We start from the raw sequence: 142,420 nt of genomic DNA, 5'->3' as shown, positions 1-142,420 counted from the left end.
TGGATAATACACTTTACTAAAATAAAAAGGTAGTCATGTTTGGCAGTTCAATAACATTTATTTTCAAACTTGCAGCACAAATATTAGAACATGCAACAGTAAGGCACAATGTATGTACTGTATGTAGTGTTAGCACCACTTTAGCGCGCTAGCTAGCAACTCCGAACCATTAGCATCATCTTATCACGTTTTATATTTTGTGAGTTAGCATGCTATCATTTATATTTGCACTAGCATTGAACACAGACGAGGGCAACGGGCAGAGAGACATTGTCATTCAACGGTTTGTGCTTGACAGTAGCCTGTAGTAAAGATCAATCATAGTCTTTTTAATTTAATTCAAAGCTAATAATAACAAAGTGTAGTAATTCCATGCTGCACTAGTTGTATTAGTCAGTCTGTAAGATCTGCATGCAGCAGTACTTGAAGGTACGCCACTGCAGAGGGGGAACCAAAAGTTGAGGTTTACCGAGGAAAAATGTTACAAAGCAACAGGAAGTTTAAAATAGATGATTTAATGTTTCTCTAAGAGGAAGATCTGCTGCATACATTTGAAAAGAGGCCACGACCCTGTTTTTCCATTGAAGGGACCCTGTAATCAGACTCCTCTCTTCTGTCTCTGTAATAATGTCTTAAAAGCATCGGTGTCATGCCAGCCTGCAACAAGGAAACATTATCTCCCTGCGAAATGTTTCCATTTGGGAGAACATCTGCAGCCACTATAGCGTCCAGGCTGCCTTCACCCTCTGAAACGTTGCCATAGCTGCACTCCAGCCGAGTGTTTTCAATGGACCAGGAAAAGCTTGTGATGGACTTTTTTTTTATTTATTGTTCTATTGTTGTTTAAAAACTAGTAGCAAATCTTGTCTTAATTGAAAAGGGAATCGATGTGTTTTGTCCTTTGTGACTGTTGAAAGAACCTTGGTTGAGACGATTCAAATTGCTCAAGAAAAGGGATGAGAAAAAGCCGTGTACTACAACATAACTATGCTCTGCCTGGTTCTCAGATCCGTCCTCTCATATAAACAGATGCTGTTTCTCTGCCTTTGGTCATGAGCGGTGGAATGAAGTGCATTTGATGTTGAGAGCCGTCAGACTCTGGAGGTATATTTTTTGCCTCGAACGTGCACCTGCTGCTTCAGAATTGATTTATTCAGAACAGATAAAGTCTCTAATCCGAGCAGCTGCTTCAAACCCACTTGTTGCGAAGCCTCATGTGCTATGAGACCAGCGGTCGCTCGTTCGAAATCCAGTGTTGCGGCTTCATGACAAGGTCATTCGGCTTTTCCCTTTGCTGCCATCATAAGTAATGCTGCCACAAAGCATCGCATTAAATACACACATCGTTAGCCTAAGTCATTTTTTGACTTACTGTTACAAAATCAATAAAAACACCAATGTGCTTGCAAAAATGTTTTTTTTCTTTGAAAATGTTCAGATATGACTTTCGTTCAGATGCTTTTAGGATAATGTTATGTAACCCTGTGTCATTTTGAGGTATTTTCTGAAGTCTCTATAGATGAGATGTGAAAGCTCAGTGATCAAATTGCACCAGATATGATGTCCATGGTTGTTTAACATTGGGTAAAATGACCCTCGGACCAGACAGGGGCACAGCAGGTGGAGAGTATTCGAGGACACACAGCAGCACTCCGGTGGGATCATGTAAGGTAATTTCTGGATGGATCTCTTAAGTCTGCGTGCCATCGTGTGAACAGAAGGAGTCTGCGGTATCAGTCAGAGCCCACGGGGTCAAAGCGCGTTTATTAACCGTCTCCAACTGTTCAGGCAGGATATAGGATAAATTCACTTCCACCTCATCAACGCACGACTTAGCCCTCAGGCAAAGATGTCTGCAGCGTTACAGGAATGGAAATGTGAACATTACATGGCTGTAAGTTATTAGTACGCTATGACTTACTAACAACTGATGTCTGAAGAGAAAGTAAGGGGGCAGATGAGAAAACAAGGCAGTAGAAGAAATCAATAGAATGTGAGTGGGACGGGATGCAGTAAACTGGTGGAGCAGTCCGTCTAGACACACGGGTTTATTGAATAAGTAACATAGCTGGACAACTAGACTTAAAGTCTGCAGTCATACATAAAGTCAAACACAGAAACGTTAATGATGCTAATGATGTTAACATTTCAGAGGAATAATGGAGCCATTCAGCTGAGTTTAAAGCAAATTTTAAAGCACGGTCTGAGAGTAAAGTTACAGAGCGTCCTTTCAACATGTGAGATATACAAAATACAAATACATATTCTGATCAGGCATAACATTATGACCACCTTCCTAATATTGTGCAGGACTCCCTCAAGCCTACAAAACAGTTGCGACTCATCGGGGAATGGACACGGGTCTTCTGAGGATGTTCTTGTTCCAGTACATCCCACAGATACTTGTTCGGTTTGGGATCCAGTGAATCTGGAGGCCAGGTCAACACCTCGTCCTGTGTGTCAGGCTGCTGCCATCCAGGAGTGTCATTGCTATGGGGTGGACTTGTCTGGTCCTACTGAAGTTTCCCAGCAGAACATTGAATTGTCAATGTTATTTCTTGTCAGTGGTTTTAATGTTGTGGCTGATCAGGACGTAATTACTGTATATATATAATAGAGTTAGATAAGCATTAAAGTCATAAACAACAAATTACCAAAATACGGTTACCGTTAGAGTAAAGTAATCTTCTGCAGGTGCAGCCGTATGATTAAAAAAAAAATGTATTCAGGCCAAGAAACAAAAACAAACACTTGGGCGACACTTGATGAATATGAATGATGAGTCCATAATTTCTTGTCCATTTCAGATGGTCCTCATGAGCACCATTATCAAGTGTAATGAAGCTGAGGCTATTCTAATGGAAATTTTGCTCTCCTCTCCTCTTGTGTTGCAAATGATTCAATGAGCCTCGAGGAGGAGGAGGAGGAGGAGGAGGAGGAGGAGGAGGAGGAGGAGGAAAAATTGAGATAGACTTTTCATTAAACCAGTAGCTCAATAAAAAAACAAAAAAGTTTTTTTTTTATTTTTTCCTTTTTTTTTCTTCAAGACAGGAGTTAAAGTAACATTGAAGCTTTTCTTTGTGTCTCAGTTCTTTGGTCCTGCTCTTGGAGATCTGGGTGTTGTTCTGTTTGTAATGCCGCGGCTGACTCAGGGGCCATGTGATACGATGTTAGGAGATAAGATTAGGTGGCCACTGCATCAAATTGAAAAAGGTGCCTGTAGGCGTATGTGGCTGGCATGGCAAATCATATATCAGTCAGCCCTCCACTTTACTTCATCTCGCAGTCATTGGTCAAAAAAACCTTGGAATGTCCTTCTCTCCTTTGCCTTTGACAACAGAGTGTACACTCCATACACACCACGGTGTGATGTGCTTTCTAATGACATCAGGACTATTGCTGCATATTCCCCATGGCGAATCAGCGGTCATACAACCTTGTTTGCAGCTCTATCAGACACATATGAGCTGCATCGATCCAACAAAACTGTGATTTGTTTTTTGCAGGTTGATAAATGCCTGGTCGCTTTCCTCGCAATCCTCCGTTACAACAAGGACGAGCGGGGGAGAGCGAGCCTGCTGAGAGAGCGGCTTCAGTGTTCACGGTCATGTCTGTTTTCTTGGCTGACTAATCTCGCTGCAGACTTTCTGGCAAACTCTGCCCGACACACTGCCTCCAAAAGACGCTCTAATGAGGGCTTTGGTTTGCAGCCGGCCCTCTCCTACTGAACACTTTGGCTTCGGCATTAGCGTCTGAAAGGAAGCAGGAACATTGCAATTAACCGCTCTACTGTCTGCTGCTAAATCTACATTCATTCAACAATTTATTCGGTTGAATTGGTGCAATACTGACCTGGTCTGGATGTAATGATATATGGGTATATATGATGTTTATATGTTCTGTACCCATGTCTTTTGTATCTTCTATTTGCAGCTACTATAGGATTTTTATGTTGGGTCATTTTTGAAGCCAGATGTTATTATAACAGATGTTATTCATCAAAGCTTCATCTTATCATCATATTATGAGAGATTCCATCGGACCAGAATTTCATAATCTTCAATATCATTTCTCCAGAGTTTTACTCAGATCAGTGACATATACCGTAGCTATGAATTGCTTCCCGCCTCAGACGATCACTAAATCCCCCATCGCTCTCAGACTCTTTGGTAATAATCCTACAGACGGAGCATTCCTGATTCAGACCTCTTCTTCATAGTTCAAAGTGATCTTAACTAATGGCTGAATTATTGAGAGAGCACTTAACACGGAGACAGAACGGGGCTGATTACCTGTCAGAGGAGTACCTGTTGGCGCGCAGACATCAAGTCTGCTCTGTTTTAATAGAGAGACGTGTTTAAGGCTGAATGGCGCCATGGCCTTTAGTCTGCCTGCAAATGTCAATGGCTATCACAAGACACACAAACGCACTCATCCAGTGACAGTCATGAACTGAGGGGAACTGAAGCCCTCTGCACGGACAGCGAAAGGTCTCAACGGCAGTTTCCTTCTGAAATGGATTCTATTTGTAATAGAGGGCTGAATCTCTTTCTTCTTCCCTTTAGGCTTTGAGTTCTTCAGATTTTGTCATTTCTCTAGCCTCTCCTTCATATTTCCTGCTTAGGGTTACTGCCTTCTCTCCAGCTAATTGGATTTCACTGGGTCGCAGGAGTAAGGAGTGACTCAGTTCAGCCAGCTCCTTTTTTTAATTGTAACTTCTGAAAGATTCATCCTCATATTCTCTTGACGCTGTAATTGTTCTGTAACATATTTCATTGCTATGCGGCATAATCACAGCAATGATTTTTGATGAGCTTTGTTAGTCAACCAACTTCTCTGGAGACGCCAGCATCAGCGCCTTCCTTCAGCTTTGATTGTCTGTTTAGACACAACAGCAATAACGGACACTTCCTAACTTCCTTCAGAAAGGCATCATTAAATACACATTTGATTTCTTGCCAATTTGTGAGAGGATGGATGGCACTGTTATTACTGAACATGAAGCAACAGCGAGCAATTGTTTAGTCTTGAATGCAGCATGGAAACTGGGAAGCCACTAGTCTGGCCCTATATTCAGTCAATGGTCTGGAAGACGAAAAAACTATAAGGATTCACACTTGTTGTTCAGAACAAACAGGTCTTATATGTGTTAATTACGAAGCTTTAAAAGTGATGATATCTTTCTGTTTTTTATACCAAGTGAATTGTGTATTTGACGCTTGATGTTTACTGAAAATATAATGGTGCCATCAATCATTTCTCAAGTGATTTATCCTTTAACACTTTAACTCAAAATGTCCACCTGCTTATTTTGACGAGAAAAGGGTCAAAAATGTCCTGTGACCAAGAGCTTTTGTCCATTTTTCCTAGATTACCTGGAGCATTCAATATCTGGCAAGCTTCTGGGAGACGAGCAAGTGAAATTACCGTAATGCCGGATATAGGCTGTAAAGCTTTCAGAAACTGTTTTTGGAGCGTGATTTTTTTACGGTAATACAAAGCGCGCTCAGGGTTTTTAAGGATTTATCATCACAGTAACTTTATGTGTCTTTTAAACAGACAACTGTAAGTGAAACGTGTCATTCATGATGCATTTCGATCAAAATGAAACAGTTATGTGTCTGTCACTACTGATTATGGACCAAATATTTGGAGAAAAGCTCCAATAGCAGCGTATGTGCTTACAACTGCTGACTTTGATCATTAAGAACGCCGAAAAAAAAAAATAGAGGAGGTAGATTTTTTTTCATCACACACTTTGAGAAAAAAAGTCGAAATTTTGAGAAAAATGTAAAAATACATTGACATAAAGTAGACCTTCAAACTGGCACTACGCAAATGGTACCCCCGATACTGCATGGAAGAGTATTGGGGCTTAATTCATAACTAACATTAAGAATATAAAATTGTACTGTGATTATTTTTTCAATTATAACAGTGGCACCCAACCACACAGTACTGCTGGTTTAAAGGTCTAATTTATGACGATGTTTTTCAACTTTTTTCTCGAAATTTCGACTTCTTTTCTCCAAAGTGCATGATGGAAAAAAAATGTACGTCCTTTTTCTCATGGGTGGGCCCTAATACTCTTCATAATGGGAATAAAGTTAAAAAGTGAAGCTCGTTTACTAGTTAACCATTAACAGGGAACAGCTGTCAACAGGAGCACTACTTTTCAGCTGCTTCAACACCCAAAACATCCAGTTCATTATGCAGCCAAGAAGCACTGGAAAGTAATTTACTGAAATTACAACTAATGCAATTATATTAAAATAATACTGACAAATTTTCCACAGAGCAGGTAATTAGACAAAATTACGAGGGAAAATGTTCTTCTTTAAAGCCCCTGTTTTAATCTGTAATCTTCCCGACGAGTAGAGAAAATAATATAATTGCAAAGCTGATAGTCTACAAGAAATTTGCATGATGTTCTGCACCACTGAAAGGAACCCATTAAATCGGCTCTCAGCTCAAACTCGTAAACCGCTGCCTCCATTTTCTCACATTCCCTGTTCATCGTTTTTCCGCTGGCTGATGTAAACGTCTCAGAATGTGTCACCGTCCTCTAGATGTCACGGTCAACCTCGCAGACGCCAGCGACGGACAGAATTATAGAACAGTTCTCCTCTGCACTTTCGCGGAGCATTCATGTGGAGATTTGAGCCACTGTTTCCTTGACAACCACATTTTACCAACTTTGATTTATTTATTTTTTCCATCACGGTGATCAGCCTAATTCGCACTTTCAATTTTCTCATGTCCGGCCAGTAAGTAAAAGTACTTTTCTGTCAGTCATTCTTTAACTTATGCACTAAAATGAATTTCTTACTGCTGTTTTTCATCCCTCCACGTTGTCCTGTTTCGTCTTTCGGCTTGTTGTCATTCTGTTGCTCACTCACTCCAGCTCTCTGTTTCCATCAGTTGGCCCAATCAATACGTTTCTCCCGTTGCCTTGATTCATCTCCCTATCATCTCCCTCGCTCCTCTCAGTTCAGTAGCTCCTGGAGTGGACGGTGTCACATTGATCTGTTAGCTGCTCAATAACTTGATTAAATCCTCACTACTGCAGCAGGTAGCAGACCTGTGTGCCAGTTACCTCCGGCTGCCATTTATTGGCTGTAAAAATTTTAACTCAGCTCGAGATAATCAATAAATAAATATGCGTATATGAACAAGTACAGTTCAAGTACATAGTTGATATTATTTTCTTAATGAAGATGATATATTTGAACAAATTACAAATATAATTTTAATTTTCTGGACATTAAAAAAAGAAAACAAACGAAAACCCTGACTGATCACATGAAAAAAACTAACCACACCTTGTGACAACCAGAGTGGGAGTAAGTGTGGAACATAATTTGTGTTGTATCTCGGCTCACATCTGTTACTGCTTTGTCATATTAAAAAAAGAGGAAAACGACTGCTCTGGACCTTGATCTTGGCTTCCACAGATTCCTGAATACTGTGAAAACGTGAAAAAAAACTTGTAAAAGTTGTCGCTGGGGACATCAGGGAAAATAAAAGTCAAATCCATTTTCACTTGAGGCTGCTTTAACAGGTCACAGAGAAGGACGATGCTCATCTATTCAATTCAATTCAATTTAGTTTTATTTATATACAGTGGGGGAAATAAGTATTTGATCCCCTGCTGAATTTGTAAGTTTGCCCACTTCCATAGAAATGATCAGACTCTGGTTTTTATGGTTGTTTACTGGTTATGGGTATAGACAGAATATCAGTCGAAAATGCATAAAAAACACACAATCTAAAAGTTATAAATTGTTATGTATTTTATTAAGGGAAATAAGTATTTGATCCCCAACAATTCACTTAGAATTCAGGTTCCTACAGATTGGCTGGTGCGCATGTGGCACACAGCTGTGCTCAGTCAACTAATTACCAATACTCCTGATCTTAACTCGTCATGTATATAAAGCACACCTGCTCTAAGAATCAGTTTCTTACATTCCAACTTCTACAGCACCATGGGCAAGACCAAACAGCTGTCAAAAGATGTCAGGGACAAGATTGTAGACCTGCACAAGGCTGGTATAGGTTACAAAACCATCAGCAAAAGGCTTGGTGAGAAGGTGACAACTATTGGTGCCATTATTCGCAAGTGGAAGACCCATAAAAGGACCATCAACTGTCCTCGGTCTGGAGCTCCCCGCAAAATCTCGCCTCATGGAGTGAGGATGATGATGAGAAAGGTGAGGGAGCAGCCTAAAACAACACGGCAGGAGCTTGTTAATGATCTGGAAGCAGTTGGGACCTCCGTCACCAAGAAAACAGTTGGCAACACACTGCGCCGTTATGGATTGAACTCTTGCAGTGCCCGCAAGGTCCCCCTGCTCAAGAAGGCACATGTACAGGCCCGCCTTAAGTTTGCCAGTGAACATCTAAATGACTCAGAGAAGGCTTGGGAGAAAGTGCTGTGGTCTGACGAAACCAAAGTTGAGCTATTTGGCATTAACTCGACCCGCCGTGTTTGGAGGATGAAAAAACGTGAGTATGACCCAAAGAACACCATACCCACGGTTAAGCATGGAGGTGGAAACATCATGTTTTGGGGCTGTTTTTCAGCAAAGGGTACAGGGCAACTTCACCGCATTATGGGGCCAATGAATGCAGCCATGTACTGTAACATCTTGGACAAAAACCTTCTTTCCTCAGCAAGAACACTGAAGATGCCTCGTGGGTGGGTTTTCCAACATGACAATGACCCAAAACATACTGCCAGGACAACAAAGGAGTGGCTCAAGAAGAAGCATATTAAGGTCATGGAGTGGCCTAGTCAGTCTCCAGACCTTAACCTGATCGAAAACCTGTGGAGGGAGCTGAAGCTCCGAGTTTCCAAGAGGCAGCCAAGAAACTTGAAGGATTTAGAGACTGTCTGTAAAGATGAATGGGCCAAAATCCCTCCTGCGCTGTGTGCAAACCTGGTGACCAACTACAAGAAACGTCTTATCGCTGTGCTTGCCAACAAAGGTTTCTCTACAAAGTACTGACTTGTGTTGTGCTTGGGGATCAAATACTTATTTCCCTTAATAAAATACATAACAATTTATAACTTTTAGATTGTGTGTTTTTTATGCATTTTCGACTGATATTCTGTCTATACCCATAACCAGTAAACAACCATAAAAACCAGAGTCTGATCATTTCTATGGAAGTGGGCAAACTTACAAATTCAGCAGGGGATCAAATACTTATTTCCCCCACTGTAGCGCCAATAACAATACAAATTGTCTTAAGATGCTTTACAAAACCCAGCCTGAAACCTCCAGAGCAGCCTGATGGCGACGTGGCAAGAAAAAACTCCCTTTTAACAGTAAGAAACCTTGAGCAGAACCCAGCTCATATGGAGGGACCAATCTGCCGAAGGCCAGCCGGGTAGAAACAGAGAAGATAGAGAGGGAAGAAGAACAGGAGAAACAAGATAAACAACTTGTCATAGATACATACGTCAAGCTGAAGGAAACACATAGGATCTAGTAATATAACACATAGCTGATGATCTGTGACAGTTTGTGAGTATAACAGGAATCATGGGCAGGTTGGTGAATTGTTCATCTAGATAGGAGTGGACAACTGGAGGAGGCCATGACGACTGGGGCAGATGAAGTTTATGGAGCTCCACAGGTCTGATACACAGCACTCCAGACCACAAAGACTGGGCTGGTTGATGAGGCCACAGCAGCAGATGTAGCTTAGAACTCCACAGGTTAGATATTCAGCACTCCAGACCAGAGACCCTCACAAGATGATGGAGGGGGATTAAAGGAGATATAAAATAAATTATAAGATATTAGACTACAGGAGCCAGAGATAAGAAAGTAGAGGACATGTCCTCAGTGCATCGTCCCCCTGCAGCCTAGGCCAATAGCAGCATAACTAAGGGATGGGTAAGTCCAGCCCTAGCTATAAGCTTTGTCAAAAAGTAAAATTTTTAAGCCTGACCTTAAAAGTAGAGACGGTGTCTGCCTCCCAAATCCAAACTGGGAGCTAGTTCCACAGGAGAGGCCATTCCAGCTTTCAGGTGTATAATTAAACCTGATCTTTGTCTCCTTGCAGCGTTGTATAATCCCTATTTTGAACGGTTGGTGATGACTATGTTTGTGCATTTCTGCGAGGTCGATATGTCTCCTCTTATTTGCGCTTATGTGTTTGAGAGCCATGAACCAACGGTGCTTCAGTGCTCACTTCTATCTCATTTCACACCTGTTTCACACTCACTTCCGTAGAGCAGCTTAAATTGGTGCAGATATTGGTGACCCTGAGATAGACAGCTCGGTGGGAGTAACAATAACAAGGGCAGAGAAGAAAACTGAGGATGTCGAGACCTGAAGACTTGAAGCCTCCAGGTGCAAATACAATAAAATACAACAAGAGAATCAACGTAATATCAACATGTTCATATTTTCTCTTATAAAAACAGCAGCGCTAAGTCTTGAATTGTCCTTAGACAATTGTTCTCAGAAGACGCATGTTCATTCTCTGATGAGTCACACCTGTTTTGGAGGCAATGTTAGGAAGGTGGTCATAATGTTACACCTGATCGGTGTAGGTGACACATTATACATTAGCCTTTAAACAGTCAAACAGACTGGTTAGGGTTATGCTTAATGTCTATTACATATTATATGAAATAATAAGAAATATATATATATATATTGCTGATCAATAAGACAAATCCACTAAAAATCAGCTCACAACAACCTTGACCTTTTCAAACCTGATTCAAACGCACATTCCTCACTGTGCATTCACTTCCCTTTTTCAGCAGAATTTGAACCAGCGCCACTTACATGCTGAATATAAATCTGCACAGAAAATCTTTTCACGACATGGCTGTAACTTAACTGAACTGGTAACGGGGAGCACGCCGCCTGACAGGATATGAATTGGCTTTGTGTGGGTCAAGGACGGAGGCTCTGCTCATAACCGCCGGTGGATGACAGTGATGACTAACTCGGCTTTGTCAGAAGAAGAGCCGCCTCATTATTTAACGGGGAGAAGAATCTTTTAAAAGGATAGTTTTTAATAAGAGCGGACGTCAATCTTTTATGAAAGCTGCCTCTGCCTCTCCGTCTGATTTGCTTTGTCGCCCCCGTTCATTTATCATTAAATGGCATCAATACCCATCGAACAGCAGCGATAAATAAGACATACCAGCCTCACTTCTGAAGGCTGCACTCTACGCAGCCATGAGTATTTAATGGCACAATGTGAGATGCAGTCACAGGCGCTTTCAATTAGCGCGTGCAGCCTCCACTTTGTCATATCTCCACTGCTCTCGGTGCCTCTGCCAGACAGAAATCAGGAAACTAATCAAGACCTAGACCCGCACGAGTCACTGTTGCGTAACTAATCATGAGCTGAAACTGCCGAACCTCCGCCCGCTGATGCTGAACGACAGTGTGGAAAAACAAAAAGCAAAACCCCTGACACAAACAGGAGAAAATAACATCATGTGGTTTTCATTATGCATTATACACAAGGAATGATTTATTACCACAATAATTTTAAGGTGGAAAAAAATAACACCAGAGTATGGTTTTACAAGCACCAGTAACTTAAATTAAGTCACCAGCACTATGGATGTTGTTCTGAGCCATAACTTCGATTAGTGTGACTAATTAATATTTTATAAACCAGTCATCCAACTCCTAAACACACTCTATATTTATAGGATATAAGTTTTTCAATGAGGTGCACAAGAGGACTAAACCTCTAAAAGAAAGTGCTGCACTACCTCTTTTTAATGGTTGCTCAATTTTACACTGTTAGCGTTAGAACAAAAATCATGCACAGAGGGCAAAAGACAACAGTGCGATACCCACTTAAGGAGCTGTATGAAAATGACTGTAGCTAGGAGGCCATAAATATTACTTTGAAGAAGAAGCAGTGACCCTACGGTAGCATTATTGTTATTATTGTCACTGGACCATCTGCCTAATTCTTTCTTTTGTTTTGTTTTATTGCTCATTTATGTATCATGTACCTGTTTTTATAACGCTTATGCCTTTTTATGGCTGCTACCTTGCCCAGGTCTCTTCTCTTGGGTTAACTAAAACAAATAAATGAAAAAGTTCTGAAATCACCACGCGAATGAAAAGCATTATTATATTCACCTCATGTTTTATTAACATAACACACGGTTTGCTGAAAATACATATGATTTGTTTCCTGCAAATAAATAAAAAATGCAGCAATCTCTTACTCGATTGCATCAACTGCATTATTAAAGGTTCCATATTATGGACATTTTGGGAAAAGGTGTGCAGGTATTTGCATTTAAAACTACAGATGCTGACTGAGCTCGTCTGGAACAAGACTACAACTAGCAGGATACAAAGTAGGGGCTGCACAAACAGGTCGATTAGTCGTTGATCACGTGATGGTAACAACACGGAGGCCTCAGAAAAGACAGGTGATGAGTCCAGTGGGTCATTGTGGCAAAGTAGCAGCTGTTCATCAAGTGTGTGGAAATACTTCACTAAAGATGAAGCTCATTTTAGCGCGGCAATCAGTCCTGAAATACAACAAAACGAAATGCACACTCATCTGGAAAGGCATCCGCTAATGCTAAAACAAGAACGGTCCAAATCCTCCCAGCAGCAGTCAGTTAACAGCTTCAACAATAACAGTACATATTTTTAAACCCAGCTACACTATCCCACCTGACATTGCATGCTTTAGATTATAGCACATTAGCTGCCTGTATTCAGGCCAAGAACATAGATTTCATTGTTACGGAGCATTACGTCCTGCTGTGTTTTTTATTAGTGATGTCATCAGCGGCTTTCATCACACGCTGGTCGACTTCAACAAATGTGAACTTGTGCAACCACTGATACAAACCTGAAAGACACATTCAGGAGACATGTGAGACTTGCTTTAGCTTGTTAAAAAGAGGTGTAATATGAGGCCTTTAACCTTTCCCACCCTGGTCTAATCCAGCGTCCTTTAGAGAAGACTGCAGAGCTTAGCTTAGCTCAGAATTTGAGTCTTTTGACTTGTTGTCGTAAGGTTGTTTTTCACCTTAGATTTCATAACCTAAACAACAATCCAATAATGGTTTGTAGCATTAGAAGACATTTCAGTGATACATTTCATATTGGAGCTTTTCAAATCTTTCTCTGACAAACAATAGGTACAAGGACACCACCTGTGTTTCAAAACTCTTCTTAGAGTTTCTTACCTGTACAGGAACCCGAAGCTCTTGTTTAGCCTTCCAGGTGTTGAGCTATTCTTTGCTATTCATAACAGAAATTTTGGGGGAAAAAAAATAACTCGGAGATTAAACTTGCATTTTGTTTTGTTTTCGCCTCTTGTACCAACTCATGTTGAGTTCACATGTTTATTACAGTTCAACAGGGATTAGCATCCGTGCCCAACCTTGTTGGCCACACCTACAAATCATGAGGTACGGCCCTTATCCTTATGACTTCAGAGTCGTGCATAAATGTAGATGTTCATTCTTTCAGAGATCCCGACTTGGGAAACAAACACCGCAATGAAAAAACCTGAAACAATTTATACAAAAAAACATATTTTTAAGACACGTTTTTATTTTTTCTTAATCGTGGTTTATGGTTATAATATATATACCCACATGTGTGCGGCTGGCCCGACTGGAATCCCTCTTTGTGCTCATAAATCTGAGCAGTGCAATATTTTCACCCCAGACTTAATTTATAATAACTCATTATTAATTCAGTTCTGTTAAGATTGAGTAGAAAAGATTCTCTTTTCTACTTCCCCTCTCACCACTGATAATTTAATGCGGGTCGTAAATCATGCATTTAAAGCGTGAGTGACTGTAGCCGGTATGCACTGCACTGCAGCCGCCGGTACCATGACTTAAAAACGCTCTTATATGATGTAATGTGTCTGACTCAGGCTTGAACATACTTTCATACATTTGATTCAGTGCGTGTTTTTCTGCTAAGAGCAGACATCATGGTCGGGGTGTCACTGATCTACAGGCCACAGCGTGGTCCGTTCTGTTGTGCATCACGACTGAGTAACACCACAGCAGGGGAATGTGTGTCCTCTCCACGAATGAATAACAGACAAACGCACACACACACACAGTCACCACAAGACGAAAGCTTGTTGACAGACAAAAAAAAAACTGATAAAAAAGATAATGAAAATAAATGATGTTTGGGAGCCTTGTGGTTTACCTCTGTGTGTCACCTCTCTATCTGCTTATGCGGCGGTTAATGACTGTGGTGTGTTGACACTTCCCACACACTTGTGAACACTTTTCATTTGCCGCGCCATTTTGGATTCACGGAAAAGTCTCCCTTTATCAAGAGGTCCGAAATTAACCTCGCCGCTGACTGCTCCATCTCTGAGTGTTCTCTCCCTGCTTTATTATTATTATTTTTATTCTGTGCGTTCACTGAAAGGCAGTGAAAAAATAAACAGGAAATATTGACATTTTATGTGCATTTATGGAGGTTATAGGCTGAAAATGATACAGATGTCGTGCCCACTGAGGAAACTAATATAACCCAGTTTTCCGATGTGTGCAACTTCAGCGTCCTACGGAGGAGCATCGATGACAGTGATAGATCACCCTCAGCCAGCTTTTGACCTTCAAGGTGTCACTGCTGCGGTGAAACAATAACAACACCACAAAGAAAGTGCCCCAACTTTAGTGTATTTATAGAATCTAATAATAGTGTGAAGATAAGACGAGTCAAAGGTTGACCATGGCACACACCATGATATGCTACACAGACCTGTGGAATAAACAGGTTACACTACATGAAACAGAAGAAACACACAAGGTAGAGGAATGAAATGTGCGTAACGCGGTATGTTTTCCTTTCTGAGTATTAAGGAAAGATGTAGATTGGGGTAAAACAGAGGAAAAAAAGAGAAAAGCAAGATGATTGCGCTGAAGAATGAATGAAGTTAGAGTTTCTCATCCAGATACCTAAAAACATTTGAATTTGTCTTTATTGCCTGCCGCGAATATGATGGGTTCGTGGGGGCAACGTAATGCTTCCCAAGGTTTCCGTTGAGCTGATGAGCGATGCGGGTAATCATGCTGCCTGTTCAGACTAACCATGACTAATTCTCCCAAAGGGTTAGAGATGAAAATATGAACACGTTAGTAACTGCAGCATTTCACTCTCTCTGGCTACTTTATATTCCATTTTATTTTTACAACCAATTTCCACCAGTTTTTCAATGTACTGTATATATATACACACGCAGTATATGGATCATCATACCCACTCTGGCGGCTGCCGTTAAGGTCTCATAGTATTTTTAGTCCTCTTCAGTGCGATAGACGATCCTCTAACGTATATGATCGGAGCTCCTGCAGCAGAAGCAGGTGCTGCACGTCGCGTCGCCGCTCCACTCTTAACTGAAAATAAACCGAGTGCATGTACTTTCGGAACTGCTGTGTAAGTTGTTCCACTGCAGGGGGGGGGGGGGAATGTCCCACTTGGACAATTTCTGTTTATATTGTGTTTTATGATCAGGGCTCCAGTGTTGGAGTTGATGCAGGTGTGCAGACTAGATAACTGAGGAGGTAAGACTTTACCGGAGAGCCTTCAATGAAACACGCTGCGTCCGTCCAATCATGTAACGCTCACTGAAAATAACTCGCTTACAAAAATCAACAGGCTACTACGCTCTCTCGAAACGTATCACATTACCAGTAAATCTGCTTCATTTAGACAGTTGTGTGTTTTTCTCAGAGAAAGGAAGCAGATGTCATTGTTCACAGCATGTACGTGACTTTCTGCCAACGATTCTACAATACATTTCTCTAGAGTTTGTAAAAGCAAAATGATGATTATTACAGCATTTTGGGGGGAATGTCACAAGGACAGTACATATGAATAAATACTTGCAGCAGTGGACCGTGCATCGACTCTTTGTGTTAACATGTGATGATAGTAACGTAATATAGATATTTATTAAAATGAACATCTTCAAAACCGCCACATGCAGTTAAACAGTCTTTTGAGCTAAATGCTACAAAATCCAATCCAGCAAAACTAAATATAAAAATATTCTTTCTTTTATGTGTTAGCATGTTAATATTTGTTTCTCAGCAATGAACAGAAAGTCACGCAGCTTATGATTATAGAGATGTTTCAAGCCTTGGCTGAAAATGAAAGGTGGGCCTAAAGTTAGTGCCACATAAAACACTTGGAAATGATCAAAGTCATCAGTCTGCATCATCTGAGAATGAAAAAATGAGCAACCTAGTCACAACCAGAGGCTATTCCACAAATAATCCAGACAGCCAATCCCTCTCTGCAGTAACAGAATCACCAAAAGATTAGGATTTATCCTCAGTGGGCCGACAACTGCACTAAATATCCCAGTGAACCAGAGATTGCTGGGATTTCAGCGCGGACCAAAGCGGTTAATCAAACTAACAACTCACAGATCAGCATCGCTATTGATCGAATCATTCATTTTCCATAAACACTTATACTCTGAAGGGTCACGTGCGGGCTGGAGTCTATCCCAGCCACCATTAAGCAAGAGGAAGGGCACATCCTGTACAGGTCTCCAGTCTACCACAGGTCTAACACAGAGAGACAGGCAAGCACACTCACACCGACGGTCAATTTAGAATCAGTTAGTGGGAGGAAGTCGGAGAAACTGGAGAGAACCCACAGAGACACATGGAGAACATGCAACCTCCACACAGAAAGGCCCCGGTCGGCTGATGGATTTGAACCCAGACTGAAAACTAGAATCATCTTAGTAATTACACTATGACTTACTTAGGGAAGCTTTAGTGCTTTTATTCATCCTGATCTTCTGACTGCCTCTTCTATGTGCCATGCTGACGGTGGTTGTTTAAAGGTGGGAGTGTTGTAAAGGTCATTCTGCAGAGTGCATAGAGACTGCTGATACAGGCTAGATACAGCCGCAAGACAACCTGAAAAAAAACAAAACAAAAAAAAACCACTTGCCTGTAAAAGACACAGACAAGCATGTGCCACTTTTAGCAGACACACATGATTCCTAATGGTTCCTGACGCTGAGAGCAATGGGCTGTAGATAAAATACGAATACAGACAAATGGGTCCTTATGTAAACTGTAAAAAGACAAACGTGCTTTCAGACTTACAGACCTGGTGTCAGTTTCACACTTCGCACTAACATAAAGTTAACAGACTTGACCGCTGCCATGGACCATCTAAACCATCTGAGATATCAGCACTCGTACTGGCAGGTAATTGCATCACTCTTATGTTTTAGTGAGGTAATTTCACAGAGGCTACTGCCTGGTGAGGACAATCAGTGCCTGTAATAGACCTCCCACAGTAGAGGCCACAAGCCACGAAGAGTGGGAGATGTAAATCTCTGGGTTTAAATATGCAACAGTAAGAGGAATGGCCCAATAAAGACGATCTTATTGTGCTGTAAAACTACAACAGGGAGAGAAATTTCTTATGACTATCACTTTTTGATGAGATGCCGGATGCCAGGTGGATGTTGTTATTTTGGTTGAGGGGGAATCAACAAGCAGATGTGATGAAGCTTCATTAGGCTACAAGCTAGATCTAATTAGAGCTCTTTGACAAATGGTATTCCCCTTAGGCAGGACAAGAACTGAGCGGGATAACTGCCTCCTAATATTTTGCTCGCGCCGAGACGCGCAGACAAGCTGCGAGAGAGAGAGAGGGAGAGAGAGAGAGAGAGAGAGAGAGAGAGAGAGAGGAGGGAGGGAGGAGGGAGGGAGCTCTAACCTGCTCTGAGCGCTTCATTTCTAATTCACCGTCCAGTTTTCGTGCGCTCCTGTGCACCTGCTCTGGACATCTCCAACCTCTCCGCGCACCAAATTCTCACCTGACTTTCTGAAATGGAGTTCGCGACTCTTCCCCCGGACGACTTTGAGGAGCGCTACTCATTCTTGTTAACTCCCTTTAACGCCACGTTCGCCGAGGATCTGCTGCCCGTGGTGGCTTCAGAAAGCAACGAGACCAGCAGGGTTGCAACCAAGGACACCACAAGTGTCATCATAGCCGTCTGCATCACGGCTCTCTACTCTCTCATCTGCGTGGTGGGACTGCTGGGAAACGTGCTTGTGATGTACGGAGTGGTCAGGTAAGAAACATGCAGGTTATAATAAGTGGGAGAAGTGAAACAGTTGCATCGTTAGTGAAACAGAAATCACACAATTTACGGATAAGTTTAATATATATAAATACAATGAGAATCGAGACACATAAGATCTAAGACACAGTGTGGAAATCATATATTTGTATTTTTTTATGATGAGGAATTTCCATTTTTGTAAAGCTACCAATTTAAAACAATGAAATCTCTCTCTCTCTCTCTCTCTCTCTTTATATATATATATATGTATATATATATATGTATATATATATATATATATATGTGTGTGTGTGTGTGTGTGTATGTGTGTGTATATATAAATCCCCATTGCCACATATCTTAATTTGAGATTGCCCTTCGTAATTGTCCACAGCTTTTGTGTGTCTGAGAGCCACTCTCCAACGCAACCATCCACCCACAAACTCACACACACACACACACACACACACACACACACCTCCTACACGCATGAGGGAAGGGAGGGGAGGGCCAGCATATTTCCTTCATTGCACCAATTAGTAGTATCAGAAATGATTGACTTGTGAATTCTGGTGATTAATAAGCAGGAATCAAGCAGCTTTATTGCATCGGCTGTGAGAGTCTGTGTGACAAATGGATGCTTTTTCACCTTTATGTAGAACTGATGCAGCTTCAGTGGGTAAGAAATTACGTGATGGTGGAGCCTCAAGCCACCAGGTCAATCAGTCATCTCTCTGAAATGCTTGTTAATTTCTTAGATGTCTGAAACATGAAATATGAGTTGTTATCTTTTTCAAAGAGAAATGAGTATGGCAAGAAATACATTAAATATACAATAAATCTAATTTATATGGTAATCTTAAGGATTACCATATAAAGGAAAGACACTCCTTTGTTTTCCCTTTTGTTTTCTTACTACTTTGTGCTACTTTCTCAAGAGTGACAAAAGCATTCAGAAACACAATTTAATTAAATGTGATCAGCCACTCTCATGTTGTGGACTCCTGTGGAAGAATACATCTCCAAGCAGCTGTTCAGCCTCATGGAAAACAGACGAAACACACCAGTTGTAGAAGATTTGGAGAAGCTAAAATGGATTTAGATAGATAGATAGATAGATAGATAGATAGATAGATAGATAGATAGATAGATAGATAGATAGATAGATAGATAGATAGATAGATAGATAGATAGATAGATAGATTTGACTAAACTACCAACAGTATGTGTCTAAAAAACTCTTATTAGCCCCTTTTATTAGGTTTGTCTGCTTCTGCAACACTGGATCTGACAAACCTTCAAAAATAACCTTCCATCTAACAGCCACTTCACTTGATCAGAATTGAATCAGAATGCATCATAAATGCTTGCAACCTTTCTTCCTACCAACCAGGTACACCAAGATGAACACTGCCACCAACATTTACATCTTCAACCTGGCTCTGGCTGACGCTCTCGCCACCAGCACCCTCCCCTTCCAGAGCGCCAAGTACCTGATGGGCACGTGGCCCTTTGGGGAGCTGTTGTGTAAAGTGGTTATCGCCATCGACTACTACAACATGTTCACCAGCATCTTCACGCTAACCATGATGAGTGTGGACCGCTACATCGCCGTGTGTCACCCTGTGAAGGCCCTGGACTTCCGCACGCCTGCCAAAGCCAAGCTCATCAACGTCTGCATCTGGATCCTCGCCTCCGCTGTCGGAGTCCCTGTCATGATCGTCGCTGTCACCAAGGTGACCGATAAAGGTGAGGGCGTTTTGAGCTGGCTTATTAACTTAAATTAGCTGCTCCGTGCGGCCCTCTGTTCAACTTCTCATTGTTTTAACTCCTCAGGAAGCACAGTCTGCACACTCAGATTTCCTAAACCAGAATGGTACTGGGACACCGTGACAAAAATCTGCGTGTTCATCTTCGCCTTTGTCGTGCCTGTGCTGGTCATCACCATCTGCTACGGTCTGATGATCCTGCGCCTGAAGAGCGTCCGTCTGCTCTCCGGCTCTAAGGAGAAGGACAGGAACCTGCGGCGGATCACCCGAATGGTCCTCGTGGTCGTGACGGCTTTCATCGTCTGCTGGACTCCCATTCACATCTTCATCATTGTCAAGACCATGGTTCATATTGACCACAAGAATCTCCTGGTGGTGGCCTGCTGGCATCTGTGCATCGCCCTGGGCTACACCAACAGCAGTCTGAACCCTCTGTTGTACGCTTTTTTGGACGAGAACTTCAAGAGGTGCTTCAGGGACTTCTGCCTGCCCTATCGCTCCCGCTTGGAGCAGAGCAGCTTCTCCAGAGCACGCAACAGCACCCGGGAGCCCGTGTCCGTTTGTGCTCCCGCAATGCAAGCGAGGCCACCTGCCTGACTAGGCATGGATGAGACGGGGGAAAGAAGAGTCCAGGAGGAAGTCGGGACCGAGATCACACAGCTCTCAAGCACAGGGGTCTGAGTCTGCAGGTGTAGGCGTTTGCCTCATCTATATAAATGATCGGCTGTGTCATATAACGAGATGTCTTTGTCCCAGTAGGTTTGTGGAACACATTGCATGTCTTTCAGGATGATACAAAGGTGCGCACATGTGTATGGGAGAATGTATTCAAATGTACATATATTTTTGTGCATAAAACCCAGATGATGTACTTACATATTTAATTTTTTTGGCTCTGCTTCAACAAAATCAAACAGGAAAGGGGGAGAAAATGTCGACTTCCAGCTTTAACAAAGTCTTCACAACCATATTAGGTCACAATATGGGACTCACGGACCTACACACTGATCAAAACTGAAGCCACCTTGATGTGACACCTTCAGGTTAATGTTGCTATAGTTACTTTACGTGCACACAACACTGATAGACAGTGTTAGCACCCCTGAAGCTGATCTGACGTTGGCCAACAGTTGCCTACGTACACAACAAAGCTGCTTTTCAATTAATTTTTTTTATTCATTATTTATTCAGCTTTGAACTCTGTTTTGGTCTCCACCAATTGTAGATTCACAAGTGCCCACCTCTCAATATGACAAATGCTCCACTCTATTCAATTGTTGTGAGTTCTTTGTTAGTTGGAAACGGTTTTGATTCAGTGTTAATATAAAACACATTTTTTACAGCAACTTTTACGTTGACTCGTAACACAGAGTCTACACACTAAATGTGTCTGACTGCACTGTATATGTGTATATGGGTTTCGTTGTTCCTCGTGGAGGAGATAATGAGAATCTAATAACCTGAATGTTAATTTACAACTGCATTTTCATGGTCTCTGTGATATTTCAGTCAGGGGATGTATTCAATTTCATGTTCTCGTAATGGTTAGAGGAGATAATGATTACAGACAAAGGCCACCTGCGTAATTAGGAACCATTTTACAGGAGGTGCTATTCTGTGTGATATTCTGTGCGCCACATTTCCCTGTTGTTTTGCTGGCTTTTGTCAAACGAATGCATCAAGAAAGACATTAAAGATGAAATAACATGAAAATAGGGGCTTCACGGTCAAGCATTGAAGACTGTTTAGCTGTGTTCAGCTGATTTAGAGCTGCCACTCCCGGCTGCTCTGTTTTTGCAACAACAAAAATATCACAGACTACAGTAAATAGGGGAACTGAAGGAGAACGTGGCACTGCCGTCTCCACTAACAGAGAAGTGGCTGTGACAACCTCAGTCTGGGACGAAGGCAGGAACCCAGAACAGATCAAATCCTGCTGGACACTTACATGAAAAGATCTGGACAGCGGGGAGGCACTTGTTGTACAGTTTTAGAAGTCAAATCGCTGCCTCTCATTTTGTTTCTGCATCAGTGGTTTAAGTGGAAGTCAACAGTAGATGCCGCATCAAATGTAAATGTGATATTGTTCTGTAACGGCGTATTAAGCGAAAACGTGTTTCAGTGTGTTATCAGGCTTTCATAAGTTCACACTACTGTTAAGATTCACTTGTGACCAACATGTAAAATCAGATGTTACTGTATATAAACATTTACACTATAAATGTTAGAGAAACCTTTTTACATAGAATTTTGTCTTTAAAGTAAACACTGTTGAATGAAAATACGTACCGTAATGCCTTCTTCAGGTTTGTGTTTGTTTTGTAGATGGAAAAGTGTTTGATCCTTGAGTATAGTAGATAAAGTGCTTTATTGTATAGATTTGGGCTATAACTGGTTATATAACAGTTTTTGTCTTTTGAAAGCTTAAATGCGACAGCACGACTTGTATCTCGTTTCTTTATCTTGCCATTTTGTTTTCTGTGATCATTGTCAATTGAGATGCCGTCAAAGCTTTGTGGGAGCCTTACATGTAATTGTGTTATTGGATCGAGTATGAATTACTGATTAGGTCAACACGTACAGAGCCCCCAGGGGTCCCCGGTGGTGTGACACTAATGTGAAGCGTCAGACTGTTAGTGAAGAAATGAAGGCACGACACGGAATAAGACAGGGATGATATCAGGATTTCTAGCCAGCTGATGAATTGGAGTATTAAAACATGAATCAAGTGAAAAATAAGACTGGTGATTTATTTTACATTAAGTTAGTCATTTGTCTCTGGAGATTTGAGGACTTCTCAATGTTAATCAAATGGGAGTAACCTGTATATGACAATATACTTGCAGTGGACTGTTGGTGTTTTAAGCTAGCAGCAGGCTGGTATACTAGGGATAGACTCGACATAAAAAGCACAGTGGCCACGCTTTTATTAATAAAAGAACATGTCTTTGATGCTTTTTGTACAAATGGTGCTCCGTGGCACAAAGGAAAGAGTGTACGTGGAGCAGACGATGTCTCATTCTGTTCTCTGTCCTTTCATATGACTTCCCGACAACAATATAATTAGCAGAACGGTAGAATATAAATAATCGGCTCAGAGAATTAAAGAGTCGTCTTTTACTCAGGTACACGGGTCGCACTGAGACTTGAAGAAAACGTGTCATGACTGGGCCGTGCACTTAACACTTAAATGAGACACGCTTACTCTAATTGCAGATGAGGCCTGCAGAACATTGGGTGAAAATGAGAGAGAAATCCTTGGCTATTTTTACGTGATAGGAGATGGTCTTTTATTTAATATGGTGCGTCTTTTAAATAACTGAAATCACACTGTGATTGATTGAACAGGGAGCTGAAACGGACGTTGTACCCCGCGTCTCTCACTGTAATAAAAGATGTTCGGTCTAAAAATCTCCGAGGCTCATGTGTAAGACATCATAGCGACCGTCAAAGAGGCGCGGGAGACAGCGTGACGGGAAGGGTGACGGCTTACTGAAGATTTCCTCCGGGCTACGGAGCGTAGCACGCTCCAATAATATGTCCCCTAATGAAATGTCCACGGCTCTGCCTAGATGTGTAAAAGACAAAGCAACAAAATGAATAATTCAGCCCCGGCACCACCATGAGCTGACATGGCCGGGCTGTGCGTTGGCCATTAAAATAAAATGTGATTTATCCAGCGGAGTCAGATTTTTCCCTGCAGAGACAGTCTTGTTCTGAGGTTTGAAATCTAGATTTTAATTTTTCTCACAGCTAGATTTTCACACTAGTCAATATATACAGTCACACGCAGAGATCCAGTCAACCAGCTGCAGATTGACACATAATTAAAAGCTTTTTGAGCCCAACTAATGCCTACTCACGTAATTAAATTAACCGAGGTGAACGACAACAGAGGGAATCTTGCTGAAGTGCTAGCAACAGCTCGACCAGACCATGCTGCAGCCATGTAAATGTTTCTGCATAAAAGACAGACATCTTCGATGAAATGACAGAGATTCTGGAAATGGAGTCGTTGTTTCGCACGCTTGTAATAAGACAAAATGGATCTTGCATGAATTGTTAACAAAATGTCAGAACAAAAAGTTGTGAGGCAGTTTCTTTCTTGATGTTTTATACAGCGTTAATGTGTTTTTTTCCCACTGCTGAAGAGCTTATAGAGGCACTGGAACCAATTGTTATCTGTCAGTCACCATAATTAACTGCATGGAAACTGCTGGACAGTAGGGAGAGTGTGTGTGTGTGTTTAAGAAACCAAGACTTTCCCCAGGTTTACAAATCCCTCGTATTGATTTATTCAGTCTAATCATAACCCAAACTAATACAATAATCTAATATTTGAGTGGCTTTTTAAAATATCAGTGTACACATGAAAAACCAAAAATCTGTTGAATGAAAAACAGACCTCTGTGCGTCCACTCGTTATCACCTCTGTCTGAGGAAAGAGGTTTGCGGCTGCTCTCCACAAGAACGTAATGAAAAGATGTGAACCTAGGGCGGCACAGTGGAGTGGTGGTTAGCACTGAGGCCTCAAAGCAGGAAGGTCTTTGGCCGACTGGAGTTTACACGTTCTCCTTTTGTCTGCATGGGTTCTCTCCAGGCACTCCGGCTTCTTCCCACCATCAAAGGACCTGCTCGTTTGGTTAACTGGTGACTGGACCAGTGCAAAAGTTTGGGATGTTGGACTCAACTAAATCAAAAAGCCCCCCGGGGTCGGGATGTGGTCGGCGGCACATCAAGCGGTTTTTCATCTGGCGGAGCTGCCCAAGTAGCCAAGGAAGCACCACTGAAGACTTTAACAACATCACCTTCCCTGGCAGAGAAAACACTTGCATATTTCCTCCTAGGATTACTTAAAAGCTTATTTTAAAAAGCCAAAGCTGGTACATTCGCTAATTAACCCGGTGCATCTGTAAAGACTAAACCAGCCTCACGCTGTACTCTCCATAGATTCACCCAGAGGAGGACAAACACTACAGGAGAGTGTTACACTACAGAGAATTCCATGTTACGTGTTCACGTGGACGTTTCTCTCATTCTCTGTTTTTACATAGAAGTCATTTCCCAAAAAAAACCCTGTTGCGCACCCCTATCAATCCCCCGGGAGTCCGGCGGTTCAGCTGCTGTCCATAAATAGGGTTTGTTGGATCTTGCTGGACCTCGGTAAGTAATTATATGAGATTCTACTGAGGGGATGAGTCACACAACACGGTGCTTGGGGTTTATTACTTGGGGTTATCAATGTATTACATCTGTAAGCATGCATCATGCCAAGAAGCCCACCCTTTACACGGCCCCCCTGCACAGCTGCTGGTCCTTTGCCTTGGGTCTCACGAGAAGCTCTCGAGCCCCCGGACGAGGACTCCAATCTATCAAGGCAATCGCGAGTAATTACATGTACGCTCCCCCGAGCAGCGGAGTACCAGCAGCTTAACAGCAAGAGAGATGTTCATCTGCTAATAATACCCTATTAGGTTTCCTGGGCATGAGGTCAGAGAAACGCGGAATATATCATGCACTTGATACGTCTATGTCCCCACGGAAAATCACAAGCTGTGATTGAAGGAGCATTTGAGTAAGATAAATATCTCACATCCTCATCCAAAAATATGGATCAGCCACTGACAGGAGAAGTAAACGACACTGACTCTCTTGTGACAGTTCAAGATGTTCTGCTGGGAAACTTTTGGACCTGGCATTTGTGTTGATGTTACGTAAAGCATGTACCACCAAACCGAGACCAGACCAGATGCCTCCACCCCATAGCAATGACACTCCTTGATGGCAGCAGTCATCCCCAGCAGGAAGCGGCCTGACACAAGCAGACACACACTCAAGGAAAAACTAAAAAAAACATGAAAAACCTGGCCTCCAAATCAAGTGGCCTGTGGGATGTACTGGAACAAGTCTGATCTACAGAGGCCCCTTCCCTCAACCCGTAGGAGAAAAAGACCCCCCACTAACAACATCCTGTTGCCAGACACCACCACTGTGTCCATTCTCTGAGAAACCTGCTTAATTAATATAAGGGAGGCGATCCTAATGTTACGCCTGATCGATGTGTGTTCTGTGCGTGCACGACAGCGGGGCCCTTTGATAAAGTAAAGCCTCTTCAAAGTCATCAAAAAAACTCTCTTGATTAGGACACACTTGAGAAAGAGCACTCAATACAATCTGAAATGATAAGTTAATTAAGGAAGCAGCGGGGTTGCTCAAGAGCCGGCACGTCTCAATCAATGCAGAGTTAAACGCTGCAACGTCGTGTGATGTTTTTCTTTCTTAACGGCGCGATCGTGCCGCTCGTGAATACCATTGTGCAGCCTGCAAAGGGCCTGATTCAAATGTGCGGCATAAAGAGCGCCACACAAAGGCATCTATGCAAGCGAAAGCTTCTGAAAGGCAGATGCACCGCACGTCTCTGTGATCAATTCTGCCTCCTCTGTTATTAGATTGAATGTGTCTCGGCGCAGGTGCCCGAGACCCTCTGCTCTCCTCTGTGATTAGTTAAACGAGACGAAGATTAGAGCCCACATGCATGACGCAAAAAATTCCCATTTCACATTCAGCGAGTGAAAGAGCCTAATCGCAGGATGTCGTAGCCGAATTCCCGCCTGAGAGCGTCTCTTTGTGCCACGGGGCTTTATGACGTTATTAGGCTTTGAATGCTGCGGCACGGGAAAATATGATGAAATCCTCCCTCCGCGACATCTGTTGTCACCTCAAAGATTAAATCACTTCAGGCTTACGCACAATATGTCAGCGACATGACTACGGATTTACAGATTTGTATGGTCAAGAAGATTCATAAAGCTGTCAAAACATACATTGAAGACCAAGAGTAGATGGATACATGTCATGTAATTTAGAAAAAAAACTAAATTAACTATGGAAACAAGTCCAGAAATGCTGCTTCTAAAAATATTAAAGGGATGGCATGAAATGAGAAAAATTATTGCAGAGCCGAGTAAGTAGTGGAACATATTAGCTGAGAGGTGGCATTTGTAATAGGGAATGTAGTAGGTCCCCACAAATGTCACTAAAATACTCTAATTTGCCAGTTCATTAGGTACATTAGAGGCAGTGAGAGTCTAGGTGAAGGTGATGGTGATTAGCAGATAACAGAAAAACTGTCGATTCATTTCGGAGGCTGTGTTGTGTAGCACTGCTAAATTATATTGTGTTGTACCGACACACGTTTCCATTATTTCTCCAGCCCCATTACAGCGAGTGGGCCGGTGACACTTTAGTGTTTAATTCAATACAGTTTAACAGCACCACAAACTACACCATCGATAGCGGCCACACAGTTGAGTTACCACCTTTACCCGCACAAACTGTTGAACTTGTTGCAGTCACGAAAGGGGATTTAGTGCAAGACGGTTACACAAGAACGTTTTTATTTTCGCTAGCGTACCTAATGAACTGGCAAATTAGAGTAGTGTTGTTTTCGCAACCCCTTGTTCTTACGCTCGGATGTTCTCTCTCTCATCAGTTGAACACACACCAGCTGGATTTTATTTATAAAAAAATAAAACAAAAAACAAAAAGGCCCATTTCTGATGTGTTCTGTGCAAAGGATGGAACTAGTGGATTTAGCTGAGCTCAGTCACCACTGTTGTTTTTAATCGTACGGTGAACTGTGCTCCCACATGTATTCCTGACATTTCATCTTCGTCACTGAGCAAACTGCGGCAAAAAAAAAAAAAAAAAAAAACTAAACAAGACTTTGGGCCATTAACTGCTTATGAAACCTACTTCGGCGTTTCAAAGGTTTTCTCCGCGGGGACTCTGCTCTTAACACGTCGTCTTCGATCTTTCTGGGCAGATGAAAGGGAGATCAGACATTTCAATCCGCATAAAAACAAACAGTGCACGGCTTTGATGTATATAGTCGTAGCAACATTTGCATCCTTGAGTGTTTGGGATTTACATTCTTGACGTCCCCGCGCGTGGAGGTGGTCGTCTGCATTCACAGCGGGCACCGGTTTTTGATTTAGAGAGTGAGAGATGATGACGACGGTGCCCTTTCACTGTAATTATTCTTATGGGATGAAGGACACTTACAATCAGAAAGGGTGTTAACGCAACACTGTCATGTTTCTCTTTTCCTGTCTACCTCAATCAACACTAAGAGCAGACACAAAGAGGTTCCTGTGAAGCATTAGAGTTCATATCCCTTGTCTTATACATTCAAGGTACTTTAAAATAACCAAACTATTATCTTTTATTAACCTCAATAAATTCACATGATTGTTATTTTTGCACAATCCTTCCTAGATTGTATTTTTAAACCTTGTTAGAATTCTGCACAGTAAGGCCCAAAGCACAGATCTAAACTTTCTTTCATGCACTAAAATGGTATTTTGTCGACAAAAAAAATTGCATTGTTAAACAATAGTTTTCCATTTCTAAAAATAACAATGTGCCCTACTTATCTGGCCAACTATGTTCCTGCAACATCTAAGCCAAAGGTCACAACTCAGAAGCTCTAATGAGAAATTTTTTTTTTTTGTATCTAAAAACACCATAACTGCTGCATAAGATTTCAAAAATATATATTATTCTTTTAAAAATCATCTTTATTTTCAGACAAAAGCACCAAAATTCAGGATACAGTATGATGTGTTAACAAATGTCCAAATAGTGACAGTACTTTGTGTGCACAGGGTACAATGAACAGTAGTCGCACATGTCAAACTCACCAATTATAGATGTCCTGTCTGAACCCTTCAACTATAATCTCTACGACGCAGCCTCTGGGGCCAAAGGCCGATATCCAAGGGGCTTGTCTATATATTCTGCGTATGAATGTGCAAAATATCTGTTTATAAAGATTTAACCAAGCCCAATCTAATTATTGCTTTAAAGAAAACATTAAAATGAAGTGATTAAACAGCTTGAACTCTCCTTTCCTTTTATGTACATGCACAGTAAAATTCACAAATCTCACACATACCATTTTTACAGTCATACAAATGACTTTTAATGAAAAGAATTCAAAGGAACATCAAAAACTAGGTTTAAAAAAATAGTCTCTCATTTGTCATGATCTACCAAAACATCCATGAACAATGTCCACATGCTAAGAAGAGTTCTCATAAAAGAGGTCAAACCTCACTTCGCCCCCTCCGCCCTGCACATCTCACGTTCCTTCGGCTCAACACAGGAAGCCACATAACCGATTAACCCCCCTCCTTAGATTTAGGCACCCCTGAACAAGGCCCCACCTTGGAATCGATCGAAACACCTCCCTTCACCGTCGCAAAGGGAGGACATCAGCTCTCCTGCATGTCTTTAACCAAAAGGACCGTGTGCTGCCCCCCACTGGAGGCCATCAGTACTGCACGGTTCTCCAGCTGTTTGCCGGTCATCTTCACGGGGCTCCACTCGTCGTCTTCTTCTCCTGTGCCGAGCTGCAGGTTGGTGCCCATGCCCCAGGCGTACACGGATCCTGAATCATGCAGGAGTAAACACAGACGACAATTAGGGAAACCAGTGACTTTTAAGCTGTTTAAATAATACACAGGTTCAAATACTCTTTATAAAATTTTTATTTCAATTGTGCAACAGTAGGGTGGCCGTGCCACTGTTGTAAACATAAACAAACCTAACTGGTATGTAGCACTACATAAATTACTATAAATTTTATTTAATTATATTATATTGGTGCTTTTCCAAAACTGAGACAAGTTAAAAACAGAAGAACATATTGAAGAAAACGTTAAATAAGTAAACATATGATTTACGTTATTTATAATGTTCATTAATATCATCTGTCCCCAATCAAAAATAAATAAATAAGTGAACATCTTTGCTGACAAATTGGACGGTTCCAGTTCACTGTTGATAGTCCAGCACGGGACCGACTTATAGAATATTAATTCACATTCAGTGTCTGGTCGTACTATGTTTGAAACAACGCAGCCAACTACTTTTATTGTAGCCATCAGCAGCCAAGAGATAAGGAAAGTAAGGAAAGCAAAGGTCAATGTGCAGCTTAAAAAAAAAAGAAACATCCAGCAGTAGTAAGACCTCTCTGTAATAGAATACATTCACTGTACATAAAGCCGCGCTTAAGTGGACGAGCACCTGTTATTTCCTAACAAAAGACCTCATGAGTGGATAATGACGGTTCTCTGTGAAGTGTGAATGCAGAGGAAGAGAGCTGCTGTTTTATAGTCATGCAGTGGATGAGCGCTGCGCACAAAGAGTGTGATACTGACACTTCAGTTACGTGCAACATTATATTTATCTGCCAACATAATGACAACGATGTCTTCAGCTGAACCACAGAAATGGCTGTTAACAGTTGGGAATATGTGAGATGATTTAAACACCACAGTTGCATTAAAAACAACATATACATGTAAAAACTGCTGCATTATCTTTGGTTCTCACCTTCTCTGGTGACGGCGTAGCTGACTGATGCTCCACATGACACTCCTCTAGCCGGCTCCATCCCCATCACAGGCGTGGGCTCACTCTTTTCTTCTGCCCCTTGGCCGAGGCCAAGACGCCCGTACTCTGCTCTGCCCAGGCTATAAACCTGCCCTAAAAGAACAAAAAACACACCCTGTAGATTTGTTGTGCTGGTGTAAATAAATAAAACATTTTGTGAGCACATCAACCACACGGTGACGACACGGACCAGATGAGGTCTGCTCACCTTCAGCATCGAGGCAGAGTGTGTGATGTTGTCCTCCGGAGAAGTCCACCCAGGAGGTGGTCGAGTTCTTGAAGCAGGTCAGTTTTACGGGTACAAAACACATCTTGGTGTTTTTAGTGCCTGGACAAATTCATTTGAATGAAATCGTAAGGACACAATCATGACACTTACAGCAACTGACAAACCGCTAAATGGAAATCAATACCAGATGTCAATACAGTAAAGGTTATAAATGATATCATATTATCTTTAATCACTATGAATAAACTGCGATACTGACCCAGCTGATGATAGTTAGAGAGGCCAAATCCATACACGTGTCCATCTTTTGACACGGCAAAGGTAAAGTACGCCCCGCAGAAGGCATCAATGAAGTGAACTTTCCCTTTGACTTTTACAATCTGTGGATCCAGCAGCCGCGCTGTAATAGGACACAGTTAGAGAAGCCGCCATAACACACATCACAGATATGATCATTTTATTAGACACGCGAGCGTTTTTGTTACTTACCAAGACCTTTCCTGCCGCCTCTGTTTGAAAAATGCTCCGGCACTCTGCCCAGCTGCCCCTGCTCCGCCGTGCCCGATGTGTAAAGATTTCCGTCCAGCGTCACCATGACTACGTGATCGTTACCTGAATTAAAGACAAACAAAGCAGGAGAATAGTGAGAACTTAAAAACCAGTATTTAGGAATTTATTTATTTAAAACACTGACTACACACAGAAAACAAGAAAAGATGCCTGTGGCCAGGTTATAGCAACATTTGCTAATTTCCACCCGTAGCCCCACAGGTAAGAAGTGAACAAATAAAAATCATATCATCGTTTCTTACCTGATGCAATTTTCACAACAGGTTCTGTCAGGGGCATTTTGACTGGAACAGTTGAAGTTTTCATGGGCTCCAGAAGACCAATAACACCATTGTTGTCCTGGGAAGATGAGTCATGTATATTGAATGTTTAAGAAAGATGCAGCAGAATACAGAAGGGATGATTAATGCAGCAGGACCATGAACACGGTGAAGAGACGCACAGTATCAGGGAAACTGAGAGAATCAGAATCAGTAATAGAGATGATAAAACTGTAGGCCCCTAACTTGCTAAATTTCTTTTGATGCAGGGACACAGGGCTCCCTGTGATGGAAAATGTGGGGTTCAGAAACAGGTGAGCCAGTCAGGTGATGCCGTGTGTCTTACCTGAACAGGATATTGTAGCAATAAACAAGAGATTATGACTAAATAAGAGCTTTTGATTTTTCATGAATTTGTTTAACGTTGAATCACCATGTGTAAACTTACAGGAAAAAGCAAATCACAACATTGCCCGCAAAGAGAGGTGGGGTCTGAACCCTTTCTGAATCCAAAACCACTGCATGTGACGTAGTACGTAGTTATTATACACAAAGGGTGAGTAACAAAAAGTAGACGTCCTGAAGTGAATCCCAGTTGTATTGATATGTTCAGACACAAGCTCTGTGCCAATTCTGTGCTGTGAGCTTTTAAGTACTTTACTTTTACATCAGTCAGTTAGCAAAATATTCAAGGTTATTTGGTGAAACGTAATGAAAGGAAATAAGACTTTGAACAAATTTATAGAGTAGAATAAAAAAAATGAATGTAGGAGGATTAGGTGCTTTGAAAACAGCAGCAAACTAACCCTGAAAGAGCCCCAGATGTACACTGATCCGTCCTCCATGAGTGCAGCTGTGTGGCTGTCTCCAGCTGACACCTGGACCACCTTCTCATCCAGAGTCACTTTACCTGGAACCATTTCTGACCCCTCTTCTGTTGTGTCCCGACCAAGGGCCCCTTCATCGTTACAGCCAAAAGTGTAGACCTTAAACAAACAAAGAAACAAAAACAACACACTTTAGAATAATTTAGTGATGACATTTTAGCTGAGAATTAGTCAAGCAATTTTAACCTAAGACACAATAAAAGACAGATGTTTACTTACATGACCGGTGTCGCTGAGGCACACGGTGTGCATGCCTCCAGCTATCACTTGGACCATTTTCTCTGGTAAGGACAGAAGTGCCGGCTTCTTCCTCTCAATGACGTTCTCGCCTAAACCCAACTGTCCAACATCACCCTGTCCCAAAACAAGGACCTGACCCGGCTCCTTGCCATGAGTCCTGTGGGAAACTGGAACACAAACACACACAACTTCATAAAGAGTTTGTTTAATTTACTTATCAATGCTTTTAGTTTTACAACTAATTTATACTTTCCTTCAATTCAATGTGTGCATAATGCTACTTCAACAGTAACTTATCTTTGATGCCTGTTTAATTGAAGACATTTCAGTTGGATTAGCAATTTAAAATTGCTGTCATTGTCAGGCTCGAAAGCTTACGGATTTAAACAGTATGACAACAAAAGATTCACATGGAGGTAAAACACTGAAAATGCCACAAGCCTCTGGAACCAACGACAACATTAGTTTTGTGAAGACAGAAAGACAGACGTATCTGAATGATTTCATACTGAATTGAATGCAGACCTTATGTATCGGCATCAAATGGTTTCAGGAAATCAGTATGTAAAGTCTACTTTACATACAAACAACAAAACAACAAACTGTTTTACCTTTAACCTTCTTGGAGCCTTTATCATCCTCCACAATAGCATCTGACTTCCGTTTGGTGGTGGCCTTTTTCGGTGGCATGACAGCAACGCTTTTGGACTTTGGGGAAAAAAAAAACACAAGTACATCGTGAGTAGTTTAGCAGTGAAAGGCAGCTGTTAAAGTGCGACAAATAAACTCCCTTAATAGGACAATGTAAAATGTCAACATAACTGAACCACAATCTCAAACACATCCAGGCAAGACAAATTGAAAATATTTGCATATTAAACGTTTTATGTGGATTACAAGCTATGCTCTACTTGGCAGATTCTTTCAGGGTTATATGTGTACACATAAAGAAAAGTGACCAGTTCATAATGTTTCACTGAAGTCCTGTAAGAGTGTGGGTCACTATGAAGCGTTTACAGAGCTGGGTACATACATGTATATTGACTGGGGACAGCAGCAGTAACACTACCCAGCAGCTCTTTGGCTTCAACAGCTGTCAGAAGGTTAGAGAGAGACAGCTGTGCTCCCTCCAGCCCTGCTCCCATGTTGGCGAGAATTGAAAGTTGGCAAATTAAGGACACAAGTGCTACAACTTAAGACTACAGCCAAGTTTTTCACTCGCACCGACAGGCGATAACTGTTGGTGAGGACACGTTTAATACGTGCACAGCTAGAGCGTTGTTAAGCAAAGACGGGAAGTTTAAATTAAGCTGCGTGATCTAACGCTGGCTGCACCCATGTGCCCTTCTGCTAACAGGTAATTAGCCGGGGCTCCCAGCGACTTGTATGTGGCTGATCCTTATTATTGACACGAAATCAAACGTCAAAAGACACAATCCGCAACTTTCCGAAGGAGAAAGCGAGACGCATTTCATTCGTTAATTGTCACCGCACGTTAGTTAGCTGACATTACTTAAAAGAGGCTGTTTCTCAATGAGACCCGCTAACTGTTAGTTAGCCAGAACAAGCTAACTAGCGACGTTAGCGTGACATTTGGGAATGAATGAAGGTCTGTTACAAAACTCATCGATTTAACTTCGCACACGTCACTGCTCTGGTGTTTATTGTTGCGTTTATTACCTCCAACTGGACAATTTAGGAGCTGATAATGTACTAACCTGTGATATGTAGAAGTTTTCTGTTTGCCTGAACGCGCTCCGTCTGTTCCCGGTCTTGAAACATGCGCCGCCGCACGCGAGAAGTCGCGTTTTTTGGATGGTGTGTGACGTCGTCCTCCTTAAAGAGACAGTAGCACCAAGAAAGGTTCTAGCAATGGGAAATCAATCAAATCACATCGATCCCCATGACCGAGAAAATACATTTCAGCGTCTAGGAAGACGAACGACTTTTTCTACAAATCTAGCCTCATAGTTTAAAAATAAATATTTAAAATAAATAAATGAAATCTTTACAAAGTTGTGTGATGTATTGAACGCACTTATTCTAGATTTACTAGTAATACATACACACCAGTAGTGATCGTGCGCACCTTCTCATTCAGTGATACTGGTTGACTGGTAGTGTATATGCCAATATAGAACACTTACTACTGTTACAATGTTAACATTTTCTTGTACATATATATATTACTTTTTTTATATATATACTGTAAGGGTGTTTTTTTTATTCTGTAATTGTTATTTAAATATAGTTTTCATGTATTTATGTGTGCCTTTAAGCCTATAAGGGGTCTCTGCAAAATTCCGTTATGTTCTCATAATGTCAATAAAGACTCTTGAATCTTGAATCTAACAGAAATAACAATAACATTACGAGTTATGCTTTGCATTTAGAAATCAAACAACGCGCTTACATGATCAGATCAAGGAGGAACAACTCGGTGACAGGCACATTTACTATTCTAACCTGATTTAAGAGGAATTATGATGAGAGGAATTATACTATATTTGTTAGACTATTGTATGGTATGCATGGGACCCGTTATGATTCACAGTAGATTTCAGAAGGTGGCAGTAATGCTTAAAAAAACGTTTGCAAAGATCTATAAAACATCCGAAGAAGCGGAAGCAGAAAAAATAAGAAGAAGAAGACAAGTACAGTCAGGGATGGTTAGTGAGACCCAATTGCCATGAAACCCAATTTCCTGTCAGTTGCACCTTACAATATTTGGCCTATGTGAACGCCAAAAATGCCATCTGACAAGAGATCAGAAAGTTCTTCCCCCAGTTGGCTCTCCTTTGCCTTGGTTGAAACACAGCTGACCCGACTGTCACGTTGACTCAACATTTTCTTGTTTTTATGTCCTTGTCTCTTATTATGTACACAATAATTTTCTACAATGAATGGTTTTAGGCAGCTTTTACATATTAATAGATGAAATAAAATACTCCATGTCTAAATGTAGCATCCATTAGGTCCTGTTTATGTCTTTCATCTTTCCATGGAAAAAAAATATGAACTCTTCTTCCTTTTTTGTTTTTGTTAAACATTAGATTCTAAGTTCGAGTTTAGATTCATATATATATAACCTTTATAAGGATCTTCATTGTTCCCTGAAGGCTACAGTTTTTCCACCTTTTGTCAGTCCCTGTTATCTAGCTTGTAGTCATTTGGACGCAATATATATATATATATATATATATATATATATATTTTTTTTTTTTTTTTTTTTTTTTTTTTACTGTGAATATTTTCAATGGTTAGATACCTTTGAATTTTTTTTCTGTGAATTGTCTCCAAAGGAGATATAAATGTTCTGCCGTCAGAGAAAGAACATTCTGGCCATTTTTCTAAAACGTCTATCAGAGAGCCTTAAAGGAACGTCTGTGCTGAGCAGATATTGTCACAACAGGGGAGGACCAACATGAAGGTGTGCCTCTTCGCCGCAGGTAACATGAAGAAAGAATCATTTGACAGGGCGCCCAAGGAATTATAGGATTTTTAATTAGATCCAGATGTGACTATTTACAATTAAAAAGAAAACCGTCCGCTCATAGAGTTCCACATTCAATTAAAAATGAACTTAATTTTTACAGAAAAGGTACACTTTCGTATTCCCGGTCTTGTAGCATTTAATGATAAACTAATATTTTGTGCTTAAAAAAATAGCAACCTATAATACTTTTATATTTAAAGTTTCTTTTCAAATGAAAGGAAGACAAGATATACAGAAGCATCAGTTTAAATCTATATCAACCTGTACACAGCATAGAGAACCCTGTAAGCTACTGGCCAGACAACAATACAAGATAAAACAATTCTGCAGAAGGTTCCAGCCAGACTGACTCCCTGTAGGCCGCTTATACATTTTCAGATTTTTATTCATTTATTTATTTTTTTTGACAAATCCCTGATCTACACTCGCAACCTACTTCGAAAAAAAAAGTTGTATCCTTGCATGTGTACACATACTTGGCCAATAAAGCAGATTTTGCCTGATTTAACTCTTAATATGGACGCTATCGGCATGACCTTATTCAAAATGGCTACAGAATGCATTGCATGTTAAATCTTTAAAGGGAAGTACAAAAACTCATAAAAAAGTATAAATGAAGATAAGATTATCCAGATCCAGTGGCACTGGAGTCTGTGTTGGCTCATGCAGTGGATTGCAGAAATCAATGAGAAGAAAACCAGTATCCTATAGTCCTTTAGGCATTGTGCATGTTGGCACACATGAAAACACAACAGGCTCCTGACCTGCACCTTTTTCTAAAACTAGTTTGACGCTTAAATGGCCACCTCACGTCACAACAACAAATACAGGCAAGCCAAAAAATAATAATTAAAAAAAAAAAAAAAAAAAAAAGGCTCAAATGAAAGCAGCCACTACTCATGTGATCAAAATTACAATATAAAATATCTTGTGCATTACAGAATATTTTGTAATTAGATCTTTCCCAGTTTCATTCTAATATCAATAAGCAGTCTGTACACAGTTAATATAAAACACAATATCCCAGAGATATCCAGTCCTAAAGCAGAAAATCCCAGTCTTCAACCTCCAGCCTGCTTGTGATGCAGCCTTTTGCCTATATTATCTATTATTACTGTGTGAAGTGTTATAGGTCATCATGATTATATTACCATTGTCGTTGTATGTTATTACATTAACAAGATGAGTTAGCTTTCCTATGTACAGTAAAGAAGAGAAAAAGGCAACACAGAATGAGGCCGCATTAAAGGTAGTAACTAGATCCGAGTCCCTGAGGGGTACCACACAGCAGCAGAGTGAGAGTAAGCCCTGTAGGTCCGTCGCCACTTCTTCACTTCATTGGCACGTGGTTCCCCCCGGTCGTCTGGGAGGAATACTGCATCTGGTCCGTACCCACCACCACCTCAGTTCAGCGAAAGCAATGTAGTGGGAGGGGCGATGGGAGGGGCGAGCGAGAAGCATTCTTGTTTCGAGTCTATTCCAGGCTTTTTTCCTGACAAACTCTACAGTACATTCTGGGAACGTAAAGGGCCGTTCGGTCTGCATAGGGAGCAGCTTCTTTGACACGGAGATATTAAGTGCTTCGTTATCCACGAGCGGGGACGTTAAGGCCGGTGAAACCTGAACAAAACAAAAAGATCCCGTGAGGCGTCAACGCACTTTTATAATCCTTAAGCCTTTAATTGAATCAAGCTCCATTTTGATGCTATTTCTGGAGTTCATGTTTTTTTTTGTTTTTTTTTGTAGTAAAAATCTTCAGCATATTTTTGCAATTACCACTTTATATAGTAGTTTGGCAGAGTCCATCATTCCAGCATGGCATGTAAATTGCTTTCACATGCAGAAGGGATTCATAGGAAAGCATTGCAGCTTTTAAATTTTTCTTGCTGTTCAGTGTCATGACCGAAACAGAACTGTAACAAAACTGTAAGTCACTGTCAGCAAGCCCCTACAAGCATGTATTTGCCCTAAAAATAAAGGCTGGCTTTAAATTGTAAAAGTACTACAGTACTTCAGTTCTGTTACTATGAGTAAACCAAGTAAGAGTGTACCTGTAGCATCGTAAAGTCAGGACTGAAGTGATGAAGACATACCTTGTGTAAATTCTACTCTCTTCGTGAACCTCCATTTCGGTGCTCTTGTAATCGTTGAGCTCCTTCCGGATGGCCGCCTAGATGAGACAACATTCCAGTTAAAGGTGAACTTAGGAGGAAACGTCACAATTTATGCAGAGAGTATGTGAAACAATCCAGTGTTTTGAAGTCTGTTGAGAAAATTCATCCGTTCTAAAGCAAAACCCATAAAACTATTTGCATTTAACCGAATACCTTGTCAGCCGGGGTCAGCTTGGTCCACGGCTTGTCCGCCCTCCTGTCATAATCTTGGGCGTCCGTGACTTCCACATACTCGTGGAATCGCAAGATTTTTCTCGCCTGCAACTCTGCAACTGTGGGTCTTTGACTCAGCTGCGACAAAACAGAGATTTTTGTTTTTAATGTCACTTAAGGAATACGTGATTTGACAGAGGGAAGCTCGTAGTGGGTGTGCAGATTCACCTTCCTGGTCAGCCGGCGCTTGATCTCTCTGACCTCTGCCTGCCTGTCAGCCTGATTCTTAGCTGAAGAAAGAACAAGGAGGAGGAAAGAACAACAGAGCTAAATTTAGACTTAGGTACGAAAACTGGGTTTGAAGTGCAGAAAAAAAAAAGAAAAAAAGCAGTTGCCAAAATTAGACATCTCAACTGTAAAGGGTGTTTCAAACAAACTATTTGAAGTGTAAATTATTGCTATGTGCTTGGAAATGTTACTTTTTATTAATTCAATGATAAAATGTAAAAACAGGACTAACTCATAGCAAAAAGAGTCAGGAGCAGAAGTGTGGAGTGTTTGTGCTGAAACCAAAATCAAATGAGTCCATACACAAGGAGCAGCAGAATCAAAGGAGTGTTGCTCTTTGTCAAAGAAGAAAGAAGGTGTAAAGGAAAGAAAGAGTTAATACTAACGCTGCAGGATGTTTCTTTGCTCGAGTTCCTCAGCAGTGGGTCTCTGGCTAAGTCGCCTGAAGGGAGAAAAAAAAAAAGACCAAAAAAAAGGGAGCACTATTTTTATACGGTTTCATCGCTTTGTCATTCAGCCATTAAGTAGGACACAGATCTAAGAAATTATCTGCTGTTTTCTTCAGGAAGTGCACACTACGAGTTTAAGAGAAACACAAAAGGATGAAGGCTGTCTTTACCGCGTGAGCGCAGTGCCGATCTGGGTGCGAATGGCCTCCCACTGCTCCCTGCTCTGCCAGGTGAGACCAGTCTGACCCGGAGGATGCTCATCTCGGCTGCTCCTGTCCTGGGTGAACCGGTCCCTCTCAGGGGCGCAGGGACGGCTGCTCAGCTTCAGAGCCAGGGTGTCCTTCCTCTTGACCCTGCTGGCCAGGGCACCTGGACAGACGCAAAGCAGAGAGACACAGTCAGCAACAACTAAACTGGCACAGAATATAAATCAAACTGACTGACGCTTAAGTCTTTTAATGAGAAGACAATTCTCATGCTCACTGGGTGGGGGTTCATCTTCCTCGTCTTCATCCGAGTCCTCCTCTTTGTGGTGCACGGGACCATCCGAGTCACTGTCCTCCTCGTGCTCTCCTTCTTCATCCACGTCCTCCTCTTCTTCCTCCTCACTGCTATCTCCTCCCGGGATAACACAAACGCCGGCGTCGCCGACAAAGCACCGCCGACTCCGCGGCTCCAGCTCCGGCTGGGGGATCTCCCCGTCATACTCCTCCTCTTCCTCATCATCTTCGTCTTCTTCTTCCTCCTCCTCCGAGTAGTCATCTTCAGACCTAACAGAAAGGGAAAATAAATCTATTGATGAGCATCATGAGTATGAAGGGAGAACTTAGAAAGATTTTTAAAAAGATGTGCCAGCTTTAATAAATAAACTGCAGATTATATGTATAATATATGCATATCTCCAGCCTTCTAGCCGCTCCCGACTTTACAATGATCAAGGTAAGATTTTCTGCAGCTCAAGTACAAAGTGTATAAAGCTTAGAAAATGGATGCGGCGGCTGCTCAAGGTCACATTCAAAGCTCTAGCTCTCGCAGACAGAAATACTCCGGAAAAACTAAATGTTTCTGCAGCTGTCCTCCTCGCCAGGTAACCTTGTTTTTACTCATACACGGGGAACTCACAGTTTCAGTGGCTGGATGCTGACGGGCAGGGGGCGACCGCGGTCTCCTTGGTACTCCGGGGGGGTTTCGAAAAGCAGAGTGTGCGCACGCTGCAGCCCGTCCGGATGGGGCTGAGCCGGGCCGGGGCTGGAGAGGGCTCGCTGGATCATGATGTGCAGAGGCACAGGAGCCGGGCGCTGGGGGGACTCGTTGGTCGGGCTCGGCGGGTCGAACAGCATCGGTATGGGCTGGGGCAGCGGGTGCGGGTAGGAGTGCTGATGGTGGAGGTGGTGGGTGTGTATGTGTTGGCGGGGTGGCGAAGGTGGCCTGTGAGTGGGCAGGGGCGGGGAGGGAGGAGGGGGAGGCAGCTGGAAGCCCACGGGGAGGCTGCCGTGGTCCTCCAGGGAAAGCGGCGAGGGGCTGATGGGGTGGCTCGAAGCCGAGTCGTCCGTGTTGCGTTTGGTGACCGGCGTGGTCCTCTTGGGAGGCATCGGAGGGGAGGGCTTGGCCGGCACAAGACTGGCGCCCCCTGTAGCTTGCGTAAAGTCAGCTGCGAAGGGAAAAGTTGTTAATCGAAAAGCATCACATAAAGCAAAAAAAAAAAAAAAGCCTCAGTGAGTCGCTAGCAGGTGCTTTATGTTTTAGTTTAGTTTCCCTCTGTGGCCTAGGCGCACAAGCATCAGTCATATGTGTTATGTACTCAGCACGAGAGAACAAACACTGGGATCACATGTCTGACTGAGCACACATGAACTCGGCCAGAGCACATGACTGTGCCGTACATGCACACGATGCCCTCTAACAGACCAGTGTGCAGCATGTGCCGTAGGTCACAGAGACAAAAGAAGCTGCATACAGCCTACATGCTCATCCCTAGGTCCACCCATCGAAACGTATGTGTTAGCAGAGTGTAGCACATGAAGAAAGAGCTCAAATGAACTTTGAAATCGTTTGCATGCACATTTGATCTGGTCTCATATGCTACTTTAAACTCTGCTTTAAACCTTAAAGCAACCTCAGTGTTAAAAGCATAGCCGTGCTAGAGAAGAGCAGGAAGAGACAGACAGCGCTGCCACACTTGAAGTGTGTAGTAGACTATACTGTCGTCTTCCTCTCGAAAAAAAAAAAGCCCTTGGTGTGTGTTAGAACCAGTTCCCGGCTCCATTCTCCCACCCATCCACTCGTACCCAACCATCTATCCCAGCTGAGCAGGGGCCGGGTGAATCAGAGCTATAAAAATTCATTGGATGCAGCCCTGGCCACAGCTGGAGCCCGCTAAAGGCCCTCCATCACTCACACAGCAAATAACACAGCCTCAGAAACACTCGACTGCACTCACGCAGAAGTCGCCTCTCATACACACAAAAGCAGACTCGTTATCAGCTCATTATACGCATGCGGCTCTTATATACACCAAATTCAAGGAAAAGCAGTCAAGGCCAGTAGACAAGTGAAAAGGCGCTGGGAAGAGAAGATGCTGGCAGCTAGAAATGATGCGTTGTGATGAAAAAAATGCAGGCTCTGAAGGGGGGCATTCCAAACACTGGCACCCTGGCCAAAGAGATACCGCAGGGCATCCTTTTTACCTGAGCGCAGGCCTCCGGCCCGCCGGCACAGGTACACGGGCAGGGACAGGTAGACATCATAGTCGCACTCTCGCTTCCAGCAGGACCAGTAGAGAGGAAGCTGAGCGTTTTCTCCCCCCTGCAGGGCGGAGACTAACAGGGAGGAGACGGAGGCCTTCAGCTGCTTTGTGAGTTGTTCATTAGATAGTTACACAGAGTGCGCTATGAGTGTTCTACTCTGTCAAAAAAAGAAAGGTACCTCTCGCTAAGAGTTAGAAGATCATTTGCCTCCACGTGTTAGAGCTAAATCCACCTACCAGCCCGTCTAAAGCTTTTATGGGCAAAAAAAAAAAAAAAAAATGCTGACTCTTTCCCGTAGCTCCACATTTACTGGAATCAAGCTCTTTAAAATATTAATGCTCGAACAGTTTCAGTAAACAGATGCACTGACATATTTTGTTATTTAAATTAGATTTCTGGTGGCGCTGCTGAACTCCATATACATGCAGTCCATATTTCGCCATCATCATTATTCTCAGTGTATTCTATTTCTGACACTAATGAGAACGGATAAAAAGCAGGACGGCGAGTACAGTTTTACCCCCATTTGACACGGCAATCTGATTACATGACTGATGAAAAGAAAAATCCCCAGAGCATGCCCTAACTATGAGATAATTCAGTTACACTGACAAGACATTTATAAAGCTACCGAAATGATCAGATGCGCCTCTAAGATGGAAATGAATCAAAGTAGACAGCCATGCCTGAGTGGGAATTTAAGCGAGATCCCACATGACACAAACCCACAGCAAAACAACTCCGTACATCTGTGGAAGCAGAGGCCCACACAGCCACAGCAGCCTCGGCTGTCTAGAGAGTGTAAAACGGTGGAAAAGTTGCGTCTAAAACAGTCCAGGTGTAATAAGTAATTAGCTGGGGGAAAAGCTGTTCAAGCTGCTCGAATAACAGCATCCCAGGGACGTCTGCGTGTGCAGCTGGCTGCGTTTGAGCCTTTATCTCTCTTTACCATCATTTGTGCACTGACTCATAAATGTACACATTGTAAATGCCGTGTGGGAAAACCGCACGCTAAGTGAGCAGACATTTGAGGGTTGGTACCGCACATCTGTAGATGTAGGCTGCATGAGCTTACGTGCTTTCCCTGCGCCCTGTTAACGGAAGCGGCCGACGTCCAGCGGGACTTACCCAGCATGGCCGCGTTGCCCCTGTTCACGGGTTTGGGCGGAGGCAGGGGGGGCTGCTTGGCGGCCTGAGCGGTGGAGGTCAGGGACGGCCCCGAAGGCTGCTGCTGCTGCTGCTGCTGCTGCTGAGCGTTGGCACCCGCGGAAGACACGGACCGAGCCGGTTTGGACGTCACAGCGGAGGGGGAGGGGTACTGGGGCGTCGGGTGGTTGGACGGCGTCCGGGGCTGACCCTCGCCGCCGGGTTCGGGGGCGGAGCTCATCAGCCATTTCGGGGGCATGACCGACTGCTTGGGCGGCAGAGGTTCGCGGAGGGTGTCCCGCAGAGACTCCGGATCGGGGACGAAGTGGCTGTCTGACTCTACGAAAAAACAGAGGCATGTAATTAAACTTAAATAACTTCAAAATCTGCCGCCCTCCGTTTAATCTCAAAGGAAGTTCTGCGACGCATACAAGAAGCATTTCACATGACAGGAACTAGACAGAGGGCACACTTATCTTCTCCATTATTGAACTGGAAGCATTTCAAAGAATACCTCCGATAGCTGTTTTATAACCATCCCAGTTCAGAGACGGAGCAGCGAGCCACTGTTTTTTTGATGCTTCACCACTCAAAGCGCCTTTTGGGAGAGCACTTGTTTGAGAATTGCATTATCTAGGGATCAGCTGTGAAGATAAACAGAGTAGGCGTCTGCAATTACCACCACCACCACCACCACACCCCCGCACTGCTGCTCCCACGCCATTCCTGAACACTGCAGCTCTGAAGCTTTGGGGGATATTTATTTACAGATGGACCTTTATCGCGGTGATGTCACACAACCCAAAGAGGAAATAACACGGAGGAAAGCAGGAAGCGGGAACGAAGTACAGAGAGGAAAGAGAGGAGGAAAAATAAAGGAGGACAGAAAGCAGGATACGTGACAAAGATAGAATGAGAGTGGGAGAGAAAGTAGCATCAGAGGGAAAGAAAAAAGGAAAACACAAGGTGAGGTGGAAAGCAAAGCCAAGTGGAAAAAGAAAAATTGACGTTGGATAAAATTCTCTAGTTCAACATGATCCATAATTAATGCCTAATCTATATACTTCTCAGTTCATAATCTATATACTTCTTCAGAAACATTCAGGGTTCCTCTCGCGTTATTGACAGAATTAAAACCGAAAACTGACAGCCAACATCTAAAAACACCACCTCTCCTCAATGTATTTATTATTATTTTCAGAGAAAATCAATTAGCTGTGACTCTTCAACAATTATCACTTAGATGACGGTGTTAGCGTTAAAGGGCAATAATGGGCATTGTGATCGTGTCACATTAATTAGCTGAGGAGAAGAGAGGACGAGCTATTCCCTCATGTTCCTGAATAAGAAGCGTAGCTGGAGCAGGACCCCTGGGAGCCAACTGGAGCCTGTCTATATCTGGGAAGACAGCACATAAGCAGAAAAGTGACAGGAGGAAGGTGGGTGGGGTGGGTGGGGTGGGAGGGGGGACATAGACTGAAGAGTCATCTGCTACGTGAAGGAGGTCAAACTGTCTGATGCGGACCGGTCAGATTTGGTGGAAAAAATGTCCCATCGCAGGGAGCAATGGCAGCGGTCATGACTCACCTCTGCGGGCTCTTCCTTCCTCGGCCGAGGCGTGTCGGGGGAGCGTTGGCTTCCAGTCTGCTTCCGCGGGCCGACTCCTCCTGCCGTCCTCTGACGGGGCCTTCTGCAGGCCCGGCCTCTTCTGCCCGTCCTCGGGGTGCAGCCTGCCTCCGCGTCTGCCCTCCTCCATCTGCCCATGGATCTGGCCCTGCCAGGCCAAGTTGGACTTCCACTCGCCCTCCCCGTGCGCCCGTGGCCCCATCCCGCCGCTTCTCCGGCCGTCTTCGTGCAGTCCCGTGCCCCTGGAGGGCAGAGCTCCGCGGCGGTCCCCATCCGAGGGAGAGCGGCCCCTGCGGTCGTCCGGCTGGGTGAGCCACGCGGGGTTCATCCTGAAGTCTGACTCCGAGGGGAGTTTGCCCTGATTACACGGGCTCCTGCCTCCACTCATTCCTCCTCCTCCTCCTCCACCTCCACCTCCACCACCTCCTCCACCTCCCCCGACAGGCAGAGTGTGGCCGTTCTTTACGTATGACTGCTTCACGTTTTGTGTGTCTCCATCTGAAAAGTTTGGCCAAAAAAAAACAAATTGATCCAATGCTTTTCCGAGCCATCCTGACGGTATTTCATCAAATACTAAATATCTGGTACACAGCCATATTCTAAATGTCTAAAATTATTCTTCAGCTTCTTAAATGTCATGATTTACTACTTTATTTCTATACTGTTGGCTCTGATACGTGAATGCTGGGTATTTTTTTATGTTTTGACATTTAAAGATAGTGGAATTATCTGGAAAACTATCGAAATAATTGACCCAGTCCTCAGCATGAAACTTGACAGAGAGCTGGAGTGTTTGTTGGTGTGATGAAGAAGCAGCTGTAGGTTTAATAAATAGGCTTCTGCAACAGCGGGGCGGGCAGGATGCTTGCACAGAACCCCTCTCAGAGCTATTTTGCTGCAGGGCGTGATTCGTTCCACTTTCCCTCAGCTAAGGAGAGTGGCACATCATTTTAAACAGACGTCGCATTGCTTTGGAAAAGCAGCGAGGTGAAAGTAAATTTGCCCTTTTTAAATATGTCCCAGACACCTGCTGGATGCGAGGACAGTGTTCCTGTGGAGAATGTACTGATGACTTAACTGTACTGTCTGCGTGGGCGCGATCGCCTCAGGGCCCCTGCTGTCAGAAACAGACACCACTGTGCGAACACATCAGATGAATCGCAGAAGCCCTCTTACCGTTGTCCGGGACCTCCTTCAGCACCCCCTGCTCTATGAGCTCTTGCCGCGTACGCCTCGTGGACATCTTTCGCTCAAGTTCTGCCGTCAACAAACAGAATTCAGAACACACACCGATGACGAAATGACAAAAACAGGATATTTTGCGGGCTCTCCTAGAAATATCAAGAGAGCCTAACGCAACATCTGGACAGGAACACGCTCAGAGGAGCTTTGATCAGAGTTTATGAACAGTGAGTAACGGAGGGGGCGGGTGTTCGCCCGCGCGCTACAAACACAATGAGCATACAACACAAACCTTCGGAAGTTTCCTTGAACTTCTCGCTGCTTTTCTTCTTCCGCCACTTCCAGGGTTTGAAGATCTTGCCGAGGTTGGGGAACTTGCCCTTGCGCTTTGGGGGAGGGGTGCTGTCCCCTGTGCTGCCCCCCTCTCCCACCATTGTGCCGTGGTGCTGCTCAGCTTCGTCATCTGAAACGGAAAGCGGCGATTTCATGCGGGGCCCTCGCGCTTTTGCATCACTTAAAACAAACATCTTAAAACATCTGATCGCTACAGTGCTCTGGACGGCGGAGCATCCGACTGAATTCATATGCTGCCTTTGTAAAAGAGGGCCGGGCTCATTACGGCTAGCTATTATCGTTGGTTCTCGGGCACTGAGTGTGCTTTGGCAGGGTGATGCTGAGATCTCATGAACTCCTCCACATATCCACAGCTAACAGGAGAGCTCTAACGCTGGCGCTCGGCCAGGGTCTCTCACTGTCAAGTGCTCGCATTCCTTAGCTAGATGGAGACTACTGCCTTATCAGCCTTTCAGCCCTCGCCGCTTCTGTGGAGAAAAGGCGCACACAGATGCAGTCATAGGTAACGGAATGAGGCTGCCAGTCACGGTCCAAAAATATAGTCAAGAAACCTTTTAGAGAAGGCTGATCATTAGGAGATGTCACCAGGGCTAGAAGTACTCCATTAAGTGGCATTCTGCTGTAATGGCTACACAGTCTGGGTTAGGTGATTGACAGGCTGAGTGACAGAGTGCTGAGCGCAGAGAGAGCCTCAGACATTAGCAAAGGCTGCAGCTGCTGTATTCAGCAGACATAATATTTACCAGCAGAGAGAAAAGAGCGTGATTTAAAACATGCAGTCTCAGGCACACACAGGATGTCTCGGCGACAGAAAATGCCTCGCAGTCTGATTCCCACAAAAATGCGCTCATTCGCAGCACTGATGTGGCTTACTCGAACAACACGGGGACACAATAACAACAATAAGATTTATCCCCGGACAGACTTTTTGATTTGACAAACACACAGGAAGTCAGCGTTAGGCAGCTACGGAGCAGCACCCCAGGTGCTGGCAGGGTTTCAGCGTCTCGCTAAGGGACATTTTAGCATGGTGGACGGTTGCTGACACAGGATGCAAACTCCATTTTTTTTTTTTTTTTTGCAGCTGAAGGACGGACTCTTTAACCGCTACTCCACACTGCTGGCGGGGTAAAATTTGAACTGAATGCTTATGCAGAGTTTTAAAGCCTGGCCGGCTCCAAAACCTCAGGTGCTACAAAATCTGAATTCTTCAAAACGTGTCCTCCCCTGCCACTTTACACATTACAGTTTCAGAAACAGACACTAATCTACCTGGTAGAGGGGTGTTAAGTGTCCAGCTTCCATGGTGGCGGGACTTGAAACAGCATGCCATGGGGAAAACACGGACCACTCAACCTTAACTATCCTGTGTATATCCCAGGAATCCAAGTCACAGAAGGAAAAGCAGAAGTTCCAGCCTCGAAACTACAGCAAAGGCGGTCCGGGTTCAAGGGACATGTCGACGCCGTGGAGATCCAGCTTATCTTGGCGAGGTGGAAATCTGAGGATTCAGACCAGCTGCCATAACATCCAGATTAAGCATTGCTTAAGGCAGCTTCTCTGTGGTCCAGAACTGAGGTTCTCACACAGCAGCCCGTTCTGCCAGAGGAGCTTGTGATACAGCGGCTCAGCTGAAGCCACTGAAGCAGGATAAGGGCTGGCTGTGCCAGGCCTGCACACTCCAAAGCACTGCAGAGATGACGATCACGGAGCACTTAGCCCATGCAGCAGGCATCCATTTGAGAAAGATGACTGACCATATCCTTAGGAGGCATGTACATCCACTGCTGAAGCCTGATTAGGAGATGTGTCAACCCACAGCAACAGCACAAAAAAAAAATTAAAAAACTCAAAATGAGAAAAAAAACACAGGGTATCCAACAAAATTGTCGAAATGTAGGGAGCTGTGGACCCACTCAAAATGATCCTTCCCAGATACAGAGACAGCCTCTCCAACATGTCATCGCTTCAGCTGTAGCGAGAAGAGGTCTGGTGTGTGGTGGCACTACGGCTGCGTGTGGCTGTGGCTTTGGGAATGGGAGTAAAGTGTAAAAGAGAGCTACAAAGGGAGAAAGAGTACAGAAATTATGTTGGGAGGGAGAAGGAGGAGGAGGAGGAGGAGGAGGAGGGCATGGAAACAGTCACAGAATCAGGGTGGAGTGCTGTTTCCTCCCCGAGAACAAAGACAACCTCTTCCCCTCGTGCTCGATAACACAGTGCACGGCCCGGGCCAGTGGTAACAGGGTGCTCCAAGGTATGTGATACCAGGGAAACGAATGAATGATGACATAAAACGCACTTCCATTCATAACTAGGCCAGAACTAGTGGCCGTGCTCTGTAATCAGGAGCCGTGCCAAGATAAGGCACACCAGTCAGGAAACATGGGGGAGTGTGACTTGATGTGTGTGTGTGTGTTCCTCTGACGTAGCCTCATCCCGAAATCACGCCTACTACTCTCTCAGAGAAACCAGACTTCCTTTTAACCTCATGATTCAATGAGTGCGGCCTGGTCAGGTCAGGTGAGCGTGTGGTCAAAGCAGATTGTTGTCTTAATGGACCATGAGCTGTGGCGGGTCTGCTAACAAAGCCGTCCTGATCACTTACATAAGGGACCACGGGGCGAAACAGTTGGGAAACACTTCCAGCCTAGTTATAAATCTTGCCGATTATGAAGTTTAATCCACTTAAATGACAGCACAAGATCGGTTATAAGCGCCGCTACCGTTCACTGCAGACGGCCGTGTTTCGATAAACAGTCAAGTTTCCACAACTGGGGCACAACATCGTAAATGTTTCACTCTTGTCTACTTGCTTGGCAGTTTGTTGAACTCGAAACCATGTAAATTATGTAAGCACAGTGTGCAGTGTAACATAAGGAAAAATGTGCGCAACAACACGCGCACAAGTGTGTAAAAACACAGCTGGGATTCATCCACGTGATCCCAGTGATTTAACATTCCTTGTGGTGGTGAAAGTGAGGGAGGGGCTGTGAAAGAGAACGGGAGTCTGTGCAATTACAGAATCTCTAACCCTCATCTTTCCGCTATAGGGTTTGTTCAGTAACTACCAAGTAGGAAAATAATTGTTTGCTTTACATGATAAGGGTGGAAGCATAGATAGAGCTGTGTAAAGCACGCTGAGTTCATACGTGAGCCCGGAAACTCACCGCCATTGTTGTGTTGTTGTGGGTCCTGAGCTGAGGTCTCCACACGAAGGCTCTGTCCCATGTTCCAGCCCCTGAGGGGCCGCTACCTGTTCTGCACCCAGAAGCGCACGCGCACTTTCGCCGGACAGTTCAGCGACCGCACCTGCCTCTCAAACGAAGAAGACCTCCGCTCTTTCAGGTCCTTCTTCCGCCGCCTCTCGCTTCACTTCTTCCCTCGTCCCTCTTCCTCACACGGTCTCCTTAGGACCTTCCCTCCCTCCAGGAGCCGGACTCCCTCTCCCCCTCGCTCACCGACCCTCCCTCCTTGGCTCAAAGCGCAGGTCAGCATTCACTGACAGATGCCTACCATTCCTGGGAGAAAGACGGGGTTATGTTTTCAATTTGACATGTGCGCTGTGGTATGTGGCGCAATGTCTGCATCCCGTAATGTATGCCCCGACGTAAAGTATGCTGTGGTCTCAGGAGAAGGAAGAAACTCGCATGACTCGGGCGCAGTAAAATAAAAAAGACTTGACAGGAAACTAGACTTGAAACCACAGTTATCCTTCTAACACACAAGTGTCCATTTGTGCCTTTTTAGAGCCGAGAGGTCACGGAGAACAGAGGAACCGTTCAGTGACTACACAGCATATAGCGTGACAAAGAAAATATTTTAGTCTGGATGTGATGGATGGAGGGAAAGGAAACTGAAGATATTCAGCTAATAAGACGACATGTTACACAGGATAAGACTTTTGTGGGAGCTGAGCAAAGGTCAAGCATGTCCGAGATGTTGCTCCCTCTCAAGCTGTGAGCACGAACCCCACTAGAATCGATGTCGACTATGTCAATCGGGTCAAAAAGTCAGAATAATGAACGGATGCGTCGATCAGATACACGCTGCCGTTTCTATATCGGGCCTGAATGCTAATATTAGCTTACTGCAGTTGTTCAGAACTCGCAGAGGGTGTTTATCATGCCGCTCGCCTCACTTAATGCCTCCAGACACCATTTTATACACATCTCCGAGACTCTTATCACAGTTTGAACAGACTTGGAGGCATTAGCATGACTTTGAAACATGTTTGCCAAGGAGAGCCGTTCCTTTGAACCGGTCGGAGCTTGAATATAGAGAAGCAGAGCGAGCGAGAAAGAAAAGGCGACCCCCTTTTCTCTAAACTAAAAGAAAAGAGGGAGTGCGGGCCGGACCCCGTGAATTAGTGCTTTGAATCCCTTTGAGGCTGTAGTGTCTTCAGAAATCATGTGCCTTGGAGGAATCCAGTGCACTCAGCTGTGTCATTATGCCTGGATAAATCAGAGTTTTCGGAGTGTTTGGCTGCATCTCGGGCCGTTTCTAAAGATGGAGAGTTAGTGTGTTTCGGCAGCTCTCCTTTTCTCTCCCTGTGCCCCACATACAGCCTCCACACCGGGCCGGCTTCCAGAGAGAACTGAGCCAATCCGCATGAGCCCAGAACCTGTTGGCCTGACCTGGATAACAGACTGGGCCAGGCTACTCTCAGCAGCCAGGTACCCGCATACGTAGAAAAACACATACCAGCCCCCGTCTGACATGATGAGAGCGGGGCCAAGAACAGTCTACCTGCTGAGATCGGTTTGGGCTTTAGTGAAAAATGTCTTTGCACATGAAAGGATCTGAGCTTCTCATGACGTCTTCTCTTTGATTTAAAAAGATTTAATGAACAATTTTTTTTCACCTCTGCACACAATCATGTTAGCTGTTTCCATAAACCAAAAAGACTCCCAGCTTGACAGATTCATATTTAATGTGCAGACAAGCATGAGCCAAAGTGCCTTTTTTGGTAGTTCCTATAACTGTTGGATAACCACCACCACCCCCCCTTTAGTGTGTCCACACCGCAGGAACTGAGAAGGATCATAGCTCTTAACACTCCATCTTTACCTCCTGTTCTGGGGTAGGCACTCTCCGAGCTCAAGCTCTACGGTTACAGCTTTTGTTTATAGCGATGGTTCCACATCTAAGCGCACACTGGTGGAACACACGAAAGCAATATCTGCAGGCATGACTGTAAAAATGGGAAGCCGTCGACAGCTCTTAGCATTAGCCTCAAAAATGGAACAAAACTCAATGAAACCGACATAGTCCGGGCTAGTTGATAGATGCCGTGTCACTTCAGAGTTCCTACTGCTGACACGAATACAGAAATGAAAAAAAGGAAAAAAAGTGACTGATGATATGTAGCACTCTGGGAGGTCCCCTGTGAGTAGTTCTTATTATCTGGTCTGAAAGTACCTAATGTTCTCTCAGTAAGGTTTATTGGATAATGCACTTCTACTAATGTCACCACTTTTACAGGATAACAGAATATGTTTTTCTAATTGTGGAGTGATGAGTTTTGTGCAAGGCTTTTATTGTGAAATATCAACAGGAAGTCTGTTACACTAAAAACTAGCACACGCAAATTTAGATATTTCTTTAGTTTCTTTAAGGGCAGGTTGGTTATAGGAAAGGAACCGGTTAACTGAAGAGCTAAGCACACATTATTAAGGTACACTTTCTGTTCCTGCACAGCTGCTTTGTTTACAAGACAAGGGAGAGTCAGTGTTGTCACGTGAGCATTTGAAACGACACTGACACAATAAATGTTAACTGAATCTTCACTTCTGCAGCAGTGCACACACACACACACACACACACACACACACACACACACACACACACACACACACACACACACACACACACACACACACACATAACACAGAGATATTTGTCAACCAGGGAAATCCCTGAAAAACCAAGCTCTGGGAGGGGAAACCGATCCCCAGTCACACTCAGATGCCGAGAGGATGTTCGGCTGTAGTTCTCAGAGGCTCGTAAAATGCACCGAGGCTAGACACATCCCATAAACACAGTGGATGCACAGCGACGTGAGTGGATCTCCAGCTTTAACACAGCATTAACACTGCACTTAACAAACCACAACCAGCGACTTGGTACTCACCACGATTTTCCATTACAGAGTTTGAGGCACACCAATCAACGGTTCCTGAAAAACAACAGTTTTAGACGTGAGATGAGACACTTCCAACTAAAACGGTGAAGTTTTGACAATGATTGTGTTTATTTTTATTCTTAAACTCCTGCATAACATGTAATTTTCCGAATACAATCAACACTCCAGTTTAATTAGCCATACATCCATTAGAGCCCCTACATTTATTATCCAGTATGAAAGTATTTAAAAAAAAAAAAAAAAAACTAAAGGAGGTCCAAAACTGCCAAAATCCAAAATAAATTGTTAAATTATTCTGTATTTATTTAATTTTCATTCAATTTACTAAATAATAACTTGATAATTTTTAATTTAATAATAATTACATATTTATGGGCATATTTATTTTTCTAGTATTTTTTACTTTGTATTTCCCTTCTATTAATTTCCCAGGCCTGTTTATTTATATATCTTCTTTAAAATTTCTTCATGAATTTCTGCTTAATTAAGCACACGATTCACTACATATACTTTTTCTTTGCAAGAATTTAATTTTCCAATTAAATACTGTATTATTCTATGACTTCCAAGTTTCATGTTTTATTCCCCAAAACATGACGGCATTAATTCTTTCAATTACTAAATCTGATTCATGATCACTCTACTGATGCATTTACTGTGTGAACATTATGCAGGATTTTGGAATTATTATTATTATTAGGATTTGAGCAAATATAAAAAGGCATAGACGTACACTGTAGAAAGTCATGGGTGTGGTGGGGGTGGTCGAGGTCTTCAGCAGCAGTACGGTAATATCTCAGGTCTTCAGCATGATGGTGATGCCAGCTCCTCCCATCTTAACTCCTCTGACACACAGAGAAACAGGTGACATCACAGTTAGTCATAAACACAAAGCATGTCAAAAATTAATGGGGCCCCGTGGATTCTCGGAAAACCGGACATATTTCTCCAAAGGCTGCCAACATATTAAATCAGTCATGTCTGGGTCTGAGAACACGGGTATGTATTGAGTCACAAGCATGTGTTTAATACTTATGTCTAGTACTGTACTCACTTTATATTTAGGATAGAAAAAAAAGACGGATTTTATAGTTAATGAAGCAGGAGGGGCAATTTTAGTCAACATGACACCATCAGAAAACAACTCAGTGTAGGGACATCTCAAACATACAGAATGGTAAAACTTTAAGTGAAGAGCTGCAAATAAACAAATAAACGAATTACTGCCTTAATCAGACTATAACAGGAGAACTTAAGTGCATGTAAACACGTTACTCCGATTAAAATCGGAGTTCTCATTATCCGATTGAGACACCCAGATAATGCGACTGAATCGGAGTTTTCAATTGGATAATGCGTGTGCGCATGCTCCATGACCGCTGCGCTAGCGTGTGACCCCAGAAAAAAAACGTCCAAGAAAGCCGTTCGCAGAAGAAGAGAAACGGAGCCGTCTGAGGGATAACGCGGATCTTACCTGCACCAGACGTAGTGCGAACATTACGTGCAAGATTAAAAAATGTACTATTATCCGTCTGGTTGTTGTTTGAAATGCCAGTCTGCTGCATGAACGACTCTTGTTTATTATATCACGTAATAGGTCAACCGGAAATCGGGCCGTATTAACGTGGTATTCACCTGCTGAAAAGACATGTATCGCCACCTAGTGTGGAGGAGGAGAACGGTTATTTGATTTTCTTGCATGGCATGTAAACTGGGACAAGGACTGTAGTGAGAAAGTCGAATTTTGAGCATAGCTCGATTAAGCTCTGCATGTAAACGCACTGTGTGATCCTCAAAAATAGAGAGCTGTCGATGCATTTGTGTGACGTCATGCTGGTGGTAGAGAGAGGACTCCAGCTTTTTATTCTGCTCTGTTCACATGTAAAAAGTCCAAACACTCTCATCACAACACTTCTCTTATATAATTAAACACACTTGTGCTGGCCAAGTACATCACTTCATAACTAAAAACCAAACTTTGTATACACATGAAGTGGGTCACTTATGCTTGTGCCAAAACAATATTCACTGATTATTTTAGTTACTGAGTGATCTGACAAACAAACACAAAGTAAATGGGCTCAATTAACTTTTGACATCTAAAAGAAAAACACTGATGTAGCAATTTCCTTCAAAATAAACCGTAAGATTACAGGAGAGCCGTCTACAGCCCTTGTGGTTATTTTCTACTGTTTGGACACAGTCGCATTACACAACACCATGTTTGGGGATTGAAATTATTGTACTTGGAACGTGGTTAGATTTTCCTGTTTTTGGAGCTGGACTGTAATGTGGCGTAAAAAGACGGAGGAACGAAGGGCGAAATGGAGTCAACTGTGATTTCACTCAGCGCAAACGGATGTTTTACACCAAATGGAGAGATGCTGCATGAAAAGAATTTGCAATGGACTAAAAGTCATAATATAAACTCAGGTACTCAGACATATTCAACAAGTGAAGCAAAGCGCACGTTGCTATTTATTAAACTAGAAGGGGAAGACCAGTAACGTGGCTTTGATAGTATATTGATGGTGAAAGCAGTTAATTAAACACGTCAAACATTTAGTGGTTCCGGCCTTTACAAACTCTCCAAACTGAGCAGTTACAGATCGTGTTCTGGTGGACATGGTATATACTATATGTCTTCATGTTTTGGACCTAACTTTGACTTGAATTATTTCCCCTAATTTCATAATAGACTAACACACAGATTCTGTATGTTTTAAGATGTCACACTGGACAGATGAGTTTTCATGTGCCATATGAGCCATTTTTGTGCTGTATTGGATTTTATAGAAGTTTCAAATTGCTAAATAATAATTTTAACAAAAAAAAAAATATTATCCTTAGTCCCAGGAGAGGATGAACCATTCATTTCTTTCGTCCCATTAAATTAGCTGCATTACTTAGAGAGCTACATCTTTTGGGACAACTGACACAAATATTTGCTTTGCCTCCAAACCCAAAGATCAAGTGTGAAAAAAAACTTCTGGTTGTAACAACCCAATTCATGACAAAGCCCACAAAATTCCTCAACATTACTGCTGAATTTCACTGGAAGGCAAACTTCTGGTCCTCCATGTCGCCTTCCACTTGAGTGAATTACTGGTCGAACCAAACTGCAGCCCTGTTTCATTTTCAAAGTATGGTGAGATGATGGGAAAAATACTCTGACAAAGTGTTAATGTAATCAGTGATCAATGTCCTACCACAAAGAGAAGTCTGTCCACGGATCATGTGATTGTACGCCAGCATAATCCACAAAGCGGGACGCGTAAACTCAAAAACGGTTTCCTACCTATATGATTATATTCTGAATTTTGGCATTCTTCTCTATTCCACTTCCCGGCTAATTTACTGGCAGGGTCAAAGGTGAACTTCCCTCTGAAAAGGAGAAGCATGTGTAACAACACTCGGACATCAAACAGACCAAAAATCCTCCCTTAAAAGCACATGAAAAGGGTCTCAACGTAGTTTTTTTTTTAAATTCATAGTACAGCCGTACAAATGGGCTGCAGGAGAACCTCGACACCACTGAGACATGAGGCAGATGCATTCGTGGTCAGAGATGAAATTTTTTACACTCCCGCCCAGCGCCACAGCCTTGACTGGATGACTCAAAAATAATCGAGCCGAGCGGTGAATGTTCCGCAGAACGAGAAAACATCTCTGGAGTCTGAACGTAACAGTGGATTAAAGGCGATGAGGGGGTAGACTTTCCTGGCAATTCAGCCCCTGCCTCATACGGTATATATGTATAACCCCTGCGTGGATTGCTGTAACTACAACAACACACACACATAAAAAGAACTGGCTCAGGCAGACGCATTCCACGATTAAATATTGCTCTGTTTCACTTGCAGTTTCTGTCACGCTCGCAGCCGGTCACAGAATGTGCCCATAAAAAAGGGATGTTGATGGCCTAGTTCCCTTTTTGAGTCGTTAACCCTCTGTGTGCCCTCTGCCCTATGGAATCAATATGAAAGTGATGAGACCGTCCAAACGTCCGTCGCTCATCAGCTTAGCCATCGTGGAAGACGCAGACAGCCACCACAAGTCCCTCCACGACGTCGGGGACAAACGGATCGAAGTCGAAATGACACACAAGACCGATCAATGGCACAAACTCCCAATCAGGGCTTAATTATTCAGACAGGAGACTAAACAAATGAGCCACACTTACCACCCCGCCTCACCCATCACGATTCATCCTATAAATCGACCTACACAGAGTGAGCCACCTCGTTTGAAAACATAACAACCCACTTCCTTCACATGGATGATACCAGCTGGGTCTGTCGTCTTCCCAGCTCCGTCGCCACAAACGCACTCCCCACAAGTGGGAACTGCCAATCAGGTATGTGAAAGTAGCCGTTACAGGCCGCCTAGAAGTCCCGACTGTGTAATCTTCTGCAGGGCGCGCACACCCTCGCTGGCGCACTCAACTAGATTCAATTACGATGGGAGCAGAAACAGCAGCAGCTGGCTGAGTTGTGCCAGCTTTAAATAGCAGTTCGCTTCTCACTCCAGGGTTCTGAGGGCAAAAAGACGCCAAGTCGGCGGAAGAAAATGATAACACTTTGTGACTAGTACCGCTGTTAAAAAAGTTGGGGATAACTGATAACGTACCTGAGACAGGTGGACTGAGCTAAAGCAAACTCACCTGTCCGCTGTAGAGAAAGAAGGTAGATCTGTAGATAATAAAAAGTGTCAGAGCTGCAGTCCAAGCTGCACAGCGTCCACACCTCTACGCGAAAATGGACGGACGAGGGTGTCTGTTCTCAATCCGGGCTGGGTGAGCGTCATCGCCGAGCCTGCCCCAGAAAAGCACCACTCACCGCAGGGACCAGTGGCCCACTTTTACAAGGAGCCCAAAACGCTCCTCGCCTTTGCTAAACTTTTCTTCCTCAGCGTCCCTCCAACCTGCGCGAAGGCTGCGGGGGAACCGAGCGTGCAACTGAAGCCAGTCGACCAGCCGTAACAAGCACTCACATGGAGCGCACGCATGTTGTTTTACGTTCTGCCAGCTCAACCCCCGAAGCCAGGCCGTCCCACCTCTGCTCCCTGAAGGAAGGCGATGGGAGACGTTTAGCAGCTTAGAGCTTCGGAGGAATCTCATCCACAGATCAGCCTCATCTGTGGTCTAACCGAATCACTCAGGCCCAGATGACAGCTTTCGCATTGTGGTTGCTTCTTAATGGCCCATTAAAGTGGGAACTTCCAATGGGAAGTGGAAAGAGTGAAGACCCAAAGCCATGAGGCAGCATTTTATTTTTCTGGAGAAGAGCAAATGAACTTCAGCAACTGTTACAACAAAGGAACTGCATGTTACTGCAAAGGAGAGAACCATCAGACGAATAGCCAGGCTTTAATCCGACCGTGTAGCATAACAGATACAACAAATAATACTAATAAGAGCAATAATAAAAGATAAATACACTGTTTATGGTTTCCACCAGAGAAATGGTGTCAGTCTGCTTTTGAAATGGCACTTGGTTGAATAATTTATTTTATAGTCCTTAAGGCAGTATCTCACAATGTCAATGTGAGGCGAAACTCACTCAGCTGGGTGTATAATGCAGGAGATTTAAAATAATAATAATATTCTTTTTTTTTCGAATTCCACTTAAATATCACAGTCATACAATGAAGAATGAATGAAGAGCACATTTCCCATCTTCGCCCTCACAATCCATGTCCTAATTAGATCTAAATGGAGCGCTCATTTCTAATTGCGGGCTATCGCCGAGATTAGACTGATTGCTACCCATCCGTTTTTTTGTTTTTTTTTCTTGAGGTATAGTACGAATTACCCGACTCTGTCAAAAGCGCACAAAGCATAAAATTAAACAGCTGTTACTACCGGCAGAAGGAGGAAACACCGACCTGTACCTCTCTGTGTCTGTGGAAGCGGATCTCGCGCCAGTGGACTTAAGATGCTGAACGAGAGATGAAGAGTGAAGCCCACACAGCCCACGCAGCCACTTCCGGGATCACAATTCAAAATAAACGCAGACGTTTTGCGACGTTTCGTGCAAAACAACGCAATTAACACGCCAGCCACGCGAAATGCTATCCGTTATCAGCGTCTTCATCCCCACTCTTCACACTGATATTTCCACAAATACACACGACCCCTGAAGTCATGCAAATTTTAAAAACGGCTTATTATTATTTTTTGCTGTTGCCGGCGATGTGCAAAGCTAAATGCCTACAAAATAAAGCTTTTAATTACAGTTCAATGTGATATGCGCGGTGAAAATATTTTTGCAGCATCCTCATCGATTACAGACGAGACATGTAATGCAAGAAATAACGGGTTCATGATTATATACACGTTTTTTTCACGCCATGCAAAAACCCGGCACACGGACCTTCGAGGCGCATCCCACATCCGACTACTATCATCGGCGCACACCATCTACATCCTGCCGATCGCACGCATCCTTTGTTGTGCGCGGACGCCTGTGCAGAGCATCAGCGGAAAAAAATGGTTCCAGGAGGCGATTTCATTAAAGGCTGCGGCAGAGGAACGCGGACCCTGTGGCACCGGTTCGTGCGCAGAAAACCAACGCATTCAACGCGCGGCATCGCAGCGCAAACGTGCGATTTACTCAGCTTGTTTCGCCTCGGCCAAGTTGGAGCTCAACTTGCAGGTTTTTGTCTGCTTTACAAAAAAAAAAAGAAGAAGAAGAAAGAAAGAAAAGAAAAGAAAAAAATCCTCCCCCCAAAACTCACCGTAGCTTATTTCCAACACTCGTGCATCCCTCCTGACTCGCTCTCCTCCTCCGCCTCCGCCTGTGAAATTTGTTACAGTCGATTTAAAAATAGCAGACCGGTCATTTCCTCACCTCACACTTTCCCCCCTCTTCCAGCGCCTGGTCCAAACATTTTACGCACTTACCGGAAACCATCCCTAGCTGCGCATCTCGGTATTGGTAGTTCTCCCTGGAAGCTGCAGCTCCTCGGTGGGCGTTGCAAACGCTGCATCGTGAAGACTTCAGTTCCCACCAGGCATTGCAGTGCACTGGTCTGGAGTGGGAAGGGGGGTGGAGGCGCATACCGTTATATTGTCCAGCTTCTCACTGTGATAATGAAAATACTTAGAGGCAGTTCTTTTCTGCCTCCCATAAACAACATTGGAAAGTATACAGCCACCATCCTGTAACCATTTTAACCCCTTTATAACACATTTCAGCCCCTCACCCTGAGGTTATTGTGCTGTATGGACAGACACAGTTAACTCTAAAAAAAAAAAAAAAAAATCACATAACCAGATGAACCAATAGTGTTCAGCTAAGTGTATTGCAGTGATCCATTTCTGCTTTGAAATGTCTTAAAGTTAAGATAAAGTGAAGCTGTTTCACAACCCCACCGAGCTCCAACTTGTGGTTCCTGGAATGAGTTCACGGTAGATTTTGAGTTCTCATTGTCATGTAAAATTCCTTTTCAGTTTCTTCAGCGGCTGCTGCACATTTGCATTCAGATTTTGCAGATCTGTTTGTGGGATATATTCTTGTCTCCAACCATTCAATGATTTCTGTGCCACACAGCCCAAAAAGCAGAATATCTCCACCACAATGTTTAACAGTTTTCCAAATGCAGCTTTTTTTTTTTCTTCATGTGTGCTGATGATAGTGTGGATCAATTAAAGCTGTCTTCCTCAATGATTCATCCTGACGCTGATGTGTGTTTTCATACGTTGGCTTTAGGAGGAGGACGCAGGTAACATTTCCTTCGGATGAGTTTTTAAGCAGAGCTTGTTGGTGAATCAGTGCTGCACAGTGAAACAAGACACCGCCTCTCCTGTGTCAGCTCATGCTCGCTTCACTGCAGTTAGATGGGACTTCGGCTGTGCCTCTTTGCACAGAGGGCTTTAAATTCTACCTGAATTTTTCCTCCGACTCCACGATATTCCCTTGTCTTTCAATGGTCTCGTTAATAGTGATTTCTTATTGACGTTTAGTGACAGTATAAATTATGACCACCCTGCACTTGATTTCCTGGCATCGATCATTTTAGATTGCCAGTCAGTTGCTTGTGGGAGAGTCAGAGAGTTTGTGATGTGGTTCTTTACCTCAAGTCACAACGAGACCATTTAGGCCTAACTCGATCTGAGACTTTTGCAGACTGTCCTGACTTCTGGACATGCCTTAGTTAGCGTTTGATTGAAATAAAATGATCTTAAGTAAAGAAAGACTGAATCAAAAGTGAAAGAAAAGTTAGTTTACTGTGTATCTTCTGCAATAGCGTGATAACTTTAATGGTTTGATAACCACTTCAAAGAACTGTAACCAGAGATGCCAAGAGAAAATGATTTTAATGAGAGAACACAGTGTGGTTGAATCTCTCAATAGGATAATTATTGTATTTAGTCGTGTTTACACGTTGTACTGTCTTAAGGACACTGACAGACAAATGAACTTGTTGCAGTTCTCTAAAGCTGTGAATCAGAGCGGGAAGTCTTGAATGAGTGCTCTGCTCAGTCCTTTTGTCCTGGTTTGTGGCAGCCAGAGGCCATCTACTGGTCAACTTCAGGGATAACACTCACCCACCGACGCCCAAGCCGCTCTCCGTCTAGCTCTGTTTCTGTTGCAGTCAGCAAACCTGCAGCGCACTGACTATCTAGGCACAAATCATTTATCGCTGCAGCCACAGGATCATGTAAAACTTTTACAGATACCTCGGCATCAACACAAGGAAGCACTGGAAATCACAGGTAAATTTTCTTATCGGGTGAGCACTGGATGTGGCTAATTTAACAGCAGCACCATATCTGAACTCTTCCGGGTTCAGTAGTTTACACCTGTAACCTAGCCTATAATGAGACATGGTATCAGATATGTTCCCGGAACCCGTCACTCCTACATAGTCTACTTTTTGTTTTTGTCACACGAGTTGCCGGAACTGGTTATGGAACTGTTTATTTGGGTTATTTGGACTTTTCCTAAAAATACATTGCGTTATTGTGCTTCTTAAAACAACAGATTCCTACATTGTCATCAGGTGAGTGTGAAATTTTAGTTCACGTTCAAGTTAGTTGCATACAGGGGACAAATATTTGCCTCTGCTGCATCAGCTTTAATGTGAACTTGATAAAAAAGTAGACGGTGTGTCTGTTTAAATTAACAAATCTTATCAACGGTATGGTGACTTTATAATGCTACATTCTGAAGAGTTGGAAGACGGACAACAATTTGGGTTGCGAAACTTTCAGCCATAATGTCATCTAGATATCTTTATACATGTAATCTAATTGTAAAAAGAATGGCATTCATGAGTGAAACAGATAACACTGATCAACCGACTATAAAATAATAAACACAGCAGTTTCTTTGGAATTGCCTCACAGTGATAATAACATTTTCCAACAACAGATGCAGATTAAGGTACCTTGAATATTTATGTAGATATATATTAGTTTGTTGCTTCACTACCGAAGATAATACTGTCCCCCCCATCAAAGGAAATCTTCGCACTTTGTCCCATGTCTCACTTTGTCAAATATTCTTCATTATCCAAGTCTGAAAAACAGCGAGGTACCACACAGTGCTGCACAGTATGGAATATTCCCTCAAGGGTTAAGCGGTTCTGATGTCGACATGAACAGGGCAGGCAGCTGTCTCAGCCTACGTACGGAAACTTGATCTTGTGCCCTGCTGGTAAAGAATCACTGCAATGCACCGTGGAGGGTAAAACACACACTTGTTATGCTGGCAAGTTATGAAAAGTTTTTTTGGGACAACAACCCCCCTCCTCAGTGTAAGTCTCCACGTTGTGTACATTGCGTGTATGTGTGCTGTGAGTGGGTGAGACAGTGGGCTATTGCAGGACTGCACATTTTCCCGTGTGCAGCTGTGGAATATTTGACCACATCAAGGTGGTTTAACAGCAGATTCTGGTCTCTGCTTTGACACCGACTTGGAGCTGGATGCTCAGGAGTCCGTACGGAAGCCTCACAGGTCACACTCCCACATTATTATTAAACAAATAACCTTTGACTTATGATGAACAGAGAAATACACTTCCACACGAGAGCGTAATCTTCTTGATTTATGGCAGAGCCCTTTTACCCAGTTCGCCCAGGTGAAAAAAGATACGCGATGCAGAAGGCTGTATTAGCTGCTAATCGGGATCAGTGCCAGTTGGCTGTGACCCATATTTTCCCTTTGGGTAAATCAGGACGCAGTGCGCGTCAGTGTTTAAGGAATGTTTACTGTCTGTGTTGAATCCGTATGAGTTGACGCTTGTGTGATGTGGCCGTTTCCAGCTAAATATACTAGAGGGGTCACTGCCGTTTCAGTAAATGAGTCATCTGGAGAGATTCAGAGCTATTCCACTGCACCTTGCTCACAACGTGAACGCTTTAGAAAATAAAAACCTACAAGCAGTCAGATGTCAGATTGGAGTGTTTCTCCCACGATGAAGAGTAGTGGCAGGAAAATATTTCAGAACATACCTGAGAAGCCACCACGGTGTCTGTATATATATATATATATATAACTCTGTTATGTAACAGATGTGCGTGAGGATAAAGTGCTCAAATGAGGCATCAAGGCTTCTAGTACCACAAAGTTTACCTGTGAAACGTGCCCTGTATCCTGAACACATAATTTGTTCATACATTTGCCACTGATCAGTAAATGCTGAGTTACAACTTTACTTTTCATAGAGTGCTGTACTATATACCGATAAAATATGTTAAATTACTATGAATGATCGTTGTGTAACCACCAAGAGCCACAGTACAGAAGCAAATAAATTCACTTTGCTTCAATCCACAGGAGAATATTTGGCTTCTTTTGTGAAATGAAATCAACATTTCTTTAAAAAGCACACCTGTCTGTTTGTCTATCCAGCTGTGGATATTAAATTCTGACCATCTTGAACACAAGGATGACACAGATTATGGCAAAAATCAGTTCAATGGAGAGTCCAATAAATCCTCACGCCTAAATGCGTTTGCAGGTCAGCCTTTTCCGCAGTGAGCGCAAGTGCTTTTACAGTCGAAACGTTCTTCGTGAAATTAAATATTTTTCTATCAACACATCTAAATGGGAGAAAACTCTCACTCTTGGTCATCCTCTGTGTCTTCTTGCAGACATATAATTGTTCCCATCTTGACACGCTGTATGTGTAGCTTTAGATGTGTGCCTGCCTGTGCATGCATGTGTGTGTATTTTATGACATTTATGACACAAGTAAATCATTGTTATGTTCCTGTTGTTCCATTTTATTTAATTACAATTCAAATGAGGCAACGTGACAATTTATGCCGGTTCTGTTTTTGTAATCTTAGAATTTATTTTTCCTTGGCCGCGAAAACAATTCCTTCTGTCGATAGATCAACTCTGAAGTCACGTAATGTGGATTTAATGCAGCCGAACGCGCCAAACAACACAATGCCAGACACAACACAAGAACCAGCAACGAAAAACCCGAGAGACTAATGGGGTGACTGAGTTTGCCGGACAATGGCCGAGAGGGGGGCTCCTCGCTGAGAAACAAGCAGGAGAAAAGGTGAGAGTTTGTCTGGGGAAGAGGAACTTCCTGTTTTGGAGTGCACAGCTGGCGGGGGCAGATACAGCAGTGTTGTGAGTCTGATGGGAAATCACCTGTACGTACAGTGAAGCCATGATAATCAGCAGGTCATAATACAGGTTAAAGAACTGATGCTGGAATATCTGTGCAGACACAGTGCAACGATATCCTCCCTGGTGTGGGTTCAGCTCATTATAAATCCCTATACATGTTTTTAACGCTCCCTCTTTTATCGTTAAGAAAACTACGACAATTGTGAATGAGTTTACATGTTCACCATTGTTACACAGTTCCTGAGTTGAAGAGTTTGTTTTTCCGTGAACGAGAATGAGCTGTAAACACTGCAGCCTCTAATATAGAGACAGAGAGAGAGAAAAAAGACAACAAAAACAAACCAGTTTATAATAAACTGAGGAGAGTGGTCTAAAAGTTTTATTTCACATACTTATCCTAGTTAGCAATTATATGCAGAAGTCATTTCCAACTTCTTGTTTTAAAAGAAAACTATTCGCATTGAATACAGTATAAAATTTCATATGCAGCGTTAGAGAATAATGTAGTTCATTACTTCCGTTCCCCTGTTTTATATGAATCACATTTACATCATAATAATACCAGTTAGCTGCAGTCATGTGATCCCTGGGAAATGTGTATCCAACCTTTTTCTTTTTGTTTTGTTTTAACTCTGTTTTAGGTCACTGCGACCTCTTGTGTCTTTGCACCTAAGTCTGCCGCTTTGTTGACAAGCTGATCCCTGACTCATGCGTCGTGAGTCAGGATTGTATGATTTTCGAGATTTCCCTTGATTAGTAGGCCTGCCTGCCAATAAAAAAACGAGATTAGCACATGATGGCATGACAGGGTCAGTCTTTATGAGTGCATTCTGTGCATTTTAATCCTGCTATTGTTTTATTGAGGTTATCCAAATCCTCAAACTGTGTAATTCATTTAGATTACATTTACTGATTTGATGCATCATACCAGAAACAAAGGTTTAAACTGACCAGCTTGCGATTGTTCAGTGGGATAGGCCCAACGAGGTTAACCGGAAGCGCTCAATATGGTCAACGAGTTACCGGAAACCAGAAAACCTCTTCCATCTGTGGCGGCAGCAGTCAAGTATTTCACAAGTGTCTCTCTGTTCCAGCACCATGGACAGAGCTTTGTCTCTGAAGCCGGTGATTTTTTTCAACACCCAGAGCCTCAATTCCTATCAGTAAATCATCAGCATTGGTATGTATTTTATCTTGATCTTTATCTCCAAACCTATTTTACAGCATTGTGAATAATATTGTTTATGACTGCTGTGATGGGCTCACTTAGCAACTGGGTTAAATAAATGCTTTTGAACAAATCACCACGATAACCACCCCCGACGACTTCCTGCCATTTCTTCTCCTTGGTAAAATAATGTTTCCTCGGGTTTGTGCGAGATAAGGAGGAGGCACATAAAACAGAAGCCGTGTTGAGCAAATTGCACAAATTGCATATTACATAACTGTGTCGCTATCACACGAGAGCGAGGGTGCCTTTCAGTTCAGAGGCCAGATATGATCTCATGCGGGTCCGTAACCCATAACATAGCTAGCATAATAACTTATAAATTACAAACTCCAGATTCCTCCCTTTATTTTAGAGCAAAGAAGTACACAATGAAAATGTTTGCATCTATCCTGAAAGTTCTGAAGAAAGATGGCTGCCATTTTCCCGCATTATTGCTATTTGCTGTTTAGTTCCGCGTTGTTTTAAAGAGCTGCGATTTCCTAAAACAGAACCTAGAGGACAAATTAGGAATTGCAGTTACTTTTATTGAAAAATGGCCACTTCATTGCAGTTTTCGCACTTTGCACAGATTCATCTTGTGGGGCAGACCGAACCCGCTCGCATGTCGTGTCCTTAACATCCCCACCGTAGATGCAGCTAGCCTAATTGTAATGAAGTCAGGCTGTCGCTGTGCTCAGGCCTGTTTGGAAAAGATGGCTGCAGGGGCTACCTTCAGAGAAAGTTGAAGAAGAAATATGACTGGAATGAAGTGAAAGGCAGTCAAGCAGGAAGAAAAAAAGTTCTCCTGAAATTAGCAAGCACGTTAATACTTGGGTGTCATCGTTCATCGGTGTTATTTGATCCGACAGCAGAAGCAGGTCAGTTCTCTGCCGCTTTATTCATTTGATGACAGATGAATCATCGCTCCCAATTGTTTTCTTCGCCTCAAGCCCTCGTCTGCCTTCTTGCATATTCAGGTGTGCATGGACGGTATGTACAGTACAAGCAATCAGAAAAGAGCACAGGAGGATGGCTGATTTTGTGCCTGAGTTACAAAGCGCTGCATTCTTTCCACAGATCCCTATGATAACACAGGCGGCGCTGCCTTTGAATAGCATGTAAACTTATTACCGATGTGAGCCGTGAATTCCTGGAGCATTCATCCATGTCAGGCCTCCTTTTGAACCCAGAAATGTGTTTGCTTGTCACATAACTGACTCAAACAATTACACATGCCCCCTGAGAGGATTTATTATACTTGCGATTGCTCTTCCCCTGTTGATTCTTTACAGTGTTTGCTTTCCTGAAGCAATTAGACAGACAAAAAGACAAAAAACAAGATTGGTTCAGGTTTTATTATTTATTTATTTATTTTTTATCGGACACAGCACTCATTTACACAGAAACTTCTATTAATCTACAAAACTTAAAACTTATATTTAACATGTCACCAAAGTTAAGTTAAAATCCCTCATATATGGTCCCGGTAAAGGTCATTTTGTGTGATTACAATAAACAACAAATCTGTCAATATATCATAGTAATAGAATAATAAATACAAAATCAAACTGAATATGATGAAAATTCCTCTGCTTTTATGCGCAGTCTTTCTTTCCTTTCCATTCCTTTCCATACATCCTTCTCAGTCGATCCTGCCCTGGCTTATGACACCAGTACAGTTTGCGAAGACTCTCACAGACCAGACAGCCCGAGTCAAACATTAACCCGATAACGGCTTCAATCAGTTCTGATCCTCCAGCTCTGTTTCAGTTATGTGTCTGCAGAAGTCCATAAAGGTTTCCGCCTCCTGTCCGCTGGCACAAACAGACGTCGTTGTGGTGCATCGGCCGCCCAGCGTCGGACAGGTCTTTCAGCAGCCCTTTGTTTAGCTCCTCTCTAGCCAAGGAGTGTAATTTGTTCAGGTGCTCGCCTCTCTCTTTCTCTCTGCCTCAGCAGCCGCACAGTTTAGCGAGTGCTCTTCCCCTTGGCCCCAGAGGACTGGTTTGCCTTGGAGTGACGTGCGTCCAGAGCTCTCTTTGACCTGCGGGCTACGGTTCTGTGGGAGAGAAAATCAGCCAGTGACTAAAAATGAAACCAAAGCGAAGCAGCCAAGTGTAAAGAGTTGTGTCTTTTGTCGCGTTTTTCAAAGCTCACCTGAGGATGCTGAGAATGTGGCGTTGCTGGCTCTTCACAGGCTTGATTTCCGGGCTGCAAACAAAGAAACAATAAAGTTACCAAAGAGATTCCTCTGACCGGAGTTAACTCTATAATCATACTGACTGGGCCCCATTAAATTTTTTTTTTTTTTTACAGATGCTGTTGTTAAAAAAAAACAAAAAACACCTCGCTTGCATAAAAGCATTTAAAATGACCTCTTTTTAACACTTGCTGTAACCTAAAAAACTCGTTCTCATAAACTCTTATCTTTACAGGCCCACTAAATGGTTTATGTTATACCGTCACCCAGTCAGCCAGTCAGCACTTTGATTGTTTTTTGTTTGTGTGGATGTCTGTCTCATACGGACTCTCCACTCTTTACCCTGTCACTCACTGGCAAGCTGACCACACCAAGGACCGAGGATTGTGACACTGCATATTTGTCTGTCATTTACTCTTGACTCGACTTTTCATTGCCTGCACGGGAGTCCTAAACGCTTCACACACTTCACTCCTCAGAGCCAGTAAACCTGTGTGAACTTTGCGCACTGAAGTTACTCCCTCGGGTCTCGGCACTGTACTGTTTTGAAGATCACACCCATGGACAAGTAAGACTAGTGACACACAGAAACGAGGCTAATAATAGCTCCCACCCCCAGTGGGCAATAATAGCTGCCTTTACAAACAAAATATGCCAACTTACGAAAGCCTCTGACTTAAACGCTTAAACGCTCGACAGTGAGACTTTTCACGAGAAGCTCGGGCCTCGACTCACCTGAGGTGGCAGAAGCCGGTGCAGGTTTGGTCGCCAGGATTGGCGCAGGTGCAGCGTCCAATGGACCTTTTGCGTCTCGTCAAAGGACTGCCCAGACCATAAACTGTTGTCTTACTGCCAGGAGAAGAACACAAACTCAGTGTCAAGCCCATGATATAAACACTCTTCAGACTTTGCTCTTTAATACTGCATCACCAACCATTTAATTATACAAGGGTAATGATAGCAAGGTTATTCTGAACTCAGGAGGTAACATGTTGTCTTTTGCGCTGCCTTTCCGTTCGTTCTGACCAACAATGATGTGATGCTTCTCAAAATTTCAGTCATGCTTTATGTGTCCAGACATGTCTGTTGTCTCTGTGCTTCATTCTCACCCGGGTGTGTTGACCCAGATGATATCCAGGTGGCAGAAGTAGTGGCACTCTGAGTCCAGAAGGTTGCTGCACGCGCAGCGCTTGGTCCTCACAGGATGTGCTGCAATGCTGTCGGCGGCCTCAACGTCCAGCTGTTTCATCACCGGTAAACCCAGACCTAGCCAGAGACAAAGACAAATGAGCCAAATATATCAACTACTACTGGAATGAAACAGCCCGTTAGTAGCACCACAGCTTTCATTCATAAAAATCAATTAAACTCAAAGCGTTTCGTGGTCATTTGCAATGAACAGCTCTATTTATACAGTACACTGCATATCTATACTGTATCGATATATCTATTGTTGGTCGTGGCATAATAACGAGGGCAGCCAAAAAAAACTGTAAAATCCAAAGTGCTCACAGTCGACTCCCACACCCCTCCCGCCTTAACTGTGTGTCAACCTTGAGTAACACAAAAAAGAAAGATAAAGACGGAGATAAAACAAGCAGCAGTTCAATAAATGGATCCTATTATATTTCACATGTATTTCCAGCCACAACATGTAGAGGATGTGCACCAGCATGTGGGGACAACTTATGTGTGACTGAGACCGATGCCAGTGTACACACGAGTCCCCGAACAAAAACGAGATTGTTCCTATCTTGGTGGCTGAAAAACTTTCACCTCAGCTCATATTTCAGTTGCAAGAATATAAAGCACTTTTTGTTTAGGATTTATTCTGTTAAAAAAAAAAGGGACTTACCTTCCTGTACTGAAGCCCAAAGCGTGACGAGTAGAAGAATGCTGCTATGAGAAGACATGGTAGATGGATGAGGCTCCTCAGTGGAACTGGTACAGCTGTGCTTTGAATGAGCTGCTGCTGTTCTGAAGGTGTCTTGAACTCAGTGTCAGTTTTTATGCCGCCTCTCACTGATGTCACGGAGAAAGCTCCGCCCACATGTGCACCTCATGGAGCTGCAGTATACAACCCCAGGGTGTTCAAATCTGTGACAGATTCCAAGCATATCTGCTGCTTTGTAGGGCTTCTGTAACAAGACAAAAGTCAATCAGGGATTGCACCTGCTCACTGCAGAGACACATACTGTCTCTGCAGTTTGCTGAGTTGGAGTTGGAGAGGGACATGAGGTCTCAGGAAGTCTTTGACAGTTTATCCAGTGCATTGGAGCAGAGACATGGCCGGCGATAAGCACTTAAAAAAAATAATTGAACAATGGATCACCATAGGAAAACACGTGGGAAGAGATTAGAGGGCAGATGCAGCGATATGCTTGTAAGCGATGGAGTTATTCTAAAGCCTGTTGGATTTCTGGGGGAAGCTTCTGCAGCGGAACAAATTAGTGAATGAAAGGTTAACCACAGATGTCCAGATACAGAAATCCCCGGAGGGATTCTCTTTCCAAATTTCCATTTTAAGCAAATGTGTCACATGTGTCACATGTGTCACATGCAGTGATCGGCATACAGCACGGAAATGTAATACCTGCAGCACTGCTTCAGCTTTATTAATTAAATTCACCAGCTGGCCAAAAAAAAAATAAACAAACAAACAAACAAAAAAACAGTCTCCAAATTAAGGATTATTCTTAACTTCTGAAAGTGTAAACAAGCAGCTGTTTGCAAATAAATCTGAGGTATCCGCTTAAAAGGTGATGATATTACTGAGCTGTTGCAACAGGCTTTCCCTAACGGTCGACGTGACATGTGATTTTGTTTCTGAAATTTGACTAAATTGACACTTCCATGATGAGCGGAGAGGACTAAGACTCAGATAAAGCACGCAGGCAGCAGAATAAACCCACGTGATGGCATCCCACACAGATAACAGGCAAATGAAGACCTTCACCATGGAAATACAGTGGACACATGAGATCATCCCCAAGTTCTCAGAAGACGACTGATGATCCTTTTCTCCTGGGCCTGAACGGGAAGACTCTGGCTACGATTCGATGCTGCAGTTCACTGGCGTGGCTTGCTCCTCCAGTGGCAACACGAGCGTGTGAAGGAGGCGGCGGTTTGGGGAAGAAAATTGTTTGTTTGACAGCTGGATGTGTAACCACCTCGCAGGATCAGCTGTTTGTTGACTAAGGGCAGGTGAAACTTTCCACGACACCCGACACCTGAACATTTATAACAAGGGGACAGCGGTTATCCTCCACGACAGAGAAAATATGCAGCACAAAGAAGAGGGGGAGGAGGAGGGGGGGAGTTTTAAGAGGCAAAAGTGGACAGTGAGGACAAGAACACGTCAGACGAACTAAATCACTGACTCGGATGATCTCATTGCACAACAGCGTGACTTTTAAAACTCATTCATACACGATGTGGACTTTGAGTACACACCTCACCTCCTCCCAAATCTGATACATAATCTTTAAGACGACCAGAAGGGGATGGTGATTTTTCTCTTGTATAAAGGTTGTGGGACATGTTACATGACTACATGACCCGATTGTATGCATTTTTCACATTCTTGCACTGCAGGTTATAATATTCAGTTGCCTCAGGAGCACAGATGTTGCCCCCCCCCCCCCATCCTCCCCATCAGAGGCGATCGTCCCGTCGCATTAGGCAGCCTCATCGCCGGAGGAACAGTGAGTGGAAACTACTATTAGAGTGCGTCTTTACACTGACCCACTCCTCTCAAGTCTATTTAATGGACACTGTTTGTTTTTAATTAGAAGTACATCCTCCTGAGGTGTTCCACTGACCCCCCCACACGGCCTCCGTTCTCAGCACGTCCATGTTTTTGGAGGGAGGAGGGAGAAGCATCACACAGGCTGTTTTCGATATCTAAAAATAAAAGTGTCGCCTCTCGTTGCCCGTTTTGTAACGCTCAGTCTGATTCACTAAATCTTTCGAGGACTTTATTTTTTTTACTGCGCCTGAGTGAGCTTTGTATAATCCTGGTTTTGCTGTGTCGTTTGACACTGTTGTGTAAAAGTGAGAGTGAGTCTGAGGGAGTGCTGAGACCTGAGTGTTTATGTGTATATTGTTTTATGTGGCTAATATAGCCTGACATTTGCCCACAGTTGCATGTGCCACTGTGTGCTAAACATGCAATAAAGATGAGAAATCCATATAGATGATCACAGTTCCTACTCCTGTTAATGTGAGTTCACGTTAAGCTGGATATAATAAGACGAAGTGTTTCTCAAAGGCGTGTGTCACATGTTGATGCTAAAACTGAAAACTGAAAACTGAAAGTGAAGGGAACCGCGCTAAAGACGTACATTTTCTATAGTCATGATTCTCACAATGACTTGCAATTTCTTCGAATACGCTTGTGAAACAGGTAATTGGCGTAATAAAGCAGTTCTGCACTAAATCTGTTCAGTTTGTGATGAAACAGCATAACAACGGTTCAACTCTTGGATCAGTTTGGAGGAAGCAGTTTGTGTTGCTGTTGAACAGTATCAAATTAAACACAAAAGTGTTTCTGTTATTTTGCCCACTCACTAAAATGACAACAACATAGTTAAATCAACAGCTGTTTCCCAAACCTACGTCTGAGGTTGGGGACATCTAGTGGTAAAGGCTTGAACATTACACTTCTGGACCTGGATTTTCGTGTGGATGTTACTTAGACATGCGCCATCCCAGAGCAATGACAATCCCTGATGGCAGCAGCCATCCTCTAGAAAAACAACACCAAAAAAAAAAACCTGGTCTCCAAATTCACTAGATCCCAAACTGATCAAGTATCTGTGGGATGAAATGGAACGAGCCTGATCCACAGAGACTTCTCCCCTCAACCCATAGGACCTGAAGGCCCCCACTAACAACATCCTATCGCCACAGGACACTCCCAGAATGATCATTGTCTGATGAGTCACAATTGTTTCATCCTACCTGAACATCCACTGATATGTTCAGCATTTCTCTCCAGCAGTGGTGGTGGAAAGGAACTAACTGCTCATGCTTATTCTTCGACTTTTTGGTCGGTATACTTCTGCTTCACATCTTTAGCTACTTTTAAAGTAAAACAACAACAAAAAAAAAAAAATACAACACGCAATAAACATTTTTTTTTAAGACAATGGAGGGGGTCCAGTCTTTTTAAACAGCAGTGAGTCTTCAGGACTGAACAACTTGTTATTTCCATAAATGTTCAAATGATCCACGACATCAATACTTTTATGGGGGGAATAAAGCCCCAATTATGAAAATAGATTGTGAACTACTTTTCTTCTTTCTGCAACTTCACCTCCAGAAATTACAACATCTTCACTGTACTCACCGACGCCTCGGTATTAAAAATCAAATGGCACCATTTATAAGAATATATAAAAAATAATTTAACTACACTTTGCTGCTGTTCCCTATGTGCTTTTCTTAAGTGGGGCCTCTCATGCAGGAATTATACTCGTACTGTAGTAATATTTCTTTTCTCTACTTTTAATTCACTGAAGGATATTCCATCATTGTGCTCCCCCACCATCATCAAAACAAACAAAAAAAAATCTCTTGGCCTTAAACTTTAACATTTTGACAAAACAATTTTCGTTTCCTAAAAAGCAGCAACAAAGCATATCACAAATTCCCACCAAGGTACAAGATAAGTACAACTAGCGCAAATAACCACACAATACAGAGCATTAAGATAGTGTTTAGTTTAACCCCTTCATAGAGGTTTATAGGTAGAATAGATGTTTTCTGGTCCCCTGGTGCAGATGATTGTGTTATAATGAAATGGAAGAAAGGCACGGGCTCAAGGGAGTACGGTGCATTGTTTTTTTTTTTTATTTCTTCAATGACTAGAAATTTTGCTGTGTGAAATCTGCAGGGCACTTGATCTTCTGGTACCAGCCAAACTCAAACTCTCACCTTTATCACCAGTTCAAGTTACAAGAACATCATGAGAAAAGACACACGGATGTAACAAAAAAAGTCTCTTTTTTTTTACCATTAACAAAAAGTCAATAAAAAACAACATTGATCATTGTCATCAAATAACAATAAATAAGGAGCGCTCTTCCCTGTACAGACATATATTCTAATCTAAAATCTTTTGTAATAAAAATAGAACTTCAGTGCATTTCCTTTGACACGTTTCTGCTGCTCCTTCCGTATCTCCGCGATGGGACTCTCAGCTACCCTGGCATTAAAGCGAAGGCGTTTAGAACAAAAACAATCAAAACACCAAACACTAACCCTCCTGAAGAACGAAAAAAAAAAATATATATAAAAATTTCACAGCCTTCTCTTCGTCTATCTGTACTGTACACACAACCCTGGACAGAAAAGGCACGAGTAACTACCATTTGAGTAATACTGGACAAACAAAAATGGAATTATAATTGATGAAAGATTTTGGTCATTTACAAATTTATTCATATTCCTTTTGCGTATATTTAAACAGACATTAAGATTACCTGTATCAATATAGATACAGGATGGATATATTTATGTATATATATATATATAATATATATATATATATATATATATATATATATATATATATATATATATATATGTATATATATGTATATATATATGTATATATATATATATATATATATATATATATAAGTTATATATATAGATTTACAGGAACATTATTTTCACAAAGAAAAAAGTGCATTTTTATAACAAACCTGAATATTGCCAAAGAACGAACATTTAAGTTAACAATTGTATTGAAAACTGTATAAAAACAAAGCAATAAAAAACAAGACTAGTGTAGCAACCAATAAAGCAAAATGGGATGCGAGGTGCATCAAGGTGTAGACACTGTTAAGTGCTCTGGTCTGTTCTTTCTGAGTCTCCTTCAGCGCCTCCCTCCACCGGACCACCGCCAGGCGGTGGCGCCTCCCTCTCCGGCTGCTGTCCACTGACACGCGGGGCTACAGGGACGGCTAGACTGAGGGGTGCTCTCGAGGGACTGTCTCTGGCGCAGTGTTCGGTGGTCTCAGTCGCAGACCTGTGGCCGTGGACGGAGCTGTGTGAGCTGCCATATTGCTTTGAGTCTGTAGTCTCCGACTCTGGTTTGGAAAAAGTTAGTGCTGTGCTAAGACCGCGGCGTCCTGACTGGCTGGTTCCTGCTGCCTGCTGCTCTGGCCAGTGGTCTCCAGGAGTCCTAAGCCCCTGAGTCCTGGGGGTCCCGCCCCAGTGTGATTCAAACCTGGCCAGCGACGGCCCCTCCAGGGGGGGTGATGTTGGGGACGAGGGGGTGGCTGGGTGGGACCTCGGTCTGGCCTGTACCATTTGGATCCCTCCGATTGGGATCATCAGATAGGGGACCTTGGCTTGTTGGGAGTGCATGGGAAGATGGCTGAAGATGTTTTCTGCTGTCTGGTGGCCAGGGTAGCCCTCACAGGTAGAAAGTCGAAAAGCAGGTGGAAACAAGCTGCTCTGAGACGGCGTCGGCCTCCCTCCTGCTGTACCGCCTTTCTCCTGTAGGTGGAGCAAAGACTTCATTATTGATGAACTTGTTCCGAGAGAACACAAAGTACAGTACACTGAGATCTCGAGGAGAGGAAAGTGCAGAGAAAATATGTGTGCGCGATGTTTGTCAGTTTAAACGTCTTTGCACAAATACATCATTACTCTGTACCAGTGCACTACAAACCGAAAAGAGACTCACCGGTCTGACATGACTACCCTTTGTGCTGGGGCTCTCCCAGGGGAGGTAACCAGGGGCTCTGTGCTGCACCCCCACTGGCGAGGGAGGGGTCCGAACTTGGGCCGACCGGTAGCAGCTGGGTGAAATAACACGAAGAGGAGAAACAGGTCTTATGGGCGATGGTCCTCTCTCGGGGGAGGGCGAAACATGTCGACTGGGCGAGGACAGCTCGGCCCTGGGGGAGAGGCCGTGGATAGGTGGGGACAGCTCCAGACGGGGCGAGAGGCTGCGGCTGGGGGAACAGCTCTCACTGCTGGGGGAGAAGCCCCTCGGAGACGCCTTCCAGCCGCGCCGGGAGAACAGCGCCCTCCTGCTGCCGGGCGAGGCCGCTCGTCTGCCGGGCCACACCCCCCGCGGGGACGGCTCCTGGCCGGGGCTGTGGCTGGGGCCCGGGGCCTCGCGGTCAGGAGTGCCTTGGCGAGAGTGCTTGCTGCAGCTGGAGCGCCCCCCCGTTGACGGGTGCGTGTCTGACGAGCAGGAGGACGGCGGGTCGTCATGGGACGCGGACTCCTCTTCCTCGTCGTCGTCGTCGTCATCGTCGTTGTCGTCATCGTCGTCGGACTCCCCCACGTCGGAGAAGCGGTGTTCCTCCTGTTCCTCTGAGCCACACACACGCTCCTCACTGCCTCCTGTTTATGCAGAAAAACGCAGACGTCCTTTAAATTACATCCCTAAATATCCGTATTGTAAACCTCAAATCTGCACTGAATGTACAAGGTTGCGCCAAAGGAACGCATCCTGTATCCTTCTGACAAACTTCACCCACCATCAATCAAACTCATGTTATAAATAGACTGAGGGATGAAAAGGCTGGAATGTAATTGAATAGCACCATGCCTCTATTCACAAACTATCTCAACTGCCTTGTGAATGGAACGACAGTTTAAATGGCACGTCCTTGGCTGTGATGAGTGTAGTCAGTCAGCAAGAAAGAGAGGCGGCGAGGGGAGGGGTAGAAAGAGGAAGGTTGGGGTCGAGATCGTGAGGTGGCTGGCTTTGAGACTATTTTGTGGCAGACACAGGGTCGTTGTTAAAGGACAGCAACACATCCTTGAGAATAAAGGTAGAAAAACGTCAGACTGCAGCGACAGCACCAGGACTGCGTGGCATGCTGCGTATTCTTCCTTTATTTATCTTCCACTTTTTGATAATTCTCATGCAAGGCCAGAGGAAGGAGAACTGAACATTGGGTTTGCATTTGGCTGTCAGTGCACAGCAGCTTCTATTTTTCACAGGCAAAAGTTCATCCAGCGGTGGACCAACACTTCTCCACAGGAAATGCATGAGATGCTTCCCCTTCCCCCGACGTACCTGTTTCCTCGCTCTCAGGCTCGTCCAATGATGACTCAGATACCCCCATTGCCTGGCATTTTTTCCCATGAGCCTTTGACTTCATGTGTTTTGTAAGGTTTCCTATGAAGTAAAAGAAAAACAACAAAGAAAAGCTCACGGAAGACGCACTGAAAACAAGAAAATTGGGACATTACAATGGAAGAGGCAACATGTTGTCATGTAGATTTCACATTATATTATCTCAAAAGCTTAGGTATAGTTTTAATAACGTGTTAACTCTCATTTTACCTTTGGTTTTAAAGGCAAAGTTGCAGTGTTTACAAATGTAAGGGCGGACATCGGTGTGCGTTCTGATGTGTTTTTTCAGCATGCTAGGCTTCTTGCAGCGGATGCCACACTCTCCACATATGTACTTTCCCCTGCCACGACCTCTCACATAAACATAGTCTTCATTGGACTTGTACCTGCGACAAAGAGACAGATATAGAGAGGAGGCAGAAGATGAGAGAGAGGTAGAATTAAGAAACTAAATACCTAAATGCTTTCCTTCCTTCCAACATTTAATTTCGACTAAACCGAAATTTAAAGCGGCACTAATTTAATTTTGGGCCTCTAGAGGGCAATAAAACACGCAGAAAACCTCAAAATATTATCACCGATGTTACCATGGTGGATTTCCCCATCGAGTAGATACATATTTACGTTACAATTCATTTACATTTTTGCTCTGACCATTTATAGTTTTGCTCAAAGTCCAATATTCACTCTGCTACTAGCTTTATCCTGGTCTCTGACACCCACATAATATATCTGACTTGTTGGCTAAAGCTACATAGCTAAATGCACCATAATGTTGAGCATGATTTCATGTGGTGAAAGTAACACTCATGTGTGTGAAATTAGCACTCCTAAAGATGCCCCAAAGTCTGACAAGCTGAGGGTTATTACAAAGGGTCCAGTGCTGCGTCGCCATGATAACATTGCATTTAATCTGGTGTACTTGTGCAAATATTGATATGAGCCGCATTGACAGTAACAACAAATGTGGGCAGTTTGCTTGTGTAACACAAATATATGCACAAAATGTACAATAAACACACACGGAAGAAGAAACTGGGAAACAAAGCTTTCTTTATGTAGGCGGATCGGGGAAGCCCCACCAAAACCCTAGCAGCGCTGAGTCCCTTGGCTGTTCCCTCCACTACACCCTGGGAGCACAAAGAATACCAGCTATTCTGCTACGATCGGGTGGCGAAGCCAACAACAGCAGCAGCTAAAGAGAGGGAAGGGAAGCCTTGCGATGGCCAACAACCTGAAATAGATGCTACATCTAAAAATCAAGCAACATATTTTGGTCTTGTCTATAAAAAACTTAATTTATGTGCAATCCTGATGTTTACCAGAAAGTTATTTGCAGGCACCACAGACCACAGATATTTTATATCTGAATGAATTGTCGTCTACTAAAAAACTGCTCTGCTCTTGCGTCAAGTGAGGGGACTCACGCTCCATGGTATAGAATAATAAATATCCTGTGTGTGCGGTATTTAATAACAGGATGCACACCGAATCTACAAGAAACCAGACTGTGAATGCTCCCTATTGTACAACAGACCCGGCAACAGCAAGTCTTAACAAACTGTTACACAACAGCAAGAAAGTCTCAACAGTGACATTAGGCTGTATTCATTCAGGGGCTTGCTACTGTTTAACATGGCATGTACTTCTTGCCACAGCTAAAAATATCCACCCACATATCAGAGGAAAAAAACCCAAGGTAGAAATTTGCTTGTCGAGCATTAAATCAGCAGCGCGTTTCTTAGTATATTCAACCCACAATCTTGTTTTGTAGCTTTACAACAGCTGTGTTAGATTGCAATTGATTGTTCACAGTGCAAGTGATTGATAAATGCACTGATTTCCAAATCAGAAGTAAAGAACAATACAGAAACAATCACCACTGGACCAGTAAACAATGTGACTCATATGCAGTATGTTATTCAGGAGAACTGTCACCATGAAGGGACCGTCCATCAACTGCTGAGACATTTATTATAGAGAAGAAAATGTTTTTTCTATCTTTCTCTTGCATTCCTGCCTCTAAAAGACTGGACAAGGATGAAATCTGGCCGCTCACTGGGACCTAAACAAAGCTACAAGATGCATATTCATATAAGAGTCTCCTCCAGTACAAAATGCTGTGCGGCACATTATTTCAAAGTCTTAGCTATGGGGATAACGAGTGCTCAAGAAGTCAGGGTGCAGGCAATTCTGCTGTGTTCAAGAATAAGTAGCTGTGCTTATTTGCATGCATGGAGAAAATTCACAAGGACATCAAGGAGTGGAAATACACAGAGGGAGGACACAGAGGAGGTTGGACGGGAATGAAAGGAAAATAATACACAGGTAAGTGAAACTGGAAGAGCTGCCAGAGTGAAACCAGCAGCACGAGCAGAGGGAGGAGGGTGGTACAATGGAGACGGACAAGGGGAGGAAGGAGGAAAGCTGGGCTCGGTTTATGGATGAAAACGCACTTCCTGAATGTGAGGCTGCCAATGAAAAAGACTGGTAATTGGTGCTTTATCTAACATTGAGCATACAAATCCTTCGACCTCAGTCTGTGTACGCACAGACACTGGTGTACTGGCACACATGAATGCAAAAAAACATCCAAAAATATCTTTAATATTATCTCCCTAGAAGCTTAACAAAATATTTTCCATGCCAATCGAAAGGATTTACTGGAACTAACATTTTTTTTTCTGTGATAGCTTCAATGTGACCAGATCAATACAGAATCAGCTGCTGGGATCATTTTAGCTGTAAATTCAGTGAAGCTGGGGAAAACGACAGGCCGCCCTGGAAGAGATCACTCAGACATTTATAGAGAGCACTGTTACGGTCTAAAGAGAAACACATGTGCACAGTCTTGACTGCCATTCTGATGGCATGTCGATCGTTTCATACCATGCCTTTGTGTTTTCTCCATAACTTTTTGTAAGCACACAGTGATATTAATGAGTCTCACAAAGTGAAGTTGGAGACAACCTTTTCCCTTCCTCGCATACGCACACACACGTCTATCTCTCCAAATTAACACTTCTAACACGTAGGCGTTCATGCCAGCAGTGAGAGGAAAAAGCTTGGCTACAGGTACAAATGAAGTCCCTGAGGGCCCCTCGGCCTCCCATCTGTTCCTGTAAGTCTCTCTGTGCTCTTTGTCAGCGCTCCATAGTTTTGTTTGCTGTTTTGCTGTCATCAGGCATTAGTTTGAGGCAGACGTACCGGAGCAATGAAGCACTTTATTCACAAACTGAAGTGAAAGGTATGTATTTGAACAGGACTGCTCACCCTCCTTCAAAGATACGAACACGAGAAGGCTCGCTCTGTTTCGAGGTGGACGGTCCTTCCTCTTCTCTTGGTTCTTTATTTTCCTCCTTTTCATGCTGCTGCTGCTGATCCTTCACTTCGGCCAGTGTGCTGGGTGAGGTGGCATGTACCTACACTCAAGACACAGACAGAAAATATCAAAATAACTTCAAATAAAATGTTTGAAAAATGTTTAAATGCTGTGTATGTATATTATGTTTATGTTTACCTCTGACACAGATGGGGTCCTGCTGGTTGCAGGGGCCAAATTCCCTTTGGATGGCACAGGAGCTGTGGCCATGGTGTATGTCTCGGAGCTGTGCTTCTGTTTGGAGCACAGTAGAGACAAGGCTACCTTGGTGCTGAGGCCTGGCAAGTTGGGGTTGTGAGAACTGACGCTCCAGGTAGAATAAACGGAGGTGCGAGGATCACTCTGGGCAGACGGGTTGGGTTTGACATAATTCCGATAGCACCAGTTGACTGAGGTGGAAGTGTGGAGGCTGGGGAATGAAGGGGTACTTTGTCTCTCAACCCCCCCTAACACGCCTGGCACATCTTCCTTTTTTGTCTTATCAGATGATTCCTTCACCTCTCGCTGCTGCTCCTCCTCATCCTCCCTTTCTTGCCTATTACTTTTCCTTGATACTTGGTCCTGCACTCCCTCCACTTTCATAGATGTCACCTCTACACTCTCTGGTTGTTCCTTCTCTCTTTCTTCCAGTTTTTTCCAGGTGCCTTTACCTTCTTCTTCTTGTCTTACTTTCAATTCAGCATCCTCCTCCTCCTCCTCTTCTCCTGTTGTACGTTGGTCCCCCTCCTCTTTGACCCTTTTCTGGTGACGCTGGGCCTCTGTGCTGAGCTCCAGACTGGCTGCAGGAGAAAGCATACGTTTACTTCCTCCAGCTCCGAGTGAACCGAATCCCTCCCCAGAACCCGAGGCCAGCTCTTCTGGCAGAGACAGGGGAAGAAGCCTCTTGATGTCTGGGGAGGGGACCTTCAAGTAGGTCCTTCGCAGCCTGTCCTGCTCTACCTGGCGCATAATGACCATGGCTGTGCAACAAGGTGGTTCCTGTGAATGGGTGGAAGCCAGAATCTGAGACAGGGTGGTATACATGGCACTGGCATAGGTAGGTATATGAGTCTGGAGGCGCACTGGCACCACAAGGGACACTACTGGTGTAAGCTGTGCCAAGCATGTGGCGATGAGCGGCCGTGGTTGTTGATAGGACACCGTTATAAGAGAAGGATGTGTAAGGACAGAAGCCATGGAGGACATGGGTGGTCTGCTCTCTGTGCTGGGAGGGGAAAGAACATGGGTGCTCACTCTTGGAGTAACAGGCAAGTACAAACCCTGGCTAGCTCTAGTCCTGGAAGAGATTTGGAGGGGGACCAAAGGAGGAAGATGACGAAGCGGTAATCCCAACCGTTCTGCTATGTGAATCTGTCCAGGATGTATCTGTAGAGGTGGAGATCGTGTGTGTGAATGTAGAAAGGCTCTGTGAATGATTTGGGTGGAGAATGCTTCAGATATGGCTGTGGTGACTGGTAGTAGCTGAGATAGTGATCCTAGGGGAAATGCTTGCTGGCCTCTGGGCTGAAAAGGGAGCAGATCCTGAGAGGAGGGTGGAAAGGTTTGTGGCGGTGATGGCTGCAAAGCCTTTCCTGTGGTTTCCTGGCTGAACTGGGAGCTTCCCCCAGAGGAGTAGAAGTCAGGATGGTTGGAGTGGGAAGGACCAGGCTTTGGACTTTCCTCTCTGGATAAGTGACTCAAGCTGCCCCCTACCTCCTGCTCAGGTTCCCCTAAGGTGGCATGCTTAACAAGAAGACACTTTCTCCTTTCTTTCCAGGAGGATGAAGACTGCTGAGGGGACAGGGATCCATAGTCAAATGACTTACTCCTGGTCTCTGGGATCTGCTCTGTTTGCTGAGGGCTAGCTGGGGTCTGCTCAGAGGCAGAGCGCCTCATCTCCTTGTGGCTTTGGTGGGGTTGATAAGAAGCAGAGGGCACCATCAGCATCTGGGAACTTTGGCTACTGGAGGCCCTGGCTGCCGGGTCTGATCTTGCTGTGTCCTCAAAAGAAGCAGAAAAGCTTGAGATGTTGCTTTCTTGACTGGGACTGCGTGGCAGAGACAGGGACTCAAAGCTTGACTCCCCAGAGGACTGAGCAGCTTCTGCCAGACGAAGTCTTTTCTTCTTTGGTGGCAACTTTTCTGCAGGAAGCTGGGCAAGAGTCTGACTGCGCTGAGGCCATTGGAACTCCTCTACTCTCTCTGCCTCCTAGGACAGATAGATAGTTTATTAAAATATGAGAGACAATGAATGGTGACAAGCTCAAAGATTTAGTATGAAAGAAATAAAAAAATACCCACAAATGTTAAGGTATAAAAATACAATATTTAGCCAAATGGACCTTTAAATAATTATGTACCTTGGATGAGGATGCTATTACTGGGGGTGACACAGATGGCATATCAGCATCAGGCTCCACAGTAACAAGGATCTCTGGCACTTGGATGTTTGGCTGGCGGATGAGGCGAGATGTAGAGGGTGATGGTTTTGGCTCGGGTTGTTGTGTTTGCTGAATCTGTCTGAGGTCTGGTTCCTGACTTTCCATAGTCTCTTGTTTTTCAAAAGAGCTAGTGTGTTGGATGACAGACACACCCTTCCTGTCTTGCTGCTGCTGTTGGTTTGGCTCAGTCTGCAAAGTAACACCTAGGGAGAAACAGCAGAAAGAAAAAAACAAATTATCTCTCATTATTCTATATTGGTAAAGGGCTTCTGAATGATGGCATTTAGCTATTTATGGATTCCATATCCCTTGTCTACAGTGTGCTGTTATTGTACCCAGTAGCTTATCTGACATTCAGTAAAATGACGTAGATGTAGATATTGACTTGTTATGTCTTAGCTTTCCTTAGATTCAAGAATTTTATATGTTTAAAGAGCACAAATGTGTTAATGAACATATTTCCCGTAAAAGATAGTATCATAGTATGTATTAATATACAGATACATAGACAAACCTGAGAGGGCCTGTTCTGGTCTGCTTGGCACTGGAATGAGGCCTGCAGAGCTGCCTGACGTGGCTACAGATCCAGGACTGGGAGGATCCTCCTCCAGACTTTCCTCTTTCCTCCTCTTCCTCACAGCCATGGCCAGTGCTCGGAACTTGTAGTGCATCATCAGGGGGCGATCCTCCCTGCATGTTTTACTCGCATCCCCGCTTTCCTGTACTGGGCAAATCCGTCTGTGGGTCTCATAGCCGTCTCTGTGTTGGAAGCGGGTCCCACATGTTCCACATTCAAAAACACTAGGACTCTTTTGTGGTTCTTGCTGTTGCTGTGGCTGCCTAGTTGGTTCAGTGCCTCTGGTGGAGGGAGAGGTGGGACTGGCCTCCTCCAACATTAACTCAGCACCCAGGGGAACCTCTATGGCAGGCTGGCGCCTGAGCATACGTTGGGCATGGCCAACCCTCATCTCTGCTACCACTGCTTGCTGCTCATCAAAGGACTGGCAGAGGCGGTGGCCACCTCGGGGAGACATGGTGCCAGAGGTGAAGGACTCTCCTGGGGTGGTAGAAGTTGGCATTGAGTGGCTTCTAAGCAGAGGCACTGCTGACGGATCCTGGGTTCCCTGTGGATCTGTCTCAGGATTCTGGAGGTGTCTCAAACTACTGGAACCTGCAGTTTCCATTTTGGGATCAAATGCGTAGGGATCTTTAGGGGCTGAAAATTTGGGTGACTCCATACTACTCTTTCTGGACAGTGAGGAGCGTCTAGGCTTTACACTGTCAATCTCACTGGTGTCTACCACTGCTTCATTGATGGTGATTAGCTTGGTAATGTGTTCTATTACTTGGGTTTTGGGTACAGCAAAAGGAATGCCCTTCTCCTCTGTTCCTGAGGATGAGGAATGTGAAGAATGAGGCTGCTGCTGGTGGGGACTGCGCTGCTGTCCTCCGAGCCGTCCACATTTCCCTAAAATAATTTCTGCGTAGGTTTTGGCACTGGAACTTGGGGGGCTAACTTGGGACAGGTCAGTACTGCCTGATCCGGAGAAGTAGCCAGACTCTGTGCTGCCCTTACTACCAGGGCCTAGGGAAGAAGATGAAGTGGAAAGGGAGGAAGGAGGGTCATCTGGAGAAGTCATCGGGCCACGTTTCCTTTCACTAAGCCTAAGTGCAAGTCTTTGCTTGACAGCCTGGGAGTCCTCGGGCTTTTGGCTCTCCTCTGAGCCTTCCAGGCGCTCCTTACCTCCTTTCTTCTGCTGTCCAAGCATCTCCTTAGCAGAGGATTTTCGGTGCTGGCCTGTCTCTTCTTCAGACTCAGTGCTTTCCCCTTCTGTGTGTTCCCCTGGGTCTTCTCCAACCCCACTGCCCTCTGCTCCACTCAAACTGGGCTCATCACGACTGGATGCCAGACCTGCTTTAATGCGATGGGCATGTGACTTGCGGTGTTTGTACAGGTTGCTTTTAGTCTTGAAGGAAAAGCCACAGGGGGCACAAGGGTAAGGTCTTTCTCCTGTATGGGAGCGTATATGTTTCTGAAGAACACTTGGCTTGGCACATGGACGGCCACAGAAATTGCACACATATTTCCCTGGTTTTTGTGGTTTCTTCTCCCCTTTTCTGGGTGAGCTGACCCCTTCTAGGCCCTCTTGGCTTGAATGAGATGACTGCCCATGCTCACCCCGGGTGGAGGAAGTAGAGGGGAGGGATGAGGTTGATGGGGAAGCTGAAGAAAAGAAGCTGCCTCCTGAGGGACCTGCGGTGTCTGAATGCTGCCATGCTACTGCTTGCTGCTGCTGTAACCGAAGCAGAAGGTCAGAGCGTCTGGGTTGGCGATTCTGTAGGCGGCCCAAGGCTCTGTGCACAGGACGAGGATTAGGAGGCTGCTGGGGCTGTTGAGGTGGGCAAGATCCTAATGAAGATTCGCCTGTCGCATGCTGCTGCTCTTGCCTTCCAGAGCGCTCCCCATCAGCCGGACGGCTGGACTCAGCCTCCATAGAGTGGGGAGGAGGCCTTACAGACAAGTAACAGAGGGCTCTCTGAGCCTCATTGGTCTAACCGCATGGCAGGTCAGAGGCAGGGGAACATTGACCGACTGAGTTGTAAATCAAAATGGATGACCTTTTTCAGTGTGGGCCAAAAGTTATTCAAGAGGACCAAATGAGACATCATTAAAAACTTCCCCGGAGCTGCATGGATGCAGGTAAACATGGATCATCTCTCTGTACAAAGCAGCTCTGTTTTTGTCTGGACTCAGCCATTCTAACAGCCCTCTCAAGGTCTTTTCTGCATCTCCGTTGCTGGTTGTCAAGAGTGTTGCCCGTTCAGATTCTGAATGGGTCTAAAGAAAGATACAAAAAGAAAGGAAAGGCCTGGGTCACAAAAGTGGAAACATAACAATAAAAAATGATCACAAAGAGTTACAGCAAAGTCTTTAAAAAACATCTCCCAGATTGTATCTTCATACTTCCTTAAAAATCGAACATAAACAAAAGTTTTTTTCTGAAAACAGAAACAAGATGACAAAAGGGATCAAGATCAAGACCCTGCTCTGTGGATTGCAGTAAAAGTCCAATCTAGTTAGAGCATACAAAACACACCTTATGTTGACCTGGGCTTCTTGACAAACTAAAGATTTCCAGAGACAGAGAAGATGCACTGGAAGATAAAGAGGCCAAAATAATTAGCGTTTTATTATCAAGCAGACAAATAGCGCTACATTTCTTGGAAAAGTATTGAGTGGGGTCAGTGTTGCAATGAGAATATTTGCAAGATAATTGCATCAACAACAAATTATTGCTGTCATCCCTGCGAGATTTAACTCTTATTAAGACAAAAAGCAGTGCTTCACAAAAGGCACACTGTATAATGTTAGGCGATGTTCTGTTACTTCAGCATTTTAAAAAGAACCAATAATGTGAGCACACGCGCCTGATACTGTATGTGGAGACAATGAATAAGAATTTCTTCCTTAGACTCCTTAATTTCCATAGAATTTCTACTCATTTCAGACTCAGTTGACGTCTCGTCAAATCAGACACATTTGAATCACATCTGACCGATGACTGCCAAGTCAGAGAAGCTCCAGGTCAGCCAGGTAACATGTACAGCACAAGCACCAACACAGGAGACCACAGCGTCAGGGCAAGGAGTCAAAACAAATGTTGGAAATATAGCCTATGCTTATCTGATTTGGCAAGAAAGCTGAGGGTGGTAAATGGAGGGGGCTGTTTTTTGATGAATAACGGGACTTTCATGCCCCTGACACTCTGCTGCCACCAGGGTGCAGTGTTTATGAGGGACCAAGACAAAAGTGGTGGCTGTGCACAGTCTGTTGTGATTGAGTCTTGTAAAAACATTTATATAGATGGACCACACACACACAACTAGAAACTTTAAGAGAAGCCAAGTGCAGCTGATCACAAAGAGGTGACGATGAAATCTAATCTTTCACCAAGCTGTATGTTATGAAACATTTCCACTTGCTACGTATCCTGCACTCAGTCTCAACTGCAGACGTGGGATTCTTGTCCCACGGCCAATCAAAACATGCTGGGTGAATGGACAGGGCCAATCAAAACATTTTCACCAGGCAGTCATGAACAACTACTGACAGTGGCAGCACAGGCTCATCCAGAGGATCATTCACTGCCTCAGACACTGATACCGCTTGCAACTCGTGAACTCTGTTGGACTCTGCTCATTGATGGAGGACACCATGTATATTCATGCCACAGCTGTAGCTCCCTACCCTCTTCACCCTAATGATTCATGTTGATTCACCAAGAGAGAAAATTCCAAATCGGTGATCCAGTAGCTGGATAAACAGACCCAGCAGACGACTGTAGCTTAAGGTGCCAGTGGTGGCAGTTTTTTTATCGAATGAGCTCCACTTTGACTCTGCCCATATGTCTAGAAAAACACAGCACAGACCGCCTTCGTTAGAGTCGGCTTACAGTGGAATGAAAAGAAAGAGAATCACTCTTCCATTTGGAAACAACCTGACAGATTCTCGGCTCCATCTCCATGTTTCCCCACATCTGCTAAGGACCAATCATCTGTCCAGTGTGTGTTTCTCCACCCAGAGGAGGACTTTGATTACAGCAGTCTTTCACCGTCAACACTCAGCAATTATGCAGAATAACAAACCAAAACACCATTAAAATTCACTTCTCTTGTCCGCCACCTTCTTGGCTATATAGAAAGACTTTTGTATGGGGACACAGCTAAATGCTCTTCAGTATTGAGATGTTGTGCCAGAGGATCTCTCTAGAGCTATAAGTAGTTAGATCATGAGGAAATTAAGCTTTCAGTGCAGTTGTACATCAGACCCTGACTGCCGTACTTAAAAGACAACATATTAAGGTGACAACAAAAATAGATAAAGGGTTGAAGAAAACGAGTGAAGGAAAGGGTAAGAAAACAGATAGGAGCAGCCAAGTGGGTCTAGATTCGTAGAGGGATGATGTGCTGCATAGAAAGTACGAGGACTGAGCAGGAAGAAAAGCACAAAGAGCAAGACAATTTGTCTTCCTCAACTCTCCCTGTAATAAATGTCTTTGTTCATGTAGTCAGTCATCAGAGCGCAAGTTTAATGATCTCAAGCACAGCTGTTGACGCGGCCCTTAAACAGGGCAATTAGAAGATTTTAAGGTTGGGGGAGACCACTGCTTACATTATTCATGGCCAGTCTAGACTCTAGACTGCCGGGTCTGAGTGGGGAAACACAGTCTGAGACTTGCCAGGAAGATGAGGGAAAGGAATGCCAGAGTGTAGTGTACATTAAGGCCAAAACACACACACACACACACACACACACACCGTAGAGCACGCACACAATATACAGTACTACTCACCCCAGAGAAATACCTCCTTAAACACAGTAGCCTCATATTTAAGACTAGACAGTGAGCTGCAGTGCCCAGAGGTGACCGTACCCGGGTTACACTCAGCTGATCCTGCAGTTAGATGGGGGGATTTCCCTTCTCATCATCCACAGAAACTATACTCATCACTGGCGTCTATTACACACAATAACATCTGAAAATTATATTGCAAGAATGACTTCTGGTAAAACACAGAGGTTATGTAAATTTGTCTAGTCTTACTGATGAGGGCTGGGCAAGGGCGTTCTTCATTCTATATTTAGGCCGAGGTGTGAGCAGGAAGCCACCGCTGCAGCTGCTCTACGGCGTCTTTTGATTGGCGGTGTCAAATCAAAGCCACAGAACTAATATTAGCAGAAGTTTGCAATGCAACGAGCTGTGAACACGGACGCATAATCAGCAGCCCTCAAGTTTCCCACTTCTCGGCCGTTTCAAACCATTTCATGATAATGCACTCAACAGTCTCATTGTGTATTCAGAGATTTGTTGTGCGAGCTAGCTTCTGGAGTCAGCGCCTAAAATGTGATTAACGACCGGTCCGCAGAGACAAGGCGACGGAATGAGTGAGGAATGTGTGTGCGGAGCGTGTGTACATGCAAAAAGGGGCTTCGTCAGCAGAAACAGGCACTGATGCAGGTACCTGAGGGACACGCTGAAGAGCTCACACACCATCTCTTTCGCACACACACATGCGCACGTGCTGTCACACACCATCGCACACCGCCTCCTTCCACCGTCTTTGCGCCGTCTATCAAGTCCAGCGGTTATTCGCCTAAACCTGCAGATCCTTAAAAAACAAACATTTAGCTAAACTCCTGCTCAGTGGGTATTGTAGGAGCTTTGCAGCAGTCCTACAGTTAAAACTTCATTATCATCCACAGGAGAGCAGACCTGGCAGAGCTAGTGTTCATTTCCTCATCTATACTCAGATGTATTCATGCATGCAGCTGCTAATGACGGACAAAAATATGTGCTAAACATTAAATTACCTAGTGCCCTGAGAACAGCTGAAACCCTGAAGTGTTTTAAAAAAAATATGCTGTCATAACGCCCCCCTTCCCAAAAAAAAAAACACATACATCTCTCCTTCCCCATTCTCTTTTACTGGCGGTAGCCTGGTGTAGGTTCCCATGGAAACCAACCTACTCTGAGCAACCGGCAGATGGAGAGGGAGCTGGAGGTCTAAATTTATCTCCCAGCATCCTCTCTGACTACAGACGCACACTGGCAGCAGGAAGTGAGGAGGGGGCACTGCTTGGCCTCGGCGTGCATTGACAAGCTGGCGTGACCCCTGACATCCAGCGCTCTTTGAGTGACGATGGGCTGTTGTCACGGCCGACAGCCAGAGCTAGTAAAAAAACAATAACCTTCTACGAAGCTGTTGGTGCATTTGATACAGCACAGGAGGCTCTGCAGCATTCCCCAAGTATAAGGTAAATGGAAAGTTAAATCGCAGTCCTTCCCCTGCCGCCGCCACCAAAAACAGAGCTGTCAATCACACTCAGCCCCCAAATCCTGGAGTGTAACCCTAACCAATCACAGAACCACAGAGAGAAGGAGTTTGATTTGATAGTAAATGGACGAGAGGAAAAAAAAAAACCCAGACGACAGAGCCAGAGCCAGATAGAGCAGTAAACCTCAGCGGCTAAGACTCACACTCACCCCGGGATATCACTGCTGTCAGCAAGAGCCGCTGCGCTAAGGAGGGACGCCGTCTGACAAACACCACATACCAGGATCCTCGCTCAGCTCTGCACGGGATGCACTGGGATCACTGCACCTCTGAGGCAAGAGGGCGTAGAGAGGGATTTCGCAGGGCTTTGATAAGACTGGCAGTTCACAACCGTCGCAGTGTTCATTTTGATTAAACACATGCCAGTGAACTGCAGGTCAACACCAGCCTTTAAATCAAACACAAGAGAGCAGCGCTCGGTAATGTGTAACTCAAAGACGGGAAAGGATTACACTCAGACTTTTAATAATATCCCTGGCTGCGGAAAATCTGCTACTTGGACGACGTAATCAACTGTGAAAACAAACTGACCGCAAGTTGGACCAAATTGCAGGTTGCTTATTTGCGGCGAGGGCCTTCACTGATGGAAATCCTCTTTTTTGTAGTTACTAAGTTTGTCAGTTGTAACCGTAGCCCATAATTTGCCTCAGAAATCTTTAAATCTAATTGGGAAGGACCTCTAACTTTATGCCCTCTTGTCAAATAAAGAATGAATCCCACAAATTTTCCATAAACTGTAGAAGAAAAGGGAAGAACCTCAGACGAGATCAACAGAGGTCCTCTTCTAGGACAGATATGAAAAAGTGTCATACTTTACACTACAAAGGAGACATTATTTTCATTTATAATGTTAACTCCTTCTAACATACAGTACGTGCTGTTAACACCCAATGGCGCACACATCGTCTCAGGTATGTTTTCCTAAAACCGGTAAAATTGAAATTTACATAAGAGACAAGTACTTTAACTAAAACAATACTCCTCTTGCTGCTAAGGTGTGAGATAAAAAAATACACACACCAGGTTTTAGGATGTGCAAGAATTAACTATCAAATGCACACACAACTGAAACTGTTGCAATAAATAAGTAACTCATCAGCTGAGGCAGAGCAGTAAAGCAACAATGAGGAGGAAATGAGAAGTGGGGACAGATTGCTGAAAGAGAGAAAGACAAATGGATTCAAATACGATAGGAGGACAGAGAGTGAGTGGGGTGCAGAGAAAAAGAGAGAGAGGGAGAGAGAGAGAGAGAGAGAGAGAGAGAGACAGAGTTTGGATTACCTGACAGAGCAGTCTGGTCTTCCCCCTCAGAGACGCTTCACAGGCACTGCGAGACAAGCAGGGAGAGCCAGAGAGTGAGAGCGGATATGACTGTTTGAGTGGGTGTGTTGCTGAGAAAGAGAAAGAGAGAGGGAGAGCAAGAGAGAGGCTGCGGGTGAGGGGAGAAGAAAAAAAAAGAGTGATGGAGAAAGAGGGAGCGAGGAAGACACAAAATGAATGTTTCCACTGTGGAAACGCAAGGGGAGGAGGAGAAAGACACGGGAAGCAGGCAAAGCGACCCGCGTCTAGAACCTCGTCTCCGAAACCGCAGTGATATCAGCTATTGCCAGGTTCCTCAGTGCCACCAACAATCCAGGACAGTGAAACCAAATCTATACACCTACACACTCCGGAGAGTGTCTCGCCTGGCGCTGTTTCTTTAACGCAAACACATTCAGCAGCTGTGGCACACTGCCGACAGACAGGATTACAAACAGGTCTTACACGGGGTTTTCCCCTGAAACACACAAACCTCGGGGCGATTCCTCGCAATTATCGCCTCCTTATCAGCACATTATCTTATTGTAGTGGCAAGTTTAGAAGAAAAAAGAAAAAAAAACAAAAAACACACGAGCCTCCTTCCTAGGTGACAAAATCATTTGCCTATATGAACATGCTTCCCTAGCCGTAAATCCTCCAGCCGCCGCGAGAGTGCCACTGTGCTGCATCTGTAAATGAATTCCTGAGTGGCATCAATTCAAGCAAGCCCCCGCATTACGCAGAACTCCGGCTAGGCCTATCAGCGGAGCAGGGAGGGAGAGAAACAGAAAGAGAAAGAGAGAATTGAGAATGAACGGAGGTCCTGCTGTTCCATAGAGCTTTGCCTCACTGGCAGAGCACAGGAAGCGTGAGTCACACACTCTAAAATAAACACACTCACACAGCGACGAGCCGGCACACAGAGTGAGCGGATGGCTGGGCTACTGATCAGAAGGCAGGCGGAGGGAACATGGATCCATACAGGCCAGCAACACGTGGTGACCTGATGGGGCTCACAGCCAGATGACGGGATGAGTCAAAAGGAAAAGATGACTCTCTCCGGCTTCTAATTGCTAGATTTCATTTTTGTTTCTCTTTTCAAACTTCGTCTGCGTGTCACACTTTCCACCACCTCGTCCACATGTGCTGCCCCTGGATTGTCCACATGTGCCCTATTCTTCCTCCTTTGTTTCGCGTTTCCTCTCTCATTTTATTTGGTCCCAGTCAATAGCGGTGTTGTTCGGGACTCGGTGATTACCCCCGGCTCGGGCCAGCTGATGGCTGACTGCTGCAGGGGGCTGTGCCGGCCCGATGCTGAGCTACTCTCACAGGCTGCCGGCTTTGCAGGCCGAGGCGCAGTATTGTGTCAGCCTGAATGTGCTCATTGTCACCCTTTACAGCACACACCTTCTATACTGTACTTCCCTGTGAGGGACCTTCGGCCATCCGTCATCCCTTTGTCCTCTGTTCCTCAGACTGAGGGGTTCTGACGGGAAGGTGTAGGGGGGAGGGCAGAGGCCCGGGAACAAAACTGCCACTGTGGCGCTGATTGACAGGAAAGTTGCACAGACGCTGGTTAGCAAGTAGAGCGAAGGCATGGGTGTGTTAAGTGCCGCAAGTCGGGCAGGCATCAGCGCAAGACATGATCATTTTGAAAAAGCTAAAGCGGGGAGTGCAACGATTGTGAAGGTGTGAAAGAAAGCTTTCATTATTGCTATAATAAATGGTTACCATATGCTACCCGCTGGTCCAAAGCAACTTACAGTATGCAAAGTCATTCTCGTTTACAGTAAATGGAAACAAGGGCTCCCCTGTGGTACGGTCACATGAGGCAATTTCATGTGCACTGCGCACGCCAGCACACAGTATATAATATAATGCAGAGACAAGCAACACCTAAAATGCAAACATCATGCTTTACAAGGAGCTCCATGCAGTTTCGGGGCAGCCACATACTATAATTTAGACCAAATGAGTGGTTTGCGCATTTACAGACAACCATACAGATGACATATTTTTGGACTTTCACCCCATAAACTGCAGACACAGGCAGTAAAGTGGGCAAATATGGGAATATTCAGAGAGGCCTGTCTCTGTTCTGAGGGCAGATTATTTCAGACATTTGGGCTTCCAGTAAACTGACCCCCTTATGTCCATACAACTGTGGTATTATGACAGTAACAAGATCCATTTAAGGAGGGAGCCTACCTAGTTTACAAAAACACCATGGCTGAGTATTGCCCTACCTGTTTGCACTTATTTGGGGAAAAAAAAAAAACACAGGGCACAAAGAGTATGTCTAAATGGGTAGGGTGGTGTTTTTGCACCAGGATATGTAGCGATCATCATGATGCTCATTATTCTTACCCTCCAACTCAGAACAAAAACTTCATAAAACTTAAATGCACCATATTTGGCATGAAATGTAATCACAGCTGCTTTCTTTGATAAAAGTCCGTGAGAAGTGAAACATCTGTTCGTGGTCTCGAGCGCAGAGCTCCAGTGAACGACATCAATGAACAAATTGGTACAGATGAGGTCATTTTTTTCAGAACCTCCCATTGCTCAGTGTAATCACGTTCCTCCGGGGGGAAAAGAAAATCTAACTTTACACACTTGATTCAAATCAACGCAAAATATGAAATAAAAATACGTACATACAAATGACCTTTAAAGCAGCAAATATCGCGTCAAAGAAGATGTTAACAAGTCTAAAAGTTGGGGTAGTCTCTTGGATGTGGCATCCAAGCCGACTTACAGTAAAAGCCAGCTGTTTGAAGTTATAGCCTTTCTGGGAGGTCATTAAAAGTGCTGCAAGCATGTAAAGTGCCAGGGTGGGAAACAAGGCAAAATAAATAACTTAAAATCTTGGATCCGTGGCTGTATGAAGTCAGTGGATGTCTGTGTCAAAGATATTGTCAGACCCAGCCTCCCCATTCTGGGAAAGGTGTAGGCGGATGGAAGGAGAAAGTGTTTAATCATTTAAAGAGTGCTACTGTGGGAGTAAGAGAGTAAGAGTACTCCAAAAAAAGGAGTGTAAATATTAAAAATATTAAGAATAAAACACAGATTATGAAATCTACGCAACACGGCCAGAAACATGTTTCTGTATTTCATACATTCTTCTTCTTTAATAAAAACCTCCGTGTCTACAATTTTACATAATAATTAATAAACTGTACGCTATCGATGGCTAACGAAGCATCACGCTGATAAATAAAATGATGTTTTAAGTAAATGGATCGATGAATCTACAGCAACCGGACGCTGGTCATTCCAGACGACTGTTTTTGGTCATCTGTCATCAGGGTGAACTTTGGATTCGGTGTCTTGCCCAAGGACACTTCAGTATGCAGAGGGACTTGGGATCGAACCACCCACCCTTCAATTAGTGGCCAACCGTCCTCCACCAACTGAGCCACAACTGCTTTAACTGGCATTCAAAAGCAGCGAAGCTCAACAGTCACATCTAGAAGTGCCTTTGCATAAACTTATAATTCCAATGAAGCAAAAAGACCCAAAAACCGAAAGGGCCTGAGCATCGTGGAGAGCAGAGGGCGGCATGCAGCCGACTGGGCCAGCTAATGGAGCAGAGCGCGGCAGTCTTTTGTTAATGCCGATCGATACGTATCCTCAGCAGACGTGATATCCGATCCTACAAAACGCTGCAAAAGACTGGCCACCCTCGGCCTATTCCGCACAGTTTCTCTGAGAGGCACAAAAAAAAAAAAAAAACGCATGATTCCCTCTTTGCAGGCACTCACCCTGTCAACACTACACACTCATTATCTTTTCCTTTTCCATGGTGCTGAGACATTAATAAGCGCCACTGTCTATATATGCACCAAAGTAAACTTTATATTATGAGGAGCGCTACCAGGAAACCATGTCTCCAGGGTTGCTGTGGGTAGTGATTATGGAAGGAAGCCTGGCCCTGCAATAATCCCTCATTGGTAAGTGATACCACATATAGAGGTAATATATCATTAACAATTTGTGATGCAATAGTATAAACCTAGCTATTACAGTTACACAGTGTTAGCATAAGTTTGATTTTGCCTAGTCTTCTGAAATGACAATGACATTAGAGGCAAGAGCAATGAACTGTGGCCTCGTAGGTAACGCTAAATGGTCTGCTCTCATACTATTATACTTTTCTACTTTAGTGCTCGCCACCCATCAACACCAGTGTCGTGCACACTTTGGCATGTGCAGCGGCCGGAGTGCAAACCTCAGACGCTGCAATCAGCGGACGACGCTACCACCTGAGCCAGAGCCGCCAGATAATGAGATAACAGAAGTCTGCGTCTGAGAGGCTTCATCTGCAGCACGAGCGCCATGCAAAACCAAGTCAAAGAGTGACAAAGCATGCAGCGGGGCAGGAGGGGATAAATATAGGAAAGAGGAACTGACATTTTCAAAAGCTGTCCTCCCTGTGCCCACAAAGTTTCACTGATGCGTGGATGTCAAGATCACAGTGCACACTCTCCCACGCAGCTTACTGCACCCGCCGTTCACAGTCGGCTGCTTTATATTTGCTCTCTCAGTCGCCGTGCAAGCTGAGAAGAATGAGCTTGAGGCAACCTGTCGAGATGACGTTCGCCTTTGTTAACTGAATGACCGGGGGACGAGTGCACAGCTGAAATGATAAGAACGACGTGTTATCATTAGTATTTACCTGAAAATATTTTCGTTACGTAAACGAATGAAGTTCAGCCTCTTTTGCTAGGCTGCACCCAGACTGTCCACTGTGTTATTAATGTCATTTTCGATACCACTGAATTGGAAATGCGCCTCTACATGCTAGTAAATGCTGAGAAATCCCACAGCAAGTCATTTCTCATTTTGGGACGCAAGTCATTTTCGTGCCGTTATTTTTGTTTTTGCTGAAGTTATCTATTTTTCTATGAAGTCACCGGGGTGGATTACTCCCCAGTGATGGGAAAGCCTGTGCTAGTTCCTCTTTTTGCAGCTGCCGTACTACATCATGTGTGAAGCTGCAGCAGGTACAACCTAGTATCTGCTGCCGGCCCCCGCGCACCGCCCGAAATCATGACTTATCAGCCCATCTCAGGAACCTGTTACCAAGTGAATTCACGCTGTTGAGCTGGAGCTGGAGCTGCTGGCGCTTTCTGCCTGCACAAACACAGACACCAGGGAAGAGTCAACAGGTGGAAGCTCAGGCTGAGTGAGTTCAAACGCGAGGACCAGGCCGCAGAACTTATCAACACGGCCTCCGCACCCGCCCTCCTCCCCCTGCTTGGCAGAGGGGCTTCCTTCTGATCAGGGAGTTTACTCAAAGCCGGGCCAGTCCAAGTAATTGCTACCCACAGTGACAAACAACTCCATTCAGCCTAAGTGTCGGTTTACAGTTTACTCTCCCTCCTCGGCCGCGAGCCCCTGCTGCCCATTCTGCTCGGTGCCACACTACATTAGTTGCTTGTCAACAGAGAGTCTACTGACGCATCAACGCCTCGTCAGCCGCCGCTCGAGCACAATTCACTTATATACAAACGCCATGTGCCATAACCCGTCTGTTTATGCGCGCGTTCCTCTGAGCGCGGACGTGTGTTTTAAGGCAGGGAAAATGTGCGAGACAGAGAATAACAAAACAGAGGAGACAAACAGCATGTGCAAGTGCGTGGGAGAAAGGCAGAGACACGGACGGACAAGTCTCGTTCACATGTTCACTTCGTGTCGTCGGCACCCCGCGGTGGCCGCGCTATCTGACGACCGAGACCGTCTCTTTGAAAGGCCACCAGATGAGTGCGCAGACCTCTGCGTCCCGAGACTGCGGCTCCGGGGCTGAATGGGACAGCTCATCAATCACATGCAGCAATCATGACAAAATGTCAAACAGCGGCTCAGTAAATCTGTGTGTGCTCACGTGGAGTTGTGAAATGCTGAATCTGCGAAATAAATGAAGACGTGACAGCCTTAAAGCGCACTGTTTACTGCGTGCGTGCACTGCAGGCTCTTGCGTTCCTCTAAAACCATTATGGAAACAAATAATAAGAAAGAATTTAAATTTTGATTGGTCCAGAAATGTCAAACCTTTTTAATGCTCAATAATGAGGACAATGTGTGCCTTGTGTGTAGGCCTTGCGATGATGCCTGCGCTGAAAACAGACGAAACGGATATCGCAAAAATTGAAAACGCAAGACGGATTGCAGATTTAATGAGACGAAAAATCTTAAATCATCGCGCTGCTTTCACCGTGCTTATCTCATCTTTATGGCAAAACTTGTCAACGGCGGAGAGCTAAAGCAACAGCCTTACTGTACTGTAAACACAAGGCCGAGAAGGATTAAGATGTCAAGATGAGTGCCAGTAATCGTGCGGTGCTTAGTAACACGCTGCAGACGACAAGCAAACACGCACTCGTGTCCAATTTCTTTACCAAGCGCTAAAGTTTAGCACAATATGGAAAGGGAGCTGCTTTATGTGGAGGTTATATTGAAGACCTCTGTGCATCTGTGCTGTGAAGTCAAACGTGGTCCAGTCTGCTGCAAACAGACCGCCCCACTTTGCATTAGAAGACAGACAGAAATGTGTCACTGGCTGCGCTCATTGTTGCTGGAAGTTACACACTAGTCTGGCTACGAGGGAGGGCCACACACAACTACACTGTCTGGTTCCAGGGCGTAGTAGCAACCCCCTATACCGGCAAAAACACACTGCTCTTGATTATGATGAAAGAAAAAAGGATAATACTGTATACATATGACACGCTCGTTATAGATGTACACTTTCATCTCCCCTGACCACCCAAACCGTTCATATTTCTCTGGAAGGTAATCGAGCACCAAAGGTCACGTGACACGCGTAAGGGGAATTAGCGGCGCATTCCTCCAGCTGTCATCGCCTCGCGAAGATCTGGTTCAGGGGAAATCTGACGCCAAAAGCCAACTCGCCACCTCTCCTCCCTCCTCTCCCACCATCCCCCCAGTCCTCAGGGCTGCATCCTCCCGCCTGTGAGCCTGATCACCATGAATACAAAGCACAGAAACAAAGATGTCCTTAAAATAGAGATGCTGTCTGCGGTGTGCTTTCAAAGAAGCTCGCTGCCGCAGAGACAGGCCCAGAAAACAGAGAGAAAGAACCAGAAGGAGAGAAAGACGGCGAGAGGAGCAGGCTTGAGGAGAGCAAGCGAGACACTGTATTGATGTGGGATAGGTGGCTGGATACATTGATTTCCTGTTAGCTCTTGCCTGGTTATGTACGGATGATTTGTCACCCAATACAGGTTGAATCATTGTCTGCGAACATGCCCCGAAGCCAACCTTCGCTGGATTCTCTGTGTCGATACACACACATTGACTCATTATGCTACCTGTGAGAATGTTTCCCCATTGGGAGTGTTTACTGTGAGGGCTTTCATCCCCCTGCCGGGTTACTAGATAATATTGCAGTCCCACTGTAACCTCAGGTATGTGTTTTTCTCATCTCAGCATTCGGTATCAAGCATTACAGAAGACAATCAGTTCTGATGTGATGGTACCTGTTTGGATTGGCTGTTAAACAGCCAATGAAATGGCAGGAATTCAATATTATGCTAACAAGAAATTACTTCATCTCACCGCAGACTCATACAAGTGCCTACCGGCTCCCTGTGAGCTAAAGAAAAACAAATAAAGTTAATTTTCATTTTCTGTGGAAATACACTGATCAGCCACAACATTAAAATCAACAATAAATGACATTGGCCATCTTGTGACAATTCAGTGTTCTGCTGGAAACCATTGGACCTGGCATGGATGTGACTTAGACATGTACCACCAACCTGGACCAGACCAGGCTGTAGACCACCACAGTCTGACACAGAAACAGTTTAAGAACCTCAGAAAACATGTAAAATAGCACAAGGTGTTGACCTGGCCTCCAAATTCCTTAGATCCCTAACACAACAAGTATCTATGGGGTGCACTGGAACAAGCATGAGCCACAGAAGCCCGTCCCCTCAACCCATAGGACCCAAAGGCCCCCACTAATATCAATCTGTTGACACCACAGGACACCCTCACAATGCCCATGTTGATTCTCTGATGAGTCACAACTTATGTGGAGGCACGAGGGAGATCTATACAATATTAGAGAGGTGGTCATAAATCATTGATTCACAACTGAATGGGCCACTTGATACAGTATGTTGCCCTGGTTTTAGATATGCAAGATTGTCAGTCATGACGCACATCTCTGACATGCACTGCAGGCAGTAACAGCGCAGTGTGCAAGGTGAGTTCCTGTGGCCGGTCTGGGGGAAGGGACACAACACCATTTTGTTTGTGTACCTCTATGAGGTACCACAACTGACATGTGAAATCATTCAAAGGAATATCCATCAATATCTCTGAACAAGGCAAGACACGGGCTGAGATGCAAGCAGACGTTTTTCCGATCCCATACAGTAGACGTATAGAGATGAAATCTATAAATAGCAACCAGTCGGAGACTCCCCCAGAGCGCCAAGGACAAGGCCTTGACACCGGTGGCAGCAGGATGAAGCTGAGATGCAGCGTACGCTGTAGACTGCAATAAGAAGCAACTCAGGTTTTGCAAATGGCCTCGATGATCACTGCATGATAGGAAAGCCGGGACGCAGAACCCAGTGAACTATAACTAATAATAACTGAGAGGTGGAGCTCAGTGTAATAAGCAGATATTTGTCTTCTTCCTTGAACACAGATTTATTTATTCCCCTTATGGCAGTGGGTTAGACGACAAAACAACATCACCCTCATATTTTCATCGTGTAAATCTAAGGCTACAGCTTACAGTCAGTTAGCTTAGCGAGAAATAAATAAGGAAACTGTTCGAATGGCTCAGTAAATCCCACTCGCATTCACACATTTAACGAACGTGATATTACAGGATTGTGTATAAATAGCAATCACGCACAGTTCGCTTGTTGTGTCTTGTTCTGTATTTTAATGTTTTTGCAGTGACATTAATAAATAATTATTCGGTTTAGGGCTAATGTCAGTGATTATCCTTGATCAAGACAATGCAAAATTGAGAAGCAAAAAAGTAGTAGTAACATGGCACAATGAAGCACAATAAAGTGAATGAACATGTTATATTTTTCTTACTGTTCTTGACAAGACTGGGCTAACTGTTTCAGGTTTTTATGCTATGCTACGCTAGCTGGCTGTGTACCGTAGTCTCCTGTGTAACGGGCCAATATGAAAGCGATATTATCTCCTCTATATCTCAGTGTAAAAACAAGCTAAACTGGAGCCAGATTATACAGTATGTACAGTGTTGCACTAATACGGACTTTCATGTAAAGCGTGTCAGCAAACTTGCATGTTTTCATTTCGTTTCGAAAAAGTATTTGCATGTATCATGGAGATTTGCCACAGATATGAGTCGTCGGAGCTGCTTTTGAAGCTAGTGAAGGTACAAGGATGCTGTGTGATGTGAGCTTTTACACAGCCCCCTGAGTCAGACTCTTGAGTTTAGACATAGTGTGTGATTTTTGCTTTGCTAATGTAACAGTAAACAGGAGTGGTCTGAAACCACACTGATGTTTGCCCAAGTAATAATATTTAGAGGTAGAAGAACTTGGAGAAACACAAAAACAGACACTTGTCTGATTTCTTTAGGCGAGGAATTCATCGACTGTGTATTCCTTTCATAATTAATCACAGTACAGTCTGACTATACATTCTAAAAGCGGTATAATCCACAAGCCTCTAACGTTTACACATGTCCCAGAAATCCGACCACAAACAGAAATCCAGATGAGTGTCATTAACAAGCTGCCCAGCTGTGCCTTTGTTGTGGTCAACATCAGATCCTGATTAGTTCAGTAAGTTGGTTTCATCATGAAGCTCGTGTCAATCCATCTTACCCAGGTCTCCACAATATGTTCAAGAAATACCCAAGAACTAATTCTTAGGGAACAGCTGCATATAAATTTGTTAGAAAATCCCTATTTGTACATTGCTGAAAGCTGAGTAGTGTTTTGAATCAAGACACCATAGTGGACATAACTTGTAGCAAAAGATTTTCTCTGTTCTCGACCAATGCTACCCCAGTATTGGGACAGAGGGGCCGTTGGCGTGAATTGGCAGCCATGTTTCCGTCAGTCTGTGACTACTGACGTAGTTTACCACCACCAGGGTGTAACTCTGTGAACGAATGAATAATGCATTCAATTGTAAGCGCTTTGAGCATCTAAAATGGAAAAGCGCTATATAAAACCAACGCATCATCATCATCAAAATACAACTCATCAAACAAGTCAAACTCAAATTAGCATCAGCTAAGATGTGGCAAAATGCAGAAGGAAAAATCCAAAACTGATGGGCCGACAACTGAATCCTGTTCGCAAAAAAGCAGAAAAAGACGTCATAAGCCCGAATCCACAAAATTCAAACAAATGGCGAGACGTGCCCTCCACTGAGCCGCTAAACTGAGCACGGAAATCTAATTTAAAGACAGAAAATCTAATACGGCGACTTGCGAGTTGGATAGCTTTCATTACAAAAGCAGTCTGAATACAAAAACATAAACTGTGGCTACCATCGAAGTTAAAACAGTGTGCTCAAATTCAGTTATGGACTGCAGTCTGCAGATGTACTGTACGCTGATGTATATTTTCACAAAATACAAACCACTGAAACAAGCACAACCACATTACACGTCACCGTCACTGTTTTCATTTCGCTTATTGCGGTCTGGCAAATATCAGTGGGTGTTTGATTAGAAGTGGTGTCACTCAACCTCGACCTAGGTCTCACATTTCAGACATGCTATAACTTTCTTCTTCTAAAGGGTTTAGTCACTCTAAAGAAAGGGTTTGTTGCGTTTGATGGACTATAAATTTGTGTTAATACGGTAAGAAAATGCTACAAAATCACTGGAGTGTGGAGCAGCTACAACAGTAGCAGCAGGGCTTTTAAAACAAAGTTAATAAGCTAACATGCTGTAATTGTTTTACTGTTTCATATTTCTGTGTTGAAGCAAAAGAAACTGAACTCCAGACATATGCATGATGAGAGGTGGCCTGTTTTCAGCAAACATTTACGCACGGGTATACAAATATTCAAAAGTTTAGAACTTCAGGCTAGCTATGCTAACCTCTGTTAGCTTCCTTATGATATGCCGCATACTGCCTACTGCTGTTGGCTAGGCAATGCTAGTTGGTGTCTTCTTGTTGGTTGCTAGTTGGTAGCTGACTGCTAGCCTGATGGCTGGGTTTATTTATTTATTTATTTTAGGTTGGGCAGTGCTCCCAAAGGTGTTTCATCTCTGATTTTGGCACAAGGGAGAAGTGTTGACATGTAGTCACATATCCCATCACTTCTTGCCTACTGCTGCTGGCTAGGCTAGTTAGATGGTGTCTTTTTGTTGGTTGCTAGTGGTAGCTGACTGCTAGCCTGCTTGTCGTTTTTTTCAGTAAGACTGGGTTTCTGAATGTGTTTTGCCTCGAATCTTGGCACAAGGGATTGTAACATCTCATCTTGTGTAATAATGAATGCTTATAATATACAGTATATCCATAAAAATCTCACATTTCCTGCCCTAGGGGTATATACTGTCTCCTACCGCTACCACGTATTTACACACCTATTCAGTTTAATAAAAATGGATTTGTTTAAACAACCAACACAAGGTAGGTAGTATAGGTTGATGAAGATGTCATTTGTTTTGCAAATATTAAGTCATAACCCAAATTGTCTGACAAACTGATATTTAAAAATCAACAGTTATCTAGAAACAGACAAAGTGTTTACAATCTGTCCTCCAGGATATATGTAGAGAACTTCACAGCTACACATCCAATAGAGGTTTTCATCCAAACACAGAACTAGCCACCTTATTTGGAGGCACAAGGTGATCTCTGATAATATTCATTACCTGAAGAACCACAATTTTACAGGTTGTCCATCCCATAGAGATATATCAGTCTGGGTCAAATTGATCCTTGAACAGCCAGCTGATCCGTGGAGTCACTCCCTGGCATGGCTAAGATTTATTGACATTAGCCAGAGCATGAGACAAACACCAGCATGAGATAAAAGGACTAAACTGGCTTTGGAGGGATCTCATCACTGCACAGGCTTGTTGGATGATACGCAGAGTAGTAAAGTCTTGGCAAATGAGAGGTGGAATACAATGTAACACAGTGTTCACCGTGAAAAACTGCTCTGAGGATAATCTCATAACACTGCAGTTACACAGAAAAGCAATAAACAGTGCATTACCGAGATTGATGAGTTGAAACACAGATTCTCTCTATGAAGCGAGCGGCCGCTTCTCCGTTTTGGGGTGCCACTTTCTAAACAACGACAGAGGACAAAGCTAAAAGTTGAGAAAACACAACAATATTCAAGCTATGACCTGGGTTTCTGCGATGCTGATAACAACTCGAACAATCATCCAAGCACCAACCATAACACACAACCGCGACTAATGAAAGAAAGACTGTTGCAGGCCTAGCAACGGGGATAGCTTACAAGACCAGGGAGACCCTCCATAACACAGGCTGACGAAGAAAGGTAATACTTTCACAAGAGAAAATCTACCAGCTCAAAAAATTAACTCAAGATTTACACTCCTGTTACACGGCTTGTCATACAGCCAATTGTGTAATCATGCACTGGCACACAGGCCATCTTTTTTCTTTTCTTTTTTTTTCACCACTGCAACAATTTGTTTGTGTGTGTCTCGTGCTCTTTTGCTCAGAGACAAATTGATTTTCTCCAGTCTACACCCTCCAGCCCCCGTCCGTGCTCTCCAAAACTCTCACTAGGGTTTCTCCCTCTTCTGCCTAATTTGGGCACTCCCACCGTAATGGACACCCTACTATCGCCACTGTACTCACAAAGAATCCCAATCAGCCTCTGAGGGAGCTGCCCACATAGTACTACAGCTTGGAGGCTCTTGAGACAGAGAGGGTCCCGGACAACAAGGAGAAAATAAGGGAGGGGTAAAGTGGTCACATGCTACCAGTGCATTTTCTGGTGTCCCTATGGGTAATGGTGTCAAAAATGAAATATAGCATCTAGCCCTGGGTCAGAGCTGCACCAGAAGCACCATGTGTCCACCCTTCCTTGTCCTCCTCCTCGTCCTCCTCCTCATCCTCCATCCCCTTCACCGTCAGTGTCAATCAGCTGACACTGGGGCAAGGGAAGGGTCCTCCGAGTATGAGAGTAGTGCCATTAAGCATATTAGTTGCACAGTTGCACAGTGTTGATGAAAAATCAAACTCTGCAGTGACTAAGCTGGGGTTGCTCCCTAGCACTGTGCTGACAGTGCAAACCTGGGGAAAAGGGAGGTGGTGGAGGACTACCTGGGTGCAAACAGTGGGAGTGCTGACTGCTTTGGGTTGTAGAGGACAGCAGGATTACATAATGAAACCCACTGTAGCCCCTTAGACAGAGGAAACGCTTCCTACAGCATTCTCTGTCCTTCCCCACCATAACATCTGCTCCCGTGTCTTTTGCAGTCGCCTGCCTTTGTTATGGCTGCAAATCCTTAATTATAACACGATTTAAAATACCCACTTAATTTAATTTTAGTGTTATGTGCCTCCAGCTGAATATGTGCAGGAACATGCTGCAAATCCCTCCACGCTGCACGGGATGAGAGGGCATGCAACGCGGATAGAAGGATGAATAGATTTAATGTGCAGGATTTTCACGCGTGAGCCTCAACTATTTACCCTCGTTCTGCCTCTTTCCACAACTTTGCCCACAATCCACACCATCCCATCCATCTTAGCTCCCAGAAAGGTTGATGACAACCTCGACTCTAACATCCAGCAGCAGAGGATAAACATGCAGCCCTGTGACGAGCGGCACACGCGTTTTTTTTTTTTCTTTCCATCATCTGTTTATTTTCTCAATTACGCTGGGTGAGCCCGTGTCAGCAGCTCTGGGGTTTTGCTCTGGCAGAAGGCGGCAGAGAGGGAAGGGGAGGATCCTCTATCGGGGTACAGAAGTTTCCAGAGGACACTTACATATGATATTGTGCGTGGGTGTGTGTGCAAATGACAGTGAAAAATACCCCATGATCTTTGAAAAAAGAGCAACAATATGGATAAAGATTGTGTTTTATCTATCTTGCAGCCACACTTCCCCTAACAGAGGGATTCCTGCAGAACAGCACAACCACCTGACCATTCATCTTTGACTGTTAATCCACCCTGACAGTGTGACAAATTCGACATGGGATTACTTCGCTAAGGCTGCAGCTCATTGTAGAGATGATTCACCTACTGGGATGCCTTTTGTCTGACTCTGAAGCTGGTGGATGAGCTTGCCCCATTAGGGATTATTAGGCTTTTCAGACAGTCCTTCTGAACCCAGAATCAACTAAACATAAGGTTAGATTAACACCAAAGTGGTAAAGTAGGAACGCAAAGTCATTTCTTTGGCCACAGCTCTTGGTTTTCACGGACACCGCAGAGTTCTAAAAATAAGTCCAATGTGGCAACAAGCGACAGCAGTCAGACAATGAGGCTGTAAACAAGCCAGATTAGCTCCCGCTTATTTGGCAAAACCAAATGTGAGCCCGCTTGTAATGGAGCTAATAACGCCAGTGTTATTTTATCCTTAACAGACAAACTGAAGTCACAAAACTCTTGGTTTCAACTCCTCTTGGTTGCAAACCACAACCTTTTGCTGATGTAGGCCTACCTTAAAGCCCAGTCGTTATGTTTATGTAAAAGGTCAAAAATGAAGTTGTAAAATTTTGGACTTTCAGAAAGAAACTGCTGTCGGTACCAAAATGAATCACCAGACCACATGAGACCTCGCGTCCTCATATGGGGACATAATATTTTAGGTTTGTGGCAGCTTATTCTGCTTCATTTAGACACTATTGCCAGTACACTTGTTTATTTATGCTTATGAACTTTCCCAATTTGATATAACATGAAAATTAAACAAGTTAACAGGTACTCGTTTGAGGACGTTGGGATTTCATCATTTTCAATTCTGCTTTTGCGTTAAAATAAACAGTTTTATATTTTGATACACATTGGGAACTTAAATTGTAATGATGATGCTTATTTTTTTTTTATTTCTTTTTAGGTCCTACTAATCCCAAACCTTAAGATCTTAAAGAAATTAAGATGCATCCAAACAAATGCTTGGCTCTCAGGACTTATTATTTATCATATCGTTTGGAAATGGACTGACATCCGCACAGACTAGAATAGTAGAACAAAATACGCGCACTCCTAAAAGACTGAAATGCTGAATCAATTGTGAGAGCAGTTTCCTATTAGTTGTCAAATAATGAGCACATTTAAAAGAATAGGCCATAAACTGCATTCCGCTTCTTGTCTTTTCTCCCATCCACTCATTTTTTTGCTGCTCTCTATAACACAATTGTGCAAAACTGTTTCTCAGAAGCATTCTTCAGAAATGTTTAGCAACAAAACTGCTGAGATTTGCAAAGTTTAGTTCTTCCCCAGATAATTCGCTAACAGGCTGGTTTAGCAAATCCAAACAACCAGGAAGGTTTGTTTGTTGTTGTTTTTTCTTCTTCTCGCAATTATTGCCGTCAATGAAAGACCTTTCTCCTACTTTGGCACAGTAGAAATGTAGTGACAGGTCTGGCAGTGGTTGACCAGAATATTGACAGGCCCTCTGAAGCACAGTGGAAGCCTGTCTTCTGTCTACGTGTCTCTGACCAACCTAGGAAATTTGTCTGTAGGAATGCTCATGCAAATATTGACCTTCAATTAAGTGAAACAGACGCCCTCACTTAGGGACCGCAATATGTAGGCATCAGCGAAAATATTGTACACATAAACAGCTACAGAATATATATAAACGAGCGGAGAGAGCGCACAAACACATCTTGTGTAAATACGCCTTGCATTGCAGTGCGATGTGACATCAAATGGAGGAGAGCGACGAAGCTTTTTAGAGGTATAGCTTTAACCTCACACAGGATGTCAGCGCAGCACTGGGAGCAACACAATAACCACAACAGAAATGAACAGCTTTGTGTTAACGCAACGCAACGTGGAGTTTTTTTTTTTTGCGCCCTTAAATGGAGTGAGGAGCAAATGACCTTCCCAGCTGACGGCAGTCGACCACACTCCTGCATAATTAACAGCATCTAAAATGAGGCAGTCTTTATATGACCTTACCTGACAACGTTAGGACGCAGCTCGCCTACGGAGACTGTGTGCAACCAATACCACAAATATAAACATTTTTTATCGTTCATACGTCACCATATTTAATGGTAGCAATGATTTACTGGGGCGGGGGGTATTGCCCAGAGCATTAAAACAAGCATCCCCAGAACTCCCTGCAAGCCACCACACTTCAGAGCACAAAGGCACGCCAGGTAAAGAGAGTGTTCCTCAAGGCTGAACACGGCAGACTGACAGCAACGTGAGACAGACAAAACAAATCGGGATTCGACTGAAGGCTGCTCCACAGATTTCACAGGGCTCTTTAAAGCGTGCAGCTAAAGGAGGGGGTCTGGGGGGGGGGGGGGGGTTACTTCAACCTCCTCGCTTCAGCGACAGTGACATGGCAAGAGAGGATTGCGCTGGAGCGTCGCCTGCTGCCTTGATTTGCTCGGAAGATCCGCGGCAGGGTTGGAAGGATTTTCCCTCAAAGCCCTCTTACCCTCCCGTAGAGCAGAAATCCCCTCCAATCCTCACTTGCAGTTACTACGGGGACGCCTTACACAGTGAGACAAAAGGAGAGGCGACGAAAAGGCCACTAGAAAAGTTGATAAGCATTCTCTGCTGACACACAAGCATATGCGTATTTTCACACCACGTCCCGGGACTGGCATGAGACAGGTCCTCATGCAGGGAACAGTGACAGGATTTAGCTGGTGTTGAGGCGAACGCAAACACCGGGTATCTTTGCAGGTGTCAGTTAATGAACACAGATTAGCGTGGTGAACAGACATCTGGAGATTGTAATCTGTGCAGGAGCATTGTGTGCGGAGGGGTGTGGTCCGAGAGAGGGAAAGCGAGAGATTTGTCAGGGGCAGAGATATCTGGCCGTGAAATATAAAACCTCTCCGGGCGTCATCGATCAATACACACACACTGGGAACGCATCCATGAAGTCAGAAGTCTAGCAGTCAGAGATTCAGCCCTTTTATTAAACTCTCAATATCCACAAATCAAAATCCGCCGCTGCCCTACGCGTCTTATTGCACTGTTCAATCAGTCATCAGCCACTCCCGGGCGTTACACAAAAATCACCAGAGATGTCCCGGCCGAGTCCCTTCCAGACATACCTGTGGTGTGCAGCACAGAAGCTTACAATTGCGCTACAACAATAACTATTTCACAACGCGGGGCCACTGTGGAAAGCGAACAATGCCCACAGTGTTGATATAAGGAGAAAACAGACAGATTATAACATATACAGAAAAGGACAGGGGGAACTAAAAATTTAGTAGAAATCACATATTACACAGCCAAAAGAAAAGAAAACTTGTTGTGATGTAATAAACCTGCGGGCTATTTTGAGGGAGGATTGCCATTACAAACAGCAGACATTCCACTTGGCTAGCAGCTGCATCCAAGCAGGTAATGATTAACTCTTACAAAAGGGGAGGGTTTGAATGAGTAACCCCTCCGCTATTTTAATAAATTGCATTTTAAAGTGGCGGCCTCGGAGATTTTTTGTGCCGCTGTCCGTTGACGCACGATGAGCCGTGCTTTTACGCAGATCCGCGGCGCTGCCTGTGCACGTGCATCGTAGCCCGCATTTACCGTTACGTGGCCCGGGAGAGCACGAGGTGGGAGAGGGCCAGGCAGCGGCCACGCTAACACACACACTGTACAGACGCCGCTTCCTGGCAAACAAGAGGAAACCCTATCTCCACTTGAAAGGACAGCCAACACACTGGCCCGGGCAAGAGGTGGAGCAGAAGCCAGACAACTGTACCCCCAACAGACAGACACACACACACTGACCCAAATTATACAACATTGTAACTACTGACTAAAGAAAAGGACACTAAATGTTTCTCTATATATAAAAAAAAGCAAATTTCAGAACACATTAGAATGCAACTACATCTCTATGTTCAAACTATGAGGCCAGTGGGGCATTAGTGGAGTTGCCCCAGTGCCACTTCTGGCCTCCATTTTGCTCTGCGCGTGTTTTGTGTATCCAAAGTCTTGTTCCTGGTTTACTCCGGTCTCCCGGCACTACAGTGGGTCTATTCTTCTCCGGTGCTTCAGAGAACAGGATTAATGACCAGCAGCAGGGAGATGAAAAGGTTGTGTCCACCAGCCACCACGGTTTTACAGCCTGGGCGTGTGTGCCACTGTGTGTTTGTGCTTTCTTGTTAAGAGTCCGATAACAGCGGCATCCTTCTTCCAAACCCACAAAAATCAAACATGCTCGTGCATGTCATTTAAGACTGTACGTAATCTGTCAGGCCAACAGTCATGCTCGAAGCGGAACAGGCTGCCGGCTGACAGTGGTGCTCACTCGAAAGATATCACACCATCCGACTTAAAGCCCAGACTAACCCTGGATTCTTTGCAGCGTTATCAGACCTTGTTGCATGCGGGAGTTGTGTCTGGAAGTCTGGGCAGGAACTTCACACGACCCCCTCTGTGCCAGTGGCATTTCATGCATTTACACTGACACACTGACACCTGCAAGGCTGACTCAGAGTGAGAGCCGAGGAAGCAGAGAGGGCATTCCAGGTGAGTGCATAGGTGTAAATGCGGTGGAAAAAAAAAAGAGATACGGTGAGAGGCGGTGTGTTAACCGAGGAAATATTGCTGACGTGAAAAACTGCTGCACTTGCTGTATGACATACGCTATGTGTGCCAGAGAGTGATATACCCACACACAAACTCACACTGACCTGTGTGACTGACTGTAGTCTTCACTAATCATTGTTGGCACTGATAGAGTTGGAGCCGCTATTGTACCTGAGAAAATTCATTACGCAAGTGCCAAGATACTGGATACCAGAACTTTCTGTAATGAACTGGCACTGCCGAGGTGTTGACTGGTATAAAAACAGGTTCTACAGTTATACGGCACATTCGCTTCCAGCTTTGAAACATAGCAATTATTCTTAACAAGCCGCCCTCTAACATTACAGCCAAGTTACAATGGTATAAAAAAATGTCAAAGTACGCTGGACTCTCAGCTGTTATGCCACTTCCCATGCTAAGCCTATAAATAGCTGCAACCTCTAAGGTGCATTTCAGCGATCAAATACTCCCATATGTCAAACAATCTTGGAAATTTGCAAGGAAATGGAGCGGCGCTCTCCTTGGGGCGCCTGCTGAGCTAGCGCCTTTGCTCGGCCAGGACCACAAGTGGTCTTGATCCAGGCCAGAGTGGAGCACTGTGAGGCTGCCACTTTGTGCTGATTCAATAAGAAATAATTGCATATTGGCCTTGTTCCATTAATTCCCCTCCACCGCCACAGTCTGACACCTCGGTGTGTTTCTGTGCTGGAAGTTACAGTACGGATCCAGCTAGACAACGACACTGCAGCATTACTGTTTTGTTTTTGTGTGTGTGTGTGTGTGTGTTGACTGTGGAGTTACACTGACAAGGCACTGAACCTCTTCTGCTATCAGACAGCTCTAAACTACTGTGACGGCCATCTACATATCAAGAAATAATCATATTTCACTTCCTGACATAGTAGCCTTGGAGATGCAAAGAGCAATAAATAGATAAATAGATGAATACAAGTTACTTCCTGGGATCATATAGTTTGCAGTGTAAGGGTTAGGTTTGGGGTTGGGGTTGGGGTGAGAACATTTTGGTGAACCTTGTGTAACCTCACAATGAAAGTAAATAGCAGGGTCTTACCTTGGAACAAACTGAGCAGCCGCCAAAATAAACCTGTTCTGGATAACTCAGCCCATCTATCATATAACAAGTGAGCACAAAAGAATGATGTCATCCTCTAAAAATCTGGCAAGTGTAGGTGCAGCCCCATCACAAAATAACTTCACAGGCTGGACGGTGCACCTCGCGCGCGCGTGCGAGCGCGCCGGACCCCGCTGTTGCTCCCCCTCAGCTGGTTTGTTATTAAGGACAAATGAGGTGAATGGGGGTGCATGATGAAGCATATGCTTGCCAGCTCTACGTGCGGCTCCTCCGCCGCTACTCCGCGCACCTCCACTAGTTTGGAGCGCGACAGCGGCTCCGAAAATCCGCCGACTGAACTGACTGCCCCTGACTACACGCAACACATCTTTTAATTCATCACCACAACGTACTTACTCCATGACACGCTCGCGCTGTGTAAACAGCGGGTGGGATATGCTCTGAACTTCACGCCGTGTGTCACTCCTCCTCGCTCGCTCGCTCTCTCTCTGACAGACAGCCCCCCCGCAACACAAACGAAACTAAGTCACAAACATTAACGTCACGGTTAATATTTACCAGCTCGCTACGGTGCGTGCGCTGCAGCCATTTATCCCGAAGCGAAAGGGCCACAAGTCCGCATTTCCTGGATCGAGATGCGCTGGATACGGCTGCCCTGCGCCCGCGTTTCTGTGCAGGGGGAGCCGGAGGGGCTCGCCGCGCTTCCCACTGTTGTGTCAGACCGGACAGCGATGCCACATTCAGCTGATCGCCACAACAAAACAACATCTCGCCCTGTACGCAAAACACACTCCGTGGCTCCGCACCACCCCGCACGGCAGGTCCGGTGGGCGCCGCCCTCCTGTCAGCCTCCACCAGTGGGCTGGCGCGCAGAGCCCACCTCATGAATAAAACATGAGGTGTCAGAGGCGGTCATTGGTTGAAAGGCGCAGTTCCTGGTTAATACTATTAATTCTAATTAGCCACCATGCATTACGAGTTTCGGAGACTAATTGGACTTGTCATGGCCTCCTGATCAATTTTTTTTCGTTGATTCAGCAGCAGTAGTTTCTTTGACACCACTTTGCTCCTGAACTGTCAAACCAAACTAGTTCTGACATCCCACACGAGGGAGTTGAAGAATCTTAGGCCAGTAATCCATTAACTTCTCCTAGATGACTCTTGCTGGCCCACATGTGACTGGCTTCTTCTCTGAGTGCGTTTCCTCCTGGTATGACGGACCTGTCTAGTCTAACCTGCTCACATGTGAGGGGCCACAGGAGGCCAAGTGATGAGGGTCCAGCATGGAAAAGGTCACTTTGGCGCGGCAGTCTTGACCCACTGCATGCTTTGGTGGTACCCTGGGGATCGAATGGCGCTCCAAAGGCCAGCGAACATCCAAGCGCACAGGTGGTGGTGGCTGGCAGCCCGTCTCATTGTCACCCAGTGTACATTATTACAGGCATGCCATGGAGGAATATTCGCCAAAAACATAAAAACAAAACAACAAAAAACATGTTAAAACAGCCAGACATCCCACAACTGAATTATACATGTCATGACGCGCAGTAGAGGAGAAAGTGTTGTGCGAGTGTACAGTTAGCTCTGCTCTTTTTTTTGTCTCGCATTTTTGGAGCTGTTTGTGCATCTGCATCCCAACACTTTGTTCTCTGTGCTGAGAACAGCGCCGCAGCAAAGACAAAAAGAAAAGGAAAGGAAAAGCGGGAGGGGAGGGGAGGGGAAGGGGAGTGGGTGAGGAGAGGAGAGGTGCAGAAGAAAAAAAAAGAGAGGAGAGGGTAGACGAGCAGAGGAAGACAGTGGGAGGAAGTGAAAGACGGTGACGGCGAAAGGAGAGCAGGGGCATGCTGTGGTGCGAGCGCTCCGTGCTGCTACAATATGACTCTGACAGGCTTATGTAACCAGACTGGCCTGGCATTTGGCTCACAGCAGACTCCGGCTGCACTGACTGTTATATAACTGCATTAGCTGCTCCTCTGAGCTCGGGGAGAGCATGCGCACACGAGAGCCCTACACACACACACAGGCTCTCAGACTTTCAGACTTCCAGCTTAGGATAATAGCCAATAAATGAGGGAATGAACAAAGTGGGGAAAGTCCACAGGATGTTTATCAGTTTGTTAGAAATAATCATATCTATTACTGCACATATTCTACTCATTGGAGAGAAACAACACTAACGGTCTCCTCTGGTTAGCATCAGCGTTGTCACTTCCCAACATCCAGCAACAAGTTCCCCATCCTGAAAAGCCTAATTGGGGCTTAATGTTGGGTAAATGTTTCCAGTGCACATGCAGTATGCCAGCAGGGTCCAAACTCAATTAGCTCCCCTGCATGCAGAACATAATTTAATGGGCCTGGATTCCACTCTTAAAACCCAATTACACCTCAGACGGGCATTTCCAGTCATTCTGTCAGATAAGTTGTCAGGGATGCACAATCATCTCACAAAACAATGCCTAATCAAAACCAGCAGCATCATCAGTTGTACCATTCACAGTTCATTTGTTTAATTTGAAAGCCAAAATATCATAATGATCTGCAGTGCGTGTTTTACCACATCACTTCGCTCTCGCAGCTAAACACTGACATTTCCAAGCTAATGTGGGAAAATGGGAGTGGAGATTAAGGTCAGGGCTAACACTGCAAGTGATAACCATTGTCTCAGTCAATCTGCAATTAAAAATCCCCGGATGCCTAACCAAGCACGGCTGCCGAGCTACACTAAGTGGCTCGTAATCAGCACATTACAGCCTCTGATCTCTTATTACAGCGACAAATTGCATCTGATGATAACAGAGGAAATGAAGGTGGGATTTATGACACCGGAGCCAATGGCCAAAGATGGAGAGGGTCTTAAATCTGCCCTGGGAGAAAACCCGGGTTCACATTTGTACACCTGATGATAACAGGGGAAATAAAAGTGCGATTTATGACGCTTAGCTAATTTGTTCTCAGATGCTGTTGGCTGTGTTCGGAGGCTGTTAAATTTCGAATGGGACTAATGGAAGAACAGTGCAAGGAGTTCTTTAGTCTGATGAAACACAATCTATATGCCTGAGTCACTAAAACAGGAAAAAGCAGCACAAGAGTTTGGGGCTCAAACTCAGATGCGTGTCTACTCCTGGTAGCGGAGTGACATCCCATCAGCCCCTTTGGTTGTGATTTTGAACATCTGTGCATCGGATGATGATTGCACAAGACTTGACCGGCACCCTCGTCCATGAAGTGAAGTCAAATGTTTGGGTAGTGTGAAGTGCACTGCTGCAAAAAGCAGAAGGACGACCTCTGCAAAACATTCATGTAATGTGCACCATTGTAGCTTCATGTGTGATTAAATCCGCTATTTTTGGTGCATCATTGCTAAATAGTCCCTCTAAAGCGCTTACTTTTCTCTGATGTGGAGAACAGTAGAGTCATACTACTGTATTATATGCAGATGTTAAATAAGAACCACGTACTATTTGCAAAGTATCATTTGCGTTTGATCGCTTTGCCCGTACTTGGGAGTTTGTTGTGTGTTGCCAATTTCTGTCTTTTACACCGCACATATAATTAGTAAAAACTGAGCCTAAAAAAAAAAAAAATCTTTTTTTTTCTTCTTTTTTTGCTCCCATGGTTGTTTGTTTATGGTTTCACAGTTATGTGTTCTCGTCTACCCCACAACGCTTCCTCCTCAAAGAGTTTTTGGGTCCCACAACTGTGACACAATCCATCAATTTAGGATTGTAATTGTGGATAGGCTGAGCGGAGGGTGGTGTTGTGGGAGGATGGAAGTCTACAGGAGGCAGCGTGTCCTAAACATTTCCACACGGTGCCAATTGGATTGAGTGTAGCAGCCAAAACCAACATGTCCTGTCTACCAGCCAGGCAAGAATAACACAGCAGTGACTGCAACCCACTGGCGAGCACAGCCGCTCCTCTGAGAGGAGAAGGCAGGTCACACACGTGCTGGTTTAACGTGGAGTTAGGGAAATAAGGCATCGCCTTTTTATGTAGTGAAACCTGTACATTCTCAGTTCAGCTTTGGGCTTCTCGTAACTAGCAAACAAGGTCAAAATGTCAGTGGTTGATGTGTGTCAGTAGTTTCTCATCGATACATCGATAGATTAAATAGATTTAATGGTTTGCTCACATCTAGGTGTCGTCTATACACGACGCTTCACCCACAGCAAGTTAAGTGGCAGCTCTGATATTAATGTGTATCGGTATTGTGTTGCCATCAAAGTAAAAGAAGCTAACATTTTCATGTTGTGTACTTCACGGACACAATCCTAAAGCTTCTACTGAGGCTCCAACAAGACAAAGAATGAGAGTAAGTTCATATTTTTATTAAAAACCGAGTACATACCTTAATTACAATATTCCTTCATAGCTTAGCCCAGTGCCTTATGGCATGCAATGACTGACTCACCACACTGCAAGGCATAACAAGCACATCGGCGTCCGTGATGAGTTCTTTTTTTGAAACGCGGGACTACAAAAAGGCACTTAATAACATAGTGTGAAAAAAAAATAATTAAGTTGCAATCGACCGTTGGCGAGTCAACTAATCTTCCGAGTGAGATCAAACGTACAAACAAAGATTGGAAACCAAATTCATTTTGTCAGAACACTCTGAAAAAGTCCATTCACGATATTCATATTCAGCCAGAGAACAGGACATCTGATTAATGGTCGGTGAAATGTTCGCAAGAGAAAAACACTTTCAGGATCGTACCAAAAACTTTTTTGTTTTTTGTTTTTTTTTCACAAGTACAAAATATATTTATCGCATTTGAACTCATATTGAAATTGAGGTAATCACTATATAATGCATAAGTACAGTACCACCGTTACAACGATTCAAATTACTATGACAGTCAATACCGTTTAACAGCAACATCATTTCTGAAATGCATCGTTAATGTTTCATACATTGCACAGATTAAAATCCCTTTTGTTTCTCAACAAATCCGCCTGCGACCATGTGGAAATAGTAGCATTGTTTTAAGAATACAGGCAGTGTGGAGTTTACCCTTTCATCCCAGTACATGTTGCTAAGTGCTATGGACCAAAACACGTCTCGCTGCTGCGAACACACTGAGACACAGGTAAAGATTGTTTCCAGTGATCATCCGAGGCAGAAAACAGTCAGACACGGAAAAAGCTTAGCACCGGAGATGGCTTAGGTTGGACAAGGAAGAGCTGAGATTACGGTCTTTCTACGAGGACTCTCTGGCTCAAGATGCAATGACGTAGATTTTGCATGCAGCAAGAGGGAAACCCTGTTATGGTCTGCAGGGCGTGCCCTTATCAGTCTCTTATCTCGCTCTGACACTCAACTCACCCTGGGGCTCCCGAGTGGGGCTCCCGAGTGGGGCTCCCCTCGTCGCCCCCCCGATGAAGAGACGTCCAGCTAATCAGGGCTATTCCAGACCCCTCCAATCAGAAAGGTCAGACCTGAAAGGACTGAAAGTAAAAGGAAAACAGCTGACGTACTGAGAAACGTGTCTTGTTGTCGAGCCTCTTGTGTAGTTCAGTAACAAAAAAAGATAGAGCACAAAGATTCGGGAGCTCACACTGTCACAGCCTGGGGGGGTAGAGGGTAGCCTGCCAATGTGAGTTATCGACGAATAAAACAACTTTCTATGGCTTAAGCTCTGTCTAAACATCTGTAATGATTGTTACACTCAATAAACCGAGAAGTAAAGCAACACAAAAACAACAACAGCGGAGGCAATCAAAACGATTGTAGAGAAGAAAATGAAAGGGAATTATCTCATCCTTTGATAACATCCTTCAAACTGCCTAACACACTAAAATAAAAAAAATGCTCTAAAAATATGGCGTGCTCAGTTAAAATCCCTGTCAGGGAACATGAGAGGGGCGACGAGGGTCCAGAGGTAGAGCCCGAGGCCCAGCCAGCTGGAGCTCATCTTCACCCACACAGCTGGCATGCTGCTCTGCATGGCCTGGGTGGTGGTGTCTGGTCTGGAGGGAACACACAGAGGGGAGGGAGCACAGTTTAGTTCACAGCACTTCAGCCTAACATATGAACTGAAATTCATCCGGAACTAATCCAAATGGGTGAGTTTCTCCTAAACTGAAACGGTTTTTATAAACTGACACTCAATCTGTGCTCTAAGTATGAAGGAGTTTCAGGTGAAGTAGTGCGCCCTCTTGTGGCCGAACTGGAGGAGTGTAACACCTGGGTAACAACAGTCACATCTAACTCTTGGCTGTTTTTTGTCTATAGCTCATCATTTTGTAACTAATGCATACACTGATTTGTATTTGTAGCTGAGGATCAAACTGGTTGGTCCACTGCAGTTATGTTTTGCTCACAGGCAAACAAGTTGAGGTAATTCATAAAGGTTAAACCTTTTCTTTCCCCGTCAGAATTCTTCCCTTCATTTTTATGCGTTGTCGTCAGTACTTACTGGTACCAGTTGGTAAGAGTCATCATGATGTACAGGGAGGCCAGACACAGGTGGAAGTGGAAAAAGGAGTAGCTGTAGGTGACGCCCTCCTCCTCGTTGTCGACGGCCCTGCGTATGCCGTCTTCTCCCACCACCCCCTCTCCACCTGAACCCTGGCCCTCCTCCGTCTGCATCAGCTTGTTCACCTGGGTGTTACTGGATGAACGGATACTAAAGGAGGGACAGAAAGACTGAGTTTAAAAAGAAAAATAATAATAATAAAAAAAAACAGACCACACAATGAACTTTTTGATGGCTGAGGTAAATTACCTGGCGTAGAGAGTACAGAAGAGGAAGATGATCAAACCGACGATGCCCTGAGCGTCCCACCACTGCACCGGTTCTGTAGAGCTGTCGCCAGGCGTTTGAGTGGTGTTGACAGACGACACTAGACTCAACAGGCTGGGGTTACACTTGCGATCTATGAAGTATAAAGCACACACACATTTAAATAATAATAATAATAATACTAATATGTGTATATAAATAAATAAAATAATTATTACAAGGTGCGCCTGTTAACACTTGACATGAACATGAACCACAAACTGAGTCTATTTAGACATTAATGGCTGTAAAAATATATAAATAAATAAACTACATGTCCATTTAATAGGTCCATAAATCTAAGTTGTAATTACTCTTATAGCAATTTCTTGAATTTTACTGTCAGCTCTGAAAAATCAAAACACCATGAATATTCTCAGTCATCCAGGTGGTAGATTCAAAAATAAATCCAAAACAAAGGAAACTGGATTTTTCTTCACGACGCTTCACCTCTCATCCACATAGCTTCTTCAGTAATGAATGAAGGTTAATGAATGCTGTCGGGGTAAGTTTCTGATTCCGGTGCCTCTCAGAGAGGGTGAGAAGTTTTCACTCAGTCAATTAGTGAAGATCAGGGAAACGTTCTCAGGTCAAATGTCAGGTCCACCTCTGCATGAACGCTGAGATTAGCTGCTTTATTAGGCACCATGAAGAAGTGAACTAATGTTGTCTAATGTGACAATGTGTTTACATTTGTTGACCACATAAGGGCAACATATGGTAAATTCACTTATTTTGAAATAAAAAAAAAAATTTGAAGAATGTCACAAATGCAAAAAGAGGTCTTCTTACTCTCTACAATAAAACTATAGGGTTGAATTTTGGGTTGATGGGCTGAAAAATCAGACACTATCTAGGTTAATCTGAATATCCTCTAATTCCAAGTGTTAACAGACTCCAGTCAGGTGAGTTTCAGGTGGGCTCTCCAACCACACATGCTCCTAATAAAAGCCTAAACACCCTGCTGGTCATTTAGAGCTGAAGAAGCTACTTGAAGTGTCTTCAAGAAAACACGTCCAGTTGCCTTTGTTTTGGTTTTATATTTTGGATCATGGAAACACTTACTTACACATATTACTGAATAGCTCTTGTGGCTCCCAGTCAATGTTTTTCATGGGTTTGTTTCAATATAAAACATGTTGCAAAGGCAGGAAAGTACTGGGAAAGTTTGGAAAAGATTCTACGAAGATGATTTGCATCTATTCAAAGAAAACTGAAATACCTCTCTACGCGGGTGTGTCCAGTGTCATGTGTAAACGGATGCAAGATAGTTACAACAAAACTAAACCTACAACCACCACAACACTGCCAGTGTTGCCGTTTGCTTGGGAAAAGGCAACTCGCGCAATATAAAGCCGCTAACTACTAGCAAAAAGCCGCTCCTTGTTTCTATAGCAAAACTCACCTTTATGATACAAATACTGTGGCATTTAAAGAGCAAGTAAATATGAAGAGTAAACAGTGAGTATTATCACCACCGAGGAAGAAAAAACTATTAAAGAGCACGGACTGAGACATGAGGAGACTCACTTGGGTTGTTGGTCATTGCAGACCAAGTGACATACATGGTGTAGAGGGAGATGAGAGAAGCCTGGAGCAGACCCGAGTGTGGCTGAGCTTCCTGCAATTAACAGGACAAACATGCAGCACATTAACTGGACAAGATGTAACAACGGCAGAATATAAACTGAGTTAAGCTGCTTTCAAATAAATGTTTATTTTACTATGAAAGTGCTTCCAGCAGCAGAACGTCAACCGAGACTGGAGCACATCCTCGCTGCCGCCAAATAAATATTTAGGACCACTTCAGATCCTCAGATCCCATTCTCACACCGTACCTGAACCTTTGGCAGAATGGAGACGACCGAGACGATGACACAGAAGATAAGGTTGAGGCTGATGAAGACTTTATGTTCCGTGCAGTCGTCGGGCTGCGTGTAGTAAACGTAGAAAAGCACCACGGCGGCGAAGGCCAGTGCATAGTGAAGGAAGGTGAAAGTCAGCAGCCCTGAAATTTACAACAACAAGCATCTATAAGCGGCATTATAAAAATCAGACACCGACTCTGACAATAGACTTTAATCGAGGAATGTAGTAGGTACCATCAAGTCAAATTTCACAATTCTCTGTAGTAAAATTTATGATCAATAAATAAAATCGATCACATGGCCATTACAACGCATGCAGCTGCTGTGTGTAGGGTGCGATTACTCTGTGCATGTTTCTCTAAAATTAAACTGAACTCATTGCGAATTCCGTGTTAACATCTGGATGCTGGTCTTCGGTGCGATAGCTTTGCCACGTTTCAACTGCTTTGAATAATTTGCACTCTGACTTATTTTTGTTTAGAACTTATTCTGATCACACTCAAACGCAAAACGGAGCGTGATCAGCGTGATCTTGCTCCGTTTCCCTCAAAAACCAAGACCTGCTGCACCTTGTTCACGCCAATATGCTCAGAACTCTCTAAACAAGTACTGCCAGAGTGTCAGAACTACTACGTATTAATCCTTACCCAACTCTCTTCAAACACTATGCCTGCTCCTATTATAAAAAGTGAAATCATCAGGTGCATAGCCCAACATGAGAAAGTGTTTTAGTAAATGCTCTACCTGCAAACCAGCATTTATTGTCCCCATTTTCAGCATTTCCTACCCACACCTTGTTCCAGGAGTGAGCGAAGTCAATGAGGAGAATAAGCTGGATAAGAATGAAGATGAAAGATCCCACCAATCCAAAGTAAAACCACACTGTGAAGGGCAAGAGAAACAGGAACAGCGCGGAGCTTATTAATACGGCTGAACAAGCATAAACTGTGTAAAATACATTTACTGTATGTTTCCCAGAGATACAGCAGACTGTTAAGTTTTTCACGGAAATGTTAGTACCAGTGTGAAATGTTCCATCGGGGATGAAAAAAGCTCCCACTGTAATCCCGATCAGGATCAGAAACTTAAAGAACCAGAACCTGAAACGCAATCATGTACAAACGCGACATCAGCACAGAAAACGGACAGAAGGAAATCAATGCAAAGATGTGAATGATATAATCTCAGCGAGCTCTCACCCATTTTGAAGAGCTGCACGTGGGTCTCTGCTGCTACGGACGCGAATCATGATGGCGCAGAACAGAAAGAAAAAGCAGGTCATGGCAAAACACATGCGGTACACAGACTTGTAGCCCACGAGGACATCGCAGTTGACCTGGTTGTCAATAATGTGTATGGTCGTTCCTCCCTTGCAAAATCCCGGAATCTACAAAAGAGAAGAAAATCAGATTTAAAAAAAAAAACTTAAAAATGAGCTCAGTTATATAGTTTTCAGCACAGACAATAGGTCATAGTATGGTACATGATATAAATGTAACACAGGCAAAATAGATCATTTGCATGCCATCAAAAGTAGTATCTTGTATGAGATGTTATTCATACAAAAGACATGCACGCTCACTTGCCAGTTCATAGTGAAAACTAATGCATCATAATATAACAACCCTGCACTAAATTCAACTCCATGACTATTATTGATTCCTTTCCAAAGGTGGGAACTCAACTGTATGATCATTAAGTAGGACATAGTCGGACTAAAATAGGTCAAATGAACAAAGATATTGTGTTTAATTCAATACAACTGCACCACAAGCAATATCCTCGAAACGTTTCTCGCAACATACAATGAGCATCATAACTCGCAAATATTTATTTCAGAATTAGTTTTCCCCAGTGCACATAACAAGCTGGCAAGCGAGCGTGGTCGAAGAAACGTTACGTTATCTCACTTTGCGGAGCTGCGTTTCCATTCCAGGAAGGATCATGATGACAGACACCATAGTTCCCAGCAACAGAAAGAAGGAAAACACCAGCCGGGTGATGGTGGAGTTGTTGGAGGAGGGACAGCAGCCGCACAGGAGACATGGTGCTGAGCCGCACAGACAAGAGGCCTGTAAAGAAGAAGAAGAAGAAGAAGTAGAAACCACAGCAACTGTTCAAGCTTGGGGAAAAACAGGATGTTAAAAACCAAACATATAAATGAGTGCTTTCATGAGTCACTGGAATTAAGCCAGCGATTAGCAGGTTGTCTCCTACTAAACACGCTCGGCCTGTAAATTATTAAACGTGATCAGAGTGGATATGGGTCACACAACCAAATTCACAATACACCCTCACAACTCAGACCTGTTATTAATCCAGCTTGTTGACACAATTTCAAACATAATTGCACCCATTAGCTTTTATGAGCAGGACACAGTCCACGCATTGAGGAAGACAAACTTGACCTCATTCGATAAAGACTAATCGACACAGTTTCAGCAAAAGACACAGCTTAGTAATTAATTTGAGGACTACACGAATCACATACTTAACCTAACATTCAACGTGTTAACACGTCTTTAGCTTTAAATATCTGACGTTTTGTGTTATCTTTGAGCAAACGGCCCGCTCCTCTGTCATTATTTATTTTTACCAGTGCTGACTAACTAGCTAGCTGGCCAAGCTAACACCCTCATTTAAACTAACGTTACAGTAGCACCAATGTAAACTGCAGCTTGAATATTATTATTTTTACTCATGACTGGCTATTTAAGAGGTTCGTGTTAGCAGCTGACACGTTAGCACCTTCAGGTTATCCTCCGTTTAGCCTTTTCGGGTTAATCAGGACAAACAAACAAAAGAAACCGATTCTGTTAATGTCTAGGAGAACAACTTTAGATACTTACACAGCTGGCTAAAGAGCACAAGGCCAAACAAGCCCCCATTCTGACATTAAAATCCTTAAATTCCCGGTAGTCTGCCGACGCCTTTCGTCTTGAGTCGTGTACAGTAGAGTGCGGCCAAAACACACGGAGAGACAGACACACACTGTCGACTCACTCCACCGGTTTTCAAAATAAAGTTCCTCCTCAGCATGGAAGACTTTTAATGTGACATGCTGGGGCTGGACATGGACATGGGTCTTCTGAGGGGGTTCTGTGGGGTCTGGTAACAAGATGTTATCTATGGGGGTATTTGGGTTAGCCACATAAAGACACACAAGTATGTTACTGGGCCACAGCGTGGTCAGTGGTTTTACCACTGACAGCGGAAAGTAACATTGACCGTGACGATGTGACAATTCAGTGTTGGACCTGGCATATGGCTTGACACTCTGGTTCAGTGGTGCCCAAATTGTTCACAGTGGAGGGCCAAAAACTGAATCGTCGTGGGCCATTTTTTTTTTTTTTTTTTTTTTTTTTTGCAGCACATCAAGTTAAATATGAGCACATGTAGCAAGCATGTGCAAAACAAATATTATAAACCAGTAAAGCAAGATAATATTCACAATGCATATGGCAGCAAACTAAATTTTATTTGTTTCCTTATTTATTTTTGTACATACTTACCAATACCAGTTTTGTACATCCATGAGAACTTCCTCTCTGACAGCGAAGTCAGGTCGAACCCTGTCATTCTATGGCACACATGTCAAACTCAAGGCCAATTTTATTATACCTGTCAGCAGTGGCGCAAAAAGTGGGTATGAACTATATGCGGCGCATAAGCAAGGGAAAATTATCTGGAGTCGACATTTTCTTTATTCAGCATCTGCCTGTGCATGTGTAAACGATGTGTTCAATAATGCTTAGGCGTGTGTAACACGCGTGTATGTACACGTGTACACGTGTCTGTGTACACGTGTACATGAGTGTGTGTAACTGTCATAAAGTAGCTTCATTTTCATATCATACAGGTACTTCCCTATCGAAACCCGTGAGGTTTTAACAGGCCTATGTGTCTTCTTCAGGGTGTATCCTTGCTTGTTAATGTGCAGGTGATCTGGTGCTTCATTTTTTTTTTTTAAAGGCCATGTACAACCAACTTCTCTCAGCTACTGGGCACGGCCGCTTGGCCATTACTGAGACTTCAGTAATTACCTCTTTGCTCTGGCACTGGCAAGCTCACTTGGCTAGCAGCAGTTGGCATCGGATGTCTGCCTCTCTATTTTTATTGTTTGTAGGATGGAGTTGCCAGAATCACATTTTCCTTCGCATCCATCTCAACTCTTTCATCACTCACTCCAAGGACTTTCTTGTAGTTTACCCCGTAAGCAAGGGCTGCAACATAAAAGGAAGCACAAGAGAAAAAATATTCTTGCTTTAGCTTTTAAAAGACTTTGTTGTTGGGTGTGAGGAAGGTGAAACAGAAACAACAAATGTGCATAATGCTTTACACCTGTGTGTGGACGTGTATTCAGTTACCACTTAGCTTGCTCTGACACTATAACTGTGCTATACAGTAACTAACAATATTCAGTAACACTGTAGAGAAGCACACAGAGATGCACAGTCACTTGCGTCGACCTATTTAAACTGTCAAGAGTCTCTGTCCAATCAGCTGCTATATATGAGCGAACTAGGACATCTCAGGAAGGCTTAATGGTTGTGTGAATGGCCGTCATTACTTTTAACATCAGGGTTAGATTTGGCAGAACTCCTGAATGAATGAATTCTTCAGGGAAGAATGAAAAGGATGAGAGCTGTAACTTGCCTGAAGTTTCCACAGATAGATAGATAGATAGATAGATAGATAGATAGATAGATAGATAGATAGATAGATAGATAGATAGATAGATAGATAGATAGATAGATAGATAGATAGATAGATAGATAGATGTTTGTTCAGTTGTTAAATAAATCCTCTCTGATGCAGTTTCAGTCCTGATCTGGATCTGTGTGCAATTGACACAAGAAAAAGTAGAAAATTCTATTCAATTTAAAGAAAATATGTTTGCATTTTTTTCCCCCTCCATCTAAAATGGAAATTACAATGCTTGGCCACATGATGGAGCTATAAGGTTATGGGCTAAAAGCTGCTGACTCACTAACAAACTTTATCCAGCACTGGATCAAATCAAACTGAGAGCTTCTTCTTTTTTTGTTCTTTGAAATCAGAGATTAATTAGGGATCAAGTACTTCACTTGAAGAGCAATTCTCATATGTTTTATATAGAAATGAAAGACAAAACTAACAAAACAAGACTCTGGTTGTAAGTAAACCAGGTTTCTTTATAATTGTATTTCTTTGCCAAGCATCTGTGAATCCGAACTGCAAGCATTTGAATCAGATTTATGAGGAAATAGTTGTGTCATTTGCACATCACTGCTAAATGAGTAACCAAGGTAACAGCTCGTTTTTCTTCAGGAGCTGTCAGCCCAGACATGGGTGTGTTGAGACTCTCTAGGACACCCGCAAGACAAAATGTTCCGAGGAGAAAATGTGTGTCAGAGATAGAACATACTGCAGCAGCACGCAGTCTGAATAGAAGAACAAGAGGAAAAACAAAAAAACACCTTCCCCCTGACCAAACTTACCAGAGGCATGGAGCAGTCATCTCTTCAAGATCTTGTCACACCGAGCACTCGGGTCAAAGCGGTAATTTGTGTTCAACTGTGACTGTGGATGGATTAGGTCTGAGTCGTCCTGAGTCGTCCTTCTCTAAGAACAAATTTGTCACACCAAAGCCGCCCTCCAAACTGCTGATGCTGAAACTATTTCACACAAAAAAACAAAAGGAGAAATGCACCTCCAGGGATAAATAAATGCAAGGACAAGCACATTTAACGAAGAAAACACAACGAGGCCCCGACAAACTCACAACACATTTACAAAACAAATGTTACACAGTGCCCTAACCCTACCTTGAACACACTGCATGCTGCTTGCAAATTGATAACACAGCATTATCTTCTGGTTGTTGCAAAACAAATATTTTTACACAGATCCATAGAGCATACAAAATAATGATGCCAGCGTGAATACATTTACAATGCAATAGAGACGGTAGTAGAGCATTAAAGTAATAAAAGTATAAAAGTTTACTTTAGTAAAATATGCTTTACACAAGGATAGCTGCAGGTGCTTAATTTGCATTATTATTACACATTATATTACGTATTATTATTTATTATATAATGCAGGTGACTGGATAAAGTGGATGAAGTGGAGGGGACACTGCCTCCCCGTGGTGCTGATACTGCCATGCATCAATCTTGTAATGAACCTCTGTGATGCATTACACAGTGAAATAGAATCAAACAGAGGTTTACTATACGTCACCATGTATTAATACTTCCCAGCTACTCGATGAGTGAGAGTAAAATCCTGTGTTATGCATTTATCATCACATACTAGGATGGATGATTTCATTGACAGTTACATAACATTATGATGCCAGCTTTGTGGTTTGTTTTTTGTTTTTTTTTGCCCCCCTCCTTTTGGCGCTTACAGTTACAACTCCCGCTGTGATTGGTGGATTTGGACCAATGAACGCAGGCATCGCTGGTGACGTTTACGGCCGGTGGGTTTTTGCGCGAAGGTGCAGATGTTGGCGGTGAACAGAGGAGAAGAAAGGGGGAGGCAGAGGTCTGCTCTTCAAGCTGAAGCACTTGACGGTGAGAACAATAGCTACAAGCAGATGTTTAATCAGACTCTCAGACCATTCAGACCGAAAGTGGGTAGAGATAAAAGCTAGATTCTGTCACTTTATGCTCGGTTCAGGTTTTTGTTCATTGATGCAGAAGTCAATTAACTTAGTTTGTAGTTATGTCCGTCGTTCAACAAAGCTGCTTTAGTGCGTGCACATTTTTAAAATGGAACATTTGAAAAATTGTCTAAAAAGTGTTGTTGTGTAATCGGCATAGATTTCTATTAATATGTGCGAAGTTAATAAGTTAATTTGCACCAAGTCTCACTCATGAATGTTGTTATTGTTGTCATAGTTATGTAACGTTCACTAGTGCCATGCCTCGTTATGTTTAACTACCAAAATAACTTTGCTTATTTCGAGTATTTTAACTTTTATTATTATTAAACTTTTGCAAAAAAAAAACATTTTGTTTCTTAGCTTATATTCGTGGGTGTGTCTATAGAGGTCTTCTGCATCTTATTTTTGTTTTCCTCTGCACCGCCCCCGCCATTTTGGTCCGAGTGCACCTTGGAAAATTTCATGTGCAAGCCGTAAAAAACTGGGCACACAAAATGAATGAATTATCAATAACCAATTAAGTATGTGTTGCAGGAATAAAGTAAAAAAGCTAGGTCTTCTCAGTGCAGAGTATGTAGCTGTAGCTCACTGTTAAAAATAAATAAATAAATAAAGTTTTCCTGGCATGCTTGATCAATGAGCTGTTAAAACATGAGCTGAGACCAGTGTTTTTCTTTCTAGTGGATGGCTAGATTTATTTATTTTTTTCCTTTCCTTATATTTTCCTGCAGTGGTGTTAAAGACGACATTTCTGCAAAATGGCATCCCTTGGAGGTAAGTGTAAACTGCAAACTGGCTAACAACAATAACTTTAAAATAAGTGAATTGGCGCACACACACCTGCTGACAGTCAAACAGACCATGTTTTATATTTTTATAAGCTATAAGTGTTCTGTTTAAATGCTTTTTTAAGCCAGGAGTCTCTGCATAAATTCTGTCGTGTTCTCATAATGATAATAAAGACTCTTGATTCAAAATGCAACACAAAGGGTATGTAAAAGCCAGATTTTTTTGTGCAAAGTAAAGTTGCAAGACAGATGCAAGACTCAAATGTGTTGTTGAGCCATAAACCTGTAACTGAAGTCCTTTGATGTGGTTGCATTGACTTAATGCTGCAAAATGGCTTGCCTTGTTTTCCTTTCTGCTCTGGAAATGCAAAATGCTGCAACACAGCAGGGATTATTGTTCTTGTCTGACCTCTCTGAAGAGCCGTGACCCATGAGATGATGGCGGGCGTAACCTCCTTTAATTATCCTCAGACACACAGTGAATCTCAGTGGATGCACCGTGTTAGAATGGCTGTTGATACTGCGGATCACCTGTCTGGTCCGACTAGTTCACACGACTGTTTTTGGCAGTCAGTTTATTATTGTTAATCTCGTAAATAAAACGTGCGCCTCATATTTGGATTCAGTTCAGGTGTTTTGATGTTCTCCTCATGTCTGACCTCACATCGACACAGAAGTGCCATTAAGTGTCCGTTTTTACAGACATCCAAGTGAAGGAGCTGAACAAGCGCGCATCAGGTCAAGCGTTTGAGGTCATCCTAATGCCCTCAACTCCAGATGCTAAGGGGGACTTCCCATTGTCCCCAACTAAGAAAAAGGAAATGTCACTGGATGAGATTAAGAAGAAACTGGAGGCTGCTGAAGGGAGACGCAGGGTATGTAGATGAACTGCATTAATTGCGAGCAGATGTGAGTCGAGCGCACGTGGTTAGGATTCATGTTCTCTCCTGTTTTTTTTTTTTTGTTTTGTTTTTTTTTCATCAGAGCTACGAGGCCGAAGTGCTTAAACATTTAGCCGAGAAACGAGAGCACGAGAAGGAGGTCATCCAGAAGGCCATCGAGGAAAACTGCAACTTCAGCAAGCAGACGCAAGAAAAACTCAAGCAGAAGATGGAGGCGAACAAAGAGAACCGCTCTGCCATGAAAGAAGCTCTCAATGAGAAGTTCAAGGAGAAGGTAAGCTCCGAATTTTTCCTAATCTTCCCATTTTTTTGATGTCGAAATGAAGACCAGTGTTGTGACTCGTCTTCTTTTTAAAACAGGACAAGAAGCTGGAGCAAGTGAGGAAGAACAAGGAGGCAAATAAGGGAAGGGAGAGCTAATTTAAGCTGTTTTTTTGTTGGTGATCTGGAAGACAATCTCCAAAGATAAGTTTTTATAACTGCTGCAGTTCTTTGTTGTGTTAGTTCTGGCTATGCTGTTGAATTAAAGTCTGTTGTACTGGTTAGATTTGTGTTACCTACTCCTTTAGAGTTTTTCTTTCCTTGTAGATTTCACTTTGGCAGCTTATTTCACTGTAATTTTTCAACTGGTCATCGTACTCCATCATATGCTGTTAGAAACTGTTGATAATGCTGTAAGTTTGAGGAGACTGTATGATACAGTACTGAGGTTTTTCTAATAAAGTTTATTTCCACAATTTGATGGGCTGGTTCTTTTAGTATTTCTGTGGCATTTGGTGGATGGTATAATAACTAAAGCTGTTATCCAATAATTTAACAAAGCACACATTGCTGCTGACACCTAGTGGCTTAAAGCAGTGGTTCCCAAACTAAGAAGGAGTGTTAATTTACAGTTCATTAATTACACGCTCTTGCAGGGGCCATGAGTTAGTACAGACTCTCATATGCCTACTAACCAGAAAGGATGTGAGTCTTTTTGAAAATATTGAATGCACTTTTCTGACAGCAGGGGGACTCGTATATCACTCAGCTCTGACTTTTCAGATAGATATGAGGAAATGCCTGTGTGCTACGCGCACAGCTGCACGGCACAGGTCTCAAACATGTGGCCCGCGGGCCAGAAGTGGCTCACCAACACCAAAGTGGCCACAGCATCAATTTGCAAAGTGTGAAAATGACATAACTGCTATTCCTAGTTTGTTCGCTGTTTTAGTTCGAAGGATAGTTTATTAAATATAAACCTTCTCCTCATGTTATCGTTCTTCTTTGCCCTAAAACAAATGGAAAATCTCTGGAGTTGTCGTTACTTAATTGGGCTGTATGTGGCCCGCAAACTAAAATTAATATTTATTTATTTTTGCCTGCATTTGTCCACATAGTTAAACACCACAGGGAGTCAACATTATAGAGACTGATGCAGTTCTATTTTTGCAGCTGAATATTTTGCATGTGTGTGACCATCACCGGCCCTCCCTGGGAGCTAGTTTGTTGATTTTTATTAAGTGGAGTGACCTTGCGTGGCAGGGAGGGCAGTGCTACACCTCGGTGAATAGAGTGGGAGAGCAAAGGGCAGAGAAGATGTGGAAGGATGGACAGAGGAAAGGAGGCGTGTGGTGCTCAGGATTGAGGTTCTGTGCAGATCTCTGGAGAGATGGGAGAGTCCACGAGGGTAAGGGCATCCCAGTAGAGGAGCTAAGTCAACAACAGGGCACATAGTGATAGAGCCTAAGAGCAGTCCAGCCCATGTTCTTCTTAATGCATGTCCCTAAATATGAGTGAGACCATGCCCAGGGCCCTGAGTCAGGTCAGGAGACCCAGCCCCCAAGAACCACCACCAACTGGTACAGCAGGGGTGTCAAAACGAGTCTGACACCCCTGCTGTACAGTGTAAGTAGTCAGAATCCTTGTCAGCAATTTTGTCTGTTTACACTTAAAATAGTTCAGAGTTGCTTGACTGGTTTTTTATTTGTTATTTCAGTTCCCTGTGTTTGCTTTACATTCAGTGCTTCTCATATTTTTGTTTTCTTTAACTGGGTATAAATCCTTTTGATGCATTAACATTTTATTTCTTAAGGTAAATTAGCTTTTTTTCCCCAGTGAAATTATTTCATAGTGTAACTAAGGCCTCATTCAGTTTGGTGATTTCACTCATGAGGTACTAGAATTAGACGCTGCCTAATTTTGAAATACTGATAAATGAACTTTACTCATTAATACAAACCAATAAATGAATTGCAAATGTATGTCCACACTCATGTTTATTTTGTTTTACATGATTCTTAGTTAGTACTTTATACATTTTGTAGGTTGTTGGAGCCTTTACTGCCACACACACACACACACACACACACACACACACACACACACACACACACACACACACAGACATTGCCGCATAATCCTTCTTTGTCATGTGTTTGCAAGAAACTGCTGGAGTCATCAGCCCAGAACGATGTCCCATAGTGTAGTCAGTGTTTCTCACCAGTGTGACCACACAGGGGACAAGAGCTGGCTCGCCTTCAACAACCTTTTCTCAGCCTCTTCTGGAGGTTTGGAATAACTTCTTCCCCACGACTCCAACATATACATTTATGTGTGCAGCAGCCCCTTTCCGTCTCTCCATAGCAGATTAAGGCCCAGGTCATCCCAGAGTGGTTTAAATACCCAGAAAGCCAACACACGTACTGATGGTTAACATAGGCTTGCCCTGTATCGAGCTCTGTGAGGAATATACACTGTGTAGGATGGTCAGACTCAAGACACAATGCACATCTTTCAGAAACGCTGCTGCTAACAAAGGAGGCTTTGTCACACAGGGAGCTAAACAAAGGAAGGACACGGGCAATAAAATTGATTTGACCTCGCCAACCAGGCAGGGAAATTGCTCGTTTTGATAACCAAATTACATCCAGTGGAGCTCTCGCTGCAGTGTGGAAGGTAACCTCGAAGCTGAGACACTGGCACCTTTCGTGAAACCCTCACTCACTCGCAACAGAAGCACACGGCTGCAATTCAAACTTTATTGGAGCGTAGTTTCAAAGTTGTGTGTGCACGTTCCAATTTATTATTGCCAGTGTGGCGAGAAACCTGTTGGGTCTTGTGGTTTAGGGTGGAAATTATGCATAGGACAACCCTTAACAAATTCAATTGTTTTTGTTTCTATGGAACAGCCTCACAGACACGCAACAGCACATGGAGGTTGAGATATATCACAATAACACAATGACTAAAAAGCAGTATACAAAGTTGAACTGTTGAATAATACCAAAATGTACCACCTTTTTTAAGTTGAGAAATAATATTTTTTTTAACACGTATTCAGCTCAGGTTGGAGAGGCTGACACTAACTGATAGAAGTATGGCAGCAGTGGAAGATTTTGCGCTCAGAGATGGTGGGGCTCGGCTGCTCTGCTGCCATTGGTCGAACCCATGTCTGAGTGGGGGAGCAGCAGCGCGTTTGCGGATTGGCCAGAAGACAGGTCAGTCAAAGCGTCTCCTCTCCTCCCAGCGGCTGCGCCGTGACAGCCGCCTGGCTCTGCCCCCGTCTCGGTCATCCTCCACTCCGCGCACCCCTTTCCCTCCGAACAATGTTCTCCATGCTCCGCGCGGCTCCACTCTCTTCACCGACTGCCACATCTAAGATTTTGGGTTGATTCCACCGTCCACAGGTACGTGCCTTTTTTTGTCAGCGCTATCTCCCCGGGTCCGGTCGTATTGTGATGCATTTTGCTTCTGATAAAATGTCAGAGCTGCGTGCCGTGAGATAGATGCGCCTCGCACGCCAACCCCCCCTGTCAGTCTCGATCAGCGCTCAGCGGCGTTTCTTATTCAACGCAAACCCCGCACAGACAGAGAGGCCCGTGATACCCGGGAGGGGACTAAAGCAAGCGGAGCGTCGGTGGGAAGGCGGATGCAAATATATCTCGGTTGCCAGAATTAAATAGACAGACCGATCAGGTGCAGAAATGCTGGGGAGGAATTCGCTGCAACAGGCCCGCACATACAGGCCCGCGTCTAAAGCCGGTTATTACAGTCGAGCGCTTTCTTCTTATTATCATTTATCTATTTATTTATTTTTTTATGTCTCCCACCATGAATATTTTAAACGACTGCGACCATTGTTGGAAGCCGAGGGTGTGGACGATGGATGGGGGGTTATGTTGCGTAATCTTCCATTCATCACTCCACGCCTTTCCTCCTCATCCTCCTCGGCCCGTGCTCACCCCGCACAGCCTGATCTCTGCGAGGCTGCTGCCTCAGCTCTCTGCCCTCACCACACCTCTGGGGGGGGGAAAGCAGAAGAACCCAGAAAGACCAGGATCAAGTCTAAGAAATGTTCAATTCATTCTAACCCTATTAGCCCCATAACCACAATGCACATACTGTACAGTAGATACATTACAACCCAAACAGCGTGGAGTGCAAAAGCTGCCTTTAAGGGAGGAATTAAAGGGGCTGTCCACAAATAGTTTAGGTTTGGGAATGAAGAACCAAACAACTACCATCTTGGCAAACGGGTGAAGATGCTTTGAATTTATTTTATGTCAGTCGTAGTCGGTTGTTACCGGATTAACCCCAAAACAGATGCTTTTGTCAGGTTACACCATTAGCACCTTGTGTTTTATAGCATTTCACTTCTGCAAAAAAAAAAAGCATTTCCAAATCCTTCATGCACCTCTTAAACCAGTGTAGAAAGCATGGATTTGTCAACTTCTGTGTTCTCCAGGAAGCCATCTTCCGTTTTCCAGTCACCAGACAGAATTTATGAATATGAAGACAGCTAAGGTCAGAGGTTTATTGCAGCTGAGGTCGTGTGGTGAGCAACCATCCCGTGATGAACGTGATCCGTAATTGTGGAGAGCATCTCGGAGGCTTGAGAAAACACTCAGAGACACCAATTAAATAGTCGGCCACCAGAGACACCAGGGTCCAAATGGAAACACTTAAAACTGCACTAACGCCTGTTTTTTGTTACTAATGCATTGAAGGGAATGGATTCGCTCTGAACAGAGGCCAGCATTGCACTTTGTACCCTTTACCACTGTGTGATAGGTTGCTTTGTTTTCAACAGGTTCCTCCTTTGAAAAAAAAAAAAAGCGGCAACCATTGTTGTCCCAAGAGTCAAAAATAGACCACCGGCACATCACCATGACATGTTTGTCAAATTGTTTCACTGCCCCCAAGTGGGCAAACAAGAAAAATCAATTATTGTGAGTTTTAATGGGGGAAAAAAGGCAATGGGAACTGTCAACAATTAATTATCCATTTCATTATTTTGTGTTCATTTTTTTTCTTTCACACCAGTTTATATAGAATTTCACACAGCATAAGTTCAGAAATGATTTCCACATGAATGTTTAGCACATGTTTGGCTCGTTTTACAATCCTCTGGCTGTACAGATAAAAGACAGATAAATGGCTACACTTGATTGAGGCGTAGGAAATGGTTTTGTTGTACTTTGTGCTCACGCTTTAATACTGTTTGCAGAAGTGTGTTTGTGTTTGAGCCTGTTCTCCCACACACATGCGGGCACACAAACACAAACACACACACAGTTGCGGTCCTTTTCAGGATCGACCAACATGTTCTTTGTTTTCAGGACAGTTCCTTAGGCGACACATTAAAAGTCTTGTTTTTGTTCAGCTAACCTTACGAAACAGATGTGTCAGTTTGCAACCATATAAAACAGAAACCACAATCATATATGTTCTAACATTTTTTGCTGAATTAAATAAATAACTCGCAGAATAGCTTTCGATTATTCTTTCTGTTCACTGACCAAACGACTTTGCCTTGTGTTTGTGGTCTACACATGCGTCTAAACGTGCCGACAGACCTGGAAACAAATGCGGTCAGAAGCCAGAGAGGTATTGACTAACTGCCTGTTTGTTCATTCTCCCCGTCCTCCTCTGTAGTCTCCAGTTCGCCATGGCAACGGTGGTGATGGAGCAGATCGGTCGCCTGTTCATCAACGCGCAGCAGCTGCGGCAGATCCCCCAGCTGCTGGAGTCGGCCTTCCCGACGCTGCCTTGCACCGTGAAGGTGTCCGACGTGCCCTGGGTGTTCCGCGAGAAGCACATCCTCACCGGCTACAGGCAGCCGCACCACAGCTGGCGCTACTACTTCCTTACCCTCTTCCAAAGGCACAACGAGACCCTCAACGTGTGGACCCACCTGCTGGCCGCCCTCATCATCTTGGTGAAGTGGCAGGAGATCTCGGAGACGGTGGACTTTTTGCGAGACCCCCACGCTCAGCCCCTCTTCATCGTGCTCCTGGCAGCCTTCACCTACCTCTCCTGCAGCGCTCTTGCTCACCTCCTCTCGGCCAAGTCGGAGCTCTCCTACTACACCTTCTACTTCCTCGACTACGTGGGGGTCGCCGTCTACCAGTATGGGAGCGCTCTGGCGCACTACTACTACGCCATAGAGAAAGATTTGCACACCACGGTGCGAGGGTTCTTCTTACCCGCTGCGGCGTTCCTGGCTTGGCTTACTTGCTTCGGCTGCTGCTACGGGAAGTACGCCAGCCCTGAGCTGCCCAAGGTGGTCAACAAGCTATTCCAAGTGGTGCCGTCGGCCTTGGCTTACTGTTTAGACATAAGCCCAGTGGTCCATCGCATCTACAGCTGCTACCGCGACGGCTGCTCCGACCCGACCGTTGTGTACCACTTCTACCACGTGCTCTTCTTCCTAATCGGCGCCTACTTCTTTTGCTGCCCCCACCCAGAGAGCTTGTTCCCCGGTCGGTGTGACTTCATTGGGCAGGGCCACCAGATCTTCCACGTGTTCGTGGTGGTGTGCACCCTGACGCAGATCGAGGCGCTGCGGACTGACTTCACGGAGCGCCGGCCCTTCTACGAGCGCCTCCACGGGGACCTGGCGCACGACGCCGTCGCGCTCTTCATCTTCACCGCCTGTTGCAGTGCCCTCACCGCGTTCTGCGTGCGCAAGCGCGTGCGCGCCACCTCCCACGACAAGGAGGAGTAGCGGGCCGAGGTGGAGCGCCGTTGTGTCACAGATGTAGTAGAAGTGGGGCGGGGGCGGGGTGGGGAAGAGAAGGAATTTATTTTAGTCTGTAGTGACCGTTTAAAATTAATTCAGATGTTTTTTGTCGATGAAAGTTATCGGTTTGTGACAGTGACTTATGATTATTTCCTCTCCGTGTGATCTGCCAAACTACAGTGAACTAAACAGTGTTTGAGTGTGTGTTTTTGTGACTTACGAGAAAAAGGGAATCTTGTAATTCGTCTGTAGCAATACAGCTAGTACTCCGACACTGCAACAAGTCCTTGCACCATTAGTCTGCAGGAGGGGATGTTTGACTTCACCGGACAAAAAAACAAAAAAACGGTCTTTTGGTCCAGGTGAGCTGGTAAATTAAGATTTAGTTTCTCATGTATCTAGAATAATTCAACTGTATTAATCAAAAACAGCATTTCAAATCGGCCAAGCATTTATTTTTTAACGACGCTAGTTCCAATCTAGTTTTACGTTCTTCTTGAGCGACCTTTTTTTGGCATTTACCGTTTTCACTCCCTTTTCAGATTTGTCCTTCTCTTTTTTAGGCATCAGAGCAGGATTTTCTTTTTTTTTTAATTTCCTTATTAGTTTTAATTTAAATTGCACTACCACTGCAGCCCAAATGTCTGAACCCAGTCCAATCCAATTTGAAAACCAAATATTGTACCTCTTTTTCTTTTTTCCCTTTGATTGATAACAAAAAAAGAAAAGAGAAAATAATGAGGCTGGCACTCTGTATTGGTTAAGAGGTCGAGGGAAGATTACTGATGTCTCTTTGTTGTCGTAACAATGTTAATCTTTTTTATTCAAAGGGCTGGAACTTCAGCTTTTGCCTTCTCACATCCCGTGATGTCAGTGCTTCGCGTGCATCTTTTTTCACCGTCGGTTGATCGGACTTGAGTCGTAGAAGCCGTGGCTGACTGTTGTTCTGCTTTGAGTACGTTTTGTTTTTGTATGATGAATATGTATGTGCCTCTACGCATGTCTTTTGGTATATACTGTGTATATTAAGTGTGTGAATGTCTATCGAAGCTTAGCCTTGCACTTCTTTCTTACCCTGTAAATAAGCTGTATTTCTCTAGAAAGTTGTTCGCATCTCATTCTCTCTCGACTTGTTGCGTTCACAACTGAGTGCACATTTCTCTTTTATTTTCTGGTGGAATACAGCGCGTTTCCTATTTTGCTGCATTCTTTAAAAGCGTGTTTTGTGTTCAGTGTCTCGCCCGTCAGACCGCGGCGGGTATGAATACGTCATTTCACACTCGCACCGTCACACCGAAGAGTCCCTTTGTTTTCTCAAATAATGCCGATAATGCGGGGAGGATTTCTATCGTGCAGGATCTCCCTCACGTTATCAGAGGAGATCTCGGTTCCTTGTGACGGCGCTCTCTGTTCGTGATGGTGCTTAACGTGCCAATGAATCTGCTGTAGCTTCAGGGATGGTGCTGCTGAATGATGGATTCAGAGACGCGCTGTCAGATTTAGACTCTTTTAAATGTTATGTTCACCTCCAGACTGCAAACATGTTATCTTAGGAAAAAAAAAACAAAAAAAAAAAACAAAATCTCCTAACTGTGGACTTTCTGATCTCATCATGCACTGCCTGAATCAACACTGTACTGTATATATTGTAGCTGACAACACTGGCTTTGTTTACATGCATGGAGGCCGTTGAAGTGGTTATCTGGTTTTGTGTTGATCCTCGGAAATGTGACACCTCCCTTGTTGTGCAGGTGTAGACTGGTGGGAAAGGAGATCGAAGCTCTTGTGCGTGATTTTGCACACGCAGTCTAGCGCTGCACTGAAAGGCTCCGTCGTGGGCTCGTGATTTCAGTCCCAATCTGTGAATGACGTCTTCTCACCAGTTGCTGCATAAGGTTATTGTCCCGACCGTGAAAAGGACCAACACAATTACTCATGGGATTAGAATTTGTTTCCCTCACACTGGAGGCAACAAATTCGCTGAAAGTGGGAAGGAGCAGTCGGAACTAACTGACGGATTGCTTGTCGCGACTTGTACACTCTGTCACAGGTTATCCAAGTTGTATGCAGAGCAAACCGAACTGAGAACTTCACTGGAATATGGCCAGCACTCTGTGTGTGTGTCTGCGTGTGAGACCTGTCCATCCATCTTTGTGAGGATCACTTTTGTGGTGTCACACTATCGGAGAGAGGACATTTTGGCCAATGGGCTGTTAAGACACGGTTTTACTGATAACATTAGAACGGGGTTAACGCTAAGGGCTGGTGAGAGAGCGTTAGTTGTGGGACAGTGAATACATAATGTCGGTAAATGTCCTCACAAAGATAGCTGTGCGTGGGCGTGTGTGTGTGATCGTGTGAACGTAGCTTCTGATACAACCTGTGGTTTCCCTTTATCTCTTTCAGAAAAGCAGGGTGAGAGGGACCAGAATGTCATCTGCCTCCAAAACTATGTGTAACTGACTGTACTAATATTCTGTGGTATTTAAGAAAATAAAGTGTTAAAGTAACTTAAAAAAAAAAAAAAATCTTGCATCTCATTGAATATTGTATGCACAAGTAAATCAATTCACAATGTGGAAATATTTCACTTTGTGAACCGTCTTTATGAACTTATCAACATGAGTCATCTCAAATTCAGTTGATATTAGATACAGACACACACACATGCATGTTGCATTTCCGCTTTCCATTGTCATGATAACATTTCGTAATAGAATTTTTGTTCTTAACCAAGACTTAACCCTCAGAAAGTTTTGGATTGACCACCACAACTTAATTCTAAATAAAAACAGAGCTAGACGCCTGCTTTTGGTTCCCAAAATCTAACCATGCAAACAGATTTGTGTCACCACATTGTTGATAATGCAAACATGCACATGTGTGCAGAAATGCATATTCTCAATCGACTAGTCTGAATGAAATCATATGGATCCCAGCGGGTTATTTTCTGCCTTATCATCCATAAGAGAAGGCCGTTACTTTTACATAAATGCAAAACACAAAAGCAAATACAGAGACATTTGAATTCACCACATCCCTTCAGATTGAGTGGTTCTGAAGCTAAAAATTTAATAAGTTTGATTAGTTTTTTTTTCTTTTCTTTTTTTTTTCATGGCACACAAGCCAAAGTACAACATTGGTTTATGTCTTCAGTCACCACACAGTGTAATGTGACTGTCCTGAATGGAGATTGTTTTTGGCCTGCAGTATAATCCCATCACTAATGTTTAATGGCCCCTAAAATGTACAGCAGATAGTTAATTCTATTCCCAGATCCCAGGTGAACCAGTAGAGTAATGGACCTGCATTATGGATTACAAGGTGGCAGATGTAAATAATAGGCAGCAAAGAATAGACTCATGCTCTCTGAAATCCATTAACTTCCGCGGTGTACTGGGCCGTTTTTATCCATTGTCAAAGCTCTACCACCAGAGGGCAGCCTTGTTGTTTGGTAAAACAGCCACAGTGCGTTTAGCAGGAATGTGTCAAGTATACAGCACAATGAAAGAAGTGATTCATGTTTGGTAAAATAGACACTGAACAAAAGGTTAGAAGGCGTTCTGAAGTTTTACGAAAGCAATCACAACAACTCTTCACTTCACTCATCACAAGACATTTTAATAAGAAGAAATGAATAACACACAACCACACACCGACCAGCCACAGCATTAAAACCACTGCTGGGAAACTGACATTCGTGTGGATGTTACTTAGACATGTACCAACCATCTAGGCCAGACCAGGCACCCCCACCCCGTAGCAGTGACACCCCTTGATGGCAGCAGCCATCCCCAGCAGGATGCAGCCTGACACAGACACACACGACAACGCAAAACATGAAGAACAGCACAAGGTGTTGACCTGGCCTCCAAAATTCACTAGATCCCAAACTGATCCAGACCCCTCCCCTTGTCCCATAGGACCCAAAGACCACCACTAACAACACAGTGTTGGCGAACAACACAGGACACCCTCAGAAGACCCACGTCCATTCTCTGATGAGTCACAGCTGTTTTAGAGGTACACACAGTGACGTTCGTCTTGTGCGAACAGAACTAAATATCATCGACGTAGATAGGAAATAGATCCGCTGTTTGGAGTTTTCAGTAGCTACTCAAGGGTGTATTTCATCACACCAAACCAGAGTCTGCAGGAATTAATCTTTCCATTAGGGGGCACAAATGATCTGTGCATCTTTTCAAACGAACTGCATCACTGATGTGTCAGTCACATGACTTCAAAATGAACTTTCGGGATATTCTTTTTTTTTTTTTTTTTTTTAATTCACAATGATCCCCTGCTGTTGCACCAACTCATAATATGCAACCTGGATCTGGATTACCAACCAGCATACTTAAATTTATGTTAACCATCACTGAAAACCAATAAAACTCAATAGACTAAGAATTAAACTAAATATTAAATCTACGGTAATATTTTCCATGCAAATGTGGAACAATAATCTGAGTTTTCCTTTGCGCATGCTGCAGGTTTGTGGGTGGCACATATGGCTTCTATGTATATTTATATATGCATATATATGCATGCTGTGTATGTGTGGATGTGGTGGCGCCTTTTTCTTAGAAATGTCTTTATATCTGTTTTTTACCCTACATATATCAGAAGTTTGTGTGGGTTTACACAGCACTGGACCTTTTGTTGATATTTATCAGGATCAGGAGCTTTGCGCGTGATGATTTGGATGCCTGCACACTGCACTCATATAAAGTCAGTGTCTCACCAAGCTTATCCCCTGTCTGTCTTCTGCCTACATAGCATATGTACCCAGAGTGAGGGGAAATTCATATTCTGTGCTAATTAGAACATATCTAAAGTACATTTTCTGGTGATGGAAAAGAATCATTGAAATTTAAGGCAGAAATGGGTGCTTGATATATCTACCATGGATGTGATTAATTCACAGTATTACACACTCAGACAGCCCTAAATCAAATGGCAGAGATAGTGATAATTGCCTTACAGCCTGCTTCCTGTCCTCTAACTATCAATTGGTTCCCCAGACTCCATCAATTTTCATACGTCTGCTTCTGGAGCAGCTCACCATCCCTCTCCTCTCAGCTTCACTCGCCTCCTCCGCCTCCCTCTCTCTGTCTCCGAGTTGAGCTACAAAGCCGCTGCTCCTCTCCGTTCCCTTTAAAACGCCTCATTTGCTTTGTATGATTTGTATCATGGTTACCGAGGTAATACTGGGTGGCCTTGCTCTCATATCTTGTTTTGTAATTAAAGGTTTGACTTGCTAGAGGGAGCGGCTTTGTTCGGAGTTATTAAATCGCCTTCTCTTTTTGCCAGGTGACAGACAGCCAACTTATTTTTCCATCTCACTCGCTCTCTCTTTTTGATGAACCTCCTCTGTGTTTGCCAGGTATTTTGTTCCCCACATCCTTTTTTTGTTACGGTGGCATTTTCACATAGTCCCTTGCTTTTGTTGTTACACAGAGGAAAGCTTGGAGAAAATCACTGTGCTATGAGGAATGTAATCATACGAAGGATGGAACAATGCATTATGAGATTGTAAATTAGAAATTAGTTCAAAATGGAAAATGTAATACCTGTTCCTCCGGTGACGCTAATGCACTGTCTCTGCTCTATAACTGATAATGGTTCTGTGCCACTGCATATTAAAGTAAGACAGTGGATTGTTGAATATTTCTCTAAAACCTAATTTTCTAGTACATTTAACTCATTACAAGAAAAAAAAGGTCTATTTGAAATAAGAGAAGGGCATTTAAAAGATATGTTTATTTGGTCTAAATGTTTAACACTGAACAAAAGACGGATTTTAGAAAAAAAAAAAAAACGAGACAGAAGATTGACAAATCTGTAATTCTTCTTGTTGACTTAACCGAGTGGTTATTTGCTTCCTTCCTGCGCATTAGATGTGAGGATCAATACCATGGCGGCGCTGGCCTATTACTGTAAATATGAGGCTGCAGGCAGCAGACATCTGCCTAGCTTAGCGTGAAGACCGGAAACAGGGTTCCTCTGTGCGCCACCAAATCAACTGATCTCCACCTCTGAAGCTACTCGGATCTCTCATTCATTTAATCAGTCCGCAAAGGGAAGCGTAAAAGCTCAGATTATGTGTTTTGGAAGCAGGAAGTCATGGAACCTCGCTGAAATAAGCAAACCTGGCACTTTTATATCTTTTCTACAGATCAAACAAACAACATGGGCTATCAAATTAGGCTCTATTGGCAGATTTTTGCAGAAGCAGGCTGGCTGGTTTCCCATGTCCCGGGCGTTTATGCCTCAGTGTCTGAAATATAGTATTAGTATAAGTGCCTTCAAATGGTAATGTGTTTTCTGTGTTCATAAGAAAAGTCCATATGGATGCTGTGGATGCTTCTAAAGAGATGATCTTATCTTATAAGTGGAAATATACTTAAAGCTCAAGTGGGAGGTGGATGGTAAGTTAATAAATTGTAGTTTATAATATGTCTGAGGAAACTATTCATACTCATACATACACTATTTGCAGACTCATTCTCGCTTTAAGTCTTTGCATTTGCTTCATTGGGTTACCTGCTTGTTAAATTCTTAACCACGCTCTGTACGCCTACAGTCGTATAGTAGCGGCGTTCTCACAACTCACATGTACCCAGCTGCCCATGTTGTGAACTCATCAGCACAAGCTCGGGAGATCAGTTTGGAGGCACCATACTGTGTGTGTCTTTTGCCTTCTCAGATAGGACGAGAGCAGAGAGAAAAGTCTGACAGGCAACTAAGGGCCCACGACTGAAAACTGAACCATGGACGTAACAGCTATAAAGTTAAGTCCATTAATTGTAAGGTCACCAGACACCTCGGGCACGCTCTTGTTTACAGATTTGCGCCTTATTGACTGTCTACTAGGGCTCAAATTAAAAACTGCACAGTGGCTCCCTGTCTTGGCATCCTTCCCTCCAGCTGTCCTCTTTTATGGTGCGTCATGCTCTGCGTTGAATGCCATCATTTTCCGAGCTAGCGTGCAGCGACAGACACGAGTAGTAGTGTTTATTCTGCGCCTCCACAAGTCCCTGCAGTGTCTCTCATCAGTCATCACGCTGTGCATCGTTAATCAGACTACTCCAGACAGACAAAGGATAAAGGAATTAAAATATAGATCACAGGGTAGATGAAGGAATTTGTCGGGGAAATTGTAAGGCTCCCGGTACTTTCAAAATTACATCATAAGTATAGCCTCCAACAAAGATAATGAGACAGGGGCTCATTGTATTGTCTAATCCTAATATTACTTCTAAAGTAGCATGGGAATGTGAGCATCTGTTCATAATCTCACAAATATTGCATTGTCCTCGCTAGCTATGATATAATACAGTGCAGTGCTTGTTCTGCACAGCAGTGTCTCAATTTAACACTAACCTAATAGATTCAGGCTTTTTCAAAAAGAGACACTTCTTTCCCTCCTCTTCATCTTCGCCGTTGCCTTGATGCTGCTTGCTTCACCAATCAGCTCGCCCACTGATACGGGCCTATTCATCACGAGCTGGTTGAGGAGATAGTGAGGGCAGGCAGAGGTGGGGAAGAAGGAGAGCGTATGCTCTCTCTGAAGGTCTCTCTCCTATGGCAGAGCCTGTAGCTGCTCAAGGATAATGAATTCCCTCCTCCTGCCCCCTGACCCCTCAGTATATAACAGGGTTACAGGCTCCCAACACATTATGCCCGGATAACCAGAAACTTTAAGATGCCTGGACATTGTGTCTGTTTCACAGCAGGCGTGTGCTATAGTGAAGCTTGTTTTTTGGGTGTTATTGTCTTAATAACCTTTCTCTTGTGTTGTGTAGAAATACAGGAGCAAATCTGACAGAACGCATATGCAGCTTCGTGATTGGCTGAGCAGCGATATGGGTGGGGTCTACTGATGAGCATGAATGAGAGAAGGGCTGACTGACAGATCTTCTATCTCCATTTAACCCTTTAATAAAATAAGTTGGATTCATGTTAATGTGTGTTTAAAGAAATTTAAATTTGTCAGGGAAAATTAAATATATATATATAAATATAAAATGTCTAATCAACCAAAGATTTTGCGCCCCTCCCTCCATCTGCAGTACCTCCACAGACACCCTAGGGGTCTCAGACCCCATGTTGAAGACCTATTAACTACAGTGTTTAGCTAGCTGTGCATATGACTGAATATATGTTGCCTTGAATCAAACTTGTGAACTCATGGTGACATAGGGAGTCATTTAAACCTCTGGTGATTATGG

General features: G+C 43.8%; 8 protein-coding genes across 22 annotated transcripts; 3 read left to right on the top strand and 5 right to left on the bottom strand.

Moving 5' to 3' along the window:
* Positions 1 to 17,569: 17,569 nt before the first annotated feature.
* On the top strand, positions 17,570 to 22,595 carry oprd1b (opioid receptor, delta 1b). Its single transcript, XM_047597716.1, has 3 exons — positions 17,570 to 18,105; positions 19,490 to 19,845; positions 19,933 to 22,595. The coding sequence occupies exons 1-3, from the start codon at positions 17,861 to 17,863 to the stop codon at positions 20,460 to 20,462; spliced, it is 1,131 nt and encodes a 376-aa protein (XP_047453672.1). The 5' UTR covers positions 17,570 to 17,860; the 3' UTR covers positions 20,463 to 22,595.
* A 5,831-nt stretch (positions 22,596 to 28,426) lies between these two features.
* Positions 28,427 to 34,346, bottom strand: rcc1 (regulator of chromosome condensation 1). Of its 2 annotated transcripts, XM_047599833.1 has the most exons (11): positions 34,228 to 34,323; positions 33,543 to 33,644; positions 33,121 to 33,217; positions 32,489 to 32,676; positions 32,189 to 32,368; positions 31,365 to 31,461; positions 31,042 to 31,164; positions 30,812 to 30,952; positions 30,532 to 30,651; positions 30,264 to 30,416; positions 28,427 to 29,316 (listed from the first exon to the last, which is right to left on the bottom strand). In XM_047599833.1, the coding sequence occupies exons 3-11, from the start codon at positions 33,197 to 33,199 to the stop codon at positions 29,141 to 29,143; spliced, it is 1,257 nt and encodes a 418-aa protein (XP_047455789.1). In that variant the 5' UTR covers positions 33,200 to 33,217; positions 33,543 to 33,644; positions 34,228 to 34,323; the 3' UTR covers positions 28,427 to 29,140. The 2 variants fall into 2 exon arrangements, with proteins under 2 accessions (XP_047455789.1, XP_047455788.1); XM_047599832.1 differs by lacking the exon at positions 33,543 to 33,644 and having other exon boundaries at positions 34,228 to 34,346.
* Positions 34,347 to 35,996: 1,650 nt separating this feature from the next.
* Positions 35,997 to 59,169, bottom strand: phactr4b (phosphatase and actin regulator 4b). 9 transcript variants are annotated; one of them, XM_047599144.1, is made up of 16 exons: positions 59,005 to 59,169; positions 53,000 to 53,111; positions 52,255 to 52,299; positions 46,063 to 46,233; positions 45,765 to 45,845; positions 44,550 to 45,086; positions 42,945 to 43,301; positions 41,757 to 41,888; positions 40,192 to 40,720; positions 39,553 to 39,839; positions 39,240 to 39,438; positions 39,007 to 39,062; positions 38,561 to 38,622; positions 38,333 to 38,470; positions 38,099 to 38,175; positions 35,997 to 37,625 (listed from the first exon to the last, which is right to left on the bottom strand). In XM_047599144.1, the coding sequence occupies exons 3-16, from the start codon at positions 52,265 to 52,267 to the stop codon at positions 37,610 to 37,612; spliced, it is 2,655 nt and encodes an 884-aa protein (XP_047455100.1). In that variant the 5' UTR covers positions 52,268 to 52,299; positions 53,000 to 53,111; positions 59,005 to 59,169; the 3' UTR covers positions 35,997 to 37,609. The 9 variants fall into 9 exon arrangements, with proteins under 9 accessions (XP_047455100.1, XP_047455101.1, XP_047455104.1 ...); XM_047599145.1 differs by lacking the exon at positions 59,005 to 59,169 and adding an exon at positions 58,641 to 58,946; XM_047599148.1 differs by lacking the exon at positions 59,005 to 59,169 and adding an exon at positions 58,153 to 58,170.
* Positions 59,170 to 66,415: 7,246 nt separating this feature from the next.
* On the bottom strand, positions 66,416 to 69,241 carry LOC125016554 (endothelin-2). The gene is made up of 5 exons (XM_047599097.1): positions 69,123 to 69,241; positions 68,377 to 68,533; positions 68,003 to 68,116; positions 67,225 to 67,278; positions 66,416 to 67,126 (listed from the first exon to the last, which is right to left on the bottom strand). The coding sequence occupies exons 1-5, from the start codon at positions 69,178 to 69,180 to the stop codon at positions 67,036 to 67,038; spliced, it is 474 nt and encodes a 157-aa protein (XP_047455053.1). The 5' UTR covers positions 69,181 to 69,241; the 3' UTR covers positions 66,416 to 67,035.
* A 4,626-nt stretch (positions 69,242 to 73,867) lies between these two features.
* On the bottom strand, positions 73,868 to 111,008 carry LOC125016243 (transcription factor HIVEP3). Of its 6 annotated transcripts, XM_047598593.1 has the most exons (11): positions 110,747 to 111,008; positions 90,356 to 90,401; positions 89,224 to 89,462; positions 82,692 to 85,016; positions 82,097 to 82,380; positions 79,897 to 81,945; positions 79,650 to 79,798; positions 76,587 to 76,762; positions 76,317 to 76,418; positions 74,967 to 75,634; positions 73,868 to 74,776 (listed from the first exon to the last, which is right to left on the bottom strand). In XM_047598593.1, the coding sequence occupies exons 4-11, from the start codon at positions 84,670 to 84,672 to the stop codon at positions 74,117 to 74,119; spliced, it is 6,069 nt and encodes a 2,022-aa protein (XP_047454549.1). In that variant the 5' UTR covers positions 84,673 to 85,016; positions 89,224 to 89,462; positions 90,356 to 90,401; positions 110,747 to 111,008; the 3' UTR covers positions 73,868 to 74,116. The 6 variants fall into 6 exon arrangements, with proteins under 6 accessions (XP_047454549.1, XP_047454548.1, XP_047454547.1 ...); XM_047598592.1 differs by lacking the exon at positions 89,224 to 89,462; XM_047598591.1 differs by lacking the exons at positions 89,224 to 89,462; positions 90,356 to 90,401.
* Positions 111,009 to 114,495: 3,487 nt separating this feature from the next.
* On the bottom strand, positions 114,496 to 121,834 carry serinc2l (serine incorporator 2, like). Its single transcript, XM_047598597.1, has 10 exons — positions 121,691 to 121,834; positions 120,752 to 120,913; positions 120,041 to 120,228; positions 119,862 to 119,941; positions 119,586 to 119,723; positions 118,812 to 118,981; positions 118,504 to 118,594; positions 116,917 to 117,067; positions 116,608 to 116,817; positions 114,496 to 116,158 (listed from the first exon to the last, which is right to left on the bottom strand). The coding sequence occupies exons 1-10, from the start codon at positions 121,727 to 121,729 to the stop codon at positions 116,020 to 116,022; spliced, it is 1,368 nt and encodes a 455-aa protein (XP_047454553.1). The 5' UTR covers positions 121,730 to 121,834; the 3' UTR covers positions 114,496 to 116,019.
* A 3,461-nt stretch (positions 121,835 to 125,295) lies between these two features.
* stmn1b (stathmin 1b) lies at positions 125,296 to 127,920 on the top strand. Its single transcript, XM_047598600.1, has 5 exons — positions 125,296 to 125,401; positions 126,225 to 126,267; positions 126,984 to 127,156; positions 127,266 to 127,457; positions 127,544 to 127,920. The coding sequence occupies exons 2-5, from the start codon at positions 126,252 to 126,254 to the stop codon at positions 127,601 to 127,603; spliced, it is 441 nt and encodes a 146-aa protein (XP_047454556.1). The 5' UTR covers positions 125,296 to 125,401; positions 126,225 to 126,251; the 3' UTR covers positions 127,604 to 127,920.
* A 2,764-nt stretch (positions 127,921 to 130,684) lies between these two features.
* On the top strand, positions 130,685 to 136,714 carry paqr7b (progestin and adipoQ receptor family member VII, b). Its single transcript, XM_047598599.1, has 2 exons — positions 130,685 to 130,851; positions 133,100 to 136,714. The coding sequence occupies exon 2, from the start codon at positions 133,113 to 133,115 to the stop codon at positions 134,169 to 134,171; it is 1,059 nt and encodes a 352-aa protein (XP_047454555.1). The 5' UTR covers positions 130,685 to 130,851; positions 133,100 to 133,112; the 3' UTR covers positions 134,172 to 136,714.
* The last annotated feature ends 5,706 nt before the right edge of the window (positions 136,715 to 142,420 follow it).

The sequence above is a fragment of the Mugil cephalus genome, chromosome 11, assembly GCF_022458985.1.
Source record: "Mugil cephalus isolate CIBA_MC_2020 chromosome 11, CIBA_Mcephalus_1.1, whole genome shotgun sequence".
Lineage (NCBI taxonomy): Eukaryota > Metazoa > Chordata > Actinopteri > Mugiliformes > Mugilidae > Mugil > Mugil cephalus.
The sequence above is the reverse complement of the archived record's forward strand: the minus strand, read 5'-3'. Positions and strand labels throughout refer to the sequence as shown.

What these genes read in the sequence shown, in the direction of transcription:
- LOC125016243 (XM_047598593.1), bottom strand. Translation starts at nt 84,672, where the DNA reads ATGGAGGCTGAGTCCAGCCGTCCGGCTGATGGGGAGCGCTCTGGAAGG. An exon ending in ACCAGAACAGGCCCTCTCAG is followed by an intron (nt 82,381 to 82,691) that starts GTTTGTCTATGT and finishes GTTTCTCCCTAG; the next exon opens with GTGTTACTTTGCAGACTGAG. An exon ending in GCCTGAGAGCGAGGAAACAG is followed by an intron (nt 75,635 to 76,316) that starts GTACGTCGGGGG and finishes CTGCATAAACAG; the next exon opens with GAGGCAGTGAGGAGCGTGTG.
- phactr4b (XM_047599142.1), bottom strand. Translation starts at nt 49,352, where the DNA reads ATGGGACAGAGCCTTCGTGTGGAGACCTCAGCTCAGGACCCACAACAA. An exon ending in GGGCAACGCGGCCATGCTGG is followed by an intron (nt 41,889 to 42,944) that starts GTAAGTCCCGCT and finishes CCTCCCTGTTAG; the next exon opens with TCTCCGCCCTGCAGGGGGGA. An exon ending in AGCGCCGGCTGACCAGGAAG is followed by an intron (nt 38,471 to 38,560) that starts GTGAATCTGCAC and finishes GTTTTGTCGCAG; the next exon opens with CTGAGTCAAAGACCCACAGT.
- serinc2l (XM_047598597.1), bottom strand. Translation starts at nt 121,729, where the DNA reads ATGGGGGCTTGTTTGGCCTTGTGCTCTTTAGCCAGCTGT. An exon ending in CGTGCAGCTCTTCAAAATGG is followed by an intron (nt 119,942 to 120,040) that starts GTGAGAGCTCGC and finishes ATTGCGTTTCAG; the next exon opens with GTTCTGGTTCTTTAAGTTTC. An exon ending in ACTCTTACCAACTGGTACCA is followed by an intron (nt 116,159 to 116,607) that starts GTAAGTACTGAC and finishes TGTTCCCTCCAG; the next exon opens with ACCAGACACCACCACCCAGG.
- stmn1b (XM_047598600.1), top strand. An exon ending in CTGCTGAAGGGAGACGCAGG is followed by an intron (nt 127,157 to 127,265) that starts GTATGTAGATGA and finishes TTTTTTCATCAG; the next exon opens with AGCTACGAGGCCGAAGTGCT. An exon ending in ATGAGAAGTTCAAGGAGAAG is followed by an intron (nt 127,458 to 127,543) that starts GTAAGCTCCGAA and finishes TTTTTAAAACAG; the next exon opens with GACAAGAAGCTGGAGCAAGT.
- LOC125016554 (XM_047599097.1), bottom strand. Translation starts at nt 69,180, where the DNA reads ATGTCTTCTCATAGCAGCATTCTTCTACTCGTCACGCTTTGGGCTTCA. An exon ending in ACCGGCTTCTGCCACCTCAG is followed by an intron (nt 67,279 to 68,002) that starts GTGAGTCGAGGC and finishes CTTTGTTTGCAG; the next exon opens with CCCGGAAATCAAGCCTGTGA. An exon ending in CACATTCTCAGCATCCTCAG is followed by an intron (nt 67,127 to 67,224) that starts GTGAGCTTTGAA and finishes TCTCTCCCACAG; the next exon opens with AACCGTAGCCCGCAGGTCAA.
- paqr7b (XM_047598599.1), top strand. Translation starts at nt 133,113, where the DNA reads ATGGCAACGGTGGTGATGGAGCAGATCGGTCGCCTGTTCATCAACGCG.
- rcc1 (XM_047599832.1), bottom strand. Translation starts at nt 33,199, where the DNA reads ATGCCACCGAAAAAGGCCACCACCAAACGGAAGTCAGATGCTATTGTG. An exon ending in AGGCTCCAAGAAGGTTAAAG is followed by an intron (nt 32,677 to 33,120) that starts GTAAAACAGTTT and finishes TTTGTGTTCCAG; the next exon opens with TTTCCCACAGGACTCATGGC. An exon ending in ACATCTGGGGCTCTTTCAGG is followed by an intron (nt 31,462 to 32,188) that starts GTTAGTTTGCTG and finishes TCATCTTCCCAG; the next exon opens with GACAACAATGGTGTTATTGG.
- oprd1b (XM_047597716.1), top strand. Translation starts at nt 17,861, where the DNA reads ATGGAGTTCGCGACTCTTCCCCCGGACGACTTTGAGGAGCGCTACTCA. An exon ending in GTGATGTACGGAGTGGTCAG is followed by an intron (nt 18,106 to 19,489) that starts GTAAGAAACATG and finishes CCTACCAACCAG; the next exon opens with GTACACCAAGATGAACACTG. An exon ending in CACCAAGGTGACCGATAAAG is followed by an intron (nt 19,846 to 19,932) that starts GTGAGGGCGTTT and finishes TTAACTCCTCAG; the next exon opens with GAAGCACAGTCTGCACACTC.